This window comes from Hyperoodon ampullatus, assembly GCF_949752795.1.
Source record: "Hyperoodon ampullatus genome assembly, chromosome: 6".
Lineage (NCBI taxonomy): Eukaryota > Metazoa > Chordata > Mammalia > Artiodactyla > Ziphiidae > Hyperoodon > Hyperoodon ampullatus.
This window is the reverse complement of record NC_136919.1, coordinates 23,304,845-23,449,023: the sequence shown is the minus strand read 5'-3', so window position 1 is coordinate 23,449,023 and position 144,179 is coordinate 23,304,845. Positions and strand designations below refer to the sequence as shown.

General features: G+C 44.0%; 3 protein-coding genes across 4 annotated transcripts; 2 read left to right on the top strand and 1 right to left on the bottom strand.

The window, feature by feature from the left end:
- The first annotated feature begins 3,012 nt into the window (after positions 1-3,012).
- Positions 3,013-6,419, top strand: TOMM5 (translocase of outer mitochondrial membrane 5). The gene is made up of 2 exons (XM_079706447.1): positions 3,013-3,205; positions 6,082-6,419. The coding sequence occupies exons 1-2, from the start codon at positions 3,085-3,087 to the stop codon at positions 6,114-6,116; spliced, it is 156 nt and encodes a 51-aa protein (XP_079562573.1). The 5' UTR covers positions 3,013-3,084; the 3' UTR covers positions 6,117-6,419.
- Positions 6,420-57,755: 51,336 nt separating this feature from the next.
- On the top strand, positions 57,756-83,514 carry FBXO10 (F-box protein 10; the record flags this gene model as incomplete). 2 transcript variants are annotated; one of them, XM_079706209.1, is made up of 10 exons in its annotated part: positions 57,756-58,346; positions 61,630-62,451; positions 66,988-67,137; positions 69,661-69,797; positions 74,490-74,560; positions 76,212-76,364; positions 77,561-77,830; positions 79,557-79,867; positions 80,986-81,167; positions 83,340-83,514. In XM_079706209.1, the coding sequence occupies 10 exons, from the start codon at positions 57,762-57,764 to the stop codon at positions 83,512-83,514; spliced, it is 2,856 nt and encodes a 951-aa protein (XP_079562335.1). The 2 variants fall into 2 exon arrangements, with proteins under 2 accessions (XP_079562335.1, XP_079562336.1); XM_079706210.1 differs by having other exon boundaries at positions 57,762-58,346; positions 74,490-74,594; positions 76,201-76,364.
- A 17,227-nt stretch (positions 83,515-100,741) lies between these two features.
- On the bottom strand, positions 100,742-129,721 carry POLR1E (RNA polymerase I subunit E). Its single transcript, XM_079706316.1, has 12 exons — positions 129,638-129,721; positions 128,967-129,070; positions 127,684-127,760; positions 125,904-125,989; positions 122,020-122,078; positions 121,091-121,235; positions 119,228-119,335; positions 118,501-118,597; positions 116,883-117,016; positions 103,137-103,218; positions 102,226-102,357; positions 100,742-101,084 (listed from the first exon to the last, which is right to left on the bottom strand). Exons 1-12 carry the CDS (start codon positions 129,714-129,716, stop codon positions 100,925-100,927), a joined length of 1,263 nt encoding a protein of 420 aa, XP_079562442.1. The 5' UTR covers positions 129,717-129,721; the 3' UTR covers positions 100,742-100,924.
- Between the last annotated feature and the right edge of the window lie 14,458 nt (positions 129,722-144,179).

The following is a 144,179-nucleotide window of genomic DNA, read 5'->3' as shown; positions in this document are numbered from 1 at the left end:
ATAGGTAGGTTGTACACACTGAACGCTTGTGTGTAGTACTGTCTGGGAAGTCGAGGCAAAGGAAATGGCTCCTAAACTCCTCCTGGGATTGAAATGGAAAAGAAGACAGGCTATGACATCAGCTACCATCTCCTCTGTGATCAGACTAAATAATACAAATATCAATATTAAATTATGCATGCATACTTTTTATTTTTGCCTTTCATGGCAAATCACAAGGAATCCTTTGCTTTTAGACTTTAGTGCAAGGTTATGAAGGAAGAACAGGAAAGAATCTCAGCATTTTAGAGCTGCAAGTGATTTTAAAGATTAGACCCAAGTCCTTCATCATTCCAACGAGGAACAAAATGAGGGGTCCAAGATGTGAAACAACTCACTCCAGTGTTAACTTCCTGAAGTATGTTCTCTCAGTTTGCTTCACCTAAGCCAGCCATAACTGGACAATACCACGACCTACATGCTAAACAAACAAACAAGCAAAAACCACTAAAAGAAAAGACAAAGAAAGTAGTCAAACCTCTTATAAAGTTTCCTCCATTACAGCCAGAGGAACCATGCAAGGGGAAGAGAGCTCATCAGGATGAACATTTCTGAGACAGGAACAGTTCACCTCCTAGACTGCATCCAGAACCAATTCCTCACCCCAAGACACAGCTGCGCCATATTTCCACCCACTACTTTCCTGTCTCTCTAATAGGGAGGCAAGCACCAGACCTTTTGAAGAGAACTGTTACAAGAATCATGTTGCCTTTAACAAATCAGCCATTTACAACCATATCATCAAGTAAACATTGGATGAATAAAATTCAAATGTTAAAAATCTGTTCTATTTCACCAAGAAACATGATTTTTTATTAATTTCTCCCCTCTTAGTTTCCCTGTGAATCCAGGGAAGCTACTTAAGAGCATCTTAGTAGAGGAAAAAAAAATTGGTAGTTCCATATGAGAACTGTTTACCTAAACTCGGTCAGCACTGGGGATCTAAGTTACTGGAATCACATAAGAACTCATTCCTTCCCAGTTCGTTTTGCCTCACTATTCAGATGGATGCAATATGTTACATCCTTCTTACCATGGAAAACACACACACTGGTCTTTTGATGTTTCACCACATTTGATAATATTTTGACATCCATACACTCCAGACCAGAATGTCCTAGATGACACAATTAGAATTCAAATGCATAGACTGTTAGAACTGAAAGGGACTGCAAGAGAACTGAATCATATCTCCTCCCTTTACAACTAAAGAAACATAGCTGCAGCTAAACAGAGACTTGGGCCTCATCACATGGCTAGATAATGTCAGGGCCAGATCTGAAGGCTACATCTCCAGTCTTCTTGTTCAAGTTCTTTCCACAGCCTCCACTGCTTTCCAGCATCAGTGCAGCCTTTCTAAACACTCTTGAAGGGTTAGATGGAGCTATTCCTTGGGAGTCAGCCCCTCCCATTCCAGAGCTGCCTCTGCTATTCCACTGCATGAATTATAGATGCAAGAGGTTACTAAAGCCTGAATAGGCAGATGAGCTCCCTTTCTTGACCTAATGTGTTACATTCTGTCAATCAGGAAGGTGGACAGCAATACTTAGAGTTATCAGTTGCTCCCATAGTAAATTACTGTTCTAATTTATCTAAAATCCATTGTTGCTATGCAATGCAGGAGCATTCTGGTTTTGAATTATGTGAGCAATTCAGTCATCTGGTTCATGTCTAAGAATTATACATGGCTAGTTGGCATGCATAATTTGGGGCAGCAGCCTCTAACAACTGTTTTGATGACTCTGTGACAGGAAATCTGGTTGCATTAAATTCCTACCTTCTGGCTCCAGGGATGCCCATCCAAGCAGGCACTAATGTCTAATAAAGACTAACAGGTGAACAACAGGGTTCAGGGGAAAGAGAATTCGACTTGACATTATAATTATTTGCATTAGAACCCTACCTCTGCCCATCACTAGCAGGAGGACTTTAAGCATTACACTTGGTTTCTAAGCCTCTCTGTCCTTATCTGTAAAATTTGAACAGAGCTAAATTTCATTTACATATACTGTATTACTGGGCCAATACTATAATTTGTGATGATCAGTTAACCCCAGAAATGAGAAGACAACAATAATACGGAAAATGGTAAAAATTCTGTGTCTGGGATGCTACCGGTCTAACTAGGTATAAAACCCTGCTCAGCCACTTACTAGTTGTGTAGTCTTGAGCAAATCTCATCATCTGCGTCCTTTTGTTTTCGTTGATCATTCATTAAAAAGTTCAAAAATACTGAAAATAGAAGACTAGAATTAACTAAAATGATACACTAATCACCAGCTTAAGCAATTTTCAATATTTTGCTAATATCCTTTCATCTCTCTTTCCCAACACTTTTTTTCCCTCGAGGTATTTTTTTTTTTTTTTTTTTTTTGCGGTACGCGGGCCTCTCACCGTTGTGGCCTCTCCCGTTGCGGAGCACAGGCTCCGGACGCGCAGGCTCAACGGCCATGGCTCACGGGCCCAGCCGCTCCGCGACATATGGGATCTTCCCGGACCGGGGCACGAACCCGTGTCCCCTGCATCGGCAGGCGGACTCTCAACCACTGCGCCACCAGGGAAGCCCTCTCGAGGTATTTTAAAGCACATTTGGGCAAGTTGTTGTTTTAAACATGTCTGTGCTTCAATTTTCTCATCTAGGAAATGAAGATTATAATATCGAATTCATGCGGTAGAACTGTACTTCGTATAAATACTTCAATAAATGTTAACTATTATTATTTATGGTGATACCTATGTGCACCGCCCCCTCTGAGGCGTAAAAGCACTTTGCAGCTCCGCGCGCTCCTCTCAGGACACAGGTTGTTAAATAAACAGCCTGGAAGAACCCGAGTCCTGCGTGGCTAATATTACGTGCACCCCCTTCAGGCCGCCCTCGTTCAGAACAGCTCAGTTTAAGGATGAAGTTTGTCCTTCGCAGGCTCCCGTCGCCACGCGTGAAAATGAGGGGCGGGAACAGGAAATGGGGTTAGGCCGAGTGCCGGCGCTGGGAGGCAGCTGAGAAGAGCAGAGGGCTGCCGCTGGAAAACGTGAGGAAGAGCCACGATGTTCCGGATCGAGGGCCTTGCGCCGAAGCTGGACCCGGAGGAGATGAAACGGAAGATGCGCGAGGATGTGATCTCCTCCATACGGAATTTCCTCATCTATGTGGCCCTGCTGCGAGTCAGTGAGTGTCCTTCCAGGCTGTGGCCGTGAGACTAGCAGGGAGCTCGCCGACACTGCCCGCCCAACTCTGGTCTCACCGGCCTTTTGGGGTCCCTGGAGCGGAGCTGAGCGGTCGCGGGGTGCAAGGGACGTGCACGTCGAGGGCAGCGGGCGCATGCGCGCGTTGCTTAGGCTCTGCGGGTCTGGGTGGGGGTACCGGAGTACAAGCGGCGGCTGGGACCGCGAGGTTAATCACCCAGTCCCGCCCTGTCTTAAGAGCGTTTGAATTGAAAGAGCCTGTAAGGTCATCCCCCAGAGCAAGTCCCTCGTTTTGCAGACAGAAAAACTGGCATCTAGAGTGGAGAAATGGCTGGCTCAAGGTCACTCATCAATTCGGTGAATGATCTTGACCTAGAATCCAGAGTTCTTAACCGACTGCCAAGTTTCCTTACATCAGTGCTTACCTCTGAAATCCAAAAGCTTTTGTTCCTTTTATTTGTAGAGGGTGAAGTAAATAATTACCTTTTTTTCTTTCTTCTTCTTTTTTTTAAGAAGAATAAAGGATATGAGTCTAGGATTAATGATAATACCTGAGGATTTAGTTGACTTTTATGTTTGGTAGAAACTTTGCATTGCCTGATCTTGACAATAGCCCTTTGAGAGAGGCAGGGCCTAAGTCTCTGTATATCCCCTTTGCAAATGTGAACTCGACTTTCAGAGGGGACTTATGCAAAGTATTAGAATTGCAGGCACACAATATTAGAGCTGGATGCAGTTTTATAGATTAGTTCTCTATTTTTACTGATAGGAAACCCAGAAGTGAATTGCCCCTTCATTTGCCGCTTCATTTTCAGTTCAGCATTCTTTTCATTGTTCCTTGCTGTACATTGTTGACAGGTCTGGATGGAGAGGCAGAGATGATTCATATAGATGAAGACCGTACCAAGTCTTCATGAGCCTCGTGGAAGGCTCATGTTGGGCCTAAGGCCAGAGCTCTTGAGGTCTCGTCTCCCTTACTCTGCCCCTTTCACTGCCTGTGGTGTTAACTATGGTTCCCCAGAGGAGGGAGCCCTGGTGAACAGAAACTCCCAAATCATCTTGCTCCTTCAACAGCTTTTTACAACTCCCAACTTTACTTATTTCCTCCTCTTACCTTTTTTTGGTTGACTTAGCTACCAGTAAAATATTTGCTTCTTCTCAATGACCTTTGTATTTAAGATGAATCAAAAAAATTTTTTTAAACAGAATACTGTTCCTTATCCCTTTTTAAATTGAGATATAATTTGCATGTTATTCAATTCACCCATTTAAAGTGTACAATTCATTGATTCTTAGTATAGTCAGAGGTGTGCAGCCATCACCACAGTCTGTTTTAGAATATTTTCTTCCCCTCTGAAAGAAACACCATGCCCATTAGCTGTCATTCCCCCATTTTCCACCGTCCCCAGCCCCTGGCAACCACTAATTGACTTTTTGTCTTTATAGATTTCCCTATTCTGGACATTTTATATAAATGGCATTATACAATATGTGACCGTTTGTGTTTAGGATAATTTTTCAAGGTTTGTCCATACTGTAGCATGTATCGGTATTTCCTTCCTTTTTATTGCTGAATAATATTCCATTGTATGGATATCCTACACTTTGTTTATCCATTGTTTTGATGACTGTTACTTTTTTTTCTGATAAGAATTAGTTTTTTAAAAAAAACCCTGGGCATACTGCTGACTTGCTCAGCTTCTGACATATTTCAATATCTTCAGTTTAATATTAACAAAATGTTTTATTAATGTAGTATGGGTATTGAGAAATAATCTGGCAGCTTTTTTGGTCACAACCTTTTTTTTCCAATATTTTTAAATTTGATAAAATACATATAAAATTTACCATCTTAACTATTTTTAAGTGTTTGGGTTAGTGGTATTAAATTCATAATATTGTATAATCATCACCACCATCTCCAGAACACTTTTCATCTCATAAAACTGAAACTCTGTAGCTATTAAGCAGTAATTCCCCATTCCCCGCTCCTCCCAGCTGCTGGCAGCCACCATTTTTTTTTTTTTTTTTTTTTGAGGAACCACTATACTGTGCTCCATAGCAGCTATACCGTTTTACATTTCCAGCAACAGTGCACAAGCGTTCCAGTTTCTCCACATCCTTGTCTACAGTTCTTTTGTTGGTAGCCATCCTAGTGGGTGTGAAGTGGTATCTAGCTGTAGTTTTATTTTGCATTTCCCTAACGATTAATGATGCTGAGCATCTTTTCATGTGCTTATTTTGGCCATGGCACTGTTACACAAGGCAGTAATATCACTTCTTTTGATCCCTGTGATAACACTTGTTTTCTAGACATATCTTCACCACCCTACTCATAATAACTGACGTAGGACTGTATCAGATGTGAACAGGAGCATGTAAATGTCATATAACTAATCAGTGGGGGAACCAAAATATGTGTCCAGCTCTTCTGGATCCCTACTTCAATGTTTTCCCCCACTCTCTGTCTTTCAAATTGTTTTTAAAAGTGAAAAATGCCATTTTGTTTCTTCTAGAGTTTTGTTCCTTTGACGGTTAAATCACAAAGTAAAGGCTTCTCATTTGAAGGAGGATTGGATTTCCTCTTTATCATCCTAAGAGCGAGAACTACCTGGAGAAAAGATTTTATAGAGTGAAAAATGAACTTTGTAATAATTCTAGCTGCATGACAGTGGGATGGGCTACCTTGAAAGACAGTGATTCCCTTAGGCTGGGTGTGCAGGCAGAGGCTTGGCCACATTTGGAGTTGTTTTGAAAAATATGTTGAACTATAAGGTTTATCTCCCAATCTTGTAATTCCATATGTAACTTGTGATTATCTGGATCTGAAAACAAATTCTGGATTTATTTTTCTTTCAGCTCCTTTTATCTTAAAGAAATTGGACAGCATATGAAGAGTGGCTTCACGTGTGAATGCATGATATGAAGAACCTGGTTACAGTTTCTACTGCTATCTGCAGATGAATAGACCCAGAAAGATGTAAGAGACTCTTTGATTAAATGGACGTAAAAATTCTACTTGTTAAGAACAAGTTTGGCTCTGGTAACTGACCTTTATAGCTAAAAGATAAAACTATTTGGGAAGTATGAAGAGACGTACCTGTGATATTCAGCCTCGGTGAATGTTGGTGTTATTGTACATGATGTCAGACTCCGTTTTCTAGCAAGTATTAATTATAAGGGAATTATGTCTGCAATTGCACTGTCGTGTGAGTCATTTCTGTGTACTTTTTTTACTTCTGTTTGGAGTATATTTGTTGAAGAGTTCCTTTCCATTAGTTATATTTTATTGAAGCCAGCGCATACCATGTCATTTAAGCACAGCACCATTAGTCTCTCTCTCTATATATATATATATATATATTTTTTGCGGTACGCAGGCCTCTCACTGTTGTGGCCTCTCCCGTTGCGGAGCACAGGCTCCGGACGCGCAGGCTCAGTGGCCATGGCTCACGGGCCCAGCCACTCCGTGGCATGTGGGATCTTCCCGGACCGGGGCACGAACCCGTGTCCCCTGTATCGGCAGGCAGACTCTCAACCACTGTGCCACTAGGGAAGCCCTATATTTTTAATAAATGTACCAACTAAGAAAAATAGGGCTTTTATTTTTCTTAACCCACTTTTTGCTGCAAACCAGCAGTCACTGGTGAGACTACTATGTTGTGACTATTACAAACTGCATTAAATTGAGTTCCTCTTGTTTTGTACTGGAGAATTTGCTAATCCTGATAAAACAACATGGTTCTATTCTTAAGCAATCTTTATGAAAGGCAACATTACTGCTTGATGCTGAGAATATGTAATACCACCAAAGGGGGAAAACGCTATATTTTTAAGTCAGGTAGTTCTCCAAGTTTGTTGGGAGAAGGAGAAAGTCCTTAACCTTCTTCCCAGGTACAACTACATTCACTTCTTTTTAGCTAATTATATTGAGTTTAACTTCTTGTCCCTAAATAACATGATTATGTTGTTACTTTATGATTTTTCTGTTTTGACATTGCCTACTGACTTCTCCATGCATGTAAGGATTTGTGTCTCTTCCCTCTCCTTACCTCCATCTCTCATGCATGTCATTTCTACTTCCTTCCAGTGTACTTATTAGTGTTGATTTTGATTAGATTGCTTTCATTAGGGCTCCAAATGCTGTTTGTTGTTTTCTTTTCCTGTACATCTTTTTGATTTTCCTAGGCTTAGTTTTCTGTGAACTTATCACAATAAATCAGCTAAACTTTTTGCCATTTATCTAAATCGCTGATAGTCTTCTATGCCTGATGCGTGGCTGTATTCTCGGGTCTCCCTTCAGCATCATCCTGGGGACTCCTTTTCCCTCTTCTCCCGTATTGGGTCTCTTGTTTTCCGTATCTCGTGTCCAGTATGTGTCTGTTCAGTGAGTCTCTATATTGAGTACAGTACCCTTACCCATAACTGCCTGGTATCTCAGAATCCAGAGAACTCTCTATTTTACCCTTTTCAGAAAATAAAATTCTAATCTGGGGAGGGAGTTGGGGAAGAGAGGCTACTTAACTGTAGAGTTGCAGAGAGCATCCAACTACCTTCAACCAATTTTTTTTTTTTAGTGTGTACGCCTTCGTGCCCCACTTCCAAAGGTACATGAAACCACCAGTTCCCGAACCTTTTAGGAATTCTATGGTGTAAATTGGGTGTTGTTTGTTTTGCTTTTCCTATTGTTGACTCAGAATTTGGTTTTCTACCAGGTTATTTACTATTGGTCCACCTGCTTTCCAGCTTCTTACTTTGTTGCTATTGTCTCCTCTCCTCCTTTTCCATCCTTTCAGGTTTATACCTAAACAGTCTTTAAACAAACATCTTAAAAATCTTTGATGTTGTTTAATGGAATTTCCGGAGGGAGTGTAAGTAGTAGCGGGTGCTCAATCCACCATCTTTGCCCAGACAGCATGTATTTTAACCCTGTGATGCTGTGTTTCATGTTGGTAATTTATATCCATCCCTGACTTAAAGGGGTGCAGTATATAGTACTGTGATCATAAACACCTTATTTTGAGTCCTGGCTGCAACGCTTATGAGATGGATGACTTGTAGCAACTGAATGTCTGTATCTCATTTTCTCCATCTGTAAAATTTGCATAATAGAAACATCTGTCTACTTCAGTGTGTTGTAAGGATGAAATGAGAGAATGCAAGTAGAGCACAGTGCTGACGTTTGGTAAACACTAGTTGTTATTAATGGTTCGTCTTTGGTATAAGGTGTTTATAAGTGATTTGCGCTGGCATTCACTCCACTAACAGATTTCATTCATATTTCCAGATGCTATGAGATAGCATGCTTATCCTCTGATTATATACAAACTTCAAAATTACTGAACACTTAAAATTCGTTACCTAAAAACAGCCTTAATCCATCAGTGTTAATGCCATTTTACAGATGGGGAGTTTGAGACTGGAAGTTTCAGTGGCTAATAAATAGCAGCTGGCCAAGGTTTAGGTCCTTTTAATGTTTATTTATTGTACCCTGTCCTTTAGTGCTTTTCTTGTGGGGGGTGGTGATTGTTACCCTGGTTCCAGCACATGTTCAAGTTACAAGAGAAAATGTGATGGTGTAGTTTTTTACAGCTGACTTTTAAAAATTCAGGCCATAGCTTCCCTGGTGGCGCAGTGGTTGAGAATCCGCCTGCCGATGCAGGGGACATAGGTTCGTGCCCCGGTCTGGGAAGATCCCACATGCCGCGGAGCGGCTAGGCCCGTGAGCCATGGCCACTGAGCCTGCGCGTCCGGAGCCTGTGCTCCGCAACGGGAGAGGCCACAACAGTGAGAGGCCCGCGTACCGCAAAAAAAAAAAAAAAAAAATTCAGGCCATAAACTCCACCGGGGGTGTCTAATACTTGTAATTAACGGTTCAGAAATAGTAATTAGAAAACAGAAGTAGGAATTTTCCTCCTAAATTAGGCTAGTGTTCTTCTGCTACCAGTGCATTTCATTTTCAAACTGCTTTATCATTGCTCTTTGTAGTTCTTCTGTGAAGTGAGTTAGCATTTCAGTTACAGTGTGTTCCATAGCTTGCAGGTGGGTAAACTTGGGCCTAGATTTGGAATGAAGAACAAGTGAGGAATCAACTTCTCTTTCTCTTCCCCCTACTTTGCTTGAGCTGAGTGTCTCTCTTTACCTATAAGATCCAAGCACCGGAGAGTGTTGTAGATAGTATCAAAAGGAAATTGGCCAGACATTTTACTCTGTTTTGCTATGACTTGATCACTGGATAAATTCTGCTTGTAGCTTAGGTCATCAAAGAAGCCACTAAAGCAGGAATTGGCGAGCTTTCTGTTCACAGTCAGATGGTAAATACTTTAGGCTTTGTGGGCTCTGTGGTCCCTGTCAACTCTTCAGTTGCAGTGTGAAAACAGCCTTAGACAATATGTAAGCCGATGAGCATGGCTGTGTTCAAATAAAACTATGCAGAATTGTGGCAGCCTGGATCTGGCTTATAGGACACCTGCTCTGAAGTGAAGGGCAGAATTTGGCAGAGTGTGAAATGGCCGCCAACATTACAGAACTGTTTTATTATTTTAAAGGTGAGACGTTTGTTCTGTTGCAAATTATATAGGGAAAATGATTTCACATAGGGTCTGGCTTTTTAAAGTCCCAGAGATTACTAATTCATTGATCGGTTACTGAGTTTCTATTATATGCCATGCTCTTGTGCCAGAAGCTGGGAATGGACAGTCATGGGACAGCCGTTTTGGCCTATAATTCATCGTAGGATTCCATACAAGTGGACGTCTGGAGGACCTCACCTTGCTGGAGGTTTAGACTTGAAGGATTAACTGTGGTTGTCTATGGGAAAAGGTTAGAGAAGGGAGCGCCAGGCAGGAATCGTATTGATTAAGGTGTTCAAATCATACTGATCAAGGGGAGTTCAAAATTGCTTACTTAAACCTAGATGCAGTGTAGGGACTAGGTTTGAAGGGGAGATTAAGGAGGATGAATGAGCAGACCAGTATTGATTCAGATAAATGTAGCGTAGGGGAAAGAAGGAATTCAGGGAAGGCTCTGGAGGTGTAGAGATTATTTCTGGATGGACCCAGTGTAATCACAAGGGTCTTATGAGAGGGAGAAAGAAGGTGCAGAGTCAGAGAAGATATTACAACAGAAGCAGAGGTGGGAATGATGTGGCCACAAGCCAAGGAATGTGGGCAGCCTCTGTGTTCCAGAAGCTGGGAAGGGTGAGGCACAGATTCTCCCCTAGAGCCTCCGGAAGGACCACAGGTCTGCTGACACCTTAACTTTAACCCCTTAAGACCCGTTTCAAACTTCTGACCTCCACAACTGTAAGATAATTTGTGTTGTTTTAAGCCACTAAGTTTGAATAGTTTATTAGAGCAGCAATAGCAAACTAGTACATTTATAGCACTCCTTCCTCCATCTCCTGTTATCATGGCCTCATCCTCTTCATATCTAGGGTAAATCCCTTACCTGTTCTACCATCTTTTGCAAACTTTATTATTCACTGACTATGTGATCATTCTTGAAATACTTTCTGGTCCTGGATTATCTTCTCTTTATAAACTTCCAGCCCATTAAAGACCATGGCTTTAATTACCATCTATTTAGAAGAAACTCCCAATGTTTATTTCCAGTTGAAATGTTGGCCATGTTTGGATATCCATATGCTCACTCAGCATCTCCATCTCACCGATATTTTCAGCTTAGCAGATCCAAAACTGAACCCATTATTTTTCACTTGAAACTTGTTGCCTAATTCAGTAAATGGTGCCATCAACACAGCTGCTTAAACCAGAAATCAGGGAGTCTTCCTTGAATCCTTAATTACATCTCCAAAGTCCCTCTTGCCATCTAAGCTATGTATTAAGAGGTTTGGAGATTAGGACATAAACATTTTGGGTGGGGGCATTCTGCCTACCACGTGTAATAAAGGTTTAGATGCGGTGGGGAAAAGTTGAAAGAGTTTCCTTCTGCCCAGGTCTGCTTTCTCTGGAAAGACATTTGCTGACCTCAGTCCTCCTTAGTCTTCTTAGTCACTCAATCCCACAGCTATAGCCTAGATTTAATTTCCTTCCTCCAATACAAATAACTTAGCCCCACCAGACTCTATCATGGATCTATTCACCCTACCACCTAGTTTCTGTGCTTCACTGCCCTCATGCCTCAACTTATACTCCATTAGCCATCATTGTAATCATTCTTGCATACGCCTTCAACTCTCTTCCCTCCCTCTAGCTTCAGTGTACTTTTCTGGCAAAACCCCACCTTGGTTAAATCCAGCTCTTTGCCTACTCTGTGCACCGGAAAGTGTTTGGAAAGAAACATCCTGACAGGTTCTACCTGGAAAATAATGACTGCTGAACCTCAGTTGGGTCCTGCAGGACCACTATGTTTCCTTAGTTCATTCTTCTCCACTAGATAAACATTTCATACCTTCTCAAACCCCCAGGATCTTCCCTCATCTTCAAGCTCAGCTGATGATGTTGCTTCTTCTTTCCCTGAGAAAATAGAGGTATCCAGAGGAAAGCTTCCATAAACTTACCCCTTGATAACCCACCCACCAGCATTTGTACCCTCCCTCCTGTTAGGAAAGTCTGCTCCTATTTAAGGCCAGACCCATCCCACATGCATACAATCAGTCCCACCCGCATCAGCTACCCAAGGATCATGATCCAGCAGTTCTCCCTCACTTTTCTTTCTTTATTGGATCATTCCCAATAGTATTCAAAAGGGCTGTGATTTCTTCTATTTTAAAAAGAATTTTTTTTAAAAGCCCTGTTGCCAGTCTGTTCCCTGGAGCAGATGCTGAGATTTTGTGCAGGAGGTTTTGGGGGGGAATATTTTTGGGGAAAACACTTTAGAGTGCACGTGAAACAAGTTTGGGCAGGAGAAGTTGAACTGTGGTGCAGCTGCAAATACGGACATCTAGGACTATCCCAGTTTTAGCACTGAAACCTCTCAGTCCTGGGCAAGCCAGAATGTTTGGTTGCCCTAGTTGCAAAAGCAGCTTTAGTCAGTCCCACAGGTAACTGATGCTGGGATGGCCCTTCAGAGAAGTCCTAACAAGGCAAGAGGGCAGGGCCTTTGGACCCTTGCATCAACTAGCTGTTGCATGGGGTCTGGTGGGTGGGGGTATTTCAGTGGAGGCAGCTTCCTTCATCTGACCTGAGGGGGATGCAGCTGTGAGGTGTCAGCAGCTAACACTCCTAGCCGCTGGGGGAATGAGTTTCTTCATCCCAAAGTTGAGATCTGGGTGGTTCAGCACAGCATCTACCATAGTCCTCTTGAATCCTCAGCCCTCTCCATCTACCATCCCATTTCTGTGCTCTCAGTTAAATGCCTCAATAAGGTGGCTTTTATTTTCATTCCTTCCTCTCGTCTCCTGAACCCACTCCAGTTAGGTTTGCATCCCCACGAATCTTCTGAAACTGCTCTTATCAAGGTTAACACTGACCTGTCTTACCCTGTCAGCAGCATTTAACACACTACCTCTTACTATTTTAACCACCTTGTGGGCCTTCTTAATTTTCCTCTTATCCACCCTTTCTATTCCACTTATCCACCCTTCCTCAGATTCTTCTGCTGGTTCTTCATCTCTAACCTCTGAAACTTGCAGTGCCCCAGGCTTTACTCCTTAGACCTCTTTATTTACAGTATAGATGCTGCACTGACTCTTGGTGATCTCACCTGATCTCTTGGCTTTAAATGCCATTTATGGGCTGAGAACTCTCAAATTTATATCTCCAGCCTACACGTCTCCCCTTAATTCCAAACTTGTCCAATAACAAACTCCCAGTCGTCCCCTTTCATGAAACCCACTCCTCTCAGTCACAGGAGATGATAATTCTGTCTTTCCAGTTGCTTAAACTAAAACCCCAAGTGTCAGCCTTGACTCCTCTCTTTCACGTCCCACACCATTCCTTCAGAAAACCCTGCTGGCCCTTGAGTCAGGATCAGAATCTGATCAACAGAATCTCACCAACTTCATTGCCACCACCCTGGTCCAATCCACCATCATCACTTTTCTGAATTATTGCAACAGCCTCCTAACTAGACTCCCTGCTTCCGCCCTTGCCCCTCTGCAGTCTGTCCTCAACACAGCAATCAATGGTTCTCTGAAAATTTAAGCCAGAAAATGTCACTACAGCTGAAAAACCTTCAGTGGCTTCCTGTCTTATTCAGAGTAAAAGCCAAAGTGCTTCTGGTTGCCCACAAAGTTCTGTACAGTCTGGTCCTCATTACTTCTCTGATCTTATCTTTTGTGATTCTCCTCTCCCTCACTGCACTCTGGCCATACTGGCCTCCTTGCTTCCTCAAACAAACGAGACATGCTACTGCCTCAGGGTCTTTGCACTGGCTGTTTCCTTTGCCTAGGATGCTCTGTTCCTTTAGATTTCCAAGTGCCTCAGTCCCTCTCCTTGGGTCTCTGCTTAAATGGCATTTCCATTGAGGCCTTTACCAACTCCTTTAAAGGTTATAAGATGTTTCAATTTGTGAAAACCCAGCAAGCTGTAGACTTAGGATATTTGCATTTTTCTATAGTTACATTATATTTCAACATGTTTTTTTTTTTTTTATTACAAGCTCTTTGGCACTCTATACCCCCCTTCTTTATTTTTCTTCCTGGCACTTATTTAATATATTTTTTCCTAATTTATTTTGTTAATTGTCTCTTTTCACTAAATATATGCTTGATGAGGACAGGGGTTTTGTCTTACTGTGTTCACTGTAGTATCCCAGTACCTAGAAGAGTGGCTGGCACCTAGTAGGCACTCAGTATTCACTGAATAATAGAATGGAAGAGTGGAGAAGTTTTTTTAACTAGTTGTGGGAAGTGTGAGAGGAGCTAACTAGAAAAAGGTCAGATGGTATTAGAACCCCAGTTAAGATAGGTGATCATGAATTTGCAGTGCTTGGATGTGGGCTTTTTCTCTAGCACTGCTCTGCTGCCTAAGCTCAGAGAAGGTGGAAGGTTGGATTCTTCTGGGGGTGAGGCTTGCCACGTGGATAAGGTGATCTGACAGGGTCAGGGAGTGACTGAAATAATGCACAAGGCACCTAAGCTTGGATAAGGAGGAAAAAGCAGGAGGGAGCTGATGGCCAGGAAGAAAACAGAAGGGTCAGTCCTGCTGAGGGCAGCTGTAGGAGTGGGAAGTAGCCCTGAAGACCTGTTATGCCCAGAATACCTTTCCTTCACTTTCATTGGAGAGAAAAGTTCCTATCCTGAAAAACAGAATCCATTCATTTTGTTTTCCGAAGAGAGATGTAATTTCCAACTTGTGGCCTTTCAGGCTGTTAGCACAAGATCAGAGTTTGTTTCACAGCTAAGCATATATGGAGTAATCTGACAAGGACCACATCTAACCTACTACCACAATTTACCCTCCCCCAAGTTATATGTTTATTTAGGAGGAAAGAAAGTAGCTAAGTGCAGATATGTTCATGACACCAAGAGACTGAAGACTAATTTTTATGGGACAATGCAAAACATAATGAAGACTACTGCTGGGTGTGATACGTACGGCAATGGGAGGTTATATGATGCTTTTCTTCCCCAAATTCAAATTGCATTGTCTCTGATTATTTGAGCTGATAGAAGGGAAGCAATATAGAGATTACTTAAAATAATAAAGATATTGCAAAAAAAGGTTTTAGAAATGTGGTAGATAAGAATTAAAGCCAGGAGATGATCAAATAAATTGCTCATCTTAACATCATTAGTAAAATTCAGCATTTATATGTTTTCAGTGTACTTTTGAGTAAAATTTAATAAGCTTACTATTGAATCTTTACATCAATTGTAGAATTTCATACTCAATTTTTGTAATATCCATTGTTTTCATTGGTCACAAGCATATGAAACAAATGACAAGGATTCTTTACTGAACATAAAAGTGTAAGTAAAATCTCAAACCTATTAAATCAAAAATCATTCTTAGTAAAATACTGTTGTTAGCTTAGTGAAACAATGACGCTGTTAAAGAAGTTGAAGAGAAAGGCATTTAGTTTAACATCTACTTTTCCCTCTTTAACCTAACCCTCTCTGTTAGCAAGCTTTCTACTACTGTTTAGAAATTCATCACCATAGGGCTTCCCTGGTGGCACAGTGGTTAAGAATCCGCCTGCCAATGCAGGGATCACAGGTTCGAGCCCTGGTCCGGGAAGATCCCACATGCCGTGGAGCAACTAAGCCTGTGTGCCACAACTACTGAGCCTGCACTCTAGAGCCCGCAAGCCACAACTACTGAGCCCGTGTGCCACAATTACCGAAGCCCGCGTGCCTAGAGCCCATGCTCCCAACAAGAGAAGCCACTGCAATGAGAAGCCTGTGCACAGTAATGAAGAGTAGCCCCCACTCACCGCAACTAGAGAAAAGCCTGCCTGCAGCAACAAAGACCCAACGCAGCCAAAAATAAAATAATATAAATTAATTTTTTAAAAAGTTCATCACCATAAAAAGAATTTGTATTTTTTAATTGTTGTTCCCTAAGTTGCAAGGTGCTTATTTATTCCTGATCTGACAGAAAGCACTTAATTTTTTTCAGCCTGTTAAGTGTATTGAACTTAGATCACTCTTAATTATATCACCTTCCTTGAGTTTACACAGAATAGCAGAGGAAGAACTGGGGGGAGCCTAGAAACTGCTAGATACTATAGACTCAGACTATCACTTATTTCCTTCTTCCCAATTCCATGTGTAAATAAGATGGTAAAATAGCATATTTTTAATACTTGTTTCTTGGTAGGAAAAGGGCTTAAGATAAATATGTCTCCATGTTTATGGGTAACTGATGTTCTTTTCACACAAAATTTTAAGAGTAAATGGGTGCTAGGTGTCATGTACTAGGGAATCAAAGAATGCATACTAGGGACAGTTGGGAGCATTTTCATGCACAGATACCTGCCAGAGGAGAAGTTCAAGTATAATAGGGAAAAGAACACTGGCAGTGTCAGGCATTATGTGCAGAGGGCTTTTCCAAAACAAGCTGCAAACCACACAAGCAGCTTTTAAACAAAGACCTACTGAATCAGAATTGCTATGGATGGAGCACAGGACTCTATTTTGTAAAGCATCCAGGTGACTTAACTGGCCCAGGATCTGCTTTGGGTAACCAGACCTTAAATTAAGGTCTTTTCAAATCTGAAATTCTGGACTGGTTTAGGAACAAGCAAAATTAAAGATGAAAGCAATTTTTTAGCTTGCATCAGTAAAATTACAACACTAAGGTCTCCAGGTCTAATAGATGCCTCAGGAGTAGCCCCCTTGGCAGAGTACAGTTTGGCAGAGTACTGAAGGTGTCTGGAAACCATGCTGCTAGAGAGATGATTGAAAGAATTAGAGGTGGTTAGCCTTGAAAAGACCTACAGTAGGAGTTTGAGAGCTGTTTTTTTAAAAACTAAAAGGGTTGTTATGTCAAAGAAAGTAATGGTCCCAGAAGGCACAGTAGGATAAAGGTTTGGAAGCCAGGAGGGAAGATTCCTTCTCGAACTCACTAACAACTACTGTGACCAAGATGAGCTGGGTCACAGAAGGGGCACTTCTTCACTGGAAATGTGTAAGAAGCTGAACATGGATACCCTACAGCAGGGAAGGGATTGCCACTGTGAGGGAAACGTTTCTGTCATTGTCTTTTCCTCTTGAATACAAGTATTATCCCACATTCTTCTGCCCCACATAATATCTTTACAAAGGAGGGGCTGAATTGAAGGCACAAAGATTGGCTTTCGGACACTACCTGTTGTCCAGGCCTCCGAAAAAATATTCCCAGTCTACCTGGTGGAGGTGTTCACAATCACAGACATTTATTTATTTAGTGACTACAGAGGACCAGGCACTGTGGTAGGTGAGGGATACAGAAGAGAAGAATGCGGTCATTGTACCAATCCTTAAGAGGCTTACAAAATAGCAGGGGAGTCGCACATTACTTAAGTTCATCAATAATTATGTCATGATATAAACTGCTAGGAGAGTGAAGTAAAGGTAGCTGTGAGAACATGGAATAAAGGAGCCTGGCCTGTTGGGTTGGGGAAGAAGCAGGGAGGGCTCCCTGAGGAAGTGACGAAGTAAGATTTGGATGAATAGGAACTGTCCACATGAAGCGGGGGGAGTGGGCTTTGAAAAAGTGTTAAAGCATATATGTTTAAGGAAGAAGAAGGCAAGTGTGACTTAACTGTGTTGTGCACGTTAGAACAAGAAGACCTTCAGTTCTTTCAGGAACTCCTGTTATTTATTGTTTTCATACTTCACTCTTAAGAAAGAGATCCCATGCTGACATCTGCTGGCTAGTATATATACTACAACTCCAAAATATACTACACAACAAAGCCTTAGTAACCTTATTTTTTAAAGACTACAATAATAAATTAGAAATAAAGTACCAGGTCTTTTCCCTACTCTATTATAGATGTCACCCAGCAGACCATGAACAGTTGCTACTTCTGTGCGCTCAGTTTTACAGCTATGCTTATGTGGTGTCATTTGCCTGCTTTTGTGCAAGTTCACGAAAACATAGAAATCACATGTATAAAAGTTGAACACACTTGTTACTGAGAGGTAAAAACATTACACAATCACTTACACACTTTGTCTTTTAAACACGGTATCTTATGAAATATTTTCAGAGTTATAAAAGGTTCTTAAATTGTTTTCTTCAGAAACACACAGCTGGCTTTAGTCCAATAAGCATTCTGCTAAGGCTAAAGATCTGCTTTAAGCATGTCTGATTATTTTCAGCTTTTTCTCAGTCACATTAGTAGTAGTATTTTCATTTTCCATTTTATGCCTATAATGGACAAAAATACAAAAAAATGTTCAATATTACATAAACTGTACAGTGATACTGCTACATCTGAAACTGTTCCACTGGCAGCTGCCTCACCATACAATTGCTTGAAATATTCATTAATCAGCTGACATTAAAAGATAAATTTGGTGAACAAAGGGTGATTTAGAGACATCGATATGTAATGTAGAAAATGTGGGTTGTTGGAGAATACAGATTTATGTTAGGAAGGAACACTAGAATTAGTTCAAAGTCCTCAGCTCTGCTATTAGTTATGTGACTATATGAGTCAGATTTTTAACTTGTAAACACCAAAATCCAGTTTTAGTAGATTTAAGGAGCAAAGTAATTCATTAAAAGGATTATAGGTAGTTTAGCATCACCAGGAGGCCTGGAGACTAGGCAACTGGAATATCACCCTTTGTCACCTGCTCACTCCATACAACTGGTGCAGTGAGGACACCATCTCTGCTGAAGATTAGATGCCACTGCTTATTACCAAGGCCACAGCTCCCTGGACTATGATAGCAGCCAGTATTGCTCAAAGAACTTCATCTTGCTGCATTTGCCATGGTCACCAAAGAGAATTACTCCAAGATACAAATTTGCTGTGTCTCTGGCTCCCAATTCAAAGTCCGAGGAATATTTAATTTGTAGTGTCAGGGTCACGTGGAGAAGTAGAGAAAAAAAAATCAATTTCAGCTTCTATAGTGAAAGGCATGCTCTGATTCCCAACAAGCTCTCATAAGATGGGGAATTCCCAAATGTGGGAAGGGAGTTCAGGTATGGGACAACCAAAAAGGAATGACAGATGTCTACTGTGTTGACCCTGGGCAAATCACTCTGAGCCTCCCTTTTCCATAAAACAAGGTAAGTAAAGTTCACATGACTGAGGAGATGCTGTATGTGTACTTACTCTTTTTATAATAAATACCAACTATGTATCAGAATGCAAAGATGAGCAGGTCCTCTCCAGTCTAATGGAGGAGAGAAATCAGTAGATATCAAATGGTAGGATAGAGGAAAGCACAGGTGAGATGAAGGCAGAAAGAAGAGGGGATTCAACTGTGGTTTACAGACGATGTTCTTATAGTTAAGCACTTATATTTAAAAACAAATTTTCTATGTGACAAGTGATGTTTGCACCACTAATGAGAAAGACAGACAGCATGCTCTTACAGAAAGTGGCTGTTGTACTCCCTTGAAAGGCTTAGCTGTGTTATACAAATGCCAAAACAATAATGTTGGCTGACACAAATCCAGAAACTCGGGCTTTTGATTGCTTTTTGACAGACATCTAGACTACCAGTTTCATACAGTGGGACACTCTTCAAAGGATTAAACATGTTATAGCTTTGCCAGTCATACATAATGAGATAAATCATCATGCTCATTGTAGCGTGAAGCTCCCCTGTTCTCATCTGATCTGACGTTAAGAGTGGTCTACTATTTGTATCTAGCTACTGTGTGTACAGCTTTGTCTTTGCTTAAAATAAATTGTTGGCCTTAGGGTGTGTGTTTGTGTTTTTTTCCATTTATAAAAGAGAAGCTGCATAGTAACTTGGGCCTCACCTGAGTTTAGTAATAATACTAAATTCATCATATGGTAATAATAGATGTAATATATTTTTATAGAATACATTCTGTAGAACTAAGGACTGAGATAGGTCAATGGGATCACAGAGATCAGCTATTACAAACCTCAATCTGGTGCAATGATTTCTTTTTCACAGCAGTCTTAAGTTAGATTTCTGAGGCTTAACATTCGCTTCTAAAATCCAAAGGTCTGTATCCAAATGCGTTTTGATCTCTTCATTTGGATGGCACACAGGCATTTAAAATTTAACAAGTCAAACACTGAGTTCTTGATCTTCCACCCTCCTCCCCAATATGTTCCCCTTACAATAGTTCACTGAATAGCACTTTCATGGGCCCAGTCAGGAGGTTAAGCTAGAACACTGGGGAATCCCCCTAATTTCCCACATCAAGTCAGGTTGACTACCTCAAAAAAATATCTCAAATCTATTTCTCTCCATCTTCACTACCATCACTACCATTACTCCAGTCCAAGTCTTAACCAATCTACTTGCTTCCACTCTTTCTTCTGTCTGTTCTCCACATAGTAGCTGGCATACTTCTTTTTCCAATTTTTGTTTTCGAAATATCATACTTTAAAAAAAAAAGTGTCAAATCACTTACACCCTCCACCCTTTCAATGGCTTCCTTTTATATAAAATTTAAAAATCCTTATTGTGACCTAAATGTTGCATGATCTGGTCCCTACCTGCCTTTAATTTCACTTACACTGTTCTCTGTCAACACAATAAGCTTCAGACAAACTGGACATCTTCCATTTACCCAAAGAGCAACGTTCTCTCCTCTGCCCCACCCCACCCAAGAGCTTTCACACAGGCTTTCCCTGCCTCTCTTCCAGCTGGCTAACTCCTTACCTTTCTCTGAAAAGTCTTCCCTGACCACCCTCCCTTGCCCCCTAGTTTTAAATCTGGGTTCCTTCAATGCACTTACCACAAATTAAAATACATATTTATTTAAGTGCTATCTGATTAATGTCTACCTTCTCCAATCAAAAACTGAGGACAGAAACCATATCATCTTTGTTCACCTCTGTGCCCATAATAATAACAGCAGCAACAACAACACTTAGATAACATTTACTATGTGGCAGGTACTGTGCTATACATAAAATTATTTAATATATACTCCCAACATATTGTTTGGACCATAGCCAGCGGTCAGTTTGTTGAATGCATGAACCCAGCCCCAATGGGCGCACCTACAAAGCTGCTCACTACCTCCTGGAACATCCCATTACACTGATAGATAACTGGTGATTGGAAGAATCTTCTTTATATCGACCCCAGCTGCCTCCCTGCAATTTCCACCCAGTGCTTCTATTTCTGCCCCAGTGGTGCCACGCAGTACAAGCCTTAATTGTCCTTCCGCAAACTCGACCTCGCAGCACCTGAAGACTAATCCGACGCCCCTGCGCAGACTCCGCAGGGTTCGTTTCCGCGGCGGTGGTCCGGAAGCCCAGCCCTGCCGCGCGACCGCCGCTCCCGGCATGCCCCGCCCTGCGCGTCACGTGACAGCGCCGCCTCGCAGTGGCCCAGCAAATACCGCCCCCGGGCGGGGCTCAAGGCGTGACCGGCAGCCCGTGACCGGCAGCCCGTGGCCGCGCGACGCCGTCTTCGCTGCGGCTTCGACGCCCGCGGCCGGCACTTCTGTGGGCGAGTGTCCCGGAGAGCTCCCGGCGAGGTAAGGGGGGATAGCCCGCGAAGGCTGCGGGCAAAGTGGTTCTGCCCGCGTCCCCGGGATGCCCCGGCCCCGGAGCGGGGAGCGGCCCGCGGGAGGGGGCGCGGGCGGCCGGGGGCTGCCTCGCGGGGACCTGGGGCGCTTTGTGAGGCGCCCGGCCGAAGAGGCCCGGTTCGGCCCTGCCGGAGCCTGAGCACCTGGCCCCGGCGGGACCGGGAAGGGTGCCCTCAGGCCGCCCTGGGCCCCACGCTCCCGCTCTCTGCTGGCACCTGGAGGCTCAGCTGCGCCGGAGAAGAGCTGTGCCTTGGTTTCCCCTCCTGTGAAACGACCGGGCCGGGAAGGTGTATCTCTGCGGTTGCCTTCAGCCTTGAGGTTTCGCGAGTGTGTTAGTGAAAGTGGAAGAGGAAGGAGCAGACTCGAGATGGGAAGAACCCTCACCTAGGAACGCAGGAGCGAGTGTCTGAGGCCGGGCACCTTTTTAAGTGTCTTCTGTATTTTGTGCAAATCGCAAGCCTCTCCCGAGACTCAGTTTCTCCATTTTTAAAGTAAAGGTGATAACCCCTGACCTCCCTTGCTCACAGGACTACAGTGAAGAACAGATGGAAAAGCCATCTGAAGAGCCAGAACTCAGGAGTCAGTTACACCTGGGTTCAGATCCTAGTTTTGCCACTTACTGTGCGTTCTCGAGCCAGATAGAACCCTCATCTGTTAAAAGAAGATAATAACCTTAACAGCTCATGAGATTGTTGTGAGGGTTGAGTGTAATAGGACTTAGCACAGTGTCTGGCAGAGAAATGCTCAGTAATCAGTGCTGTTAGTACAAGTATTAAATTAATAAGCTAGAGAGACATTCACGTGAGGGATGTTTAGAATAATCACACATCCGTTTCTGTATATTTAGTCCTAAAAAGAATGCTGTTTTGATTTCTTAAGAAAGGGGCCAAGTGGAACCCTTTCCCCTTTTTTCTGTCTGGGCCCCCTTTGCCTTCTCATTTACAATTGGCATGTGAACCCGTTGTTTCTACCAAATGAGTCAGGCAGGATGGGAACATTACTGGAGCAGACGGGTATCAGATTCCCTCTGAGGGGAAAGAAAAGTGCCAGGCATGTGCTGCCACCAAAAAAAGCACAATACAGTGATTGACTGTCAGAGCTGGAAGATGCCTGAGAAACCATCTAATCCAGCTGTCTCCTTAGGCAAATGGGGAAACTGGACCCAGAATTGAGGACAGGACTTTGATTTTCTCAGGACCCAACAGAATGTTGGCACTGGGTGGTGGAAAGAACACACACTGTTTACCAGATGCTTTGCTTTCGGTGAGTTCTAGCCTGATTCTTCATTTATTCAACAGGTATTTATGGAGCACTTTGTGCTTGTATACCTGCTAGGAGCTGGAGAGGAAATACACACACACACATTCCTCTGCTGGTTTTTGGTACAATTTAAAGTAATAAGTTCCAGCTCCCAGTGAGCCTTCTTCATAGCAGCTGGCCCCAAGGGACAGAGAAGCACACAGAGAGGCCTGAATTGTTTCATGATCAGTCACAGCAGTCCCAGAGCCCTTGTTGAAGCCTGGTGAGATTTTAGAGACTGGAGAAAATGCTGCTTTGTCAGGGCTTTTAGTAAAGGATTTCCTCTGGCCTGCAGCGCTTGGATTTCTTTTTCTGATTTCAGGCCTCTTACTGTTTTTAGATTTCTGAAAAGAGCCACCCTCACCACAGTGCCTTCATTTTGGTTTCCATGGTTATCAGATGAATTGTATTTTTATGATAGCACAAGTAGCTGTTAAGTAATACATGGTCAAGAAGTCCGCAGTTCCCTATGGGTTTGTTTTCTGGTGGTGGTTCTCTGTTTTTTTTTTCAGTTACAGTGCAGTCATACTATTCTTTCCTCCCTCCCCACCTGTTTCCTTTAACAATCGTGCATCAGTGGCAGGGCCAAGAGGAGTGGGAATAAGTAGAAACAGAGATAAAAACATGTATAGACCCTGGTTTAGGTATCTTAGAACATTTGGAGGGATAATCCAAAGGCATTACCACATGCAAGGGGCAAATCAGTGGGGCTCTGATAAAGATGTAGATTGCAAGCCAGCAAGAGCTTTCACAGGTGGGAAGGATCCTGTCTTGGGCAACCAAGAAGACATCACATATTGAGAAGCTTTTCAGGGAAGATGTAAAAGAAACAAGTTCCTTTTACGTATGTCATTCACATAGTAATAATAGACAGTACAAGAAGCATATTGTTCTTTCAGTTTGCCTTAATGAATGAACCTTCTCTTAAGTCACCTATCATGGGCTTTGTCTGAGATGTTTCCTTATTTCTCTCTTTACTCTTTCTGTTAGCTTAGTGATGTATTAGTTTCCTACTCATACACATGATATTGTGTACATGAAGGTAGATAAGCAGAGACATTTGGTTAAGATTTTGTCTGTTTCATTTTGGATGTTTAACCTGTGCGTCTCATTTCACCAGTTGGGTTCTAAGCAGTCACATATTTCTTTATTTTTCCAAATAACCTCCCAAGTCCGTTAATGCCCTTTTTAGTGAGAATTCTGATGTCTCCCACTTCCAAGCCCCACGGGGGCTCAAACACTCCAAAGAAGTCAGTCAGTCTTCCACTCTCCAGAGGGGAGGGAACTGCAGAGTCTGAGCCGTCCACCCACATTGTTATTTCTGACACAGCTGTATCATATCACAGTTGAAGAGCTGCCCTGCACGGTCTAAGGATGTGTGGTCACTGCTGCTCAGTGCCTTAATTGACCACGTTCCTGCCAGCTTGATCCCATGCTTGGCTTCCAAGTTTAGAGCTTTTTCAGTTTATGCTGATGTGATTAGCCATTCTCCCAAAGCACTGCACTCTGGGCCACGTGTGGAGCTTGTCACCAGGCTGGGTTCCTCCAGTCTCCCCTGTTTGGGTGGCACATAGGGCCCTTTCTTACTAGCAGCCTTGGTCAGGGTCACCCCAGATCACCCAATAGATTTCCCTATTTTCAAACCTTTTATCAGGGTTTGGAGGCTGAATCCCTTCTCTGCCTAACGCTAACCCAATGCTTTTTGGCACATTGCTTCTACTCTCCGGGATTCTGCCTACCGAGGATACTCAGGAATGCTAACCTTTAACCAAGATATCTACTCCAGGACTTTGGGTGCCTACTCATCTCACTTTTCATAGGTAAGAGGAATCCTCTGGTGACTCTTGGGAAAGCATATATCTGTTCCCGAGAGACTCTGTCCACCTATAGTCCTAAGAGAAGTAGACATTACTGAAAATTTACTTGACATATATCATGTTAGGGATTTGGGAGTGCAAGTTTTTAATTTAAAAATGAAGGATTTTCAGTTCCCTCAACTTGCCTAAGAACCAAAAAATAATCAGTATGTCTATTTCATTGTGTTTTAAACTTTAAAAAATATGAGATACAACAAGAATGCAAGTGAGTAAAGCCCATAAATATATAGTTTAATAATTCTAAGGAAAATACACATGTAACTACCGCCTATGTCAAGAAATAGAACATTGCCAGTACTCAGTACCCTTTCCAAATCAGAAGCGCCTCCCAAGAAGAAACCACCATTTTGACTTTTTTTTTTTTTTAATTAGTTTCTGCTTTATAACAAAGTGAATCAGTCATACATATACATCTGTTCCCACATCCCCTCCCTCATGCATCTCCCTCCCTCCCACCCTCCCCATCCCACCCCTCCAGGCGGTCACAAAGCACCGAGCTGATCTCCCTGTGCTCTGCGGCTGCTTCCCACTATCTATCTACCTTACGTTTGGTAGTGTATATATGTCCATGCCTCTCTTTCCCTTTGTCACAGCTTACCCTTCCCCTTCCCCATATCCTCAAGTCCATTCTCAAGTAGGTCTGTGTCTTTATTCCCGTTTTACCCCTAGGTTTTTCATGACTTTTTTTTTTTTTTAAATTCCATATATATGTGTTAGCATACGGTATTTGTCTTTCTCTTTCTGACTTACTTCACTCTGTATGACAGACTCTAGGTCTATCCACCTCATTACAAATAGCTCAGTTTCGTTTCTTTTTATGGCTGAGTAATATTCCATTGTATATATGTGCCACATCTTCTTTATCCATTCATCCGATGATGGACACTTAGGTTGTTTCCAGCTCCGGGCTATTGTGAATAGAGCTGCAATGAACATTTTGGTACATGTCTCTTTTTGAATTATGGTTTTCTCAGGGTATATGCCTAGTAGTGGGATTGCTGGGTCATATGGTAGTTCTATTTTTAGTTTTTTAAGGAACCTCCATACTGTTCTCCATAGTGGCTGTACCAATTCACATTCCCACCAGCAGTGCAAGAGTGTTCCCTTTTCTCCACACCCTCTCCAGCATTTATTGTTTCTAGATTTCTTGATGATGGCCATTCTGACTGGTGTGAGATGATATCTCATTGTAGTTTTGATTTGCATTTCTCTAATGATTAATGATGTTGAGCATTCTTTCATGTGTTTGTTGGCAGTCTGTATATCTTCTTTGGAGAAATGCCTATTTAAGTCTTCTGCCCATTTTTGGATTGGGTTGTTTGTTTTTTTGCTATTGAGCTGCATGAGCTGTTTATAAATTTTGGAGATTAATCCTTTGTCAGTTGCTTCATTTGCAAATATTTTCTCCCATTCTGAGGGTTGTCTTTTGGTCTTGTTTATGGTTTCCTTTGCTGTGCAAAAGCTTTGAAGTTTCATTAGGTCCCATTTGTTTATCTTTGTTTTTATTTCCATTTCTCTAGGAGGTGGGTCCAAAAGGATCTTGCTGTGATTTATGTCATAGAGTGTTCTACCTATGTTTTCCTCTAAGAGTTTGATAGTTTCTGGCCTTACATTTAGGTCTTTAATCCATTTTGAGCTTATTTTTGTGTATGGTGTTAGGGAATGATCTAATCTCATACTTTTACATGTCCCTGTCCAGTTTTCCCAGCACCACTTATTGAAGAGGCTGTCCTTTCTCCACTGTACATTCCTGCCTCCTTTATCAAAGATAAGTTGGCCATATGTGCGTGGGTTTATCTCTGGGCTTTCTATCCTGATCCACTGATCTATCTTTCTGTTTTTATGCCAGTACCACACTGTCTTAATTACTGTAGCTTTGTAGTATAGTCTGAAGTCAGGCAGCCTGATTCCTCCAGCTCCGTTTTTCGTTCTCAAGATTGCTTTGGCTATTCGGGGTCTTTTGTTTTTCCAAACAAATTTTGAAATTTTTTGTTCTACTTCTGTGAAAAATGCCAGTGGTAGTTTGATAGGGATTGCATTGAATCTGTAGATTGCTTTGGGTAGTAGAGTCATTTTCACAATATTGATTCTTCCAATCCAGGAGCATGGTATATCTCTCCATCTATTTGTATCATCTTTAATTTCTTTCATCAGTGTCTTATAATTTTCTGCATACAGGTCTTTTGTCTCCTTAGGTAGGTTTATTCCTAGATATTTTATTCTTTTTGTTGCAATGGTAAATGGGAGTGTTTTCTTGATTTCATTTTCAGATTTTTCATCATTAGTGTACAGGAATGCCACAGATTTCTGTGCATTAATTTTGTATCCTGCTACTTTACCAAATTCATTGATTAGCTCTAGTAGTTTTTCGGTAGCATCTTTAGGATTCTCTATGTATAGTATCATGTCATCTGCAAACAGTGACAGCTTTACTTCTTCTTTTCCAATTTGGATTCCTTTTATTTCCTTTTCTTCTCTGATTGCTGTGGCTAAAACTTCCAAAACTATGTTGAATAAGAGTGGTGAGAGTGGGCAGCCTTGTCTTGTTCCTGATCTTAGTGGAAATGGTTTCAGTTTTTCACCATTGAGGACAATGTTGGCTGTGGGTTTGTCATATATGGCCTTTATTATGTTGAGGAAAGTTCCCTCTATGCCTACTTTCTGCAGGGTTTTTATCATAAATGGGTGTTGAATTTTGTCGAAAGCTTTCTCTGCATCTATTGAGATGATCATATGGTTTTTCTCCTTCAACTTGTTAATACACCATTTTGACTTTTGTGAAAATCATTTCTTTGCTTTTCTTTGTAGTTTTGTCACCTATGTTTGCATTCCCAAACAATACAGTTCATTTTTACTAGTTTTTTAACTTCATACGTATAGAATCATACTGTGTGCATTTTGTGTTTGCTTCTTTTGCTCAACTTATTTGTGAGCTGAATCCATGTGTTGACCGCACTTATTTTTATCGCTAACAGTGTTTTATGTTATGAATGTCACAATGTAGTTATTCATCCTATAGGTGACAGATACTTGGTATTCAGAAACTATAAGCAACACAAGAACAGTGCAGCCAGGAACATCCTTAGACATTTTCTATTGTGTATGTGCATGAGTTTATATATGTTGAAGTGGAATTGCTTTGCTAGATAATGCCAAAATAGTTTTCTAAGTGATTGTACCAGTTTACTTTCCTACCAGCAATATATGAGAGTTCTAGTTGTTTCTTATCCTTGCAGACGACTCGGTATTGTTGGTTTAAATTTTTTAAACCATTCTCATGGGTGTATAATGATATCCCTGTGGTTTTAATTTTCTTTCCTTGGTTACTACTGATGAGCACTTTTTTTTTTTTTTTTTTTAATGTTGAGCCTTCTTTCAATTTATTTATTTATTTATTTATTTATTTTTGGCTGGGTTGGGTCTTCGTTTCTGTGTGAGGGCTTTCTCTAGTTGTGGCAAGCAGGGGCCGCTCTTCATCGCGGTGCGCGGGCCTCTCACTATCGTGGCCTCTCTTGTTGCGGAGCACAGGCTCCAAACGCACAGGCTCAGTAGTTGTGGCTCACAGGCCCAGTTGCTCCGCGGCATGTGGGATCTTCCCAGACCAGGGCTCGAACCCGTGTTCCCTGCATTAGCAGGCAGATTCTCAACCACTGCGCCACCAGGGAAGCCCAAGCACTTTTTTGTTGGTTATTCAGATGGCCTGTTTTGTAAACTGCCTATTAAGTCTTTTCCCTGTTTTTCAGTTTTCTTATTGATTTATCGGAGTTCTTTATAAATTTTGGTTAGTGGTTCCTTGTCAGTTATATGTTTTAAAAGTATCTGTTACTCCGTGACTCTCTCTCTCTTTTTTTTTTTTTTCCGGTACGCGGGCCTCTCACTGTTGTGGCCTCTCCCGTTGCGGAGCACAGGCTCCGGATGCGCAGGCTCAGCGGCCACGGCTCACGGGCCCAGCCGCTCCGCGGCATGTGGGATCTTCCCGAACCGGGGCACGAACCCGTGTACCCTGCATTGGCAGGCAGATTCTCAACCACTGCGCCACCAGGGAAGCCCTCTGATTTCATTTTTATGCTTTCTCTCTTTTTTTTCTTCTTGAGCTTCAGTAGAGGTTCCTTTCAAAGAACCAACTTTTGTCTTCATAGGTTTTTTCCGTAGTAAGTTTGTTTTCTATTTCTTTAAGTTCTGTTCTTTTAAAAAATTTTTTACTTTCCTTTTATATATTTTGGTTTTTCTTCTAACTTTTTGAAATGGATGCTTAGTTCATTAATTTTTATACTTTTTATTTTTATTCTTTCCATTTAAGGTTAAACATTTTTCTCCAAATACCGTTTAGCAAGAGCTCAAGCGTTTTGATATGTAGTATTTTAATCATTTATTTCTAAATATTTTCTAGTTCCCATTGTGATTTCCCCTTTGACTCATAGGTATCTTAGAAATGTGTTTCTTAATTTCCAAACATATGAGTATTTTCTAGTTATCTTTTATTAATTGACTGTAGTCAGTGAGCTTGTTCTGTATAATCTTAATCTTTTAAATTTGTTGATATTTCTGTTAGGGTTCTGTTTATGGTGAGTTTTTATAAGTGTTACATGTGTGCTTGAAAATAATATGAATTCTAAAATTATTGGATTTTATGTAATGGTTCTATGTAATGCCAGTAGATCAGGTTTATTAATTATATTCAAATCTTCATCCTTACTGATTTTTTGCCTATTCTAGCTATTATAGAGAGAAATGTGTTAAAATACACAACCGTGATTATGAATTTGTCTATTTCCCATTTAATTTTTTGCTTTATATCTTTGAGCCCAATTATCAAGTGCATACAAATACAAAGTCGTTATACTTCCTAGTGTGCTAACCTTTTATCATTATGAAGTTGCCCTTTCTATTTCTAGTAAAAGAATTTTTTTAGCCTTAAACTCTATTTTATCTGATATCAGTATAGCTACACCATCTTTTTTGGTTAATCTATGCAGGGTATATCTTTTTCCATCCTTTTAGTTTCATCCTTTCTGTGTATATGTGTTTTGCATATGTCTCTTATAAATAGCATACAATTGGGTTTTGGTTTTTTATAGCCTTTGTCTCTTAACTGGAACATTTAGTCCATATTCATTTAATATAACCACAGATGTATTTAGGTTTAAGTTTGTCTTCATATTTTATGCTTTCAGTGTGTTTGTCCTGCTAGAACTCCATTTCATTTTAGCTCTTTTTTCCCTTTTTATTGAGGTGGGGGGGCACTATTTTTAATCATTTGCTTTTTTTCTTTCTAGTTTGGACATTATGCACTAGCTCTTCTTTAATGGTTACCCTTGAAATTTTAACTTAACCAAAGTTGATAAATTATGGAAGTGATAAATAGCTCTACTCTTCTTTTGGGCCGTACCGGGACGTTAGACCACCTGAACTGTCTTTTCCCCTTGATGCTTAGTGGTAGACTTGTTGTAATACAATGTGTCAGCTTTGATTAGAGTCATTTAAGCACCCACAAATGGAACAAATGAGATGAGGGAGGAAAAAAGTGAGAGAGCAAAGAATTTCCTTGAGAAAACTGTGTGTATATTTGTCAGGACTCTTGGTTGCAAGTGACCAGCTTAGGCACTCTTAACTTTAAAAAGAAAATCTATTGGCTTATAAAACTGCATAGCTGGATCCAGGGGCTCAAAAAATATTTTTAGGGTTCTCTCTCTGTCTCTCTCAATCACTCAACCTTGCTTGTCTTGGTTTGGCTTCATTCCTCAGATGGACTCTTCAGAGTTGTCCCCATCTCTGGCAAGGGGGAGGGGATATTCTGATCCCCTACTTTGGGTTAGGTATCCATCCTTGGTGGATGGAGGACTGAGGCACTCTGAATGACAGCCCCACCAGGACTAAATGAAGTGGGAGTGGGGTTCTAAGAAACCAAAAGAGGGAAGGTGCGCCAGGCAGACAAAAGTTACAGCTACCAACCATCCCTACACTGAGTAATGGCTGAAGGAGAGATACAAAGAAAGAAGAGGGTTAGAAAGGTTGCAGTTGGAATTAACTCAGTTAATCTGTACAAGAAGAAAAAGGGGAGGACATTACGTGTTCATGAGCCCACTGACAGGGAAGGAGGAGGCCGGTCAAACAACCACCTCCTTCACCCACCAGCCACTGGGCACTTCAGCATTGTTGGCTGAGGACATCTTGGTGGCCCACAGCAGCAGAGGTGTGGGGTTCTCTAGTATGTGGATATGTTTTCAACATGTCAGCCGTGGTGCTTGCTATTCCCCCAGCCTTTTCTAAGAGAAATTTCTACATCCACAACTCCTGTTCATGGAGGGGCGGCCCCAGACATCCATGTTTTTACCATAAAGTCTTGCTCTATCCCTGCCCCCTGGTCAGAACTTACTGAACCAGAGATGGACATCAGACCCAAGAACAGCCAATTCATAGTCTCACCAGGGACCTCTGATGTGACCTAGTGGAAAGAAAGATGCATGTTCTCTTAGAAATTTGAACTGGGGACTACAGTTGGACACTTAGCTATAGAAATCGAAGCTGAAATGGTATATAGAAAGAAGCCATGAGGTAGAGTCAAGCCTTTGAGGAGTCCTGGCTAGCTGATCTTAGGAGGAAGCAGAAGCAATGAGGTAGAGAAAATTTTGTGTATCCTCCAGGCAAAAAGAGAATGGAGCAGACCCTTGGAGAGTGACTGAATCATGAGATGAGTGAAGACCCAGACTCCAGCTGCTGAGGGCCTTGGGGCTGCCATTGATCCAGACCTTTCTAGACTCTGGGAAGCCCAGACCTACTATGGTTCTATTCTTGTATTTCCATAAAATCCTATACCCTTAATACCACATATACTCTTATGATAAGCTCTCCCTTATTTGCACTTGCAGTCAGAAGACTCAGTAGAACAGACATTCAGAACTTGGGAGCAGTGCCTACATGGGTGGATTTCTATCGCTGCCAGTGTTCTTCTAGTACTACAGTTCTGAAAAGAAAACTCACGCTCTTTGCCATCAGATGGTCGGCAGCTACAAACGTTGTTAGCTCAGTTACAATAAAGAATCCTATATAGGGCTTCCCTGGTGGTGCAGTGGTTGAGAGTCTGCCTGCCGATGCAGGGGACATGGGTTCGTGCCCCGGTCCGGGAAGATCCCACATGCCGCGGAGTGGCTGGGCCCGTGAGTCATGGCCGCTGAGCCTGCGCGTCTGGAACCTGTGCTTCGCAACGGGAGAGGCCACAACAGTGAGAGACCCGCGTAACGCAAAAAAAAAAAAAGATCCTGTACACCCAGCGCTTGACCTGGTGGGAGGGACTGTCTGGGGTAGTTGGTTCAGGTTGGTTGGGGCCGGCTTAAGGTCTGTATTCATTCCTCATTGCTGCTGCACAGCTCCCTGCTGGGCACAGGTCTGCTGTTGGGCACAGGTGCCTTGATTTTCCCAAAATCTGGCTTGAGGTCCTAAATCTTTGGGCCAGGCTTCCTAACAAGAGTACTGCTGTGTCACATCCAGCTCAAACACTGTGTGATACTCTACTGCGTAACAATTGTAGGAGTAAACATTCTTATTTCATGATCTGTGAGTTTATGTGTAATGGTGAGGATAGAAGGTCCTTGACTATCATGTCACAAGTTAGGAACCCCAGAACCTCAGAAAGGAAACTAGGAAGCAGGAAACTAGGAGGCAGACTGTTGTAGTAGAAAGAGCAGGGGTTTTGGACTCAGTCCAGGCTGGGAACAGCAGCTGTGCTGCTTACTAACTAAATAAAAAACGGGTTAACCATTTATTTCTGGAATTGGGCATAAGAAGACTACCACCTCTCTGGTTGTTAGAAGTGCTTATTGAGATGACATACAAAAAACACCTGGTATTTAATAAGCTCTCAACACACCTTTCCCTGCCCCCTCAAGGTCACCCAGTGAATCAGAATCAGGACTAAAACCCAGGTTTTGGGTTTCCTGACCCAGGGCACTCTCCTAGGTGAGAATGAATGGGCAGTGCATTGAAGGAGGGAGAAAGGGTCCTTAGAGCTCCCAGCCACAATCTGAAAGCACTATACTTGCATCAGAACACAGCATTCTGGTCTGTGTCATCAAATTTCAGAGCTGAAAATAAGAAACAGTGTTTATTTCTCAGGCTGAAGAGAACTGAGATTTGAAGAAATGATAAAAAGCCCAATGAGATTTTTGTCGTCTTCAAAGTTTTAAGTTTTGTTTCATTTTCCAATAGTGTGTGTAGGTGTAGGTATATGTATGGGGCTCTTTCATGGTTCACCGTATTTTAATCTCTGTGTACTTTCAAACTAAAATCCACAAAACTTTAGGAAATGTACTTTGATTTGAAGAAAAATCTAAAATCCTTAACCCATTACAGTTCCTCAAAGAATGCAGTTTGTATAATAGTTACTTGCACTGGTGTTTAGTATGTCTCATAATGTGGGAGGAAAATATCTTTTTTTTTCCCTTGAAAATATTAAATAGAGTTCTGAACTGTCCTGGCTTTCCCCCCCGCCCCTTTTTTATTAAAAGCAAAATTCCCACCACTTTGATACTGATGTGGCCTCCCCTAGGTCGGAAGTAAGTGCATTCTTTTTTATTATACAAAGGTGGAACACGAACGCAGAGTTGTTAAGTCCCTGCCTTCAAGATTACCCAGTGAGAGAGAGAGGCAGAGCCCCAACTAGAAGCTGTTTGTGTCCCTTTTGTCTGATTCATCTCAGTATGGGGTAGGGCCATCTGTGCTGCCCCCAAGGTTAACAAAAACTGCGTGAACTGATCCAGCTGATCTCTCTCCCTGACCCCTTCAGGCTCTCAGAGCTTCGGCCAGACGGAGCTTCTCCTTACTGTGTCCTCAGCCCAGCTGGAAGTTTCCTGCTTGGAGGCTTGGCTGACACTGTTTCCTCTGCCCACAGTCCCCCTTCCTGCATTCTCTGGATGCACCAATTTTACCCATATCTCACAGTCCAGCTCAGATGCCAGCTCTTCCATGAAGCTTGGCTTAATGGTTAAAAACCCAGACTTTGGGGTCAGGTCTGGCTTCAAAAGGGGGCTCTGCTGCAGTCTAACAGAGTGATTTGGGGTAAGCCGTTTATCACCTAAGTTCTCTCACTTAGTTTTTTTATCTGTAAAATGAAGACACATACTTTAAATAAGTTCTTCTTAAACATATGGTACATATGGATTCTCTGGTGAAATTGTTAAAGTGCCAATTCTGATCCATTAGGTATGGAATGATGCCCAGGAGTTGGTGTTTCTAACCAGTTCTTCGGTCCTGGAAACAACAGTCTGAGTTGTAAGGCTTTGAAGAGATGTTGAGAGAATAAAAGGAAATAACGCATGAAAAGTGCTTAATGCTGTTCCCTTCAGACAGTCATGCTAAGTAAACAGTAGCTCCTGATGTTTTTGTTGCCTTCTATTATAACTGGCTGATTCTACTAGCTAAGGGTCACATTTTTATTCACACACATTTTTATTTACACACGGGCTTTCCCTCTTTTATGGCACTGAGCACTTTTTCCCTGTATTGTGGGCTTTCTGCGGGGGTGGGGGTGGTGCGTTGGGAGTGATATCTTTGTCTCTTACCAGACTTAAGGGCGGGGTCTTTAATAGATTCCTGACTCCTCGCAGTGCCCACCACGCAGTCCTATACATAGCAAGTGTTGACTACATACTTGGGTTTTATTTATTTATTTATTTTATTCCACAAGGATCTATCTCGCAGTATGGATTCTATAGCTGAGACTTCAGTAGTCTCAGCTGTTCTAATATACCAGATAATGATGATGGTGATCATTCATTCATTGTTTATTGAGCACCTACTGTGGGTCAGACATAGTTCTAGGCATAATACAAAGCAGTGATACAGAGTTTCTGCCCTCAAGGAGCTTACATTTTACTCAGGGGAGACAGACAATAAATAAAAGTATTATATAAAATGTAAGCTCCTTGAGGGCAGAGAATGTCTAGTTTGTCACAGTGCATTTCTTCACAGCAGGTGTTCAGGCCACGTGTCACCTGGCTGCCCTACGTCTGCATGTGCTGTCTCACTTCTCACAGGGGTAGTCCCTGTGCTGTAACTCGGTACTTCCTCACATCCCCTTCCCCCACCCCACACATCCACTCACACAAAAGCGTTAGTGAGCTGCAGAGATGTCACTAGAGGTTTTATTCCTGACCCTAACTTGCCGACCCATCATGATGCTCAGTGACCTAAATGGGCACAGCAGCCACCCTCTCAGAAGCAGTGGCAGCCTAGACAGCAGAACAAAGCACAGCAATGCTTTGGTTCCAGTGCCTCACGTTGACCAGAGTTCTGTACAGTTCTCTCAGGGTTCAATCCCAATCTCTCCTTTATCAAGTCCTTTTCTATTTCATGCCCTTTAGATGTTAGGCCGGCAAGGCCTTGGTTATCTTCACTCTCTCTAGTGATCTTATGCCATGGCTTTAAATGTCATTCAGGTCTCTGTTCAAATATCACTTCCTCAAAGACCTTCCTTGACAACCCTATCTAAATAGCACATGTGGGGGGCTTCCCTGGTGGTCCAGTGGCTAAGACTCCATGCTCCCAATGCAGGGGGCCTGGGTTCCATCCCTGGCTGGGTTGCTAGATCCCACATGCATGCCGCAACTAAGAAGTCTGCATGCTGCAACTAAGAGTCCAGGTGCCACAAGGAAGATCCTATGTGCTGCAACTAAGACCCGGTGCAGCCAAAATAAATAAATAAAATAAATATTAAAAAAAAAATAGCACATGTATGCATGCACACATATACGCCTTAGCCTGCTTTATTTCTCTTCTTAGCATTTATGTTATTATTTTTTAAATGTATTGCCTGTCCCTGAGGGTCTTGTCTTATTTACTGCTTGTCAGTACTTGGAACAGTGCCTAGCATAGTAGTAGACAATCGACGAATATTTGTTGAATAAATGATTTTTTTCCTTTGGAAATTCTCAAAATTCTCATGAGGGGTAGCAAGATAGCCATCATTAGCCTCTTTACAGATGAGGAAATAGGCTCACTTTAACCTCACTTGAGGTTAAAGGATTTGCCCCAAGTCACGGGGATGGGAAACAGTAGAGTCTGCTTGTTGAGAGCCAAGTTTCATGGGACTCACCTCCCAAGAGGGTGGCCTCTTCCTTCCCCACTGAGGCTGGGGACACCAGGTGGCCCAGAGGCATGTGGATCCCTCCACTGTGCGGTTAGGTAGAGGCCACACAGAAACCCTGAGTTCTCACACTCTTGGGAACACATTAAAAAAGGAACAGCTTGAGGTCTACCTCAGGACCTGCTCCCTCCCATCCAAACAAGTTCCCACTGTTGTTTCTTTACAGGCACAGGCCTTGGGGGATATTTGTTACTTTTAATTCCATAGCTCAGAGGCCCCAGTGGTGACAGGAAGGGCAAAACTTGAATACATTTTTTTAAATTGAAGTATAGTTGATTTACAATATTGTGTTAGTTTCAGGTATACAGAGTGATTTAGTTATATATATTTATTTTTTAGATTTTCCATTATGTTATTGCAAGATACTGAATATAATTCTCTGTTATACAGTAAATTCCTGTTGCTTATCTACTTTATGTAATAGTTTGTGTCTGTTAACCCCATACGCCTAATTTACTCCCTCCTGCCCTTTGGTGACCATGAATTGGTTTTCTGTGTGAGTCTATTTCTATTTTGTGTGTAGATTCATTTGTACTCTTTTTTTAGATTCCACATATAAGTGGTATCATATATTTGTCTTTGTCTGACTTAACTTCACTAAGTATTGTATAATATTCTCTAGGTCCATCCATGCTGCTGCAGTTGGCTGAGTAATATTCCATTGTGTGTATATATACCGCATCTTCTTAAACCATTCGTCTGTTGATGGGCACTTGGGTAGCTTCCTTATCTTGGCAATTGTAAATAGTGCTGCTGTGAACATTGGGGTGCATGTATCTTTTCGAATTAGAGTTTTCTCTGGATATATACCAAGGAGTGGGATTGCTGGATCATATGGTAGCTCTATTTTTAGTTTTTTAAGGAACCTCCATACTGTTCTCCATAGTGATTGTACCAATTTATATTCCCACCGACAGTGTAGGAGGGTTCCCTTTTCTCCACACCCTCTCCAGCATTTTTTATTTGTAGACTTTTTGATGATAGCCATTCTGACTGTGTGAGGTGATACATCATTGTGGTTTTGATTACATTTCTCTAATAATTAGTGATGTGTGGCATCTTTTCCTGTGCCTGTTGACACATGTCTTCTTTGGAGAAATGTCTATTTAGGTCTTTTGCCCTTTTTTTTGCCATTGTTTATTATTATTACATATTCCATTGTATATATATATATAGCACATCTTTTTTTGTGTGTGTGTGGTACGCGGGCCTCTCACTGTTGTGGCCTCTCCCGTTGCGGAGCACAGGCTCCGGACGCGCGGGCTCAGCGGCCATGGCTCACGGGCCCAGCCGCTCTGCAGCATGTGGGATCTTCCCGGACCGGGGCACGAACCCGTGTCCCCTGCATCGGCAGGCGGACTCTCAACCACTGCGCCATCAGGGAAGCCCTTGCCCATTTTTTGATTGGGTTATTTTTTTGATATTTAGTTGTACGAGCTGTTTATGTATTTTGGATATTAACCCCTTGTTGGTCGCATTGTTTGCAAATATTTTCTCCCATTCTGTAGATTGTCATTTCATTTTGTTGATGGTTTTTTTTTGCTGTGCAAAAGCTAAAGTTTGCTTTTGTTTCTTTTGCCTTGCAAGACCTAAGAAAACATTGCTATGATTTATGTCAGACAGTGTTTTGCCTATGTTCTCTTCTGGGAGTTTTGTGGTGTCATGTCTTACCTATAGGCCTTTAAACCATTTTGAGTTTATTTTTGTATATGGTGTGAGAGAGCGTTCTAATTTCATTGAGTTTACATATAGCTATCCAGCTTTCCCAACACCACTTGTTGAAGAGACTCTTTTCTCCATTGTATATTCTTGCCTTCTTTGTTGTAAATTAATTGACTATAGGTGTGTGGGTTTATTTCTGGGTGCTGTAATTTCTGGGCTCTCTAGTCTGTTCCATTGGTCTATATGTCTGTTTTTGTGCCAGTACCACACTGTTTTGACTACTGTAGCTTTGTAGTATAGTCTGAAGTCTGGAAGGGTTATACTTTCAGCTTTGTTCTTTTTTCTCAGGATTGCTTTGACAATTCTGGGTCTTTTGTGGTTCCGTGTAAATTTTAGGATTATTTGTTCTAGTTCTGTGAAAAATGTCATGGGTATTTTCATAGGAATTGCATTAAATCTGTAGATTGCTTTGGGTAGTATGGCCATTTTAACAATATTCATTCTTTCAATCCAAGAGCATTGGATATCTTTCCATTTCTTTGAATCATCTTCAGTTTCCTTTATCAGTGTTTTATAGGTTTCAGCATATAGGTCTTTAACCTCCTTGGTTAAATTTATTCCTAAGTTCTGTTTTTGGTTTTTTGGTTTTGTTTGTTTGTTTGTTTGTTTGACATGATTTTAGATGGGGTCGCTTTTTTACTTTCTCTTTCTGATATTTCATTTTTAGTGTAAAGAAATACAACAGATTTCTGTATATTAATCTTATATCCTGCTACCTTGCTGAATTCATTTATTCTAATAGTTTTTGTGTGGAGACTTTGTGTAGAGAGAGTATCATGTCATCTGCAAATAGTGACAGTTTCACCTCTTCTTTACTAATTTGGATACCTTTTATTTCTTTTTCTTGTCTGATTTCTGTGGCTAGGACTTCCAGTACTATGTTGGATAGAAGTGTTGAGAGTGGGTATTCTTGTCTTGTTCCTGAATTTAGCAGGAAGGCTTTCAGCTTTTCACTGTTGAGTATTACGTTGGCTGTGGGTTTATCATAAATAGCTTTTATTATGTTGAGATATATTCCCTCTATACTCACTTTGGTGAGAGTTTTTATCATGAATGGATGTTGAATTTTGTCAGGTCTTTTTTTGTGTGTCTATTGAGATGATCACGTGGGAATACATTTTTTTAAAGTGTTAGCTGGTTGCTCTGTGGATCCCCATGGATTAGTGTTGTAAAGGTATAGTAAATAATGCCAAATGGAACAACAGAGAATAGAACGTTTTCATGAAAGGAAATCCTCTCTAAGTTCAGAGGGCCCTTGAGGGGACAACTGTCAGCCCCAGTCTCGATTTAGCCTTGGGGTGTTGCCTAGAGCTGGGGACATGGGAAATTTTGGAGGAAGACAACTGCTGAAGGATGGAAAAATCCCCTGCTGGGAAATCCTCCTTCCCGCAAGAGGCCAGATCCAATACCCTTTGCTTCCCACTGTGGGGTGAGCTTCTCGGAATTCCAAGAAAACTGAAGCCCTAGTAGTTTCTGTGTCAGGCACATTTGCCCCAAATCCTCGAGAGACCCTCACATCATCCTGAGGGAAAGAAACTGTCATTTAATATTTGCAGAGTTGTGAGTTTCTTCCCTCAGTGTTCCACCCAACATTACTCTCCTGGATGGATCTCCTTAAAATGCAGCTCTAATCAGGCCACTCCCTCCTGAGGAACCTACAGTAGAGTACAAGCTTCTGAGTTTGTCATCTAATGCTTATACCAAATATGCAGCATATATGAGAGAGCAGAACTCCAGTGACCCCAGGGGGATAGAACCAGGGACCAACTGAGGAAGTAACTAGGATCTAGATTTCAGCTCAGTATTGGGAAATATGATATTGAATCACTGCAGACAAGCCATGGAATGGGTGGTCTCCAGGAGCTTCATAATAGCACTCTTTAGAGTTTCACATGCTCTTATCAGTCAGGAAGGGCTAGGTTATGCTGTAGTAATAAACAGTCCCCAAATTCTCAGTTCCTTAACCCAATACACAGGATTATGTTTCATGCATGGTATCCATTTTGGGTTGGCAGGGGGACTCTGCTTTTCCTAATCACTCAAGGACCCAGGCTACCAGAGTAGCAGTAGCCATAATCTCAAATGTTGCCAGTTGCTGTGCTGGAAAGAAGAGAGCTCTGGATGATCTTGCACAGGCAGTGAAGTGCTCCAGTTAAGAAGTGACACACATCCCTTCTCAAAACTCATTGATTAGTACTGGTCATGTGACCCTACCCAACCAACCACAGGAGGGACCGAGAGTGCAGTCCTGTCATGTGCCAAAAGGAGGGGAAACTGGAAATAGTTGGTAAAGAGAACTAATTATCAACACAATATGCATTAGATACCACACAGCAACTAATTATTATTAGATACCACACAGCAACTAATTATCAACACAACATGCATTAGATACCACACAGCAATCCTTTGGTGTGGTATCAAGCTCCCCAATTTACATATGAGGAAACCAGGCCCAGGGAGGTTAAGTGACTTGCTCAAGCTTGCATACCACTTAATCCTAGGTCTTCTGACTTTGCAGGATACTGGGAGAGCCACTCACCGAAAGGGTTGAAGCTGAGGAGAGCCCTTTATTGGGAGTGCTGCATCAAAGTGTGGAAAGGGGGCCCTTTTCATTACAGTCACCAGGGATCTTGGTAAAGTTGCAGGTAATTGGTTCCATTCCAGAGATTCTTTTTTTTTTCTTATATTTTATTTAATTAATTTTTTAAATTGAAGTATAGTTAAGTTACAATGTTGTATTATTATTATTAGTTTTGGGTGTATAGCAAAGTGATTCAGGTATATATATATATACACACTTCTTCAGATACATGTACTTCTTCAGATTCTTTTCCATTATAGGTTATTACAAGATATTGAGGATAGTTCCCAGTGCTATACAGTAGATCCTTGTTGTTTACCTATTTTATATATAGTAATGTGTATATGTTAATTCCAAACTCCTAATTTATCTCCACATCCCCCCACTGTCCCCTTTGGTAACCAAAAGTTTGTTTTCTTTGAGTCTATTTCTGTTTTGTAACTAAGTTCATTTGTATCATTTGTTTTAGATTCCACATATAAGTGATATCATATGATATTTGTCTTTCTCTGTCTGACTTCACTTAATATGATAATCTCTAGGTCCATCCATGATGCTGCAAATGGCATTATTTCATTCTGTTTTATGGCTGAGAAATATTCCATTGTATATATATATATAGCACATCTTTTTTTTTTTTTTTTTTTTTTTTTTTTGCAGTACGCAGGCCTCTCACTGTTGTGGCCTCTCCCGTTGTGGAGCACAGGCTCCAGACGCGCAGGCTCAGTGGCCATGGCTCACGGGCCTAGCTGCTCCGCGGCATGTGGGATCTTGCCAGATCGGGGCACGAACCCGTGTCCCCTGCATTGGCAGGCGGACTCTCAACCACTGAGCCACCAGGGAAGCCCTACCACATCTTCTTTATCCATTCATCTGTCAGTGGACATTTAGGTTACTTCCATGTGTTGGCTGTTGTAAATAGTGCTGCTATCAACATAGGGGTGCATGTATCTTTTCACATTAGGGTTTTCTCCAGATATATGCCCAGGAATGGGATTGCAGGATCATATGGTGGTACTGTTTTTAGTTTTTGAAGGAACCCCCATGCTCTTCTCCATAGTGGCTGTACCAATTTACCTTCCCACCCCAGAGATTCTGATTCTGGAGATCTGAAGTGGGGCTAGGAACAGGCCCTGGGTGATTCTGAGGGGGAATGGCCAAGAGCCATATTTTAAGAACCTCTGGGAAGTCCCACCAAGTCTGGTTTAAAGATTTTCTTTCCTCTTGAGCTCTGTAAGCTGCAATTATGCTTAATACTTTCTCTGTATAAGTTTGCAAGAACTAATTATTCACCAAAAAATTGGGGTAGAGGCATGATGGCAGTTCACTTCTGTTTATTCATTTACTTAAAGTCATGCTTTGTGCTAGGTATTAGATGGTGTGTTTGGTTCTTGCTGTATTCTCTATAGCTCAGTTTTGGTGGCCCAGTGTATTCCTTATTGATGGGCTGCTGTGGTGACTCATCTAGGACAGGAGTTGGCAGTGCTGGGTACTGTGGGATGTCACATGGAGCATTGAGCAGGTTGACTGGGTTGAACGCTAATAGATAGTGAAATAGGTTCAAGTCAGCAGTGAGGTTGGATGCAGTAATCGGGCTTGGTGGTCGTAGTTTGAGTAACTGTGATTTGGGTCTCTACATCCTCCTGAGAATTGGAGTAGTGACCGTTAGCATTGGGTCCCAGAGAGGGCCCTCCTGGGCAGACTTGCATGACGCCATAGGGAAACCTGTCACCTGGAAGGCTGTTGAGATTGGGTTTCTTTAGGATTCTCTGATTCACTCTTGAACACCTGTCAGAGTTGTCCCTTGTAGAAGGAAAGAACATTGTGGATAAGGCACGTTGGAAAGTACACATTAGATGGTGCCCCTGGAAGAAGAGCATACAGTTATAATCAAAGATGCTAATAAATTGGAAATTGAGAGGTGGGGCTGAGGAGAGCAAGGAGTCTGAGAAGTAGGTCAGAGTTCTTAATAATGACTGAAAGATACTCCTTCCACTTGCAGCAAGTGGTCCTTCCTGGGATGGGATCACCCTCTGGGAAGAAATGTTTTGGGTGGTTGACAGTTTGTATTCTTTTATATAGGAACGTGTTAAAATGGTGATAACAGTGTTCTTCTGGTGGTTTTAAATTGAAGTAGCAACATAACAAGGAAAAAAAGAAGTGAAGCAAGGACAGAGAATACTATTGTAAATGAGCTCCTCTTAATAGGGATATAAATTTACGAAGATAAATGTGAACTGTGTGAGACACAGGATAATCAGAGGAGGCATCTGTTATGTGGAGAAGGAGGCTAAATCTGAGGTTTCAGGAAGGGACTGTGTGAAGGGTCAGGGTTGGAAAAAATGTGATGTATGAAGTCACTGAACTCAGACAATCATGTACAGGTCACCAAGACCTGATGGACAGGCAAAATAACATTTTAAATTAAATTACCTCATAAGTGAGCCAAGAACCTAGTTGGAGGAGAGGCCCACCTGAAACTGAACTGCATTCAGCCCACTCAGAGTCCTGGCATCAGAGCTCCTCCCTCCTGCAAATGACACTGTAATGAGAAGAGCAGCAGTCAAATTAGGAAAGGGACAATTAGAGGCAGAGCTGCGGAAGGTCTGGGAGATGTTTGGGAGGAATGTGGAGTGCAAAGATAAGAAGTTGTGAGGGAAAGAATGAGTTATGTGAGAGTTGAATATGAAAGGGTTAACTTAATCTTACCAGAGGTACTGCTGACCTGTTTTTTCTCCCAGTGACTCTGGTCAAGTCACCTGTAGGTAATAATAAATCATGTACTTGTCTCCTTTGGTTTACTTATTGGCAGCATTTCCTGAAAGAACTTAGAGCCTCAGAAAAGGCAGAATCCCACTCTCATAGTACCTGAGACATGTGGACCCGGTGTTGGAGTAATCTAGGCACTCTGTTGCTTAGAGTGATTTTCTTTTCTGTTGCTCTGAATAATTGGAGTAGAGAAGGGGGTCAACACCAGGTATTGGGTCTTCAGAGAGCAAGGTATCCAGTCCTTGCCAAAGAAACCCACATTCTGGTGGAGGAGACAGAAGTCTGCTGAAAAGGCTTAGAAACTATGACCAAACCTAGTAGAAATAAGCATCTCTAATACCCAGATTGTGGTCTTGAAATATTGCTTCCACTAAAAGAAACCAGAACAATAAGCTCAACTGATTTTTGACAAAAGTAGAAAAGCAATTCAGTGGAGAAAGGATAGCCCTTTCAACAAATGGTGCTGGAACAGTTGGACGACCACAGGTCCAAAAAAAATGAACTTCAAACTAAATCTTATACCTAAATCAAAAAGGATCATAGACTTAAACGTGAAGGGTAAAACTATAAAACTTTTAGGAAAAAAAAAAAAACCAAAACAGGGCTTCCCTGGTGGCGCAGTGGTTGAGAGTCCGCCTGCCGATGCAGGGCACGCGGGTTCGTGCTCCGGTCCGGGAGGATCCCACATGCCACGGAGTGGCTGGGCCCGTGAGCCATGGCTGCTGAGCCTGCGTGTTCGGAGCCGGTGCTCCACAGCGGGAGAGGCCACAGCAGTGAGAGGCCCGCATACTGAAAAAAAAAAAAAAAAAAAAAAAGGAGAAAGTATTTAGGATCTAGAGCTAGAGCTAGGTAAAGGGTTCTTGGACTTGACACTAAAAGCCCAATTTATCAAAGGAAAAGTGTAAAATTGTAGTGTGGTGCTGGCATAAGGATTGACAAATAGTTCAACGAAACAGAATAAATCACCCAGAAATAGATCCACTCTCCTGTCATTTGATTTTTGACAAGACACCAAAGCAAGCCAATAGGGAAAGGAGATTCTTTTTAACAAATGGTGCTGGAATAACTGGATATTCACATAAAAAAATTAACTTCAACCTCCACCTCATACCATAACAAAAATTAATTCATGATTGTATCATAGGTCAAAATGCAAAAGTTAAAACCACAAAGCTTTTAGAAGAAAATATAGGAGAATATCTTCATTGTGTGGGGATTTAACAAAGGCTTCTCAGGTAAAAGAAACCAATAATCATTTTTTTAAAAAAAGTATGTTCAGCTTCATCAAAATTAAAAACTTCTCATCAAAAGATACTATTAAGAAAGTGAAAAGACAAGCTACAGAGTAGAAGAAAATATTCACAGAACATTTATCTGGCAAAGGATATATAAAGAAGTCCTATAATTCAATAATAAAAAAGACAACCCCATTTTTTAAAAAATAGACAAAAGATTTGAACACTTCAAAAGAGATATATGAAAGGCCAATAAGCACATGAAAGTGTTCAACATCATTAGTCATGAGGGAAATGCAAATTAAAACCAAAATGAGATACCGATTTCGAAAAAGATACATGCACCCCTATGTTCATTGCAGCATTATTCACAATAGCCAAGACATGGAAGCAACCTAAGTGTCCATCAGCAGGTGAATGGATAAAGAAGTTGTGGTATATATATACAATGGAATATTTCTCAGCCAGAAAAGAGAATGAAATATTGCCATTTGCAACAACATGGAGGGACCTAGAGATTATCATACTGAGTGAAATAAGTCAGAGAAAGACAAATATTACATATCACTTATATGTGAAATCTAAAAATAATACAAATCAACTTATTTATAAAACAGAATCAGACTCACAGACATAGAAAACAAACTTACAGTTACCAAAGGGGAAAGGGGAAGGGGAGGGATAGATGTAGGAGCATGAGATTAACAGATACATGCCATTATATATACTATAGATAAACAACAAGGACCTACTGTATAGCACAGGGAACTATATTCAGTACTGTAATCTATAATGGAAAAGAATCTGAATCTGTAACACTATATTGTAAATCAACTGTAGTTCAATAAAAAAATTTTTTTAATGCGGTACCATTACATATCCACCAGAATGATACAAGACCAACAACAGTAAATGTTAGTGAAGTTGTGGAGCAATGGTGTTTCTTATACATTCATGGTGAGAGTGTAAAATGTTCTTTGGAAAAAGAACCCAGCAATTTCCCTTCTAAGCATTTACTCAAAAAAAATTAAAACATATGTCCACATATAGCACTTGTATAAGAATATTCACAGCAGCATTATTCATAATAGCACCAACTGGAAACAGTTTTGCTTTCTACCAATAGGAGGATCGATTTTTTAAAAAACTGTGATATATTAATATATAATGAACTACTACTCAACAATAAAAAGGGATGAGCTACTGATACATGCAGCAAAATGGATGAGTCTCCAAAATGTTCTTCTGAGTGAAAGAAGCCTTACACAAAAGAACACTTACTTCATGATTCCATTTATATGAAATTCTAGAACAGACAAAACTAATCTGTGGTAGAAAAATCACAACAGTGGTTGCCTCTTGAGATTGGGGTTAGGGATTGACTAAGAAAAATCATGAGTGAACTTTCTGGGGTGACAGTAATATTCTATATTGGTGGGGTTTGGATTAGATGTGTGAATGCATTTGTCAATATTCTGCAAATGTACACTGGTGCATCAACACTGTGGAATGCTACTCAGCATTCTAAAGTAGCAAACTAGTGACACACAGACTTGAATGCATCTCCAAGGAATAGTGCTGAGAGAAAAAAGCCAGTCCCATCCTTGCACACTGTAAGATTCCATTTACATGACATTTTTAAGTGACACAATTTTAGAATGGAGGACAGATTAATGGTTGTCAGGGATTATGGATGGGAAGAGGAGTCAGGAGGGTGGTAGGTGTGATTATAAAAGGGTAGTATGAGGGGTCCTTGTGGTGTTGGAACTGTTAGTGTCTTGACTATGGATAGTGGATACAGGAACCTACACAGGTGATAAAAATTGTACAGAATGTAATATAGACACACAAAAACGAGTATAAGTAAAACAGGAACTCTGAATGTCACTGTGCTGGTTGTGTTATTATGATGTAGTTTTGCAAAATGTTACCACTGCGGGTAACTGGGCAAAGCATACAAGAGATCTCTATTATTTCTTACAATTTCATACAGACCTACAATTATCTCAGTAAAAATTTCAATTTAAAATAAACACAAATTCTTTCTTAGAGAATTGTCTGATACCATGTCTGGGCAAGAAATGTAAAAAGTGAGCCAGGAACATCTTGAAGTACCACATAGCAAGGAAACGATCAAAGATTACTGAGGTTGTGCCAGAAGCACTGAGGAACTAAATCGAGGCCAAAGCTGGCTCAATTTGAGCTTCAGGAAGAATATCAAATTCAAAGACTTGAAAGCCATAAAATATGTTTAAATCCATGTGTTTATAATAATAGTTTAAACACACACACACATGCACACACAAACCCAAACTGATTACCTTCAAAGTGTAACGGGACAAATTCATCATCTTGAAACCTGGGAAATGAAAGAGTCAAGCTGGCCTTTCCTAAGTGGACTGTACCTCTGGGTAACCAAATGATGGATGAAGAGAAGACTCTCCTATTTGCTGAAATATCAAAACCAGATGATCCAGTTGGAGTTTCACCGTCTTTTTACCTCCAGGGAAATGAATGGGTCTAGGCACTGGGCGTTAGTGGGCACTGACATCAAAAAAGTGACAGCCAGACTTGTGGACATCTCCTGATAAAAAGATACACACCACTTGTAGACTTGCTAAAGGGATGGAACCTGAGTCTAGTCTAGCCCCTGATCCAGCTGCCAATACGCAGGAGATCAGCTGACAGGGCAAAAAAGTGAACTCTCCCATGAGAACATATGCGGTTGGCAAAGTCCAGACTGAGAAACTTCGGTCAAATGGTTCAAGTTCTTCAACAGATATGTAGTAAAGAAGAGAAAAGGATGGAAGGGGAACCTGTAGATGGAATGAGAATCAAACACTTATCAAGCTAAAAACCTAAGGACAAAACTAAAACTATACTATCTAAGGATGCATGCTTAGGTGATAAAACCACAAAGAAACCTAAGGAAGGGATTACTACAGAGTCAGGAGGAACATGTTTACTTTGGGGGGCAGGATTGGGATGGGGCACATGGAGAGGCTTCTGGAGGCTTCTGGCTGGCAAAATTGTTTTTTGACCCAGGAGGTGGTTAACAGGATGTTTGCCTTATAAATCAATTTGCTAACCTACACATTTGCTTTGTGTCCTCTGTCTTGTTTTACATTTTTAAAGAGGCTGTGTGATAGAGCTGTTCTCAGGTTGCCATTGGAAGCCAGAGAGGCACTTCATATCTAAGGAGAGGATGAGGAAAGGCCCTCTGTAGAGATATTACTGGGAGAGTGAGGGTAGGGTGGGAAGAATGTCAGGGATGAGGCCAGAGAAATAAACAAGCTCATGACCTGTCTTCTGTACTAGACTTTATCCTAGAAGCCATGGGGGGCCACTGAGGAATTTCACACTAAGCGACCAGACCAGATTCATATTTTAGAAAGATTCCTCTGGCAGCTGAATGTCAGATGGATTGGATGGAGGCAGGAGTGGTTCCAGGGAGACCGGTTAAGACTCTACTGTAGTAATCCAGTCTAAAGATGGTGAAGCCAGAAATAACACAGTGACAGAGAGGGTAGAGAGCAAAGACTAATTTGAGAGTACTTAAGGAGGCAGAAACATAGGGCTTGAGAGGCTATCTGGGAGAGAGAGGGAGGGAAGGAGACAAAAGAGAAATTAAGGAGGTTTCCCTAAATTCAGGACAAAGTTTACACACAATAAAATGCACAGAATGGAAGCATACAGTCCAGTGAGGTTTTTTACATGTATGCACCTATATAACTCACATACCAGTGAAGCTATAAAGCTTTTCCTTTACTCCCAAAGTTTCATCTTGACCCCCGCAAGTCAATCCCTACCCCACTGGCAAGCACTGTTCTGATTTTTATCACCATAGATGATTTTATCTGTTTTTGAACTTCACCTAAATGGAATCATACAATATGTAGTCTTTTGTGACTAATTTCTTTTGCCTAGCACATTCTTTTTGCAATTCATCCGTGTTGTGTGTTATCAGCAGTTCATCCCTTTTTATTACTGAATAGTACTCCATTGTACGAATACACCATTATTTGTTTATCCATTCTTCTGTTGATGGACATTTGGGTTGTTTCTAGTTTTCTGTTTGTTTTACTATTAGGAATAAAGCTGCTGTAAACATTCTTATATCAGTCCTTTCGTAGATACACATTTTCACTTATCTTGGGTAAATATCTAGGAGTGGAATTTCTAGGTCACAGGATAGGTATGTGGTTTTTTGGTTTGTTTGCTTTTTTAATATTTATTTATTTTTTTTTTGGCTGTGTTGGGTCTTAGTTGCGGCACACAGGATCTTTTGTTGTGGTGCCCGGGCTCTTTGTTGCGGTGCATGGGCTTCTCTCCAGTTGTGGCTTGCAGGCTCCAGAGCGCATGGGCCCTGTAGTTGTGGTGCGCAGGCTTAGTTGCCCCACGGCATGTGGGATCTTAGTTCCCCCACCAGGGGTCGAACCTGTGTCCCCTGCATTGCAAGAAGGATTCTTAACCACTGGACCACCAGGGAAGTCCTGGGATAGGTATATGTTTTAACTGCAGAAGAAATTGCCAATTTCCTAAAGTGCTTCTAGTATTTAATACTCCTACCAACAATGTATGAGAATTCTGGTTACTTCACATCTTTGATGCTTTCAGTGTTCTTAATTTTAGCCATTTTAGTGTGTGTGAAACACATTTATCTCATCATGGTTTTAATACAAATTGAGTAATAATGAATACTAATGATGTTGAGCATCTCTTCATGAGTTTATCGGCTGTTCATTTTTCTTTTTGAAGTTTCTGTTCAGATCTTTGCCTGTTTTTTATTGGGTTTTGTTATTACTGAGTTGTAGGATTTCTTAATATATCCTGGATTCAAGCCCTTAGTCCTGTATATGTTGTATTGCAAATATTTTTCCCTGTTCTATCATTCTCTTTTCCTAATGATGTCTTTTGATAAACAGAAAATTTTAATTTTGATAGACCAATTTACTAGGTTTTTTAAAATGATTAATGCCTTTTGTGTTCTCAGAAATCTTTGCCTACCCCAAGGTTGCAAATGTATTTTCCTATATTTTCTTCTAGGAGCATTATAGATTTAGTTTTTATGTGTATGTCTATAATCAATCTTGAGTTACTTTTTCATGTGTGGTGTGAGGTATGAGGCAAAAGTTCTTTTTTTTTTTTTTTTTTTTTTCCGGTACGCGGGCCTCTCACTGCTGTGGCCTCTCCCGTTGCGGGGCACAGGCTCCGGACGCGCAGGCCCAGCGGCCATGGCTCACGGGCCCAGCCGCTCCGCAGCACGCGGGGTCTTCCCGGACCGGGGCACGAACCCGTGTCCCGTGCATTGGCAGACGGACTCTCAACCACTGCGCCACCAGGGAAGCCCAAAAGTTCTTTTTTTTTTCCATACGGATATCATTTTTCCAGCACCATTTGATGAAAAGACTTTTCTCCATCCACTGAATTGCATTTATGTTTTGTCAGAAATCAGTTGACCAGTATATGTGCACATCTATTTCTGGACTCTCTAGTTTTCTTTTTTTTTTTTAGTTTCATTTTTATTTTGTATTGGAGTATAGTTGATTTACAGTGTTGCATTAGTTTCAGGTGTACAGCAAAGTGATTCAGTTATACATATGCATATGTCCGTTCTTTGTCAGATTCTTTTCCCATATAGGTTATTACAGGATATTGAGTCGAGTTCCCAGTGCTATTCAGCAGGTCCTTGCTGATTATCAATTTTGTATATAGTAATGTGTATATACAGAATATATATATACATTTATCCCTCCCCCCCGCCACCTTTCCCCTTTGGTAACCATAAGTTTGTTTCTGAAGTCTGTGAGTCTTTCTGTTTTGTAAATAAGTTTATTTGTATCATTTTTTTTAGATTCCACATATAAGTGATATATAAATGATATATTCCACATATAAGTGATATATAAGTGATGTCATATGATATTTGTCTTTCTCTGTCTGACTTACTTCACTTAGTGTGATAATCTCTAGGTCCATCCATATTGCTGCAAATGGCATTATTTCATTCTTTTTTATGGCCAAGTAATATTCCATTGTATATATGTACCACATCTTCATTATCTGTTCCTCTGTCGATGGACTTTTAGGTTGCTTCCATGTCTTGGCTATTGTAAATAGTGCTGCAGTGAACATTGGGGTGCATGTATCTTTTTGAATTATGATTTTCTCTAGATATATGCCCAGGAGTGGGCTTGCTGGATTATATGGTAGTTCTATTTTTAGTTTTTTAAGGAACCCCCATACTCTTCTTCATAGCGGTTGTACCAGTTTACATTCGCACCAACAGTGTAAGAGGGTTTGCTTTTCTCCACACACTTTCCAGCACTTATTGTTTGTAGACTGTTCAGTGATGGTCAGTGATGGCCATTCTGACCAGTGCGAGGTGCTACCTCATTGTAGTTTTGATTTGTATTTCTCTAATAATTAACAATGTTGAATATCTTTTCATGTGCTTTTTGGCCATCTGTATGTCCTCTTTGGAGAAATGTCCATTGAGGTCTTCTGCCTATTTTTTGATTTGTTTTTTTTTATATTGAGCTTCCTGAGAAGTTTGTATATTTTGGAGATTAATCCCTTGTTGGTTGCATCATTTACAAATATTTTCTCCCATTCTGTGGGTTGTCTTTTCATTTTGTTTATGGTTTCCTTTGCTGTGCAAAGCTTTAAAGTTTAATTAGGTCCCATTTGTTTGTTTTTATATTCATTACTCTAGAAGGTGGATCCAAAAAGATATTGCTGCAATTTACATCAAAGAGTGTTCGGCCTATGTTTTCCTCTAAGAGTTTCATAGTATCTACTCTTACATTTAGGTCTTTAATCCATTTTGAGTTTGTTTTTCTGTGTGGTGTTAGAGAATGTTGTAATTTCATTCTTTTACATGTAGCTGTCCAGTTTTCCCAGCACCACTTATTGAAGAGGCTGTCTTTTCTCCATTGTCGTAGATTAATTGACCATAGGTGCATGAGTTTATTTCTGGGCTTTTTATACTGTTCCATTGATCTATATTTCTGTTTTTGTGCCAGTACTATACTGTCTTGATTACTGTAGCCTTGTAGTATAGTCTGAAGTCAGGGAACCTGATTCCTCCAGCTCCATTTTTCTTTCTTAGGATTGCTTTGGCTATTTGGGGTCTTTTGTGTTTCCATACAAATTAAAAAATTTTTTGTTCTGTGAAAAATTTTTTAGTTCTGTGAAAAATGCCATTGGTAATTTGATAGGGATTGCATTGAATCTGTAGATTGCCTTGGGTAGTAGAGTCATTTTGACAATATTGATTCTTCCAATCCAAGAACATGGTATATCTTTCCATCTGTTTGTGTCATCTTTGAATTCTTTCATCAGCATCTTACAGTATTCAGAGTACAGGTCTTTTGCCTCCTTAGGTAGGTTTATTCCTAGGTATTTTATTCTTTTTGATGCAGTGGTAAATAAGATTGTTTCCTTAATTTCTCTTTCTGATCTTTTGTTGTCAGTGTATAGAAACGCAAGAGATTTCTGTGCATTAGTTTTGTATCCTGCAACTTTACAGAATTTATTGATGAGCTCTAGTAGTTTTCTGGTAACATATTTAGGATTTTCTATGTATAGTATCTGCAAACAGTGACCCTTTTACTTCTTCTTTTCCAATTTGGATTCCTTTTATTTCTTTTTCTTCTCTGATTGCCATGGCTAGGATTTCCGGAACTATCTTGAATAAAATTGGCAAGAGTGTACATCCTTACCTTGTTCCTGATCTTAGAGGAAATACTTTCAGCTTTTCACTGTTGAGTACCATGTTAGCTGTGGGTTTGTTGTAGATGGCCTTTGTCATGTTGAGGTACGTTCCCTCTATACCCACTCTCTGGAGAGATTTTATCATAAATCAGTGTTGAATTTTATCGAAAGCTTTTTCTGCATCTATTGAGATGATCATATGGTTTTTATTCTTCAATTTGCTAATGTGGTGTATCACACTGATTGATTTGCAGATATTGAAAAATCCTTGCACCCCTGGGATAAATCCCACTTGATCATGGTATATGATCCTTTTAATGTATTGTTGAATTTGGTTTGCTAGTATTTTGTTAAAGATTTTTGCATCTATGTTCATCAGTGATATTGGCCTGTAATTTTCTTTTTTTGTGCTGTCTTTGTCTGGTTTTGGTATCTGAGTGATAGTGGCCTCGTAGAATGAGTTTGGGAGTGTTCCTTCCTCTGCAGTTTTTTGGAATAGTTCCAGAAGGATAGCTGTTAACTCTTCTCTAAATGTTTGATAGACTTCACCTGTGAAGACATCTGGTCCTGGACTTCTGTTTGTTGGAAGTTTTTTAATCACAGTTTCAATATCAGTACTTGTGATTGGTCTCTTCATATTTTCTATTTCTTCCTGGTTCATTCTTGGAAGATTGTACCTTTCTAAGAATTTGTCCATTTCTTCCAGGTTGTCCATTTTATTGGCATATAGTTGCTTGTAGTAGTCTCTTATGATCCTTTGTATTTCTGTGGTGTTGGTTGTCATTCTAGTGTTATTGATTTGAGCTCTCTACCTTTTTTTCTTGATGAGTCTAGCTAAAGGTTTATTAATATTGCTTATCTTTTCAAAGAACCAGCTTGATCTTTTCTATTGTTTTCTTCACCTCTATTTCATTTATTTCTGCTCTGATCTTTATGGTTTCTTTCCTTCTACTAACTTTGGGTTTTGTTTGTTATTCTTTCTCTAGTTACTTTAGGTGTAAGGTTAGGTTGTTTGAGATTTTTCTTGTTTCCTGAGGAAGATTGTGTTGCTGTAACCTTCCCTATTTGAACTGCTTTTGCTGCGTCCCGTAGGTTTTGCATTGTTGTGTTTTCGTTTTCATATGTCTCTAGGTATTTTTTTATTTCCTCCTTGATTTCTTCAGTGATCCATTGGTTGTTTAGTAACATATTGCTTAGCCTCCATGTGTTTGCTTTTTTTTTTTTTTTTACTGTTTTTTTCTTGTAGTTGATTTCTAATCTCATAGCATTGTGATCGGAAAAGATGTTTGATATGATTTCAGTTTTCTTAAATTTACTAAGGCTTGCTTTATGGCCCAGCATGTGATCTATCCTGGAGAATGTTCTGTGTGCACTTAAGTAGAATGTGTATCCTGCTGCTTTCGGATGGAATGTTCTGTAAATATCAATTAAGTCCATGTGATCTAATGTGTCATTTAAGGCCTGTCTTTCCTTATTGATTTTCTTTCTGGATGCTCTGTCCATTGATGTAAGTGGGGTGTTAAAGTCCCCTACTATTATTGTGTTACTGTCAGTTTCTCCTTTTATGGCTGTTAGCATTTGCCTTATATGTTGAGGTCCCCCTATGTTGGGTGCATATATATTTACAGTTATATCTTCTTGGATTGATCCCTTGATCATTATGTAACCTCCTTCTTTGTCTGTTGTAACAGCCTTTATTTTAAAGTCTGTTTTGTCTGACATGAGTATTGCTACTCCAGCTTTCTTTTAAGTTCCATTTGCATGGAATACCATTTTCCATCCCCTCACTTTGTTTGTGTCCCAATATCTGGAGTGGGTCTCTTGTAGACAGCATATATATGGGTCTTGTTTTTGTATCCATTCAGCCAGTCTGTGTCTCTTGGTTAGAGCATTTAATCCATTTACATTTAAGGTAATCATCAATATGTATGTTCTTATTGCCATTTTGATAATTGTTTGGGATTTGTTTTTGTGGGTCTTTTTTCTTCCCTTCCTCTTTTGTTCTCTTGTGATTTGATGACTATCTTTAGTGTTGTGTTTGGATTGCTTTCTTTTGTGTGTGTATCTATTGTAGATTTTTGGTTTGCGGTTACCATGGTTTTGGTATAGCAGTCTATGTATATGCATGATTGTTTTAGGTTGCTGATCTCTTAATTTCAATTGTGTTTCAAATATCCTTCATTTGTATTCTCCTCCTCTCACAATTACTGGTTTAAGTATCATATTTGTGTGTAGATGATTTCCTACCTTAACTGTATGTTTTCCTTTACTGGTGAGCTTTTCCATTCATAATTTTCTTGTTTCTAGCTGTGGCCTTTTCTTTTCCATCTAGAGAAGTTCCTTTAGCATTTGTTGTAAAGCTGGTCTGGTGGTGCTGAATTCTCTTAGCTTTTGCTTGTCTGTAAAGCTTTTGATTTCTCCCTAGAATCTGAATGGGAGCCTTGCTGGGTAGAGTATTCTTGGTTGTAGGTTTTCCCCTTTCATCACTTTCAATATATCATGCCACTCCCTCTGGCCTGCAGAGTTTCTGCTGAAAAATCAGCTGATAACCTTATGGGGATTCCCTTGTATGTTATTCGTTGCTTTTTCTCTTGTTGCTTTTAATATTTTCTCTTTGTCTTTAATTTTTGTCAGTTGGAATAGTATGTATCTTGGCATGTTCCTCCTTGGGTTTATCCCCTATGGGATTCTCTGTGCATCCTGGACTTGAGTGTTTCCTTTCCCATGTTAAAGAAGTTTTCAACTATTATGTTTTCAGATATTTTCTCAGGCCCTTTCTCTCTCTCTTCTCCTTCTGGGATCCCTATAATGTGAATGTTGGTGCATTTAATGTTGTCCCAGAGGTCTCTCAGACTGTCCTCATTTCTTTTCATTCTTTTTTCTTTATTCTGTTCTGCAGCAGTGATTTCCACCAGTCTGTCTTCCAGCTCACTTATTTGTTCTTCTGCCTCATTTATTCTGCTATTGATTCCCTCTACTGTATTTTTCATTTCAGTTATTATATTGTTCATCTCTGTTCTTTAAATCTTCTAACTCTTTGTTAAACATTTCATGTATCTTCTCAATCTGTGCCTCCATTCTTTTTCCGAGATCTTGGATCACCTCTACTATCATTACTCTGAATTCTTTTTCTGGCAGATTGCCTATCTCCACTTCACTTAGTTGTCCTTCTGGGGTTTTATCTTGTTCCTTCGTCTGGGACATATTCCTCTGCCATCTCGTTTTGTCTAACTTTCTGTGTTTGTGGACTCCATTCCTCAGGCTGCAGAATTGTAGCTCCTCTTGCTTCTGGTGTCTGCGGGTCCAAGGGCTTGTGCTGGCTTCCTGGTGGGAGGGACTGGTGCCTGCCCACTGGTGGGTGGAACTGGGTCTTAGGACTCTCTAGTTTTCTTATGCCAACATCACAGTATCTTGTAGCTGACATGTTGAGGGAGTCTAGATTATGTTGTCTTTTTTTTTTTTTAGATTTCATTCTAGCAGGCATAAGTTACTGGCAGAACCCTTTGATCCTATGAAGCTTGACTTTATTCTTCTGATTTGAATTTATTCCCATGGCACATCCTTTCTGAGTCTCAGTATGAATGCTCCATATTCTGGGTGGAATTCCATGATCTCCCAGCTCTGCCTGATCTCTAGTATCACCACTTACCCCAGAGAAAGCAATTTCTACTAGGTCTGTGGAAGTCCCACCCTGTACACGAGTGGTCCAGCTTTCAGCCAAGAAACTGCCCGCCAAACCCACCCCCACTCTGTGTCGCTCACTCCCTCTGGATACCCTGCCTCGCAGATTTCAGCCACTTCAGCCCAGAACTCAAATCTGCCAGCTCAGTAGACTATCATTCTGCCTGGGCTCCATCTCCCTACCCCACAATGAGAAGGTGCCCCAAGATGACAGCTGGAGCAGTCATGCACTTTCCTCCTGTTTCCTTGCTCTCTAAGATCACAGTCCTGTATGGCTTGCTATTCAGTGCCTGAGAGCATGTATTCTGTTGCCTCATTTGTGGCAGGCAGGAGAATCCAGTTCTAGGAATTCTGTCATGGCCTGAATTGGAAGGTGAGGTTCCATTTTGGATACGATGCTGAGTTTTTAGTGTCTGTGGAACATTCAGGTAGAAACGTCTGGCCAGCAATTGGGTGTTCATGTATGGAGCTTGAAAGAGACAGCTGGGGCTGGAAATTCAGATTTTGAGGTCCTGAATTTACACTGGTAGTTGAAATCAAGGGAATGAATGTGATCACTTAGCTAGAGAATGGTTAGAGAAGGGATAGAAGAACATTCTTCTCCTTAAAAGGCTGGGAAGGTGTGGCTAAAGAAGGGATGAGGCACAGGAGACACAGGTGTCACAGAAACCACCATGAGTAAAATTGCGTTTGCCTGGGGAAGTTGCAGTATCAGGAGCCCAGCCTTTCTTTCCTCTCTACATCATGCTTACCAGTCCAGAGCCAGCTCTTCTCCAGTGCTACTGAGAGCTTCGTAAAGTCCCACTGGGTGATCATGATGGAAGAACCTGCATACCTGGGCTCTGATACTAATCTGTAGAGTTAAAGCCATACCTGTCTGGAGGAGGCTCAGAATTTCTATCAGATGTAATCACACATCTGTGTTTTTAGCCTTCTTGGGGCTAATGGCTGACAAGTTTGATCATCATTTTTATAAAATTGAGGGGGAAACTAAGGCCCTGGAGAGGTGGACAACTTGATTATTAAAGTCAGTGATGGAGTTGGCCCTGTTTCCAGTTTTAGTTTCTAGTTGTCTAGAGACCTTACAGGGTTCAGACTTGGAAGTTGCTCTAGGTCATCTAATTCAGCCGCCTTGTTTTTTAGGTGGGGAAACTGACACTGATAAATGAGAGAGCTTAAACTAGGTGTAAACAACAGAAATGCAGTGAAGCCAGCTTAGGCAAAAAGGAGAATTTGCTAGAAGAGTACAGAGGTAGCTGAAGGGATTCAAAAGGCAAGGATGGAGCTGAGCTTTGAGAGTAGACTGGAGCTGTGACCTGCAGTGCTGGAGAAACACTGGGATGCCCCTTGTCTCTGCCCTTTTCTCTGCTTTTTTCTATGTCTCTCATTCATCCTCCGCTCAATGCAGACCAGCTTCTTCTGCTTCCACCCTCCCCTGCCCCCAGAGAAAATGATCACCAACAACTATTCCTGAGTTTATAGCTTAGGAAACAAGCCATTCATTCCCCTCCATTCAGGAAAGAAGTCCATCTGATTCTAGAATTGCAACTCACATTCCCCTAAAGATCTCAGTGGCCCAGTGGAGCCATCCAGAGTCCAGTCATTTGCAGCCAGGGTTCTGGGTAGTGTTATTCCACACACATGGCTGTGGAAAGCCCTACCTCTATAAGCAAGTGGTGTAAACTGTTGGTCGGGGGAGAGATATTTTCCAAAAAAAAATCATGGGAGCAGATGGTTGGGCAGCTAGCCCAGTAGATGCTTGGGACACTAGGGTTACATCAGTAACCAGTGGCAGAGCCAGGACCAGAAACCTCAGCAGCAGTTTTCCTGAGGTTGCCGCCCATGAGGATTTGATCCGTGATGAGTAGAGACAGCTCTAGGACAGTAACAGCCAAAGGTGGGTTCCCTCTGTATTAGTCCAAACTCTTAGCTACAAGTTACAGAAATTGAAATCAAACCAGCTTAAGCAGAAAGAATTTATTAGAAGGCCATTGAGGTACCTCACAGACTTGAAGGAAAACTGAAGATTCCAGGGCATCTTCAGGAATCTGGAATCATACCACCAGGACACATACACACATACTCACTATGTTTCTTTCACTTTTTCAATTTTCATCTTTCATCTCCTCATTTCTCCTTGGCTTTGGTAACACAAGGTTTTATCCATAAGGTAGGAAACGTGGCTGCCAGCAGTTCCAAGGTCATATCTTTATAGTGTCTTTAAGAGAAAAGAAAGTTTTCCCTGCTGATTGCAGGTAGAAAAATCCCAGGGAAGGATTCTGACTCAGTGGGTGGAGTCCTGTGATTGGCTGGGCCTAGGTGCCTGTTCACCCCTGGGGTCAGAAGGCAGGGGATATTTTAAGAAGGGGGACTGTAAGCAGCGTAGACAAAAACCTCTTTTGTTCTGTGTCTGTCTCCCAGGTGACGATGGAGGCTGGCAGCCTCCCCCTGGAGCTGTGGCGCATGATCTTAGCCTACCTGCCCCTTCCCGACTTGGGCCGTTGCAGCCTAGTGTGCAGGACCTGGTATGAACTGATCCTCAGTCTTGATAGGACTCGCTGGCGGCAGCTGTATCTGGGCTACACCGAGTGCCGCCACCCCAACTGGCCCAACCAGCCTGATGTGGACCCTGAGTCTTGGAGGGAGGCCTTCAAGCAGCATTACCTTGCCTCCAAGATGTGGACCAAGAATGCCGCAATCTTGGAGACCTCTGTCTGCTTTACTCTGTTTCGCCGGAGGAGGACACGTCGTACCCTGAGTGTCGGGCCAGGCCATGAGTTTCACAGCCTAGGCAGTGCCCTGGCCATGTCCAGCCTATTTGACCGAATCCTGCTGTTCCCAGGTCTGCACGAAGAGCAAGGTGAAATTATCCTGAAGGTGCCCGTGGAGATCGTAGGCCACGGGAAGTTGGGCGAAGTGGCCCTGCTAGCCAGCATTGACCAGCAGTGCTCAACCACACGCCTGTGCAACCTCGTCTTCATGCCAGCCTGGTTCTCACCCTTCATGTTTAAGGTGGGTGTCTACCTCAGATGGGTAGCCTTTCCCGGCCTGACCCTGGGCCTTGGCCTCTTCTCAGTGGGTTTGTAACCCTTTTTTTGTTGGAATTAAAAACGAGAGAGAGTTCAGTCATTAGTCCTATAACACACTCCTCTGAGTTCTGCACCAGTTGGGAAAGAGGCACAGGGATCAGTAGAGATCAACATTCTGCTTTATTCCTGAAAAAGCTGTACTTAAAAAAATGAGCCTTGGGCTTCCCTGGTGGCGCAGTGGTTGAGAGTCCGCCTGCCGATGCAGGGGACACGGGTTCGTGCCCCGGTCTGGGAAGATCCCACATGCCGTGGAGCGGCTGGGCCCGTGAGCCATGGCCGCTGGGCCTGTGCGTCCGGAGCCTGTGCTCCGCAACGGGAGAGGCCACAACAGTGAGAGGCCCACATAACGCAAAAAAAAAAAAAAAAAAAAAAAAAAAAAATGAGCCTTGCACTGGAGGCCAGAATTGCTTTGTACTTCTTCCTTTCCAACCTGGACCAACTGGGGCCACAGGTAGAGAGCAGCCAGGTTCCGGGAGCATGCCACATGCCACACGGTGACAGAAAGCAGAGAACAGGCAGCGTTCCCAGAGAGGTGGCCAAAGAGGGGGGCTCTGCAGGCCAGTGACCTTCAGCACATTAGCCCCACTCTCCGGAGGGTCAAGGAAGGTCAGGCTTTTGCCAAGGCTGACTAGAGAGAGGGTCAGGAAATATCTGGAGAACACATTCCTTCTGGGAACAGAGCAGTTGTTTTCAAAGATAAGCATGTATTGGGACGTTGGTAGCTTCTGGCAGAACAGTCTAGAGCTAAAAGTTGTAGACTGCCAGGAGCTGCATTGCCTAGAAGCTGATTGTGATACATGGATTTTGTACCTAGTCAACAAAAATTATATTGCCACTATTCTACCAGTAACAACCAAATTGTCTCTCATGTTCGTAATGATCATTATGCCACCAGTCACTTGTGATGCACTTACTGTGTGCCAGCCACGTGCTTTACAGCCATGATTAAGATGGGTAGTGTCAGCTGGCTTTATTGATGAGCAAATGGAGCCTCAACAAGGGTCTCAGACTTTGTAAGGGACAGAGGTAGGGTCCAAAGCCTGTAATCATAAGATAGGTGACTTTCCATCTGTGGCCTCATTTGATCCCCACAACAAACAGTTGTGGTAGACAGAGTAGGTGTGTCCCCATTTTGCAGATGAGGGACACTGAGGCTCAGAGATGCTGAGTAACTTTCTCAAGTGTATAATTAGTGAGGTTAGAACTCAAGTCCAGGCCTTTGAGTCTAACCACTTTTGAAATTACATTGTTCTGCATTCCCTGGAAGCTTAAAAGGCTGTTTGCTACTTAGAACATTTCAGAAGAACCGATGGAGTCCTTCTGTGCTCATCTGCAGATCTGGAAGAACGGTTCGTTTCCATACCTTCCACATTTCATAGTCATCTATTCTTCAGCCTCCACTTCCCCCTCACAAGTGCAGCTGCAGATCCTCAAGGGGTGGGTCCTGGCCGTAGACTTCTTTGTAGCCCAGCCCACCATCTGGCTTAGTGCTTGGCATATATTAGTGCTCAGTCCACGCTTGTCTTTTAACTAAAAGCAGGACAGGGAGCTAGGATGACCTTGCCTGCAAAATGCCGAAGCCAGGGTGACTTCACAGCTTTTTTTATGATTTCTGAGGAGAACCCTAGCAATGGCTCTGCGTCTCTAGAGAGCCGGGGTTTTTCTACAGAGAGGACCAAGTAAGAGAAAATAGACTTAAATTGCAGCAAGAAAAAGTGAGGTTAGCCATAGGGAAGAACTAGAGAGGTTAAGGGGAGTTAAGTTCTGGGACAAGCTCTCAAGGGAGGTCACTGCTAGAGAATGTAAAATTGTCCAGGGATTACTAAATGGGATCATGAGACACTACTACCTCATTTTATGGTTCAAGTACATCTCATGGAGCTTGGCGTGGAATCCAGAAGCAGTTCTTCTTCAGGAATGCAGAGTGGCTGGGCTTCTCCGTCAGGCCTGGAGGGCTAAGAGTCTCAGGTGGGCTGTTCTGTAGGGCCGAGCAGTACCCCCACCCCAGAGAACTCTCTGCTCTCCATGTCCCTTGACCCCAGATGATAACAGCTGGCTTTTCTCACGTGCCAACTTTGTGCATGGCTCCGTGCCTGGTGCTTTGTTAGTTCGTGAACCCTGTGTTGCAGACAGAGAAACTGAGGCTTAGAGAAGTGATGTGTTTATCCAAGATAACACACCTGGAAGAGGCAGAGCTGGGAGCTGGGCCCTGAAGCTGGACCCCAGAGCCCACACTCTTAGCCACTGCTCAGGGCACTCACCCGGTCACGGCAGTACACCTTGTCCCCCTCTTTAGGGACATGGCCTGCTGTCTCCTGCCGTAGTTCTGCACCAGCACCAGTTCCCACACAGGCTTTCCCAGCACCTGTGTCTGGGCCTCCCACTGCTGGCCCAGCCCCAGCAGAGCTCAGCCCCTCCTGGCCCACCCTGGCCTCTGTCAGCCCTCCGGCTTTGCCCAGCTCTGTCCTGAGTCCACACTCCAGACTGGCCTATATGGTGAACCTCAGGGCTGCAGGCTCAGGTGGAGGCAGGCTCGCAGGGCCAAGGGAGGATTCGAATGAAGGGATAGTGCTTTGGAAGGAGAGACCTGGTGGGACACAGTCTCCATGTAACCGAGACACCACATGGGACCCTCACCCATCAGAGGGCTTGGTAAAGTTGGGCTCACATCCCAGCCAGTTCCTGTGTTTGTGAGAATCCAAAGCTCTCCCCCATCATTTCTCCCTTGAGCCACCGTCTCCTGGTTCATCTCCAGTATTAACGAGGCGATTCCATTTCACGCAGCATCCCTCTGAGCATTCAGCATCATCCCCCTTCTCCATGTTACCCCCACCACCACCAAACTCTTTATTCTCACTGAGTGCTTCATGAGCACTGGTGGAATTTACTTGAGATCTGAGGGTTTGGGGAAAGGCCCTGCTCCAGAAAGTGAACTTTTCTGCCATTATCCGTTTCCACTGTTGTCCCCTGCCCTTTGGGATTGGAAGGAGGGAAGGGCAGGCAGCTCCAAATGATCTTCCTTCTGATGCACAGCAGCTCCTGGTCCCTCCTGGGGCTGGCAAGACCCTTGCCCTGTGGGGAGGGGAACATGACCAGCAGGACAGATGGCCTTTCCAGGTGCCATCCCCTTACAGAACAGTTAGAGCTCTGACTAGCAAAACAGATCTGATCCCTGTTACACCCACTTTCTCTCTTTTGTTCCCCAGACAACTGCAGGTCACGTCCAGTTTGACAACTGCAACTTTGAGAATGGACACATCCTTGTCCATGGCCCAGGCACCTGCCAAGTGAAGTTTTGCACCTTCAAAAACACCCATGTCTTTCTGCACAATGTGCCCCTGTGTGTCCTAGAAAACTGTGAATTCGTGGGCAGTGAAAACAACTCTGTGACTGTTGAGGGCCACCCATCCGCAGAAAACAACTGGGCCTACACGCATCTCTTAGGGCTTATCAGGTCCTCTCCCGGCGTGCTCCCAACAGAGGACTCTGACTCTTTAATGTCCTTGGACCTGGAAAGCAGGGACCAGGCCTGGAGCCCAAGAACCTGTGGCATTGTCATTGAGGGTAGCCAGAGCCCTACCAGCCCAGCAACTGGCTCTCCCAAGGCTGGCTCACAGGAGGCAGAGGTGGGCAGTGATGGGGAAAGGGTGGCCTGGACCCCAGACAGCAGCGATGGAGGCCTGAGTCCCAGCGGTGAGGATGAGGATGAGGACCAGCTCACGTACAGACTGTCCTACCAAGTGCAGGGACCGCAGCCGGTCCTGGGGGGCTCCTTATTGGGCCCACCACTGCCGGGAGCATCCATCCAGCTGCCCAGCTGCCTGGTGCTGAACTCACTACACCAGGAGCTGCAGAAGGACAGGGAGGCCATGGCGCTGGCCAGCTCTGTGCAGGGCTGCCTCATTCGCAAGTGCCTGTTCCGGGACGGGAAGGGAGGCGTCTTCGTTTGCTCTTATGGCCGAGCCAAGATGGAAGGAAACATCTTCCGGAACCTGACTTATGCGGTGCAATGTATACATAATAGCAAGGTGCGATGTATACATAATAACAAGGTGCTGTCATAAGGCTTACTGTACAGACCTCGCTGGGTCACAAGGAACATGATTTTTGATTGGTGAGAGGGCTTCAGTGGCTGTACGCAGGAGGGCTTGGATGGTGCTAGTATGCATTTTTTTTAAAAATCATCTTTTAAGCTTATAACACACACTTGCCTCATGTCCATCATCTGATTTGGATGAGGCAGAAACTATTCTTCCCATTTTACGGAAGAGGAAATAGGCCTAGGGATGAAGGTGACTCACTCAGGATCACACAGCAGGTTAGGGGCCAAACAGAATGGGGACTAGAACCCAGGTCTTCCGCCTCCTTTCTCTATGTTATGCTGCTTCTCAAATATGTCACCCAACTCCTAGTAGAAGGAGCAAGGGCTCTTTAGCTTGGATGCAAGATAATTTTGGGAGACGTGATCGCTGCCTGTGATCCAAACTGTGGGTAGTTGAGAAGGCTTCCCAGATGAGATGTCTAAGCTGAGTAGGATGAGGAGAGGAGAACCAAGGAAAATGGGCTGCGTGTGGTGAAAAGGAGGTGCACAGTGAGGGTTCGGGCAGCAGACATCCTTTGCTGGGGCCTGGATGTGAGGCCGAGTTCAGCAGTGTGGTGTGGGGACCATTGGAAAATGAGCAGGGGAGGTAAGCAGAATCCACCTTGCCCAGGGCCTAGAAAGCCCTGTTGAGATGTATGGACTTCATACTAAGAATGGGTCATCCTGCTTTGCATGCCATCAGTGCCTTGTACCTGCAACCCCCTCAGGCACCACAGGACAGTAACAGCTCAGGATGGGAAAGGCTTCTAAAAGGAAAGACATGGCCTTTTAGAAGGAAACATGGCATAGCTCCTAGGTTTGAGTCTCACCTCTCCTCTAATTCACTGTGAACGTTACCTTCCTCTCGTGTGAAATGGAAACACTGCCCCACTTCTTCGACTGGGGGTTTGTGAGGATCCAGTACCATAATATTGGCAAAAGCACTTAGAAAACTGAAGGGCATTGTACAGATGTCACATGTGAGTCTTGCAGGCCTCTGAAGGCTTCTAGAATGGTTAATAGCAATTGCATCTTAATTGTATTTTACCCATTTCCAAAGAGGATTTCAGGTGGTGTTACCCTGAAAACAATATAAAACTGTGCTATGAACAGAGAATAAAAGATAAAGGTCAAATAAAAGGGGTGGGTGACAGCTTTGCTCTCAGGGGGACCACGATGAAAGGATCTGGAGTGAGCCCTCAAGGAGGGCTTTCCTCCTTTCATAGTTATTAAGAGTGTGGCTTCTGAGTCCAATTCTGGCTCTGCCCCTTATTAGCTATATGCTCTTTGGACTAATGATACTACCTCCTCCAAGGTGTGGTGAGGATTGATTGAGGTCATATATATGCATATATATATAAGGTGTTTAGCAATGTGTCTGGTGCATAGCAAGTACTCCATAAATGTGTTTGGTGTTTTTTTTTTTAAGACTTAAAAAAAAACTTTCCCGGAGGAGTGGTGCCTGGCCAAGCTGTCTAGGAAGACTAGGAGTTGGTAGGGTGAAGGTGTGAGGCAAAGGAGGCATGCGGGAAGGCCCAGCCATAGGACACAGGACACTCAGGGAGTCGCAAGTAACCTCAACAGCCAGAGCGTGAGGTGAGGGCTAGTCAGCAAGAGTCAGTCAGCTCAGGGGCAGGTGTCTCGTCAGAGAGATGGGAGTTGTCTTGAGGGCAGTGGGAACACACTGAAAGATTTTAAGCAGAGAATTGTGGTCAGATCCGCATTTGGAAAGCTCCTTCTGTCAGCTTTGTGTGGAATGGAGTGGAGGGGAACAAGACTGGGACACAATCAGTGCGGGGCAGTGGATAATTAGGGTCCATACGTGGAGAGGAGGAACAGGGCAGTCCGGAGAGGTGACGAGGAGAACCTCGGGAGGGGAGTGGTCAGGGTTACGTGGCCTAGGTTTCTGGTGTGAGTGGCTGAGGCAAAGGCAGGAACTGAGAAGCCGAGAAGGTTAGAATGTGGAGAAAGAGATGCTGAGTGCGGTTCTGGGCACGTTGAGTTTGGAGCATCAGTGACATCAGGCAGAGGTGCCATCTGGTTACGTGGGGCTGGAGCTTTGAAGAGAGATGTGCCCTGACGTGCAGACTTGGGAGCAGGTGGTGATTGGAGTCATGGACAAGGAGAGACAAAAAGTTAAATAGCTTTCGTTGTAGCCCTCTGGAACTGTTGCCCCCAGGGAACTTGTGGCAGGAATCGTGCAGCCAACTGTTCCTAGTGAGTCTCCAAAAAGGAACCTGAAAAGCTGATTTTGGCTGGCTTTTGACTAAAACAACCCATGGTGTCTCATGAGTATGCAGCTTCGGGAACACATACATCAAATGGCATTAATACAAGTGGGGAGCTGTGGGCGGGAGTGCCGGCTTACTGAGCTGGTCCCTGTGGCCAGGAGCAAGGCCTTGATCCAGTGGCCAGAGGGCAGCCGCCCTACCTCTGCCCTCCAGAACATTCCTGAGAGGGTAGAGGCTGGCAGAGGGAATGAAGAAAAGTATCACTGACCATGATTTTTTTTTCTTGCTTCTTTGGGTATCTGGTAATTTTTAGTTGGAAGTGAGGTATCTTGTGTAGACGGTGGAGACAGAGGTAGATGGTGTTTACGTGTGGGAATGGACATGCCTCTTCTGTGACGCTTGGATTTTGTTGTTACGATTACCTTCAGTGAACCACAGGCTCCTGATTCCTCCTGCATTACTTTGGCTAGTTTGCCAGTGGACTTTTCTGTTTTAGCTCTTCCCTTTGCATCTGCTCCTCCGTGCTCTTGCCCCTCCCAGCAGCAGGCCACTGCCATGGCTCTGGCTGGCCAGCCTGGTGGCACAGTGGGTGGTAGGGAGCCTCTCGTGTCCACATTTATCCTTAGTCTTGGGAAGGTGCTGTGTCGGTGGATTTAGGACCTTGGCACTAGGCCCTTTTCAGTGGTCCTGTCTCACCCCCCAGCACTAGGGGGCTCTAATGATCGAGGCCCAAGATATTTTCCTCCCACCTCCCTGAGGGGTAAAGGGTTTATTGTTTTTCTGTTCCCTCCCTTGAGAGCCACAGGGTTTGCTGCCCTTCCCCCAGCTGCTTAAGGCTTGTTCTTCTGGACAGTTAGGGGAGAAAAATCCAGGAGGGGCTTAGTGCTTTTCCCACAGTGGCTGTACTTCCCCCAAGCGCCCACCAGGAGGGAGGCTGTCTCCCGTCTCTCGTCCTGCCCTCAGTCTTTCTCCATGAGCACCTGACGAGGTCCATGGAGAAGTGAATAGATGCAGCTGCTCCCGGGACTTCTGTGCTCTCACTAGTTCACAGCTGGCCTTTAACAATTCATGGAAACGGTTAGCTGAACTCTTCTTACTGGCCAGTATGGCATCTGTGTCTTTTCAGACAAACAAGTACTCACGTCTCGTGTCCTTGAAGGTGCCTATTTCCCTTAGATTCCAGGCTAGTTGGTTGTCCTGCAACCTTAGCTCGCTGATGGATTCAAGAAAGGTTATGTTTTTGTATCTTCTTGCTGTAAGTGTGGGAGCAATGCTCTTTCCAACTTTCCCCATTCTAAGCAGAAAGCTTCTCCTTGAAATTGTACTTCCATTATACTTTACCCCTCCCAGAGTTTTATTCTAATGTAATACAGTGTTTATTGTTAGTACACAATTTACCTTAACGTAGTACATTTCATTGTTAATACAGTGTTTATTGTTGGTACACAATTTACCTTAACGTAGTACATTTCATTGTTAATACATAGTTGTTTAAAACAATATGTATTCTAGATTTTTAGAATTGCTAAAAAGAGAATGTAAGTGGCAGTGCATCCCCTTAATAAGCTGTTTACTGAGTTATGGTACCTTGTTTTAAAGAGGCTTCTTTATCTTACACCAACACTTGAAATTGTCTCTTAGCTTGGAGTTCCATTGGTTTTTCCACCCCAGGATAATAATACAGCAAGAGAGATGCAAAGCGGGCAAGAATGGGTATTTGTCTTAAAAGTGGAAAGCAAAAGGGAAGGTGGGAGAGGACAGCCTACGAGGTACTTTACCTTCAGGTGCTTCCTCAGGCAGGTGAAGTTCAGCAAAGGTGCATGTGGAAGTGGTGGATCTGGCACTGGATTCCATTCAAAGTAGCTGTGCCCTTGGCCCCCGAGAAATCTTCATGTAACTGCACTGCATGTAGAGTTTGCAGACCACTAAATCCCACCTTCTCCAAGCGTCCTTTCCATGCCGTCATCCAGTTATTTATCCTGCTCAGAGGCTGTGAATGTGGAGCTCAGGGCCAAGCTTCCATCCAGATTTTAGTAAAGAACTGGCGTGAGGTTGGTCCAGTGCCTGTAGGGCAAAGTCAGGAAGGACACGGAAATGGCTCAGTCCTCAGGAGCACACGGAGGAGAGTGGCTGGTCTGGCATCAGGTAGAACTGCACGGACCAGATGGGAAGGAAGACTCAGGTATTCCCCAAGCAGTTTTTTAAAATACCTTTGTGACAGGAAAATGAATGGCTCTCTCTTCTCTGCCTAGATCATCATGCTCAGGAACCACATTCACCACTGCAGAGCGTCAGGCATCTTTCTTCGCTTGGAGGGCGGAGGCCTGATCGCCGGCAACAACATTTATGACAACGCGGAGGCCGGCGTAGACATCCGGAAAAAGTCCAACCCTCTCATTTTGGTACTTCCTCCATCTTCTTGCCCTTTCAGGGTGGCTCTTGGTGCTCAGAAACCTTTTCTGAGGATGTTAAAGCAAATGTTGCCATCTTGAATTTCTGTTGCTTCCTGTTTGCAGGTAGTTCCTGCCCTTTTCTCTGTGTGTCCTTGTGACTCTGGGTCTCTTTCTCCATGTATTGAGAGTGACTTTGCATAAGTCACGTACGTCCCTGCAGTCTCCCCTAGCAAGGAGGAGGACTGGATAGACAGGGAAATTCACAGGGCCTTCCCTCCCTCAGCCCTGATATGCTCTTGTGGGCTTTCAGTTCGATAAGAATAAAGATATGTCTGCCATGAAAGACGCTTGGATCAAAAATAAAACACCAGATTAGTTCATTCTTTACTATTAAAAGGACACGTAGGATATTTATTCTGAAGATTACTTGTTTCGTGGATATCGTGAGGCCGTAGTGAGTTTGATCTTAGCCAGTGTGAAAACCACTTAAAATCCTAGAATATGAGACCAGTGACATGAAAGACCTGCCCCATAGTTTTGCTCCAGCCTTCTCTGAGAGACAGGTTTCCCAGAAATTGAGAAACATAATGGACTTTTATGGGCTTGGAAAAATAATATCCATCCTATACATAGTGCTTATTATATGCCAGATACTGTTCTAAGCACTTGGTATATATTTATTTAATCATGGTTTAACTCTTACACAACCCTGTGAGATAGAATTATTATTATTCCCATTTCATAGGTGAAGACACGGAGGCACAAAGACGCTAGGGACCTTGCCCTAAATCACACATCTAGTGCTAGAGCTGGCCTTTGAATCCAGGCAGTCTGACTCAGGGTGGATGTTCTTAACCCAGTATATCTAGACTGCCCTTGCAAATGCAGAGAAAGGCAAGTTCTTAACTATATTTCAAGAGACATGCCTGGCCAGTGTCCTCTGCCAGCCCCTTCCTCTCACTCTTTCTGCCATGCAACTGATGTTTGATGCATGGCCTTGGCTTAGGAAATTATTGCCACTGTTGCCAGAGAGATGAGAGGAGTTTGCCTTCCCAGGGATGGGGGGACAGGACAGTTTAGCAGGTGGAGGGGGAAGGGAGTGTTACCTGCCTTTGTGAAACAGTGCAGGATAGAAATACCATTGCTTACACCTCTCTCCCTGTGCTTTTCAACCCTGTGAGGGACTTCTGTAGGCAGCAGTTACCCTGGTGAGTCTGCCAAATCCTTCAGGGGAAAATCTGAAAAGTGAGTAAGAATAGGAGAGCTTGCAGCATGAAACACTTTAAAGCAAACTAGAACTTTGTTTCCATGAAATCATTTTGGAAGAGAAACAGCTAGCTTTCTGGTTTAAATATAGGATTGTATTTAGGCTGTAAATTAGCAATTAGAGTGAAACAATTTTATTATAATTTATTATAACCTAAAATTTTCATCACTGTCCAAAATCAACTAATTGACTGGGAAACAGAAAAACTAGGTTTCAGATCCGGCCCTGCCACAAACATACTATATGACCCTGGGCCAGTTTCCCCGTTTGCATGGTATGAAAATCTCCAAGGGTCCTTGTAGCTCGTACACCTGGTGACCTCATGCCTCATGGGACACCTAAACTCCCTGGGGCTGTACCTTCCACAGGTCCCCCCCGAATGAGAAGGGAAGACTAGAAGCCAGTGACCCACTCCTTCCCTGGGTGGCCTCTTGGGATTGCGCTTAGCCAAAGTTCCCATGTACTGGGGCACTGCCCCCTTTCTGAGAGGTGGGCGCCCTGGGCCCTGGGGTGACATGGCCTAGCCAATGATCGTGTGTTTTGGGGACTCTTTGGAGGCTCAGAAATTTTCAGTAGTGTGCATTGCAGATGAAGGGCAGGAGCCCTCAGCAGTAAGTGCCAGCATAACTACATCCCAAGAGTCTGGGTGGGGAAGACTCCTCTCTTGGGACTCTCCCTCATAGGTGTCAACGTGTGCACCTGTGCAGAGAGGGCAGGGCCGCGTCCATTCACTTTGTTTTTTTTTTTGTTGTTTCTTTTTTTAAATTTTTATTTATTTGTTTTTATTTTTTTACTTTTTGGCTACGTTGGGTCTTTGTTGCTGCGCATGGGCTTTCTCTAGTTGCGGCAAGTGGGGGCTACTCTATATTGCGGTGCGCAGGCTTCTCACTGTGGTGGCCTCTCTTGTGGAGCACAGGCTCTGGGTGCACAGGCTTCAGTAGTTGTGGCACACAGGCTCAGTAGTTGTGGCTCGTGGGCTCTAGAGCACAGGCTCAGTAGCTGTGGTGCATGGGCTTAGTTGCTCCGCGGCATGTGGGATATTCCCTGACCAGGGCTCGAACCCATGTCCCCTGCATTGGCAGGTAGATTCTTAACCACCGCGCCACCAGGGAAGCCCATTCACTTTTGTTTTGTGCTAGGGATCTTCCAGCAGCGTGGTTTTCTCTGCTGGTTCATCCTGGCCCTGCTATGGGGCAGCAGTGAGCACTCTGCTTCTCAGTGGCGTGTCTGAGCTGCCTTCTGTGGTGTCTCATGTTCACTTGCAGTGTAACCAGATCCACCACGGCCTTCGCTCTGGCATTGTTGTCCTTGGCAGTGGGAAAGGCATCATCCGGAATAATCAAATCTTTTCAAACAAGGAGGCTGGCATTTACATCCTGTACCACGGAAATCCAGTCGTGAGGTATGTGCCACTGTACCCAGACCATCCTGCTCACCCATGGTCCCTCCTTCCTCTCTGATCTCTGTGTTTCCCTACTCTCTGTCTTTGCTTCATTTGAAACCATTTTTGTTTATGAAAACAACTGTACAGATGCAAGCAGGGAAGAGACAGACTTCACCCTTAATCCCACCTCAGTCACACAACCTTTTGTGGTATTGCATCTGTGTTCTGTGCTTTTGTGTCTGTGTTTCCTTCCAGTTAACTAGGTGGGGCCATTCTGTTCAGCAAACATTACTGAGCACTTCTAATAATGATAACAAAGGTAAACAAGGGCAGACTCCACTCCCTAGGAGCTTACTTTAGTCTGGAGGACATGTGTGCTCAGAAATAATGCTAAGATAGGAATGACAGAGATTTCAACTCACCTGACAACTCCGGTCAGTTGATTGTGGCTACCTGGGATGCTGTATTAAGATCTGGAGGCTACATCTGACCTCAGCATGAAAGCATGCCATGATCAGTCAGTGGTGTAAGCTGTAGGTGGGAGGGGCCATGGATTTGCCTTCCCATCGATCATATGGCGCAGACTGATAAATACTATCAAAGTGGTACCAAGAGAGGGTGAATCATTCTGACTAGGGGGCTGTGGAAGGCCTCATTTGGGAAGTGGCATTGGAGTTAGACTTTGAAATACAGGTAGAGCTTGGACTCTCATGGAGATGGGGAGTGGACATTCCTAGTAAAGGAAGCAGCTTGAGTAGAGCAGCAGAGCGCAGCAGATTCAGGGGTAGCACACGGCCCACTGGCGCTTGAGAAGAAGTCTGACACAAGTTGTGACATTAGTATAAAACATCTTAAATTGGGACTGTCCCTGATAATCATGGATCCTTTGGTCACTGCAGCTTGAACGTTAAGGTTTTGAGTAGAAGACCCACACAGTTATGTCTGCAGTTTACAGAAATCACTGGCATTAATGTTCAGCAAATGTATTCTGAGTTTTCCCCTGCATTAGTCCATGTGTACTTTTCCATGCTGTTGCAGCACCTTTGTATTTATCACTTTGGACAGTTTCAAAACTGTTCCATTGTTTTGATATTCCCTCATTTTTGAACCAGTCCTATTACTGTTCCTCTGGATTTTTTATTTTTATTTTTATTTTTTTTTGGCCACGCTGCTGCTGCATGGCTTGTGGGACCTATTACTGCTAGGCCTCTATTTTTTCACTGTTATAGACAGCTTACTAAAAACAATTAGTGATCACAGAGCTCTTTTTCCATCTTTTGCATTATTGCCTTAAGATAAGAGTATGGGTTTGCATGTATGCATGTCATTCATTTAACACACATTTGAGGGTTTATTCCATGTAAAGGGACAGCAGTATAAAAAGTGTGTACAAATAGCCTCTGCTCCGTGGAGCATGCAGTCTAATTCTGGAGACAGGAGCCATGAGGGAAGACTCACCAAAGCATATGCTTTATAGGTCTTCATGCAGGTGCAGAAGGAGCCCAGCCACAATTTCAGCTGAGCAAGTCAGGGCAGGGCACATGGGGCGCTGACATTTGAGTTGTGCTTGAAGGATGAGGTGGATTTTATGGCCATAGAAAAGGCATTCTGGGCCTGGGGCAGTGAAATTTGGGGTATGTCCGGGGAATATGGTGTAAAAAATGCGGTGGTATGTCTGGGCATGTGATGCCTGGGGGGGGTTGAGTAGATGATCAGCCTGCAAAGTGGGGTTGATGCTGGAGCACGGAGGACCTCGAATACCAAGTGTGGTGGGTAGAATAATGACCCTCCAGATGTATCCATTTCCTAATGCTTGGAACCTGTGCATATGCTGTCTTACAAGGCAGAAGAGACTTTGCAGATGTGACTAAGTACATTGAGATGGGGAGAGTATCCTGGGTTATGCAGGTGGGCCCAGTGTCATCGCAAGGGTCCTTAGAAGAGGGAAGCAGGAGAGTCAGAGTCAGAGAGAAGGAAATGTATCAACAGAAGCAGAGGTCAGAGTGATGAGGCCACAGGCCAGCAAAGATGGGCAGCCTCTAGAAGCTGGAAAAGACAATAAATGGATTCTTCCCTAGAGCCTCTGGAAGGAATACAGGTCTTCTGGCACCTTGATTTAGCCCCATCAGATCCATTTTGGACTTCTGGCCTCCTAAACTGAAAGATAATGAATTTGTGTTGTTCTAAGCCACTCAGTTTGTGGTAATTTGTTACATCAGCCATACACCCAGAACTGGCGGGTGCTGGTGAACTGTTGAAGTGTTTTGAGCAAGGAATATTACAACCAGATCAGTGTCTTGGGTTTTTAAAACAGTCGCTTTGAGAGAATAGGTTGTGCTTTTTTCCTTTATGTTTCTTTGTGATGGCGGATAGGGATCTGTGGGAGGGTACAGAATGAATTTCGAGATCCCTGAAGTGGCCTAGATAAGGCAAACCACAGCATATTTTTTTGCCAGTGAGTTATATAACCTGTGGTGTTTCTCTTTTTTTGCCTTGGCTGCAAGGAAGCACAGGACTCAGACTGGCTCATCTGTCGTTAATATCCCATCTTTGGTTCTTGGAACAATGATCTGTCCCCTCTTCCTACTGTTTTCTGATACCTCTTTTATCTTTGTTCTGCCCACCCTATGTACACACACATACATGTTTCTCCAAGTGGCCATGGATCCTTTCTGAAGGTAAGTGAGATTTGTATTAAAAGTATACCACTCATGCATTTGCTGCTATGGCACAGCTCTCAGAAATATGGATGAGGCCCAGGGACTACATCTGACCCTGAATTCTAGAAGCCCAGAGTAACCATCAGCTGATTAAATTGTAATCACATCAAAGCAGATACTTCAGATCTGTCTGAATAAAAACATAAGGATGTTTTTAACCTTGTTCTACTCCAAACACATAATGTAGATGCAGTTGGTATTTGACTTCCCCCAAAGGAAGTAAACCATTTGGACCCTGCCGTAGGAGATGGGAAGACTTATCAGCCAACTGCTAATCACTGGGGTTCTGTGAGGAGCCAGGCCCTGTGTTAGGCTCTGAAGAGCCAGGTGAATATTTGGATCTAAATCCTGCTGCTGCATGCATGGTAGGAAGTAGGAGGGCACCTCCTAAGAGAGGGGTCCGGTGCCCCTCCAGTAGGGAAGGAGGACACAGCATTCCTGGTAGTAAAAGTAACAAACAGCAAATGTGTATGCTCCAGGAATAACCCAGTTCTGCTAGGGTGTGGGTGTGACTGGCTCTGTATTTCCAGGCAAGAAACCAAGGTAGAGAGACCGGAGAGAAATGCATGTCCTTTAACATGCTCAGGTGTCTGGTTCTAAGGAACACATTCACGAGGCCTTGCCATGGTAGTAGGGCTGTGTGTAGCCCAGCCCGTGGGGTTTCACATATGTGTTGTCTGATGTTCTTAAAACCCTCTTTTTAAAATCTGGTTTTCTTCTTATAAGGCATGTCATTATTTTATGTTTTCATTCAGTGGATAGGCGACTGAGTTAACAGAAAATAAGCTAAAGAGTAGCTCCTGGATACAAACAGAAGACGGTAGGCTTGTTACAGGCAGAATCTGATTCAGGGACATAAATCACTCCCAGACAAGCTTAACACAGCCTCCTAGGAATTCTTGACACTACCGAGACTTTACCTGTGATCATGCACCACGATGACATTTGTTTAAAATGGTATTTATACGAATAACAAGTATTGGCAAGAATGTGGAAAAAAGGGAACACTTGTACACTGTTGGTGGAATGTAAATTGGGGCAGCCACTGTGGAAAGCAGTACGAAGGTTTCTCCAAAAACTAAAAATAGAACTACCATATGACCCAGCAATTCCATTCCTAGGTGTATATCCGAAAACAAAAACACTAATTCAAAAAGATACATGCACTCCAGTGTTCATAGTAGTATCATTCACGGTAGCCAAGATATGGAAGCAGCCTAAGTGTCCATCAGCAGAGGAGTGGATAAAGAAGATGTGGTATATAAACACAATGGAGTACTACTCAGCCATAAAAAAGAAAGAAATTTTGCATTTGCAGCAACATGGATGGACTTGGAGGGCATTATGCTAAGTGAAATAGAGAAAGACAAATACTGTATGATATCACTTATATGTGGAATCTAAAAAAATGCAACAAACTAGTGAATATATCAGAAAAGAGGCAGACTCACAGATGTAGAGAACAAGCTACTGGTTACCAGTGTTGGGTGGGGAGAGGGGCAGTATAGATGTGGGGGAGTAAGGGGTACAAACTATTAGGTATAAAATAAGCTACAAGGGTATATTGTGTAACACAGGGAATATAGCCAATATTTTATAATATCTATAAATGGAGTCTAACCTTTAAAAATCATGAATCACTATATTGTACACCTGCAACTTAGATAATATGGTACAGCAACTGTACGTCAATAAAAAATAAAATAAAATAATAAAATGGTGTTTATATGTGGATAACAGTCCAGAGAGGCTGCAGAGACATGGATATAATGATATGTGCTTCTGTGGCATAGTTGTAGGTCGTTTGGGGTCAGTGGTAACTGAAGATTGCTAACTGCCTGGCTTCTGGGGCCTGAGGAGGTGCTTCATGCCCCTGTGGACCTGAGCCATCTGGGAAGCCCACAAAAGAAGGCAGGCACCTTGGATGGGCTTTGTCTTTGATACATGACATTGGTCTGGTCTCATCTTTTGTCTTCTCCTTCCATTCTAGCCGGAACCACATTTTCAAGGGCAGTGCAGCTGGCATAGCTGTGAATGAGAATGGCAGAGGCCTCATCACAGGTAGGGGTGGGACTACCTGGATCCGCAGCCCCCAGTGACCACAGCCAAGCCAACGTCCCAGGCTTCCCACCCACCCAGTCCTTCACCTCGACAGACTGGCCTCCTTGATAGTGGCTAGCACTTGGGGATGCCGGCTCCATGCACTGGCCATGCTTATGAGGCAGGGAGAGAGCGTCTGCTCTTTGCCAGGCCTGGTGCTTACAGGATCTGAATGGATGGCTGTTTCTGACATAACACTGTCAGAAACATTCATGCCACACAAACGTTCTGAATCCCTTCTCTTGGCTTTTACGGGCTTGTGCCTGCTCTGGCAGTCCATCCCTATTTTCCCTCTGCCTGGCCAACTCCTGCTCATTCTTTGAGTCTCAGCCTAAGTGTCACTTCCTGGGAGAAGTCTGCCCTGACCTCCCATACATCTACACTCACTCTACCCAGTAGGCCTGCTCTGCAGGACATTTTACTTAATTTCTTGTGATCTGTTTAATGTCCTTCTCCTTTGCTGTATCCTATAAGGCAAGGATCAAGTCTGTCTGGTACGTCAGTGTAGCCTCAGCACAGAGCATAGCCATACCTAGGACGTTAAGGAGATTCAGTAAATATTGGGCCAGTGAATCCCCCTGACTGGATCCAGCCTTCCTTCATTTATCGGATGTCTTTTGAGCACACGCTGTATGTGGGAGCTGGGGATACAGCAGTGAACAAAACAGATGATTTCTGCTGTCAAGAACTGACATTTTAAGAGGGGGAAAAAAAGCATTTTTTTCCCCAAGGAGAGTCATATCTGAGGGTGATAAGTGCTTTACAGATAATTAAAATAAGGTGATAGAGGAACTGTGTGGGTATTTAGTATTGTATGGTCAGGGCAGGCCTTTCTGAGAAGGTGACATGTAAGCCAGAAGCTGGATGATGGGAAGGAGCCCAGGAAAAGAACGAGGATTCCACACGGGGCTACCTGTGGGAACAGACTTTGCATGCCTGAGGAGCACAGAGGTTGCTCATTTGACTGCAGTGTGGTGAGCAAAGGGCAAGGAGTATGAGATGGGGTCCCAGAGGCAGACAGGGAGGGGCCAGCCACACAAGGTCTCATGAGCCATTGCAGTCCTGTCGCAGGAGGCTGAGAGTCTGCCCTGCCACCATGCTGGGGCAGCAGTGTCCCAGGACACCCCTTCTAACTTGTGGCTCTTCAGCCCACTCACTCCCAGAGACATGGTGGAGGGGAGAGGAGAGGAAGGCTGTGGTCAGTCCAGAGCTGAGGCTGAGAAGGACAGGCTAGCGCCTTCCCAGGCGTGTGGGGGAATGGCTGGGTTCTGCTTCAGCCCTCCCAAGGACAGCCCCCCAGGACAGACAGTCCTGCCTGGCCTTGGTCCAGGGACTCTAAAGCCAGTCTGTTCTTAGTCATCAATCGTCCAGGCCGCTGGGTACAGTGGATGCTGGTGATATAGGAGACCACAAGACAGACACGAACGTTGCCCTTGAGGAAAGCAGACAGTAGACAAGTCCCTAGAAAGTCACCAGACAAGATTCGGGGTGCTGACTGCTGACGGGAAGGCCTAGGCATCCTTGTCCAGACTTGCCTTTCTATCAGCTGTCCAAGTCCTCGTTGCCAGCACTGTAGGTGACTCTTGACCCTCTTTTCTGCCTCTTCCCATAGAAAATGTCATCCGAGAGAATCAGTGGGGAGGTGTGGACATCCGCCGAGGAGGGGTCCCCATCCTCAGGAGCAACCTCATCTGCTTTGGCTATTCTGATGGTGTTGTTGTCGGGGGTGAAGGCAAAGGCCTGATAGAAGGAAACACCATCTATGGTGAGGGCGCATTCCTGGGGGCGGGGTTTGGGACCCAGCCCAGCCTGGAGGCAGGCAGCCCAGGTTCCATCTCCAGCCTGTGGGTCCTGAGAAAGTTGCCGCCTTTCCCTGGGCCTCAGAGATCTCATCTTAAAGAATAGCATCCATCTCAGGTCACAGCCACATACACCCTCACAGAAGGCACGAGGCTCTCATAAATCACCTTCTAATCCAGATTGACCCCATGGGGTCAGCAAAGCAGAGAGCTTTATCCCCCACTTAAAACAGCAAAAGGCAGTAGTGGATCTTGCATAAGGCCAGGGCCATTTAATTTCTCACACATGGACATCACATGGACATCTAACTTCTCTTATCCTTTCTTTTGATCCAGAGAACTAAAAATATAATGGGAGAAATAGGGTAATCGTAGAAGGAAAAGTGTTCTCACTCATTCTGTGATTTTGGGCAAAGCTTCCATCTTTTCTGGACTGCATCTCTAGTAATAATAATAATTATACTAACCTACATTCAGGCTCTGGACTCTTGCTAAGCCCTTTATATGCATTAGCACATCTAATCCTCATGACTACCTTCTGAGGTAGGTGCAGTTATTAAACCCATTTTATTTTATTTTATTTTTTAATTAATTTTTTGGCCACACTGCGTGGCTTACGGGATCTTAGTTCCCCAACCAGGGATTGAACCCATGCCCCCCTGCAGTGGAAGTGTGGAGTCCTAACCACTGGACCTCCAGGGAATTCCTGTAACCCCATTTTAAAGGTGAGGAAGCTGAGGCACAGAGAGGTTCAATAACCTGCTCAGTGTCACACAGCTAGGAAGTGGTAGGGCTGGAACTCAGACTGAGGCCACCTCCATCTCTGTGCAGGGAGGAGTTGGGCTGGATGAGCTCTGAGGGCCCCTTTGGCACTGTCACCGTGGGCTTGTGTGCTTCTCATCTGGAAGTGGGGCCTTGACAGTTCCCAGAGCACTTTTACACCCCATGGAATGATTGCAGTTGTGAGACTGACCTGTTATTACCCCTCTTGTATGAAGGAGAAGCCTGCAGCCAGGCCCTAAAGTGACTTGTCCGAGGCCACTTGCAAATCAGGGACTCTGTCTCCAGGCCAGCGCCTTTCCTGCTTCCCCTCTCGGGGAGGCACTGGGTTCTGCCTCGCCTGTCACTCGGCCTCAGTGACCAGCTCCTTTCACTGTCCCAGCTAATAAGGGCTGTGGTGTGTGGATGATGTCGTCCAGCCTACCCCACGTCACCAGCAACCACGTCAGCTACAATGGCCTGTATGGAGTGGCAGTGTTCAGCCAGAAGGATGGCTCCGGGGAGTCCCCTGGAGGCCACGTGGCCCAGGAGAACTTCGGCGAGGACTGGGACCCCACCCTCTGGGAGACGGAGCTGGAGAAGGATGATGACCTGCTGCGCCGGCCCATCACCGCAGCTCTGGTAGAGTCTAACAATGTTAATCACAACGGAGGTGAGTGCCCCTCCCCACAGCCCCTGCTCCAGCGCCTCTTGTGCTCTGCCTGCCCTAAGGCTCTTCTAGCCTCATCAGCCACTTCCTTCAACCACTTAGCCGGTACCCCAGCCCCCTGGACTTCACGTGCCCTCGACTTGAATCCATTCTTTTCTGTTGCCACCCACCCCACCCTGCCTTTCTCTTGCTGTTTCTCTTGCCTGAAATTCCCTTTCTCCCATCCACACGTCCCAAATAACTCGGACCTCAGAGCCCACTGCAAATTCGCCCTCACCCTCTGTCCTTCTCTCCTTTGACCTGTGCTCTCCCCAGTGGCACTTGTTAGGGGGCCTGGGATTGTACTTGTTTCTGTGGCTGTTTCATCAACTCTGACAGGCTGTGAACTTGAGGCAAAGGAACTGAATCCCACTCCTGTTGGTGCCCCCTCCCCTCAGTACCAGTCCCACACCTGGTAGACACGTTTCCAATCAATTCTGAGACACATTTTTACATCTCTGATGAGATGCACCTTACAGTTGATGGCATATCATGGTTTAATTGGCAGTGGTTTTTCTTTCTTAGAGAACACAGAAAATAAGAGTATTTAAAATCCATGTTATCTTAAACTTGATTAAAAAAATGATAGTAGGTGTTTGATGTTTATTGAATTGGAAAAAAACATTATTGTGAAGTTCATCCAACTCCACAGCTCCCAAACCTGGCTGATTATCAGAATTACTCTGGGGGGCTGATGGAGGAAGGCTTGTTAAAAAGAGGTCCCTGGGCCCTAGTGAGCTCATCCCCCTGGGAGTGGCAGAGGCAGGGAGATGGGTAGCCAGTGGCCTCAGCCCACTTACCTGGAAAATGAGTTCTGTCCCCTCCCAATTCAGGGTCTCCTCTACATGGCCATGCTGTCCAGTAGGACAAGCAAAGCCACATAAATCCACAAATACTTGATTTATTTTTGCTGTTCTCAACCAAGCCAGGAGAAGCAACAGGCAGTTGGCACCAAAAGGTTCGGGCTTGCAAGCTCACAGCGCAGACTGCTCCCCTGTGACCCCGCAGTCGGCATCCTCCCACGGCCTCCTCCCGGTGCTGCCCGTGCCTCTTACTACGGGGGAGAACTCCTGCTCACCCTGGGTCCACCTGCCATGCTGCCTCTCCCCACGCGGCTCTAAGCCTGCTGATTTTGTGCTTTTTTCTACAAACACATAGTGTCGCTAAGAAATTTCTTATTTCTTAAGAAATAAGAAAATTTCCCAGAATAGTAGGGAGGCAGATTCTAGCTCAGAATGGGAAGCAAAACAAACAACTTTCTAGCAGGTGGATCTGTCTGTCTAGAGGTGGAATGGGCAGCCTTGAGCAGGTAGTGAGCCTCCTGTCACAGGTGGTGCAGATGGGGGTAGGATGAGGCTGCTGTAGGAGGCACGCCAGCACAGGATGAGAGCCTGGGCCAGATGACCAGCTGAGCCTAAGGGATCTCGTCACATCATGTTTCCCTGGCCACTTCAATGAGGACTTGGTGCAGAAGGAACAGAGTTTCCTTGCTGGTCCTGGGTTTCCTCCTGCTCTGTCATCCAGCTTGGAAGATGCAACCCCCAAGGGCTGGTTCTGCATGTTGCTACTTCTCCTCCCCCTCCCCCTCTCCTGAGTGCACAGTTCTGGGAAGGCTTTTCCTAGTGGTATTGTCAGCAGTGACCCTGGGACCACCCTGTGCTTTCTCTGCTCCCAACCCCTCTACCCACAGCTTCAGGACTCTATGTCCAGAGTAGTGAGGTGCTGCATGTCATCACCAACGTGATCCATGCTAACGGGGACAGAGGCATCACTGTGGCCCAGAGCAGCCAGCTCACCCGTGTGGCCAACAACAGCATCTCCTGCAATCACCAGAGTGGGGTCAAGGTCAAGGCCCAGTGCAAAGTGGAGTTCCGAGGCAATGGTATCTATGACAACAGAGGCCATGGCATCATCACCAAGGGTGACAGCACTGTCATTGAAAACGACATCATTGGCAACCGGGGTAGTGGGCTGCAGCTGCTGCCCACGTCCGACACGAAGGTGTGTATGTGTGTGTGTGTGTGTGTGTGATGTGTGTGTCTATGCAGGGCATGGCCCTAGGAGAGCCCTCGTGCCCTCTCTGCTGAGAAGCAGAACCTTAAACCCTCAGCACTCTGCAAGGGTGCTGCCAAAACCCAGCCTGGGAGATGCACGGGGACTTCACGCAAGAGGGGACGTGGGAACTGGGCCCTGAAGGATGAACAGGGGTACTGGCAGGAAGCCGGGGCGGGGGTGCCACCCAAGGTATCTTCGTGGTCTTCAGTTCAAGATCAGGGCTATTTTAGCTCTCTTCTCCTAACAGAATAATCTCACACAGGACCCGGTATGCAGTAGGTGCTTAATGGAGAGGAGTCTTGCCTCGGGGCCTTGGCACCCACTGTTCCCTGTATACCCGGAGTACCCTTCTCTCCCCTTTTCCTACCTACCAAGTCCTACAGCTTGGCTCTCCCTTTCTTCTGGAAGCCCTTCCTGACCCCCCCAGGCTGTTTGAGGTGCCCTGTTTTTTGTACTTCTAAGGTGCTTATGCCCACCCTTCACAGGGCACTTCCCACGGTGCTCTGCGTCTGTTCCTTCGCCTGTTTTTCTTCCCCACAGGACCTTGAGCCCCGAGCTCCGTTTTTACACAAAGCACTGAGCTGGGTGCTAGGGTTTCAGTGTTGAGCCAGACAAACCCATTCCCTGCCCTTGTGAAGTTACAGTCGCAAAGCCTCTTTTCGGCTTTGTGACGTCATGAGTCAGTGACTTCAGCAAGGAGTAAGGAATCCCTCGGCTTTGCATCCGAGCACTGTGCGAGCAGAGGAGGGGACGAGGGCTCGCTGTTGCCTCAGTTGGGTCGCCAGTGGCTCACACCCCATCTGCTGGGTCTTTGCACATTGTTCCTTCTTCCTGGAACAACTCTCCTCTGCTCTGTACCTGATAAACTCCTACCCATCACCTCCTCCAGAAAGCCTTTCCTGGTTCTCTGGTCTCGATAGCCTTTCCCTGAGCTCGCATGGCTCAATGCTGACCTACCTAGCATGCTCTTACCCCTCAGTTTTATAGCTGGTGTTTCACTTACCTGGCTCCCCTACCAGTCTAGGAGTCCCTGAGGTGTGACAAACTCTGGCTACCTCTCCCAGGTAATAAAGAACCGGATCCATTCATTCCGGGCCTACGGCATTGCCGTGCAGGGCCATGCCAAGGCTCTGCTGCAGGAGAACACCGTCTTCCAGGGCAAGACCAACAAGACCATCTTTCAGCAGATCTCAAACAACCAAGAATGCATCATGCAGAACAACAAGTTCTTGGTCTTCAAGAAAAAGTAAGTGCATGGGGTTGCCTAAACCAATCTTCTAGAACCACAGTGAGGTCACTGGGGAAGCCAGGCTCAGAGACTGCAGCTACCCTTGCTCCCTAGTCCTGCTAGCTTTCGGCTCTGGTCAGGTAAAGGCCTGTGCTTGGGTTTTGTGTCAGGCCTGGGCTGAGGACCTGAGCCTGACTCCCTAGGAGGGAATAAGCTTTAAAATAGTCAGGGGTATGTGGTTTCAAATCTCACCTCTGCCAGTTACTGGCTGTGTGACCTTGGGCAAGTTACTCAACATCTCTGAGCCTTAGTAAAATCCAGTTAATAATGTCTGCTTTGTAGCACCAGTTTAAATAAGATCATGTGACCTAGCAGCATATCTGAGGTATCACACAAGTGTTCATTGCTGTGGTCGCTGTTGCCCCTTGTTTCTCGTATTTCTGCCTCAGTATATAGTTGCTTCACACTCACCTTCCCCAAACCCTTGTCCTTCCCTGTTCCTCATTTTGATGACATCACCATCCATTCTGTTCCAGCAGCAAAACCTCTGCCTCTCCTTCTCCCTGACACTGTAGTTCAGTCAGCTACCAGGTTCTCTTGATTCTGCTTCTAAAATGTTCTTGTACCTGGCACCTCCTCTTCCCAACTGCTGCCACCCTTGTTCGGGTCAGCACCCCTCACCCTGACCCATGGCCCCCTGTTCCCATTACCGCTGTTTCAGTTGTTTATGGATGGACTCCATTCCGGTTGGTTGATACTTTGCCATACTGGTTGCAAAAATAATAATAATTAGTAATTATTATTGATACCATTGTTGTTGGTATCACTCCTGCACTGTTAATCCTTCTGTCCTGTTGCAGCAGCTTCCTGCCTGGTCCCCCTGCGCTTGGGCTACCCCCCCAACCTGCAGGCTGTCCTCTGCATCCTGCCAGAGTAATCTTTCTAAATCAGCTCTGGCCACATCACATGCATGGTCAGAAACCCTGGATGGAGCCTCTTTTTCTATAGTAATGATCTCTACTCTGTTTTTTTATTACACACTTTCTCAGTAACAAATATTTTTTGAGGAAACCCCCTCAGTATGTATATTTATATAGTCATAACTTATAAAGTATGATATAAGTAGAAATTCTAATATTATCTTCCCAAATCCCAGCAGATCATATTGTAGACTCCCTGGGGTCCACTTCCTCCTTCAGCTTTGGAGACCCCAGGGTACAGGGTACAGCCCAGACCTGTTGGCCTGGCATTGTCCCCTGTGTACTGTCTGCTCCTAATTTCCTCTCTTTTCATCACTTCTTCTCAGGAGCTCACTCTGCTGCCAAACGCAAATGCTTGCAGATCTTTGAACATAGTCCCAGGCTTTTACTCACCCCACAGTAGCCAGCCTCTGACTCTACCCATACCTTTACAGTCCCACTTGTAATATTATTATCATAAAAATACGTAAAAGCCAATGTTGCTGGCTTAAGCAATTTAGGATTTGATATGTGTAAGAGGCGATCCCTTGTAATTCAGGACAGGTTCCTTGTAACTTAGGACAGAAAGCCCTAATCAAAACATCACTACCATTTGATTTTCCCCAACCCTTCGTAATCTCCACAAGAGCTCGAGGGACTGGAAATCCACCAACTTCTGTCCCCTATACATCTGCACTTTCCAGAATGTCATATAAAAGAAATAACACAGTGTGCAGTCTTTTGAGTCTGGCTTCTTAACACTTAGCCCAGTGTATTCCAGATTCATCTGTGGCATCTGTCATTCATTTTTGTCGCTGAGTGGTGTTCTGTTGTATGGAGGTACCACACGGTTTATCTGTTCATCAGCTGAAGCATATTTAGGTGGTTTCTAATTTTTTGGTGACTGTGAATAAAGCTTGCATGACATTTACAGTCATACAGGTGGGGAAAAAAAGGGGGCTGGGGGAAGCAAGCCACTGGTCTTATCTGGATCCTTGTTTAAAGATGGGGAAATAGAGGACAAGAGGGAACCTCTCCAAGGTTACATGTAGATCTGAAGGTAGAGCTAAAACTAGAATTAGTTGTGCACATGTTCCACCTCCTTTTGCTATCACTTAACTAGGGAGATGCAACCTATACCCAGATTTAAACAAAGCCAAAGGTAAGTTTGCAGGGCATTCAGCAAACGCTCTAGACTCCCAAAGGGTTCACTCTAATTTTGCACCTCCAGGTCTGATACGTGGCGCCTGGCGAACCCACCAGCACGGCCTCACCTTGAAAACTCTCTCCGAGGCCCCTCTGCTGCCCACAGTGGGCAGAAGGTGACAGCCATGGCAACCAGGATCACAGCCCATGTGGAAGGTGGTTACCACAGCAAACGCAGCATCTTCTGCACCATCCTGTAAGAATGGAGAGCCACGGAGTGGGGCAGCTGGGGGCTGCCCTCAGACTCCGAGAAGGAAGCACATACCCTGCTCTCAGGCTCGGGCCCTGCCCAGCCAAGCTGAGAGGTTGTGGCCTTTGGGATGGAAGAATTAGTGCTTGTGAAGACTCCTGGCTTCCTTATCACCGCCCTGAAAAACAAGCTCCCAAGTCTTCTGGGGACTAAGAACAAGGTACCTTCAAAACCCTTTGGCTCCACAACCCTTAGCAGGGAAGAACTTGGATTTTTTGTTTGTTGATTGGTTGGTGTTTTTGGCCGCGCCATGTGGCTTATGGGATCTTAGTTCCCCGACCAGGGATTGAACCCAGGCCCTCAGCAGTGAAAGTGTGGTGTCCTAACCACCGGACCGCCAGGGAATTCCCTGGAATTATTTTTCAAGGAGAAAAGGGGAACCGAAGTTGGTGGGTTTCTAGTCCCTCGAGGTCTTACAGAGATTATGAAAAGTTGGGGAAATCGATAATGAAAACCTTGGTCAGGGTTTTCTGTTTGAGTTACAGGGAACTGCCTTTTATATACACCAAACCCAGAATCTTCTCAGGGAAGAACGGATTTACTTCTAAGGGAGAGAAGTGATTCTAGTGAGATGGAAAGAGCCCCAGATTTTCCCCTTTCCTAGATCTCACTTTTGACCCTCCGGGGACACTGCCACACCCACCCTGCTGCCTGGGGAGGCTGGAGGAGTTGGGTTTGGTTTCCTTAAGGACACAGTTCTCTTGGACATGGACCTGTGAGGGAGGAAGGGGCTTGGGATAAGGAGCCCCTCTTGAAAGGCTGCCCCAGGGATGACAGGGACATGCTGAAAACAGGAAGGGGCGTGTGGGGAAGGCTTCCTTCAAGTGGCTTAGGTGTGCGGGCGCGTGCTGGGCTGGGTGGTGCAGGGATGCACCTGACTGCTGTACCTTCAAGTTGCTCCCAGATTCAGGAGGACATTGGCTCAGCGCTTGCTGCACAGGGAGGATTCAAATCCCACAAGCACACCCAAACCAGCCGCCCCTCCTGGGCGCAAGACTGGCGGAGACCGAGGTGCCTAGGGCCCTCGTCTGTGTCCACATTCTCATGGATGACCACCTGCCTTTACTGACCCTACCAAGGTTTCCCACTCTGTGCCTTGGCTCATGCTCCCCCCTCTTCTGGGTGCACCCTCCTCGCCAGCTACACGTCTAGGTCCCACCCACTCTTCCAGGCTCGATGCTGCCACCCGGATGGCAGTGCTCTGCCCTCTCTGGGCCTCCTCTGCCCTTTCTCTGCCCCCACAGGGTATATTCTGCCTTGCTTAGGAGTTACCCAGGCCCATCCCTGTCCCACTGACCTGCCTGTAAGCTAGCTCCATTAGAGTCACCGCCTGTGTCCCCAGTCCCCAGCCCAGGGGGTAGGGTTAGCAGCCTGAGTAAGGAGAGGAAGGCTGGCTCCCAGAGGGCTGTGCTGAACCCAACTGTGAATGTGTTAAGGTACCAGAGCCAGGCAGGCTCAGACCCACTGCTCTGGAAGGGGGCCCGATGCAGGCCTGGTTCGGCCTCAACAGTCCCCCGCCCACCCGGCCCTTCATGTGGGGCCTCACCAGCCTGGTAGGGTCACTGTCGTGCACCTCACAGATGGCTTCCCAGGCTGGTTCTGCCAGGCCCCCGGTGCTGCTCTCCCGGGTGGAGTAGGTTGGGCTAGAGGAAGCCAGGAGCACTGGCTATCCCCTGAGGACTTGGGGCACAAGAGCATGGGCCCCTGCCATCCCCAGCGCTGTCCTTTGCACTTACCTATGGCCCCAATGTGAGTTGCTGTACAAAATGCTGCCTTTTATTATTTTGTAACGAATGACTTTTCTGTGAACCAAGTGCGTATGAAAATCTCAGCAACCAAAATAAAGTTCTCTATTTTAAAGGAGGCACTTTTCGGGGTACTTTCCTTGGTCTGGGTATGCGCTAGGGTTCCTGAGCGCTGGATGTAGGCCTCTCACCACTCCGTCCCCCCGAGGCACCACTGCTTCCACTGAAGGAGACATGAGACCAGGGCCATCTTGTCCATCCAGCTTGTTCCCACCTGATTCCAAGTTCCAAGGTCTGTGTCCTCATGTGTCAGTCAGGGACTGTAGTTGCAGTCCTGCCTGCCCCTTGGGCTTTGTGAAGAATAACAGTGAGGTCCCTGGTGTGGATGACCTGAGATCCACGACCACATTTTTACCAGCTTTAGTCACTTAGCATCTTACAGTGTTTGCCATATCCACATGTCACTTGAGGAGAAAGCTAGTACTTAATACTTTTCTTTAAATCCTCTTTTAATTAAAAAGACTTTATTTTTTAGAATTTTTTCTCTTAAGTCTTTTTATTAACAGGTATAGTTGATGTATAATGTGTGTTTTAGGTGTACAACACAGTGATACACAATTTTTAAAGGTTATACTCCCATTTATAAAATACTGGCTATATTCCCTGTGCTGTACAATATATCCTTGTAGCTTATTTATTTTATACAGAGTAGTTTGTAGCTCTTAATCCTCTACCCTAGCCTTGCCCCTCCCCCTTCCCCCTCCCACTGGTAACCACTAATTTGTTCTCTACATATGAGAGTATGTTGTTCTTTGTTATATTCACTAATTTTTTAGATTCCACATATGTGATATCATACAGCATTTGCCTTTCTCTGACTTATTTCACTAAGCACGATACCCTCCAAGTGCATCTTTTTTTTTTTTTAACATCTATTGGAGTATAATTGCTTTACAATGGTGTGTTAGTTTCTGCTTTATAACAAAGTGAATCAGCATCTAAGTGCTTCCTTGTTGCAAATGGCAAAATTTCATTATCTTTTATGGCTGAGTAATATTCCATTGTGTATATATATATATATATATACCACATCTTCTTTATCCATTCATCTGTTGATGGATACTTAGGTTGTTTCCATATCTTGGCTATTATGAATAATGCTGCTGCGAACATTGGGGTGCATGTATCTTTTCAAATTAGCGTTTTCATTTTCTTCAGATACATATACCCAGGAGTAGAATTGCTGGATCATATGGTAGTTCTATTTTTAGTTTTTTGAGTAAACACCATACTGTCTTCCATAGTGGCTGCCCCAGTATACATTCCCACCAACAGTGTACAAGGGTTCCCTTTTCTCCATGTTCTCACCAACATTTGTATTTGTGGTGATGATAGCCATTCTGACAGGTGTGAGGTGATATTTCATTGTGGTTTTGATTTGCATTTCTGTGATGACTAGCGATGTTGAGCATCTCTTCATGTGCCTGTTAACTATCTGTATCTTCTTTGGAAAAATGTCTATTTAGGTTTTCTGACCATTTTTTAATCAGGTTGTTTATTTTTTTTTGATGTTGAGTTGTATGAGCTTTTTATACATTTTGGATATTAACCCCTTATTGGTCATATCACTTGCAAATACTTTCTCCCATTCAGTAGGTTGTCTTTTTGTTTTGTCTATGGTTTCCTTTGCTGTGCAAAAGCTTTTAAATTTAATTGGGTCCCATTTGTTTATTTTTGTTTTTGTTTCCTTTGCCTTAGGAGACAGCTCCAAAAAATATTGCACGATTTATGTCAAAGTGTGTTCTGCCTGTGTTTTCTTCTAGGAGTTTCATGGTTTCAGGTTGTAACATTTAGGTCTTTAATCCATTAGAGTTTTTCTAAAACTATACACACAAAAATGTTCTAGGGCTTCCCTGGTGGCGCAGTGGTTGAGAGTCCACCTGCTGATGCAGGGGACACGGGTTCGTGCCCCGGTCCGGGAAGATCCCACATGCCGTGGAGCGGCTGGGCCCGTGAGCCATGGCCGCTGAGCCTGCGCGTCTGGAGCCTGTGCTCTGCAACGGGAGAGGCCACAAAGTGAGAGGCCCGCATACCACCAAAAAAAAAAAAAAAAAAGTTCTAATTTCATTCTTTTACATGTAGCTGTCCAGTTTTCCCAGCACCCCTTATTGAAGACTGTCTAGAAGTTTTAGATTTGCAGAAAAAGTGAGGAGATAGGTGGTAGAGAGTTCCCGTACTACCCTTCCCGCCGAGCTTCCCTGTTATTAACACCTTGCATTAGTATGGTACATTTGTCAAAATTAATGAGCCAGTAGACACATTATTATTAACTAAAGTCCATAGTTTATTCATATTTCCTTAGTCATTACCTAGTGTCCTTTTTCCATTCCAAGACCCTATCCAGGAACTTAACTAGAAAGAAATGTTTATATTACTTCACTACTATAAATGAAAAGCTAGTGGTTTTAATACACACTAAACTGTTAAAATGAAAATATTCACAGTATCACAAGCAACTAAACCTTTGTTGAAACCAAACATTTGGGGGAAATTTTTTACTGCAGTTTAGCCAAGTCAGCATAACCTCATATATCCTGATACACCCCCATGCCACTAAAATCATCTTATATCCCATCAATAGTATATTAAGCACTGACTTGGTGAGGCTATTGCCCCTTTTTTACAGAAGGAATTGAGTTCTTTTTTTGACTGAAGTATAGTTGAATTACAGTGTTGTGTTAATTTCTGCTGTACAGCAAAGTGATTCAGTTATACATACATACATATATATATATATTCTTTTTTATATTCTTTTCCATTATGGTTTATCATAGGATACTGCATATAGTTCTCTGTGCTGTACAGGACCATGTTGTTTATCCATTCCACATATAATAGCTTACACCTGCTAACCCCAACCTCCTGCTCTGTCCCTCCCCCAACCCCCTCCCCCTTGGCAACCACAAGTCTGTTCTCTATGTCCGTGAGTCTGTTTCTGTTTTGTAAATAGGTTCATTTTGTCATATTTTAGATTCTACATTATAAGTGATATCATATGGTATTTGTCTTTCTCTGACATCGCTTAGTATGATAATCTCTAGGTCCATCCACGTTGCCGCAAATGGCCATTATTTCATTCTCTTTTATGACTGAGTAGTATTCCGTTGTATGTATGTACCGCATCTTCTTTATCCATTCATCTGTCACTGGACATTTAGATTGTTTCCATATCTTGGCTGTTGTGAATAGTGCTGCTATGAACATAGGACTGCATGTATCTTTTTGGATTAGAGTTTTGTCTGGATATATGCCCAGGAGTGGGACTGTTGGATCATATGGTAATTCTATTTTTAGTTTTCTGAGGAATGGAATACTGTTGTTTTCCATAGTGGCTGTACCAACTTACATTTCCACTAATAGTGTAGTAGGGTTCCCTTTTCTCCAGCATCCTCTCTAGCATTTGTTTCTAGAGTTTTTAATCATGGCCATTCTGACCAGTGTGGGTGGTACCTTGCTGCAGTTTAGATTTGCATTTCTCTAGTAATTAGCAATGTTGAGCATCTTTTCACATGCCTATTGACCATTTGTATTTCTTCTTTGGAGAAATGTCTCTCTAGGTCTTCTGCACGATTTTCCGATTGGGTTGTTTTTCTGTTGTTGAGTTGTATGAGCTGTTTGTATTTTGGAAATTAAGCCCTTGCCAGTTGCATCATTGGCAAATATTTTCTCCCATTCTGTAGGTTGTCTTTTCATTTTGTTTATGGCTTCCTGTGCTGTGCAAAAGCCTGTTAGTTTGATTAGGTCCCATTTGTCTATTTTTGTTTTTATTTCTGTTGCCTTGGGAGACTGACCTAAGAAAACATTGGTATGATTTATGTCAGAGAATGTTTTGCCTATATTCTTTTCTAGGAATTTTATGGTGTCAAGTCTTATGTCTAAGTCTTTAAGCCATTTGGAGTTTATTTTTGTGTATGGTGAGTGGGTTCTAACTTCACTGATTTACATGCGGCTGTCCAACTTCCCCAACACCACTTGCTGAAAAGACTTTTTCCCATTGTATATTCTTTCCTTTTTTCTCTAAGATTAATTGACCATAGCGGTGTGAATTTATCTCTGGGGTCTTTACTCTGTTCCATTGATCCATATGGCTGTTTTTGTGCCAATACCACGCTGTTTGGATTACTGTAGCTTTGTAGTATTGAACTCTGGGAGGGTTATGCCTCCTGCTTTGTTCTTTTTCATCATCATTGCTTTGGCAATTCTGGGTCTTTTATGATTCCATATAAATTTTAGGATTATTTGTTCTAGTTCTGTGAAAAATGTCATGGGTAATTTGATAGGGATCACATTAAATCTGTAGATTGCTTTGGGTAACAATATTCATTCCTCCAAGAGCATTGGATATCTTTCCATTTCTTTGAATCATCTTCAGTTTATTGTTTTATAGTCCTCAGCATATAAGTCTTTCACCTCCTTAGTCAGGTTTATTCCTAAGTATTTTATTTTGGGGGGTGAGATTTTGAAAGGTATAGTTTTTTACATTCCCTTTCTGATATTTCATAGTTAGCATAAAGAAATGCAACTGATTTCTGTACGTTAATCTTGTATCCTGCTACCTTGCTGAATTCATTTATTCTAATAGTTTGTGTGTGGAGACTTTAGGGTTCTTTGTATAGGGAGAGTATCATGTCATCTGCAAAGAGTGATAGTTTTACCTCTTCTCTTCCAGTTTGGATACCTTTTATTTTTCTTGTCTGATCGCTGTGGCTAGGACTTCCAGTACTGTGTTGAAGAGAAGTGGTGAGAGTAGGCATCCTTGTTTTGTTCCAGATTTTAGTGGGAAGGCTTTCAGCTTTTCACTGTTGAGTATTATATTGGCTGTGGGTCTGTCATAAATAGGTTTTATTATGTTGAGATATGTTCCCTCTATACCCACTTCGGTGAGAGTTTTTATCATGAATGGATATTGAATTTTGTCAAATGCTTTTTCTGCATCTATTGAGATGATTGTGGGGTTTTGTCTTTTGTTTATGTGGTGTATCACACTGACTGATTTGCATATGTTTGAACTTGGGATGACTCCCATGTGGTTATGGTGTATGATCTTTTTTTTTTTTTTTTTGCAGTACGCGGGCCTCTCACTGTTGCGGCCTCTCCCGCTGTGGAGCACAGGCTCCGGACGTGCAGGCTCAGCGGCCATGGCTCACGGGCCCAGCCGCTCCGCGGCATATGGGATCTTCCCGGACCGGGGCATGAACCCGTGTCCCCTGCATCAGCAGGCAGACTCTCAACCACTGCGCCACCAGGGAAGCCCGGTGTATGATCTTTTTAATGTGTTGTTGGATTCTGTTAGCTAATATTTTGTTGAGAATTTTTGCGTCTATATTCATCAAAGATATTGGCCTGTAATTTTCTTTTTTGGTGGTGTCTTTGTCAGGTTTTGGTATCAGGCTGATGGTGGCTTCATAAAATGTCTTCGGGAGTGTTCCTTCCTCTTCAGTTTTTTTTGGAAGAGTTTGAGAAGGATCAGTATAAGTTCTTCTTTGCATGTTTGGTAGAATTCACCTGTGAAGCCATCTGGTCCTGGACTTTTGTTTGTAGGGAGTTTTTAAATTACACATTCTATTTCACCTCTAGTGATCAGTCTGTTCAAATTATCTATTTCTTCTTGGTTCATTTTTGGTGGGCTGTATGTTTCTAGAAACTTGTCCATTTCTTCTAGGTTGTAGAATTTGTTGGCATATAATTGTTCATAGTATTCCCTTATGGCTTTCTGTATTTCTGCAGTATTGGTTATTATCTCTCCTTTTTCATTTATTTTTATTTGGGCTCTCTCTTTTCTTCTTGATAAGCCTGGATGGACGGGAGTTTGTCAATCTTGTTTACCCTTTCAAAAAACCAGCTCTTAGCTTTATTGATTTTTTTAATATAATTTTTGAGATTCTCTATTTCCTCTGTGATCTTTATTATTTCCTTCCTTCTGCTGACTTTGTTTTGTTTGTTCTTCTTTTTCTAATTTCTTTTTAAGTGGTAGGTTAGGTTGTTTGAGACTTGTTTTTTTCTTGAGGAAGGCCTGTATCGCTATGAACTTCCCTCTGAGAACTGCTTTTGCTGCATCCCACAGATTTTGTATGGTTGTGTTCTCATTGTCATTTTTCTCAAGATATTTTAAAATTTCCTCTTGGATTTCATCATTGACCCACTGGTTTTTTTTAGTAGTATGTTGTTTAGTCTCCATGTAATTGTTTCTGATTTCTTTTTCTGTGGTTGATTTCTAGTTTCATGCTCTTATGGTCACAAAGATGCTTGAGATAATTTCTATACTCTTAAATTTGTTGAGGCTAGTTTTGTGCCCTAATATGTGGTCAATCCTAGAGAATGTTCCATGTGCATTTGAAAAGAATGTGTATTCTATTTTGGGGGTGTGTGTAATGTATTGAAAATATCAATTAGGTCTAACTGTTCTATCATTTAAGATCTCTGTTGCCTTACTGATTTTCTGTCTAGAAAACCTGTCCATTGGTGTGAGTGTGGTGCTAAAGTCTATTATTGTATGATTGTCAGTTTCTGCCTTTATGTCTGTTAGTATTTTATGTATTTGGGTGCTTCTATATTAGGTGCATGTATGTTGATGTCTGTAAAATCCTCTTCTTGTATTGATCCTTTTATCATTATATAGTGTCCTTCTTTATCTTTCTTTACGGCTTCTGTTTTAAAGTATATTTTGTCAGATATGAGTATTGCGACCCCCACTTTCTTTTCATTTCCATTTGCATGAAATATTTTTCCATCTCCTCACTTTCAATCTATGTGTGTCCTTTGCCCTAAAGTGGGTCTCCTCTAGGTAGCATATTATATAAGCTCGTATTTTTAATCCAATCTGCCACTCTGTGTCTTCTGGTTGGAGTAGTTAGTCCACTAATAAATAATTATTGATAGACATGTATTTATTGCCATTTTAACCTTGGTTTCCTGTTGATTTTATATTTCCTCTTTGTCCCTTTTTGTTTTTCCTTTTGTGGTTTGATGATCTTCTTTTGTATTATACTTATGCTCTCTTCTTTTTGGTTTTTGTGAATCTATCGTATGTTTTTGATTTGTGGTTACCCTGTTTTTCAAGTATGTTAACCCCATATTCTATCTCCTTGCCTTAGACTAGTAGTTGTAGAGGCTCAAACACATTCTAGGAAATGAAAAAAAAAAAAATCTACATTTTCTGACTCTCCTCCACCATGTTTTATGATTTTGATGTCCTCTTTTACATCTTCATGTTCATCCTTTTGCTGTTCATTGTGGTTATCATGTTCACAGAAATTTTTTGATTTTTTAAAAATCTGTGTACTGGCTTATTTATAGGTGATTTGCTCTCCAATTGTGATTTTCTCTTTCCTATATATTCTTCTTTTCTGTTTAGAGAAGATTTCAATATTTTCTTTAGGATAGGTTTTAGTATTGCTGTATTCTTTTCGTTTTTGCTTGTCTCAGAAATTCTTTCTCTCTCCTATTCTAAATGATAATCTTGCTGGGTAAAGTATCCTAGGTTGCAGATTTTTCCCTTTCAGGACTTTGAATATATCTTGCCACTCCCTTCTGGCCTGAAACATTTCTGTAGAGAAATCAGCTGATAGCCTTATGGGGCTTCCCTTGTAATTAACTCTTTTTTTCCTGCCTTTAGAATCCTCTTTAATTTTTGCCGTTTTTATTATAAAATGTCTTGGTGTAGGTCTGTTTGGGTTTACTTTGTTTTGGACCCTCTGTGCTTCCTGTACCTGGACATGTTTCCTTCTTTAGGTTTAGGAAGTTTTCAGCCATAATTTCTTCAAATACATTTCCAATCCCCTTTACTCTTTCTCCCCCTCCTGGATTCCCTATTATGCCTAGATTGGCATGCTTTGTATTATCCCATAGGTCTCTTATATTGCTTTCATTTTTATTCATTTGGCCTCCTGTTCATTTGGTCTGCTGTCCTGATTGGGTGATTTCCATTATTCTGTCTTCCGGGTTACTTGTTCGTTCTGCATTATTTATTCTATTCATTGCCTTTAGTTCAGTTTTTGTCTCAGTAAATGAGTTTTCTAATTTTTCTTGGTTCCTCTGTGTAGTTTCCAGTTCTTTTACAGTGCTCTGTATTTTTGTCGATAGCCTTAATTCCTTCAATATTTTTATTCTCTCTTTTGAAATGTGTCTTTTTGAAATTGGTGTCTGTTAGACCTAAGAGGTCTGTTTCATTATTCTTTCCGGGGAATTCTCTTGGTCTTTTAACTGGGAGTGGCTCCTCTGCTTCTTCATTTTACTTATATTTCTCTTATTCTGTGAGTTGAGGAGAAACAGTTATCTACTGTGGTCTTAGAAGGCTCTTTATATGTGGGAGCATCCCTGTGTAGCTTGTGTGGGTTTAGCATATTTGGTTCAAGGGCTGTTCTTAGTACGGCTGCCTATCGCCTCTTTCCTCAGCACTTGCTGGCCATTATACCCTTAACAGGGGGTGTGCAGATGTGGCGGCTGGTGCCCACTTGTGGGACTCTCAGTGGCAGCTCATGCATGGCCCTGGAGCATGCCATGGGAGCTGAGGCAGCTCGCAACTCTGCTCCCTGGGAGGGCACTCAGCAGCTCGAGACGGCTCCTGCAGTGAGTGTAGGAAGTGTTCCGCTGCCTGAGAGCTTGCGCAGGGGAAAAGACTGTAATGGCAGGTTCTGCCCCTCCCCTTGCACACTGCCCACACAATGGTGCCTGGCCTCTAAGGCGGCCCAGGCTTCCTCCTCGTACAGGCTCAGGTGTGGTTGCACCAGACTCCGACTGCTTCAGGCTGTTTCCGCACAGCCCACCCCAGTCCTCTCCCCAGGCCTGATCTCCAAAGCCCGAGCTTCTTCAGCCCCTGCCCGCACCAGTGGACACACATCTCAGGCTGGGAAGTGCAAAGCAGTGGCACTGACCGTCTGTGCAGGTCTCTCTCCATTCTAGCTGCTGCAGACTGGTTGCTGTGCTCTACTGCAAGGCTCTGAAGCTCCCTCTTATAACAGCTGATCTCTCTGCCAGCGAAGGAACTTCTGAGGGTGCAGGAACCTTTCTTCTTTTACAGCTCCCTCCCAGGGGCCCAGGTCCCATCCTGATTCCTTTCTCACTTTTTTCCTTTTTGTTCTACCCACTTACATAGATTTTCTTGCTGTTTCAGAGGTAAGAGGTCTTCTGCCAGCATTCAGTGGATATTCTGTGAGAAGCTTTCCACATGTAGATGTATTTTTGACGTATTTGTGAAAGGAGGTGGTGAGCTTCACATCCTACTACTCTGCCATCTTGATTGCTCTCCCCAGAAGGAACTGAGTTCTGAGTGGTGATGCCTGTCAAGGCCAGTAAGTTGAATGTTCCCTATCAAATGTTAAGAGCTTGTATACAGAAGATGTATGAGTAAGGCTGTTATCTAGGGCCTCTGTAATAGGAACACCTGGGACACACACACATACAGTGCCCATCTTCTGCCAAGTCATTTGGAGGCAGAAGTGGGAGGAACACAGAACACCTGTCCTACCCTAGCTCTTCCGTGGTTGGGGAAGCATCTGGAAGGAGACTGCTCTGAGTAGCCTGCATTGGTTGACTGTGCAGGGCTTGCTCTCCCACACAGGCCAGACCTGCCCAAGAGAACCTACTCCATCTGATTATTTTTTCCTTAATTGAGCCAAAAATCTGTCTCCCTGGCTAAATCCTACCCATACTTCAGGATCCTACTTCATCATCATTCCATGGAACACCTTCCTTGATCTCTTCAAATCTTAGTTATGTGCCCTTCCTCCATGCTCTCCTACCCACCTACCCACCTGTGTTAATCCCCATGGTGGCACTGAAATCCTGTGCATTGAAAAAGTCTGTTGATGTGTCTGATTCCCCCCTCCCATGCCCTGTGAGGTCATGCACTGTTGATCCTCTATACCTAACACTGAGCAAACTCATTAAGTGTTGGACACATAGATGGATGGATAAGGAAACAAACCCAACCCCATTCCTAGTATTTCTATCTTCTGGAGCCCCCAAAGGACAGAGTCCCTCTGTCTGTGGCGACTCTCCAGAGATTTACAGACAGCATTCTTATCCCCCTGGGATCCACCCTGCTCCTGCCCTCCATTCACACATGCCAGTTTGCAGACTGTCTCCTCACCATCTGGTCATTTTTCCAGATCTACTCCAGTGGCCTGGGTGGGTCTGGGAGAGCCCAAAGAAGGCAGAGTTTAGGAGTCTCATCCTGTTCCTCAGGAGGTATGTCCCAGCTCTTAACATGCAGCAATTATGGATCAGAAGATAGGATTCTCTAAGGGTGCTGTGCTTCCCTGGGGTCACTTGATTCAGTCTGCAGTAGCTAAGTCCCCTCTGCAGGGTGACTTCTCACAGGTGTAAGTTTAACCCTCATGCAGAGCTCACAGGTCTCAGCTGCCCCCCACCCAAGCAGCTTACACTGTGGCCTCCATGGCCTTCCCTGCTGGCCAGTCAGGCCCAAATAGTAATGCCTGCTGATAGAAGTGTACAAGCACAGCAAAGACCAATATGGGGGGAGGGGAGAAAAGTCAGGAATTTGGGATTAACAGATACACACTACTATATATAAAATAAACAACAAGGACCTACTGTATAGCACAGGGATTTACAGACAGCATTCAGTATCTTGTAATAACCTATAATAGAGAAGAATAATAGAGATAGAATAATAATAGAGAAGAATAGAGAAGAATCTGAAAAAGAATATATATATATAGTAACTGAATCACTGGTCTACACCTGAAACGTTATAAATCAACCATACCTCAATTAAAAAAAGACCAATACAACATCATTCAGACCTCCCAGTCCTGTTGAGGCCACTGCCCCTTGTAGCCAGAGGAGACCCTGACTGTAGGGAATGGTGGGCATGGGCATGCTGTGGCCAGACCAGACAAGAGCCAGAGCTGGGTCTTGGAAAAGCACATGAGCCTACACTATCCTCAGCAACAGCCCTGGACCCACCTTCTTCCCTTTCCTTCCATCAGCACAGAGAAAGTCTCTTCTCCAAATGGTTCCTCATGGTGGACTCACATGGGGCCTGCTGGGCTTGTTCCAACCCTGAGTAGTCTCCCGATATGAACACTCTCATCCCACTAGTTCTTTCTCCCTTCCTGTCCAGAACTTTGCAGGGTGCAGTTAGGGCCATGGGGCTCTGGAGCCCATTCTCCGTGATTATCGTCCTTTTTAAATGCAGTCAAGCCTAGCATGGCCCTCTGGTGCAGTCTGAGTGACTCACAACACAACTGTCACCCCTGCTCAGAAACCAGTTCTTGCCTGAGTGCAGCCGAAGGCCCTGTCTTGATTGTCAGGATGGTATTTCACTTCTTGGTTTGGGCCCATCATTTGCCACCTATCCAGGCTCCTTGGATAAAAGGCTGATTCCAGGGCTGGAGCAGGCAAAGTACAAGACGGCTAGAATATCTTCTGGCAGAAATTAAGGAAGCACCCTTAAAACGATGGGGATACAGGAGCTAGCTTGAAGGAACTCAGATTGGCCAAATGTACAATCTGAGTATCAAAATAAATGATGATGACAATGTTCACAGGATAAGAATCTATGAGTCCATACTGACAACTAAATGAACAAAAAAATTTCAATGGAAAAGAAAGCTTCTCCATATAATACTATAATAACTGTATAAGAAATTATGGGAGTTAGAAAATCACCATTTTGCAGCCATCTTGATAATTGATTCAGCAAAAATTATCAATGCAGGCTAAAACTTACGGGTAGTAGTTTGATGAGGAACAGGACGTTTAGAGGCTTAAAGTATCTTTCCACAAATTACTTAGTAAATACAAAAAGAAAAGTAGTAACTTCACAGTGGAGAGAACATAACCTTAACCAAGGAGTAAGTTATCAGCAAGAACAAGATAAACCAACATCTTGTGCCTCTACTGTGATGCACTTGGGACACAGCACTATGTCTGTGAATTCCCTGCCAAAAACGTATATCCTGAATGTAATCATAAGGAAACACCAGACAAACCTAAATAGAGGGATACCCTACAGAATAACTGATTTACTCTTCAAAATGTCAAGGTTAAGAAAGGCAAAGACTGAGGAATTGTTTTAGATTAAATAAGACCAAAGAGATGTGACCAGCAAAATCTGAATATGAGCTGTGGGCCAGATACTAGTATTGTATCATTGTTCTAGTTCCTGCTTTTGATAAGTGTAATGTGCTTATGGAAGAGAAAGTCCTTATTCTTAGGATACACATACTGAAGTACTTAAGAGAAAAAGGGTAGGGTGCTTTTCTCAAATTGTCCCAAATGGTTCAAAAAGAGATACATAAATATATAAAGCAAATAATAAATAGGACAACGCATGAACAGTTGGAGCATCTGGGTAAAGGACCTTTGTACTATTCTTGCAACTATTTTCTAAGTATGACATTATATCAAAATAAAGTTCTTAAAAGAAGGCACTTTAAAAATTTTTACCTAATTAGCTATTTCCAGGTTGGGTCCTCTGCAGGTATGTTAAATACACCTTCTTTGACTTCATCACTGTTAAATGTACAGCAGGTCAGGGCCACAGAAACTTCCCTCCAGGGAACAGACTTCATTCTGTTAACACCTGTAAGTTATTCCACAAACTGCAACTCTTATTAAAGGTACAAGCATCTAGCCCACAGTCTCTTTTTCTTCAAAGAGGTCATCAAGCAACATTATGGCAAATAACTTGGTTGGATCAAGGAATTCTCTGTGAATGGATCAGTAAATAAATGGGGTTTTAGAACTAGGAAAAACCTAGTACGATCCCATTATTCTACAAGTGTTTACTGCCTAATAGCTCTGCCAAGAAAAGAAGGTGCAGCTCATGCACTATGATTCATTCCACAGACACTGGCGCTTATATGCCAGGCACTGTGTTAGGCACCCTCTCACGAGACTTGTTGAAAAGGGCCCTCTTTTGAGCCTTCCCTTGATGAACAGAAACTTGCATTTCAGTCAACCTCTGGGACTGCATCACCTACAATTAGTGAAGTATACCTGTTGTCACCCAGGACAAGTATACAGCTGACCCCTGAACAATGCAAAGGGTTAGGGGCGCTGACCCTCCATGCAGCTGAAAAATGCACATATAATTTATGTCAGCCCTCCATATCCGTTCCACATCTGCGGGTTCAACTAACCACTTGCATGGTACTATAGTGTTTACTATTGAAAAAAATCCATGTATAAGTGGACCCAGGCAGTTCAAATTCATGTTGTTCAAGGATCAATTGTATATTTACCATCCTAGGCTTTTCCCCATCAATATCACTCCTCTTTGTGAGTGACTAAAGAAAGCTGCTTCCCCACTAGGACAGAGGCTCTTCAGAGGCCAGGTCACATGTTGTGATCTAATCACTGCTGGAAATTAAGCCTCAAGGTGTCAAAACCACCAGAATCTAAAAAGTATGCATGAAAACACATTTTAAGCCATAAGCACACTAGAAATTCTTTTCCCAGAGACAGATCAGGATTTTTTTTTTTTTCTGATGCCGAGTCACATACCTGATTTTCACAACAGCTTAGGTAAAGAAAAACAAGAGGCACTTAGATTTCCTGCTCACATCTCTGCTGGAGGGAGATCAAGTATGCTACAAGTGCCCGCTACCCAGGATCAGATACAAATGGGGACAAGCCAGACAAGAGCATGGAAAATGTGCACTTTAAGCCTGGCCTTGCCGTAGAAGTGGCTCAGATAACCACATCCCAGTGCTCAAAGAAATATAAGGATCACCTGTCCCGAATGAGTCATCCAAGGCCCATTTTTACCATGTATTCCCTAACGGATGTCCCAGCTGCTGTGTAAACTTCCTCCTTTCTCATTTTCAGAGAGAGCTGGATTCTGTCTTCCTTCCTCCACTGCCCCTGGCCCCCAGCACGAGCACCACACACCTCAGCTGCTCCCACTGCCTCAGAAGAACCTTGAAGAGCTGAGTCTGGGGGACTTCCCTGGTGGTGCAGTGGTTAAGAATACACCTGCCAATGCAGGGGACACTGGTTCGATCCCTGATCTGGGAAGATTCCCACATGCCACGGAGCAGCTAAGCCTGTGTGCCACAACTACTGAGCCTGCGCTCTAGAGCCCGTGAGCCACAACTACTGAGCCCACGTGCTGCAACTACTGAAGCCCGCACGCTCTAGGGCCCACATGCCACAACTACTGAGCCTGCATGCTGCAACTACTGAAGCCTGCACACCTAGAGCCTGTGCTCTGCAACAAGAGAAGCCATCGCAATGAGAAGTCCATGCGCTGCAACGAAGAGTAGGCCCCTCTCGCTGCGACTAGAGAAAGCCCGCACACAGCAACAAAGACCCAACACAGCCAAAAAATAAAATTTTAAAAATAATAAAAAACACAAATATTTTTTAAAATGTTTTCTAAATCATCACCTTCTCTTTAAAAAAAAAAAAAAAGCTGAGTCTGAGCATTAGCCACATACCTAAGTCTGCCCTCGTCATAGTCCCGTTCCTCACAGCACCCCTCTGGACACTGACTTCTCCATTTCCCCCGGCAGATAAGGTTGGTGGCAGTCAGCATCCCTTCCCATCTGCTTCTGGTATGGCTTCCTGTAACTAGAGGCTGAAACCTATTTCCAAGACTCCCTTGCTGCTAGGATTCTAGTTGCAAATTAAGTTCCTATATATGTACTCAGAGAAGAAAGAAGCAAGATGGAGGCCAGCCTCTTAATCTTTTGGCTGTTTGTGCTGACAAGCAAGGAGGTAGGGCATGGGTACTGATAGCATGGGTGGCTGAACCAGAATTTCAGTGTCAAGTTGCTGGCTTCATGAGTTCAAGAAGCAGCTGAATTCAAGTAGCTTCATGAATTCAAGTGGCTTCTTCATGCCTGGCTGGCCACCCCAGCTGTGTTCTTGAACTCAGCAGTTCCAGTAGCAACCTCCTGAATCCCACTCCTGCAACCCTTTAACAATTTTATAGTACTTTATATCCATGTATTAAACTCCTTTCTCCTTAAGAATATCTAGGACCATTTGTTTTCTGCACTGAATTCTGACTGATTCACTCCCCTCAAAAACGCTTTCAGAGCTGACTCCTGCCCTGTGTGTGGCCTGAGCCAGGCAGAGCAAGTGGGTTAATCATTTCCTCTGATTTGGCTCTGCTGTTTCAGCAGCCCGGAACTAAATTAGTCTGTTTGGGCAAGCCCATCACATTGGTGACCTGAAGCCTCCTCTTCCAGCCCTACTGGGTTTTGTCCTCACCACCTACTCCTCCACTGGGCCTTCCACAGCACTTCACATTTCTCTTTATTAACCTTTATCTGTCAGATGCGGTCCAAGGTTCAGCCTGTGAGATCTTTTGCCTCCGCCTACCCCAGGCCCACCCTCCCACATCCCACACACGAACCATCTGCCATTTACAACCACAGAGACACCAAAGGAGGGAGATGGAGTCCAATAGGGCCAACACTTTATGTTTCTGCTTAAGACCAGCACAACTGATATGCTGACTTCTGGCTTCATACCCATGCCAAAGCACGGCTTCTTTACCCCTCTTTACAAATAAAAATGCAAATGGATAGAAGGAGTGGCTATGACGTGGCCAAAATGCTCTGTCTGGAAAGCACACCTCTAGGTGATTTTCCTCCGCTTTGACTGACGGTCCAAGGCCTGGGCTGGGGGCAGTGGGATGGACAGGGTGCCCAGTTTGTGATCCTCCTCCCTGCCCACTGCCAGAGAAACCCTTTTTTTAGAGATCTTCAGCCTCATGGCTTTCGCTATCTCCATCATCCTAAGGAACAAACACAAACACATAAAACAAATGGAGACTCTCCTCAATGTGAATGCTCAGGGAGGCTTGGCAGGAGGGGGCAGCACAGTCATGCTCCAGGCCATGAGGACAGAATTCCCAAGATAGCCACAAGGGGCAAAGCTCCCAGTAGAGAGGCAGACAAGATCCCCTCGAGAGCCATCAGATTCCCATTTTAATGTGTTGCCATTAGAAAATATCTATATAAATGATGGAAAACCAGGTTATCCAGATCCTACTGATAACTGTTTACTTCTTATAGCAAGGATTGAGCACTTGCTAGAATTTTACAGACTTCAAGTATCTGTTTCTCTTGTATGTTCAAACTCACTACTCATGAGAATGCCATCTGTGGAGCCCTCAGAATAATCCCTCTCAGGACTGCTAGAAGAGTCCAGATAAGGGTGTTCTCCTGAAACACCATCAGGGTCCTTGGAGATCAGATGCTCCTAAATCACTGACAAAGGCCAATATACCCCACAGTCCAGCATTCTGGGAGGCTCTGCTCCCTACTCAGTCTGAACCCCTTCTAGCAGGGCTAGAAAGGGCCTTAAAGGTTGCCACCTCTGCCTACCCTCCCAGTCAGGTCAGAGAAGCCCAAGTGTGACATCCCTGCCAACCTGAAGCTCTGCCTTGCCTTGGACAACCCCCTGGCAGCTCCTTCCATCTGACTCTGAGAAAAGTGCTTTATGCTAAGCTGAAATTGGGGTTCTCTTATATAACTTCCACCCCTAGGTTACCCCATTGGGACCATACAGAGTCCCTCTTCCCAGAGACAGCAGTGTGGAGACTGGAGGTTGCTCAGTTACACAGGGATGGAAGGCTCAGGTTTGAAGCCCAACAATTCCCCTTCTTGGCTGTGTGACCCTGGGAAAGTCACTGACTTCTCTGAACCAAAGATTCTTCCACTGTTTCTTAGCGACATCACTGAGATATTATGACAGATTTGGTACTGTGCCTAGCAAAGCGAAGGCATGCAGTAATGTCTGGTTTCCCATCCATTCAATCAATTATTTATTCATCTGAAAACTCCCCAGGTCCCTCGACAGTGCCTCATGCTTTCCAGCAGTACCAGAACTACATCAAGGCGCCCTAAGGGAGCTTTTTCTTCTTTTGTGCTCACCTTTTCTCACTGAGCTTCAAGTCCCTCTGTAACACCGTCAGGTCAATCTGGAAGTCGTTTATATGCAAAGCCAGTATGATCACATAGGCGGTGATCTTTGCCTTCATAGAGTCTGAAATTAAGTTCCGCAAACTGCAAATCAGTGGCAATAAAAGAGAGGCAAAATTAAACTCTGAGATGATTTCTCCAAAAGCAAAGGAAAAACATCCAAGCCTGTTCCCTTATGCATTCAAAATGTCTTCTCATCCCGGGGAGAAGAAAAGGAATTAGAGCAACATCCCTTATCCTGTTGTGGTGCCCAAGCCTTCACGTACAGTGGAGCAGTGAGCCAATGCCAGTGTCCCTCCAAGGGGACAGAGAAGGCCGCACCTTCCCCAGGCACAGTCAGAGCCTCACACTGGTGAGGACCCTCCCCATCTTCCCGGCCTGCTCAGCAGGGCTGCTGGGAAAACGGTCATCCCAAACTCAGCTGCCGATGATTCTTCCAAGCACACCCAGAGCAGGACACACACTGCAAGCAAGCAGCAGGAAGGAAGCCCAGGTGTGCTGCTTGGGGTGCTTTCCTCAAAGTCATCCCACTGGCCTGCCCTTTCCTGCAACACTGCCTCTCCATACAACACTAGTTCTGTGGACATTAGGCAGGGGTCCTTGGAAGAAGCATGTGACATGAAGTCTTTGTTACAGGAGTTCCCAGAGCCTTTAACGTGAGCTTCTCCCAAAGGGATAGAGTCGGTACTACAGTGTTGCCTAAACTCACTTGACCCCAGGAGCTCTCCAAATGGCAGTGCCCTCTTCAGCACAGTGTCTCTGTGGATACAGACTGCAGTCCAAGCCCCCTTCCCCACTCTCACTACCCTCCCTGTCCTGCTTTCTCCTTTACAGGCAGAAGCCGAGAAATCAAGCCCCCTGACCTGCCACTGTTGTAGATCAAGCAGGTAAACTGCTTCAGCAGTTTGGTGTTAATGATGTGGGGAACTCCAGGTCCCAGGGCACCTACAAGACAAAATAAGAGTCTGATCATTTGCTTTCAAAACTCTCAGGACACACCTCACCTATGAGCTGGGAAAAGAAGACAACAGTTGGGCCACTGAAATAAACAGAGGCAGGTGGGAAGAGAAGGGGCTTGTGAAACAGAACAGCCACTTTCAAATGAACACGTGCTCAGGTGTGCTTCAGCCTGCAGACCATACGTGCACAAGAGATGTTCATGACAAGGCAGTGACAGGAAAGAAAAGCAAACTCCAGTAAGGCCTAAAGATACAGAGTTCAAAAGATGTTAGAAAGCAAAACAGATTGTGGAGAAAGCCCAGGGAGAGGGAAAGGAAGGGAGGTTGGAATGTGAAAATAAGAATTAAGCAAATAGTGAAAAAGATGAGTACAGGCATAGCTCAGAGACATTGCAGGTTTGGTTCCAGACCACCACAATAAAGCGAGTCACATGAACTTTTTGGTTTCCCAGTGCATATGTTATGTTTATAGTATACTGTACTCTATTATTAAGTATGCAGTAGTATCATGTCTAAAAAAAAGTGTCCAAAATACTGTATGCTGACACATATATATGGAATTTAAGGGAAAAAAAATGTCATGAAGAACATAGGGGTAAGACAGGAATAAAGACACAGACCTACTAGAGAATGGACTTGAGGATATGGGGAGGGGGAAGGGTAAGCTGTGACAAAGTGAAAGAGCGGCATGGACATATATACACTACCAAACGTAAGGTAGATAGCTAGTGGGAAGCAGCCGCATAGCACAGGGAGATCAGCTCAGTACTTTGTGACTGCCTGGAGGGGTGGGATAGGGAGGGTGGGAGGGAGACGCAAAAGGGAGGGGAGATGGGAACATAGGTATATGTATAACTGATTAAATTTGTTATAAAGCAAAAAAAAAAAAGTGTCCAATAATTAATTAATTAAAAATGAAAATTAAAAAACAATGTCCAGAGGAAACTTGCACAAGCCTCTTATATAGCCTCATCCACCAGAGGGAAGACAGCAGAAGCAAGAAGAACTACAATCCTGCAGCCTGTGGAACAAAAACCACTTTCACAGAAAGACAGACAAGATGAAAAGGCAGAGGGCTATGTACCAGATGAAGGAACAAGATAAAACCCCAGAAAAACAACTAAATGAAGTGGATAGGCAACCTCCTAGAAAAAGAATTCAGAATAATGATAGTGAAGATGATCCAGGACCTCGGAAAATGAATGGAGGCAAAAATCAAGAAGATACAAGAAATGTTTAACAAAGACCTAGAAGAATTAAAGAACAAACAGAGGAACAATACAATAACTGAAATGAAAAATACACTAGAAGGAATCAATAGCAGAATAACTGAGGCAGAAGAACAGATAAGTGACCTGGAAGACAGAATGGTGCAATTCACTGCTGTGAAACAGAATAAGGAAAAAAGAAGGAAAAGAAATGAAGACAGCCTAAGAGACCTCTGGGACATTAAATGCAACAACATTCGCATTATAGGGGTCCCAGAAGGAGAAGAGAGAGAGAAAGGACCAGAGAAAATATGTGAAGAGATTATAGTCGAAAACTTCCCTAACATGGGAAAGGAAATAGCCACCCAAGTCCAGGAAGCACAGAGAGTCCCATACAGGATAAACCCAAGGAGAAACACACCAAGACACATAGTAATCAAATTGGCAAAAATTAAAGACAAAGAAAAATTATTGAAAGCAGCAAGGGAAAAATGACAACATACAAGGGAACTCCTATAAGGTTAACAGCTGATTTCTCAGCAGAAACTCTACAAGCCAGAAGGGAGTGGCATGATATACTTAAAGTGATGAAAGGCAAGAACCTACAACCAAGATTACTCTACCCAGCAAGGATCTCATTCAGATTCAATGGAGAAATCAAAAGCTTTACAGACAAGCAAAAGCTAAGAGAATTCAGCACCACCAAACCAGCTCTACAACAAATGCTAAAGGAACTTCTCTAAGTGGGAAACACAAGAGAAGAAAAGGACCTACAAAAATAAACCCAAAACAATTAAGAAAATGGTAATAGGAATATACATATCAATAATTACCTTAAACGTGAATGGATTAAATGCTCTAACCAAAAGACACAGGCTCACTGAATGGATACAAAAACAAGATCCATATATATGCTGTCTGTAAGGCCAACTGGCCCGAGGCAGGGGAACACAATCAGATTCACAGGTTGCATCAGACCGAAACTCTCCGGACCACCCAGCTCCAGAAACTGACCTGGAGACTTTCCGCACCACCCAGTTCCAGGAAATGACCTGGGGACTTTCCACCCGGCTCAGCCTTCCCGCCTTTCAAGGGGTGGGACTAACGGCCCCAAGACTGATGCAACCAGCACCAGATATTGCCTCGATACCCAAAGAGACCACCAAATAAGGAATACCCTGCGTCCTCCCAGATTCACCACACCCCTTTCCCTTCTTCCCCTATAAAATCTTGCCCAACCCTCACCCGGGTGTGACTTCTCTGGCCCCTTTCTCTCGGACCAGTGAACCTCGCCTGGGAGCGTCCCCCTAATAAAGCTCACTTGAAGCTTTCCTCTGTTTCACGGTGCCGTTTGTTAAGATCCGACCTTACATTTGGTGCCGAAACCCGGGAGGGGTACCAAGCCCCGCAGGTTACCGCGCGGGCTGCTCCTCCCCTCCCCCAGGAGACAACCAGGGAACCTCTGCTCATCCACCCGATCCGGCAGAAAACGGGGTAAGTCCCCCTCCCTTGTTCCCTCCAAACCCCAGAGTCCCTACCCACCGGACTCCCTGTCCCTAATCGCGGCCGCGTCAGGGACTCCTCCGTCCTCTCTCTGGGCCTCGGGCAACCGTGGAGACGTCCCAATTGCCTGACCGCTCTCCGACCCACCGGGCCTCGGGTGATTGTGGAGACGTCCCAATCACCTGACCGCCCTCCGACCTGCCGTGAATTGGAGACTGAGACCAGGGACGCCTCTCTCCCTCTCCATTCACTCAGGGACAGACGGGGGGTCATGGGAACCTCACAATCGAAACCAGATTCTAAGACGCCCCTGGGGTGTCTCCTAGCCAATTTTACAGCCCTCGGTTTCTCCCAAGATCTCCATCGCCGATGGCTTATTTTCTATTCCACTGCGGCCTGGCCACAGTATCCTCTAGACAATCAATCCAAATGGCCTCCTGAAGGGACTTTCGATTTTAACATCCTCCGTGATCTAGATAATTACTGCCACAGGACGGGCAAATGGTCCGAGATCCCCTATGTTCAGGCCTTCTGGTATTTACGCTCCCGCCCTTCCCTCTGCGTCGATTGTTCCACTTCCCAGATCATTCTTGCCAAACAGACATCTCCTACATCCAAGCCCCTAATTTCCTTTGACGATGACCCCTCTCCACTAGCCGACCCACCCAAATCTCTCGCTTCTCTCTCCTCCAGAGCTCCTCTCCAACCTCCACCCTACCCTGAAGTGGTCCCTCCTCCTCCCGAACCCGCTCTGGCCCATCCAACTGCTCCCCCGCCTCCCTCAACAGTTTCTCCTCCCACGCCCCTTGCTTTGCCAATTAGTGCACATACAGGCTCTCACGACTCCCAAGATCCAAATCTCCTCTACCCTGAGGGAGGTAGCAAGAGCGGAAGGATTAGTTAGAGTTCATGTTCCCTTTTCCCTCCAAGATCTCTCTCAAATTGAAAAGCGATTAGGCTCCTTTTCTGCCTCTTTTCTGACTCTTCCCGCTACATCAAAGAATTTCGCTACCTCTCTCAAGCTTACGATCTAACCTGGCACGGTATCTTTGTGATCCTATCTTCTACTCTAACCCGACGAGAGGGAAAGAATTCAAACTGCTGCCCGAAACCATGCAGATCAGGTCCACCTTACCGACAACTCCATGCCTGTCGGAGTGACTGCCGTACCTGGCACCGATCCAGGCTGGACTTATGAGGATGGCCAAGATGGTCGTCGTAAACGCGACCTCATGATCCAATGCCTCCTGGCTGGCATGCAGGCTGCTGCTCATAAGGTAGTCAATTTTGAAAAACTAAAAGAGATAACCCAAGAACCTAACGAAAATCCAGCTATCTTTCTCAATCACCTTACAGAAGCCTTAACTCTCTATACCCGGCTGGATCCCGACACCCCGGCAGGGGCAGCGGTCCTAGCCACCCATTTTATCACCCAATCAGCCCCGGACATCTGAAAGAAATTAAAACGGGCAGAAGACGGCCCTCAAACCCCTATTCGAGATCTGGTAAAGATGGCCTTTAAAGTCTACAATGGCCGTGAGGATTTGGCAGAAGCCAGCCGACAGGCTCGGATGCACCAGAAGGTGGCCCTCCAAACCCAAGCTCTTGTAGCCGCCCTAAGGCCGGCCATCTCCCATGGATCACAGCATCCACGGGGTCCACAAAAGGCAACCCCGCCGGGGGCCTGCTTCAAATGCGGAAAAGAAGGCCACTGGGCTCGCCAATGTCCCAATCCCTGACCTCCTTCTAAGCCCTGTCCCAGCTGCGGGCTAAGGGGCCACTGGAAGAGTGACTGCCCTACGACTGGCCCTCCCTCAGCATCTCCACACGGGGGGCAGGCCGACCCAACGGCATTACCACTCGAACTGCTGGGATTGGCTGACGACTGACGGCGCCCGGACTCGAAGACCCCCATCACCCTCGCCGAGCCCAGGGTAACGCTACAGGTAGCGGGTAAGTCCATCTCATTTCTGATGGACACGGGGGCTACCTATTTGGTCCTGCCTACTTATTCCAGGCCAGTTTCTCCTTCCCAGATCTCGGTCATGGGTATTGATGGCAAACCATCCTTCCCACTCCAGACCGGTCCACTCCCGTATCGAAGGACTCCCCTTTACTCATTCCTTCTTAGTCATACCATCCTGCCCAGTTCCCTTGCTAGGCCGAGATGTCCTTTTCCACTTAGGGGCCTCCCTCCAGCTAGTTAGACTTGACCCTAAGGTCCCCTCCACCCAACTCCTGCTTCTTCTTCTCGGCCTGTCTCTAGAACCCTCCCCCTCCAATCCCCCTCTTCCAATCACACCGAACCCAATCAATCCCCAAGTCTGGGATACTTCTAAGTCCATAATAGCAACACACCATTCCCCCGTCCTCATCCGCCTAAAGGACCCCTCCATATTTCCATCAAGGCCCCAATTTCCCATCTCTGAGACTCACCTTAGGGGCCTACAACCTATTATCCCCAGACTCCTAAACCAGGGACTCCTTATCCCCACTGACTCTCCCTGCCACACCCCCATCCTGCCTATCCGCAAGGCCTCTGAGGATTATCGCCTGGTCCAGGACCTCCGACTAATCAATGAGGCCATAATTCCTCTCCACCCAGTAGTACCAAACCCATACACCTTGCTCTCCCATATCCCCCCATCCACAACCCACTTTACGGTTCTGGATCTCAAAGATGCCTTTTTCACTATCCCCCTACATCCCCGACTCCTATTTCTTCTTCGCCTTTACCTGGATGGATCCGGATACTCATACTTCCAGTCAGCTCACCTGGACAGTTCTCCCCCATGGCTTCCGCAACAGTCCTCACCTCTTCGGTCAGGCGCTGGCACGCGACCTCACTTCCTGCTCCCTTACCCCCAGCACACTCCTTCAATATGTAGATGACCTCCTCCTTTGTAGCCCATCTCTCAGCCTCTCAAGACAACATACTGCAGATCTCAATTACCTTGGCTCCCGCGGTTATCGGGTCTCCCCAGCCAAGGCTCAGTTATCTGTATCTTCTGTAACCTACCTGGGGCTCCACCTTACCCCTACCACAAAAGGTCTAACAGCCGATCGCACCCGGATTATCTGTGAACTCCAGCCTCCGGAAACAGCGGAACAAATTCTCTCCTTTTTGGGCCTTATAGGATTTTTCCGACACTGGATCCCTAACTTTGCTCTCCTTGCTAAACCCTTATATCTAGCCGCTAAAGAAACCCCTCAAGGACCCCTCACCTCTCCTTCCGCCGTTCGACAGGCCTTTCTCACCATCCGTAACGCTCTGATATCTTCTCCTCCCCTTTCTCTGCCCAACCCAAGCCGACCTTTTCACCGTTTTGTGGATGAACGGGCTGGAATAGCCACTGGACTCCTTGCCCAGCCTGTAGGGCCTTCCTACCGCCCCGTGGCTTACCTCACCAAACAGCCAGACCCAACCATTCGGGGATGGCAACCATGCCTTCGGGCCCTAGCAGCAGCAGCCGAACTGTCCAAACAAACACTCAAACTGACTCTGGCCCACCCACTAACCGTGTTTTCCTCCCACCAGCTGGTCGACCTCCTAGGCCACAAGTCTCTCTCCCTCCTGGGCCCCTCCCGCATCCAGGAGTTCCACCTACTATTCACTGAAAACCCAGCTATTTCTCTTGATCTCTCCCCTCGCCTGAACCTGGCTTCCCTCCTGCCTATCTCTGGCACTGGGAGTTTTCCATCCCATTCCTGCCCTCATGTCATAGAAGCCTTCAAACCACCAAGAGAGGGACTCTTTGACACCCCTCTTTCAAATCCGAACCGCACTCTTTGTGGATGGTAGTTCGATACTCGGTCCTGACGGACGCCGACAGGCAGCCTACGTGGTGGTAACTATCTCAACTATTATCGAGGCTAACAGCCTCCCAGAAGGAACGACCTCCCAAAAGGCTGAACTAATCGCACTTACACGAGCCCTTAACCTTTCCAAAGACCAAAGGGTTAACATCTACAGAGACTCTAAATATGCCTTTCTCATTGCACACAGCCACTCAGCACTATGGAGGGAATGCAGATTTCTGACCACTAAGGGATCCCCAGTGGTCAACGCTTCCCCTCATTGCAAAACTCCTGGAGGCCCTCCAGCTTCCTAAAGAAGTATCAATTATCCATTGCAGGGGTCATCAACTCCCATCCAACCCAACAGCACAAGGTAACTCGAAGGCCGATTCCATGGCCCGAGAGCTTACAAAAGGGGATCCTCCAGCTCCACTCCTATTTTTTACCAGTCCTACCCAACCCACATATACCCCACACAAGGAAGCTGCCTTACTATCAAAAGGGGGACACAAAGACAACAAAGGATGGATTTTTATAGACAACAAAATTGCCCTACCTCTGGCCCAAGCAGCCGGCCTCCTATCAGACATCCATAAATTCTTACACATGGGTCCAAAAGCAATGTTCCGTTTTTTGGACCCCCTCTTTCATCTGCCAGAACTTAGAGAGGCCATCTCAAAGACTCTCATGGCCTGCCAAACCTGCACATCCATCTCCCCACAAGGAGGCCTACGGCCCCGAATTCCTACACACCAGATGCGTGGACATCAGCCTGGTGAAGACTGGCAGATCGACTTTACCCATATGCCCCGCTCCAAACGCTTCCGATACCTGCTCACTCTCCTTGACACCTTTTCAGGTTGGATCGAGGCCTATCCAACAACTCGAGAAACGGTAGACACAGTCGCCACCATCCTGCTTCAACACATCATCCCCCGATTTGGTCTGCTGGTCTCCATTCAGTCGGATAACGGACCCGCCTTTGTCTCTCAGGTGATTCAACAGGTATCCGAGGCTCTCCAGATCACCTGGAAACTCCACATCCCCTACCACCCCCAATCATCCGGTAAGGTTAAACACGCCAATGGGATCTTAAAAGACCACCTCACCAGGCTGTCCCTTGAGGTCCGTGTCTCATGGCCCGACCTGCTTCCTCTAGCCCTTACCCGAATCCAAGCCTCACCTCGGACTCCTACTGGCCTCAGTCCATTTGAACTACTTTACGGCTGCCCTTTCCTCCTTCACGACCTACCAACCCAGAGTCCACCCCTAGCCTCCTACCTTCCCTACCTCTCCCTGCTTCGCCGTCTTCTCCGCGAACACGCTGACCATCATCTACCAACAGTGACTATCTCTGAAACTTCCTCTCTCCCCCTACAACCCGGTGATAGCGTCCTCCTCAAAGAATTACACCCTCAATCTCTCAAGCCACGGTGGACAGGCCCCCATATGGTGATCCTCACCACTCCCACAGCAGCTAAGCTCTTGGGACACCCCTCCTGGTACCATGTCTCCCGCCTTAAAATGGCCCCAACTCCAGAGACTTGGACGGCCCTACCGCTGGGTCCCACGAGACTACGGCTTGTCCGTCACCCTGTCTCTCCTCCTGCTGCTGCTCCTGCCACCCAGGACTCACCAGATGTCCCTATGGCACTTCCATGTCCACGGGACATGGCAAGCTAAAGGTCGGACCCACGCCCAAGTCCTGGGCATGGGAGACTGCCAACCAGATGGGTGCCAGGCCCTGGTAACAGTCCAGATCCCCATCTCTAACACAGAAGGTGTTCCCCTGGGATGGTGCACCCCCACTGTCTGCTTCACTTACGATCGGACCCGAGACTACTGTCAATGGTGGGATGAGACCTATGGGGGGTGCCCCTATCACTCATGTAACATCCATATGGCAAAACTAGATACCAGGAGCTCGCTCCGACAATCCCACCTGCTCACCACAAATGGCAAGGGTCAATTATTCATCAACATCAAAGATCCCTGGGACACAAGATGGGTAAAAGGGGTACAAGGAAAAATCTACCGATGGGCAACTGATACCTACCCCGTGGGCTCTATCAGGGTCTTTCGCTCATATATCAATTTGATTCCCAAAGTTATCCAACAGTTGAGCGAACAAGCCACTGCCATCCAGAAACAGAACAAGCCCTAAGACACCAACTACCTCACCCCGAACACAAAGAGGATCCTTTTTCTTGGTTGACCCTCGTCTGTCAAGCAGTACAGATACTCAACCACACAGGAATAGGTAACATCTCCGACTGCTTTCTATGTGCCTCGCTTGGCCGGCCACCCTTGGCTGCTGTCCCACTCGACCAGCCCTTCAATTCTACTTCCTACACCTCCCAAAACCCACCTTCTTCCCCGTTAAAAGTCCCCATATTCCTTGATTCAAAAAATCTCACCATCTGTTACGGCAGCCGCCCAAATCTAGCTGATACTGGGTTTCTTTGCAACTCATCCCTCACGGTAAACACATCAATTGAAGCACCACCAGGCATGTTTTTGTGGTGCAATGATTCCCTCACAAAAGAGATCAATTCTTCCTCCCCCTTCCCATGTATCCCCATTACTCTCGTCCCACAACTCACACTGTATAGCCAAGCCGAATTTTCCTCACTAATCACGCCGCCCTTTACCTGACGGAAAAGAGCTATCTTTCTTGCTCTGGTTGCAGGCATCTCTCTCGCCTCCTCCCTGGTCGCTGCAGGCCTCGGTGGGGGAGCTCTAACACATAGTGTTTCAACATCCCGCGACTTAGAACATAAACTCCAGCTAGCCATTGAAGCCTCTGCCACCTCCATCTCCTCTCTCCAGCACCAAATCACCTCCATAGCCCGAGTCGCTCTCCAGAATCGACGAGCCCTGGATCCCCTGACGGCTGACAAAGGAGATACCTGCCTCTTCCTACAGGAGGAATGCTGCTATTACATCAATGAAACAGGACTCGTCGAAGACGATGTAAACGCCCTCCATCGCTTAAGAGAAGAACTCCAACACAAACACCAACAGTCCGCCTCCCCAATTCCCGATTGGTGGCGATCCACCCTCTATACCTCGCTAACACCAATCTTAGGCCCCTTAATTCTCATCTGTATCTTGCTCATGTTTGCCCCGTTTTCTTAGGTTCCTTCGCAGGCGCATGGAGGAAGTCTCTCGGGTGGCCGCAAACCAAATGCTCCTCGGTCCTTATATCTTGCTTCCTACAGAACCCCCCACTGTTCTCCCCTAAGCCTCGGACCTCTGGTCGCCTGACTCCCCTTTCGACGCCCCCATTCAGCATGAAGTAGCCAGAGATCAGAACGCTGCCCCATTACACCAAAGATGTCGGGATGTAAGGCCAACTGGCCGGAGGCAGGGGAATGCAATCAGATTCACGGGTTGCATCAGACCGAAACTCTCCGGACCACCCAGTTCCAGAAACTGACCTGGAGACTTTCCGGACCACCCAGTTCCAGGAAATGACCTGGGGACTTTCCACCCGGCTCAGCCTTCCCGCCTTGAGGGGCGGGACTAACGGTCCCAAGACTGATGCAACCAGCACCAGATATTGCCACGATACCCGAAGAGACCACCAAATAAGGAATACCCTGTGCCCTCCCAGATTCACCACACCCCTTTCCCTTCTTCCCCTATAAAATCTTGCCCAACCCTTGCCTGGGTGCGACTTCTCTGGCCCCTTTCTCTCGGACCAGTGAACCTCGCCCGGGAGCGCCCCCTAATAAAGCTCACTTGAAGCTTTCCTCTGTTTCGCGGTGCCATTTGTTAAGATCCGACCTTACACTGTCTAGAGACCCACTTCAGACCTAGGAACACATACAGACTGAAAGTGAGGGGATGGAAAATGATATTCTGTGCAAATGGAAATCAAAAGAAAGCTGGAGTAGCAATACTCATATCAGATAAAATAGACTTTAAAATAAAGAATGTTACAAGAGACAAGGAAGGACACTACACAATATCAAGGGATCAATCCAAGAAGAAGATATAACAATTATAAATATATAGGCACCCAACATAGGAGCACCTCAATACATAAGGCAACTGCTAACAGCTATAATGGAGGAAATCAACAGTACTACAATAATAGTGGGGGACTTTAACACCTCACTTACACCAGTGGACAGATCATCCAAGCAGAGACTTACTAAGGAAACACAAGCTTTAAACGACACAATAGACCAGATTTAACTGATATTTATAGGACACTCCATCCAAAAACAGATGACACTTTCTTCTTCTTTTTTTTTTTTTTTTTTGCAGTACGCGGGCCTCTCACTGTTGTGGCCTCTCCTGTTGCGGAGCACAGGCTCCGGACGCGCAGGCTCAGCGGCCATAGCTCACGGGCCCAGCTGCTCCGCGGCATGTGGGATCCTCCCGGACCGGGGCACGAACCCGTGTCCCCTGCATCGGCAGGCGGACTCTCAACCACTGCGCCACCAGGGAGGCCCTACACTTTCTTCTTAAGTGCGCACGGAACATTCTCCAGGATAGATCACATCTTGGGTCACAAATCAAGCCTAAGTAAATTTAAGAAAACTGAAATCATATCAAGCATCTTTTCTGACCACAACGCTATGAGATTAGAAATGAATTACAGGGAAAAAAAAGGAAAAAACACAAACACATGGAGGCTAAACAATACGTTACTAAATAACCAACAGATCATGAAGAAATCAAAGAGGAAATCAAAAAATACCTACAGACAAATGACAATGAAAACATGATGATCCAAAACCTATGGGATGCAGTAAAAGCAGCTCTAAGAGGGAAGTTTATAGCAATACAAGCCTACCTCAAGAAACAAGAAAAATCTCAAACAATCTAACCTTACACCTAAAGGAACTAGAGAAAGAAGAACAAACAAAACCCAAAGTAAGCAGAAGGAAAGAAATCATAAAGATCAGAGCAGAAATAAATGAAATAGAAACAAAGAAAACAAAAGCAAAGATCAATAAAACTAAAAGCTGGTTCTTTGAGAAGATAAACAAAATTGATAAACCATTAGCCAAACTCGTCAAGAAACAGAGGCAGAGGACTCAAATCAATAAAATTAGAAATGAAAAAGGAGAAGTTACAACAGACACTGCAGAAATACAAAGCATCCTAAGAGACTACTACAAGCAACTCTATGCCAGTAAAATGGACAACCTGGAAGAAGTGGACAAATTCTTAGAAAAGTGTAATGTTCCAAGACTGAACCAGGAAGAAATAGAAAATATGAACAGACAAATCACAAGTAATGAAATTGAAACTGTGATTTAAAATCTTCCAACAAACAAAAGTCCAGGACCAGATGGCTTCACAGGTGAATTCTATCAAACATTTGGAGAAGAGCTAACACCCATCCTTCTCAAACTCTTCCAAAAAATTGCAGAGGAAGGAACACTCCCAAACTCATTCTATGAGGCCACCATCACCCTGATACCAAAACCAGACAAAGATACTACAAAAAAAGAATATTACAGACCAGTATCACTGATGAATATAGATGCAAAAATCCTCAACAAAACACTAGCAAACAGAATCCAACAACACATTAAAAGGATCATATACCATGATCAAGTGGGATTTATCCCAGAGATGCAAGGATTCTTCAATATATGCAAATCAATCAATGTGATATACCATATTAACAAATTGAAGAAGAAAAACCATCTGATAAAAAAAGTCCATATCTTAATTAAAAAAATACTGCTAAAAAATGCTAACCATCATCTGAACCTTCAGCGAGTCACAGTAGTGACATCAAAGATCACTGACCACAGACCATCATAATAAATATAACAATGAAAAAGTTTAAAATATTGTGAGAATTATCGAAACCTGACAGAGACACACAAAAGTGAGCAGATGCTCTTGGAAAAATGGCGCCAACAGACTTGCTCAACACAGGGTTGCCACAAACCTTCAATTTGTAAAAAACACAATATCTACGAAGGACGATAAAGTGAAGCACAATAGAACGAGGTGTGTCTGTACAGACCCTTGGGTGCCCAATCACAGGAACACGACTGCATGCACCTTATGCCTAAAACCACAGGTGTCTCCCTCTGGGTTTCTGACTCTGGGTGGATGTGAGTGTATGGCAGCCACCCATGCCCTGGCGATCAGTGGCACGGGTTACCAGCAGAAACTGACTTCTCTCCCAGTCGGAAATAGCTGACACAACAACATGCCACAAGCCTTCACAAGCAAAGCCAATTTTTCTCCCCATACAACTCTTTGTCCAACTGTCCCTTAAAACGTTCATTTGATTTGCCTGGATATTCAACTTTGCCTAACACAGAAGTAGTGAATGTTAGCTCTGAGCAATCGTATAATCCAACCCGACCCTATTTTCCGAGGAAAGGGCTTGGCAAGTTCTCTCAGCATGTCAGCAGTACCAATCAGAATCCCACTGTTACACAGTTATAAATAAAGACATGGAAAGACATGTCCATTTCCTCTCTCACTAGAGCTAGTCTAAGAATTATAGACAAATAACAGACTGAAAATAACTAGAATAAAATGTCTATCATGATATGTGCACCCCAAAGTTCACAGCACTATTTACAATAGCCAAGACATAGAAGCAACGTAAGTGTCCATCAACAGATGAATGGATAAAGATGTGGTATACATATATACAATGGAATATTACTCAGCCATAAAACAGAATGAAATAATGCCATTTGTAGCAACATGGATGGACGCAGAGATTCCCATATTAAGTGGAGTCAGACAGAGAAAGAGAAATACCATATGATATCACTTATATGTGGAATCTAAAAACATGATACAAATGAACTTATTTACCAAACAGAAACAGACTCACAGATATAGAAAACAAACTTATGGTTACCAAAGGGGAAGCGGGGGAGGGAGGGATAAATTAGGAGTTTGGGACTAACAGATACACACTACTATATATAAAATAAACAACAAGGACCTAGTGTCCTTGTTGCTGTTCCTTGCACAAGGAACTGTATTCAGTATCTTGTAATAACCTATAAGGGAACAGAATCTGAAAAAGAACATATATATGTATAAATATATATGTAACTGAATCATTTTGCTGTACACCTGAAACTAACAATATAAATCAACTATACTTCAATTTAAAAAAAAATGTCTAGCATGGACTTACTTTTCCGCTTAATCACTTTCTGTGCTCGAAATCTGATGAGAGTGTCCAGAAACCATATGCACCGGGCCTGGCGGTCTCGGCTCTCCTCACTTGATGGCAAAGACTTCAACGCTTCTATGACAAAGGAGCAGTGACTAAAACAAGGGAGGGAAAAGGAGGAATGTGTTAAGACCGGCTCTGTCAGGAGCCATTCACTCCTTCACAATGAAAACAGCAGGCACCCCTCACACCTGGTACATAGTCAACAGCTGAGGAAGGGCCATCCAACCAGCTCCTTATAATAGGAGGAGCATGATCTAGTGTAGGGACAGTAAAGGTCTAGATAACAAATATTATACATTTTGTGGGCAACATGGTCACTGCCATTGTAATGCAAAGGCAGCCATCGATAACATATAAATAAATGACTGAAGCTACGTTACAATAAAACTTTATTCACAGGCAGTGGGCCAGACTTGGCACTCAGGCCATAGTGGGCCCAACCCTGATGTGGCGGTCTGGAGCATAGCCTCTCAACTATCTGGGTTTGAATCCCCATTCTGCCATGCAGTGGCTTGGGCAAGCTTCTGAACATCTCTGCCTTGGTTTCTTCACCTGTAAATTAAGGCCAATGATAGTACCCTTGTCCTACGGGCTTTTGTGGATTAAATGAGACAAGGAAAGCAGTGCTTGGCACATGTAGGAGCTCCATCAATGTTGGCTATTATTTTCACATACTGTTGTTCTACCACTATCAGGATCATGAACTCGCAGCGATAAAAGGCTCTTCAAGATCATCTTGTATCGGCCTCATTTTACATATAGGAAAACTGAGGCTCAGACAGGGGAAGATCACACAGTCCATCAGGCAGATGGGGACTCGGTTCTCCAGACTCCCAGCCCAGAACTCATTCCTGCACCTGAGCCACAATCACATTAAGACGATGAAGAACCAGTAAAGAGCACTTCTTTGGAGAGTGGGAAAAACATGTATTTTCCAAGACTTTGGATTTCACTGACCAGTAAAATTTCCAAACGAAAACTGGGGGAACCAACCTAGGGTTGACAACTTTTTATTTTCTCAAGATAAAATTATTAAAAGAAAAAAGTCAAAAGCAAAAAACCCTCATCATTAAAAAAAAAAAAAGCTGTTTTAAAAGCCAAAAGGGGCGGGGAGGGAGGAGAGGAAATCATCTCTGATTTAAAATATGCTATATTTAAAATACATAATTTAACTTTCACTCAGCACATCACCACAGATAAACCATCACTTCAGCTGGCACCTACTCCCAGGCCAGCACTTGGGCCCCACCAGTGACAATCGGCAACAGTATAACATTGGCTGAGGGGGTGGGACCGATACAGGTCAGCTCCAGTTCCCAGCCCCAGACTACAAGGCTTCACCACCCTCTGCCCAGTCACAGGTTCCACGTACTCAGAGGCCAATTCTCTCCCTTGAAAGCCACCCACAGCCTTGGGACAACAGGCCTGGGAGCTCAACCATTCAAGAAAACACTTGTTCATTCTTGTTCAAATGCTGAACAGACGTATATCCTAACACCCAAGGTCTGCTTCATGTCTGACTACTGTTGTATCCCAACATCACTCCCGAGACACTCCATCTGCCCAATTCGGGTACCTGTTCTCTTCAATCATCTTCAGTATTTCTTCTGAGGTGACATTCCTGAAAGCTTCAGATGGGCTCTGAAGAGCGTCATATTCCGCAGGGGCAAGAACTAGTTATAGGTCAAGAACAACCTGACCAAAATGGAAACATCCAACTAGCTAGATCATCTTATATCAGCCACATTTTACAGATGGGAAAATTTGAGGCTTAGTGAGGGGAAGATCACACAGTATGTCCGGGCAGAGCTTCAGGACTCAGTTCTCCAGACTCCCAGCCCAGAGCTCATTGCCTGCTTGGGCTTTCTGCCTTCTCTTATCACAAACCCACTGCAGGCACTTTCCATTTGACTAGAACCACAAGTACGGAAACTCTACATTCCAACCCTTCTTTATAATATCAGTCTGCCCTAGACTTTGGGCACTGGCCAACTTAAAAGTCGTATTTTGACTCTTCACAGAAGGTGACCCCCACAGGGCCGAACCGTGGGCATTCTGCATTTTGCTGAGGGATGGGATTGAATCACAAGGCCTGAGAGGCCACTGCTGCAGCAGGTGCCTCAGCTAGTGAGGGAGCCTCGCTGACTTCCCAGCAATAGCGCTGGGGCAACTGCAAGAGTCTGGGGCGAGCTTCTATGAGTATCACAGGACCACTGACACCCTCAGAGAGCCTGGCCATGCCACTCCTGTGCGCATATCCCAACCTGGGAAATGAGGTGGCGTTTCTCCCACAAGAAGGATACGGTCTTCAAATTTATACACGTCTTCAGGCTTGGCTGCATCAGCGTGGCAGGGAGGGAGATAGAGGGAGTCATCCTGCAAGTCATCGTGGATGGCGTCACTGACCAGAGCTTTTCAATGAAGGAAGAGTCAGTGTCAGTGTCACCCTGCTCGGCTTCAAGTTCCCCAACACTCTGCAACCCGTGCACTCAAGATCATCGTCGCCCAGAACCCCCTCATCTGAACTTCACATATTGTCAGTGAAAAAGAAAAATCAAATTATAAAGCTAACTACCACACAGGAATAACCATGTAAGAATTAAGTATGCACACAGACAAGAACAGAGAGGAAAACAGGAAAATTGTAATGGTTGGTCTTGTAGAATGATGGGAAAATGGGTGAATTATTTTTCTTTTTAAATGTCCTTTAGTAGCTGAGAGTAAACTGAACAAAAAAATTGAAAACTTTACTTAGACATTAAAGTATATCTGACTAAATGGAGACATGTTCCTATGTTCCTGGATGGGAAAACATAATATTATAAAGATGCTGATTCTCCCCATATTAATCCCAATTGGATTTTGAGAGAACTTGACAAAATAATTCTTAAGATCACCTGGAAAAAAAAAAAGCATGCTACAGGACTTCCCCGGTGGTGCAGTGGTTAAGAATCCACCTGCCAATTCAGGGGACACGGGTTCGAGCCGTGGTCTAGGAAGTTCCCACGTGCCGTGGAGCAACTAAGCCCGTGCGCCACAACTACTGAGCCTGCGCATCCTAAGCCCGTGCTCCACAACGAGAAGCCACTGCAATGAGAAGCCCGCTCACCGCAACGAAGATTAGCCCCCACTCACCACAACTAGAGAAAGCCCGCGTGAAGCAACAAAGACCCAATGCAGCCATAAATAAATAAATAAATGAATGAATGAATGAATGAATAAAAAAGCATGCTACAATAACCAGTACATTTGTGAAAAATAAGGATGGAAGATAAATTTGCCCTATCAGACAACAAACTGGAAGGTGAGGCTACTACAATCAAAAGGACCTGATGCTGCTACAAGAATAGCCAGTCAGAATGATGAGCGAGAACACAATTAAGAATGTGGTAAAATGATACAGATGATTTTTTAAATCATTTTTTACAAAAGGAAAAGATGGAGTTGGGGACAACTGGCTAATCATTTGGAAAATATAAAATTAGGTTTGTAACATAGACCAAAAAAAAAAAATCATTAAATTGTAAATGTAAAAAGTTAAACAGTGAAAGTACTGAAAGACAACATAAGAAAATATATAATCATCGGGTATGGAAAGATTTTCTAAAACTTACTAAAATTCCATTTTAATAGAAAAACTGCTCTCATATATATATATATATATATATAAAACTTTCTTTTATGTTCTTATAATGCATTTGAACAATAAACACATTACACATTTTAAATAATACAATTTAATACTCAAGCTGCTGAAGAATTTAGGAAAAGAAAAAGATCCAGTGACCTCAAAGTGTCTCTAGAGGCTAGCTCATCATCATCACATCAGCCTTTTTGACTAAAACCTCCCTGTAACTCACAGAGACTTGAGGCCGTCTCCCTCCACTGTGCCCTGCAGGCTGTAGCCCTGGCACCAAGGACACAGAGGGCACATTCCCGTTCCCATGTCTGTCTCCTCTACTCGACTGTGAGCTCACTGAGAGCAGGCCATGTCAGATGTTTCTTATGATTTCCAGAGTCTGTTCCTAAGAAGGCCCTCAAGGAGAAGCAGGAAGGAATCCAGCCCTAACTCCCATCATTTCCATCTGTGGGGCAGGTGAAAGATCTCAAGAGAAGGGAAAGCTCTTTCTACCAGCAGCCTCTTACCCCAAGTTCCAGCTGCTTACCAGTCACACCCTTTGTATCAATTATACTCTCTGCAGCTTTAGCCACTGCACTATTCAAAGATTCACTGCCAACTTTGTTCATTCTCCTGGAGTTCAGAGCCCGCTTCTGTTTGGTGGTACCAAAGGCTTCAATGCAAGAATCCATCTGTGCAAAAGACAAATTTGGTCACTGGGAACGGGCTGAGCACTGTTACTCCTAGCTGTGTCACTACGGGTAAACAGCCTCTCTGAGCCATTAATACCACTTCTGTAAATTGGGCTGACTCATACCTAACTACCTCATAGGCTTGTTTTAAGAACCAAAAGATATTAAGAGATTTGAAGTACTTGCTTTATAAACTGTAATGAGCTATTTATAAATCAACAGTGTTTTCACCTGTAAAATAAAAAGATTAGAATTAGGGTTGGTAAATCTGGGGCACACGGCTTACCGGTTTTCCAATCCTACACCGAAAACAGACATTACTAATAGATGGCTCACTCTCCCTCTGAGCCTAAAGACAGCTTTACTCCCCTCCAGGCAGCACTGGAGATTCAATCAGTTTGCCATCCTGGGGTGAGATGAGCTTTGTAGGAAGCTTCTACATTGAAAATCCTAAAGTTTACTTTGTCTTGATGTGAAGTTTCCAGGCTTCCAATATTTTCTGAAACTTGGATTAAATCCTGAAAATAGTGTTATGCTACAGCCCAGAGAACCAGTTCCAGATGCTGGCACAGAGCTGTGTATAGCTGCCCCAGAGAGGAGGTCTGCAGTCTGTGAGGCCAAGGAGGCCTGTGCAGGTAGGAACTGTCCAGAGAACCACACACTGAATGAGCTGAGAGCAGCTAGGGAGACCCCTGTGTTCAACCAGCTCATTTTACTGATGGAGAAACCCAAGGCCTGGAAGGAACTCGCTTTAGGTCTCACATCTTAGTTCTGTCATACTTACCTTTTCTCTAAAAGATTTGGTGTGACTCTCTAGTGTCGATTCACTCTGAACTGATTCATCTACAAAACACAAAACAAAAACAAAGAAAAAAAAGCAAACTGTAAGGCCTACAGACCGTAATAGTGTTTAATATTTGTTTAACAGTTAATCTAAGAAAAACAGATTTCTTTAGTATAGGACTTTCCAGAGCTTAACATGAGTGTATACTGTGAACATTTAGTATGAAGCTTCAGTATAGAGTTAGAGGATTTGGAGAATAAATTAGAGTCAGGTGAAGGGGTCATCAGGATCCAAGCCCTTCATTTCACAAATAAGGAAACATGAGGCCTCCAGGTGAAATGACTTGCCCCAGGCAATGCAGAGATGGGATTAGAAACCAAGTCCTCCGCTCCTCCCAGTATACAGTTCTGCCCTCCTTGTAAAAGACCTAAGGAGGAGGGATCAAGAGGAGGACCTGGAGCTCACCTCCCCCGACAAATACATCAAAAATACATCTACATGTGGAACAATTCTCACGGAAAACTAACTGGAAACCAGCAGAAGAATTCCTACACAACCAAAGTGCACTGATGTGTATAAAATGGATGACTAATAAGAACCTGCTGTATAAAAAAAATAAATTAAATTAAAAAAAAAAAGAAAGAAAGATTTCCACATAACCAGGTAGTAGGGTCGGGACCCCCCCACCCCCCGCCACCCCGCACTGAGAGGGCTCTGAAAGGAAGAGAAGGTCTGCATGGGCTCACTCCACACCACAGCTTGGGGCAGGATCTGAGCCAACCAGCCCCTGGAAGAAGACTGGGTCTAGCAGCTGGGGAGCAGCCCCTGCCCCTGACAGGGCAGTGACAGCCATGGAGCAGAAAGGAAGGACCACCTCACACCCTCCTTGAGCTTTAGACCCCCAACACCAACCACACCCCATATCAAGGTAACAGCAGCCACCACACCCTGAGGACATTCCATTGTGTATGTATGTAAAATTGTTCATTAATTTCTTAATTAAACACATTTTTGTTTTTATATGTAAAAAAGTTGTAAATACTGGTTTATTCTAGCCATTATACATATACACACAATGGAATACTACCCAGCCATAAAAAAAAGAATGAAATTTTGCCATTTGAAACAAAATGGATGGACCTGGAGGGCACTACGCATAGTGAAATAAGTCAGACAGAGGAAGACAAATACTGTATGCTATCATTTATATGTGGAATCTAGAAAATAAAACAAACTAGTGAATATAACAAAAAAGAGCAGACTCACAGAAAGAGCAAACTAGTGGTTACCAGTAAGGAGAAAGAGAAAGGAGGAGGGGCAATATAAAGGTAGGAAAGTAAGAGGTACAAATTATTATGGACAAAATAAGCTACAAGGATATACTGTATAACACAGGGAATACAGCCAATATTTTATAATAACTGTAAATGGAAAATAACCTTTAAAAACTGTATAAAAATAATTTAATTAGAAAACATTTTTTAAAAAATACCAATGAATGTATATACAAAACAGAAACAGACTCACAGGGCTTCCCTGGTGGCTCAGTGGTTAAGAATCTGCCTGCTAATGCAGGGGACACAGGTTTGAGCCCTGGTCTGGGAAGATCCCACATGCTGTGGAGCAACTAAGCCCATGCGCCACAACTACTGAGCCTGCGCTCTGGAGCCTGCGAGCCACAACTACTGAGCCTGTGTGCCACAACTACTGAAGCCTGCGCTCCTAGAGCCCGTGCTCCGCAACAAGAGTAGCCCCTGCTCACTGCAACCAGAGAAAGTTCACGTGCAGTAACAAAGACCCAATGCAGCCAAAAATAAATAAAAAAACAAAAAACAGACTCAGACATAGAAAACAAACTTATGGTTACTAAGGGTGTGGGGGAGGTACAAATAACGAGTATGGAAGTAACAGATACAAACTACTAAACATAAAATAGATAAGCAACAAGGATGTACTGTATAGTACAGGGAATTGTACCCAATAGCTTGTAATAAGCTATAATGGAATATAATCTGCCAAAAAATATATGTATATCATATGCCATACACCTGAAAATACTGTAAATCAACTATACTTCAATTTTTTAAAATAGTTAAAAAAAACTTTTTTCAAGACCTAAAAGCAGGCATAAACATGAGGTATGTATTATTTACATGAAGCTCTGTAATCTCCCACAGAGTATTCATGTAAGGGGCAGTATAATCTAGTGGACAGAAGCACAAGCTCTGGAGTGACCGTGCCACATTTAAATCCCAGGTCTCTCACATACGCCAGCAGTACGATCCTGCCAAAGTCATTTAGCCTCTGGGCCAGGTTCATCATTGATTAAACAAAAGGAATACAATACTTACCCCACAGGGTTGTTATGTGAAGTAAATGACGTAGTGCATTGGAAGTGCTTAGAACAGTGCCCAGAGCATAGTAAGGACCCAAAAAATGCTGTGCGTATTTTTGATATATCCTGGTTAGAATTAACCAATATTTACAAATTTTTTACTTGTAAAAACAAAAACGTCTTTAATCAACAAATTAATGAACAATTTTCTTTGCCTCCTCAGAAGACAGAAGAGCATTTGGAGGATAACTTATATGCAGTTATATTTGTTTGCAAAGCAGGGATTTCTTAACCTAGAGACTATGGACCCCTAGGAAATTCACAGCTGGGCTTTGGGATGCAAGAGCCCTTTAAAATTATATGCAAAATCTCATATTTTTTGTAAATTAGGTATGTTTCTAGGAGATAGGTCCAGGTCCTTATGAGATTCTCAAAAGGGCTGAGACCACTGCTTTGAGAGAGTGAAGTTATTAGAACTAATGCCTCTGAAAGTATCAAGCAGATTCACAATGATCCTAATGATCCTTATCTAACTCCCTCCCCTACCATGGTTCTCAGTATTTAAGATTTAGGAACAGGAGCCCCTTGAGTTTGACCCTCTTATCTATCATTTTGGAAGATCCCATTCTAGCCCTGAACATTCTAAAATGCCAAAGTGGAGAAGTACTGTACCTTCTCCCAGTGGATTAGAGAGAAAATGGATCTCTTCCCAAATTAGAAAGTGTAGAGACTTTGCATCGAGCTGGAAGTTACTGTCCAACCTATAAGCAACTTCTATCATCTACCAGAGATTCTAAAACCTCTACTCCAGGGCTTCCCTGGTGGCGCAGTGGTTAAGAATCCACCTGCCAATGCAGGGGACACGGGTTCGATCCCTAGTCCAGGAAGATCCCACATGCCGCAGAGCAACTAAGCCCGTGTGCCACAACTACTGAGCCTGTGCTCTAGAGCCTGTGAGCCACAACTACTGAACCCGCGTGCCACAACTACTGAAGCCCATGCTCCACAACAAGAGAAGCCACCACAATGAGAAGACTGCACACCTCAACAAGAGTAGCCCCCACTTGCCGCAACTAGAGAAAGCCTGCATGCGGCAAAGAAGACCCAACACAGCCAAAAATAAATTAATTAATTAAATAAAATTTAAAAAAAAATTTTAAACTCTACCCCAACTAGAACAATTAAAAATTAAGAAAGGCCCTCAATGGAAAAGAATATCATGTATGCCCTCCAATACTCTGCTCGGATCAGTGCTCAACTCGCTTTAACTAAGATTAGTTTCCTGATCTTAAGTCTGTAAACACTGTAGGGACAGGATCTGTGTCTGTTTTGCTATATTCACAGCCCCTAACTTGTGCCTGGAGCATAGTAGGTCATCAATAAATATTTGCTGAGTAAAAGCACTTTTAAAACTTTTTCAAATGGGAAAAAAAAAAAACCTTGAAAAACTAGCTACAAAATGTATTTTACAAATCAAAAAGTCAAACCGACTCATCCAGGAAACCTAAAATATTCAGCATTTCTTTGAACCTTCATGACTAGGACCTACCGGAAAACAGCGGCTGCATATTGAACCATTCAGCATCATATACTTCCATTTGGCCAGAGGTCTTGTTCAAAATTCCCACAAAGTGCCTGAATAAAGAAGGAATAATACCAGTGACAATGGATTATTCAAAAGGTATTGTTTATACAACCTCCTTTTTTCTGCTTAGTTCTCAGCCTTCTTTCTGCCCCAATCCACCTGAGGAAGACATCACTTGCTCATGAGTAACAATAATCCCCTACAGCAGCAATTCTCTGAATGGGAAGGGAAAGGAGGAAAGGGTTCATGAAGAGGCTCTGGGGACAGCGGGGGGGCGGGGGGGAAGCCACCAGGTGATTCTTGTAGCTGATCACATTTGGGCTCACTGCTGTAGTGGGAAACCCTTCTGGAATATAAGACTCTAGAATTAAACACTAGAATTTACTGCATGTATAAATTCTATGGAGGCAAAGACAAGTAAAACCTTGGTAATTATGAGAAGACCAGTTTAAACTAGAAAATCTTTGTAAAGGGATGATAAAAGTTAAAAGTTTCAAGCATATACACACTAATCTGACTTCTATCAATGTGGTTCAGGGGGAACCCTGAAAGGGGCTTGTTTGTGATTCACTGATGGCTACCTTCACAAGGACACTGCATTATGCCAATCCCTGACACTTAAGACTGTTCAGGCTGGACAATCTTCACTGTACCGAGGAGTAGACTGGGGGTCAGTAAAGGGCAGAGTTGGCCCAAGTCAGTAATCTTTCCAGAGCTAGGCAGAAATTCTGGAGCCTTAGACACTACCAAATCCTTTTCCTGTAGTTAGTCCCAAGGCAGACTTCTGGTAAACTCTGGCCTATTGATCACACATTCCAAATTAGTGGAGACAGCTGCGTTTCGGGAACAAGATAATTATAAGCAAAGAATATTGCAAGTTAATGATGTGGTCAGAAATAATGAAGGTGATCAAAAGGTACAAACTTCCAGTTATAAAATAAGGCCTAGAGATGTCATGTACAGCATGGTGACTATAGAAAATAATGCTGTAGCGTATATTTGAAAGTTGTTAAGAGAGTAAGTCTTAAAAGTTCTCATCACAAGAAAAAAATTTTGTAACTATGTGTGGATGTTAACTAGACACTGTAGTGGCCATTTTGCAATATATACATACATTGAATCATTATTTTATACACCTGAAACTAATATAATGTTATATGTCAATTATATCTCAATTAAAATGGGGGGGACTTCCCTCATGGTGCAGTGGTTAAGAATCTGCCTGCCAATGGGGGACACGGGTTCGATCCCTGGTCCAGGAAGATCCCACATGCCGCAGAGCAACTAAGCCCGTGTGCCACAACTACTGAGCCTGCGAGCCACAACTACTGAGCCTGCGTGCCATAACTACTGAAGCCTGCGTGCCTAGAGCCCGTGCTCTGCAGCAAGAGAAGCCACCACAATGAGAAGTCCACACACCACAATGAAGAGCAGTCCCCGCTCACCGCAACTAGAGAAAGCTCGTGTGCAGCAACGAAGACCCAACGCAGCCAAAAATAAATTTACAAAAAAATTTTTTTTAAGATTACAAATGCATGAGGTTTTCAGGAAATTAAACAAATGTAAGTCACTTTTTCAATTTCAGGAGTGTCTACATGCTGGTGTGAGGGCCCTGGGGTCTGGGAACACAGGAACTTGGTAAATCTCTCTAGATTTCCCCCACTGCCCCTAAAATAAAGACAGAGAAGAGCAGTGCCAGGGCCACCCCCCCCCCACTTCCCACAATCCCTTTCCCCGTCCCTACCTGCAGAGAGTGTTGCATTTCAGGGCTCCAGTCCCAAAATTGTTTCCCACATAGTAAAGTCTGTCTGTTTCAGCTGCCTAAAATGTAGAGGGGGGGAAAGCTCCATTACAACCAATGTTGAAAGATAGTAAATATCTTGACTCTCTTTTCCACGTTTGTAGAAGGTTTAGAATCCAAACCACAGGTGGATCAGAATGAGAGCGCCTCTTTGAGATGATCCAGCTCCCTATCTCTAAGTGAATCTGGGGTATCCCTGGGGGAAAGGCAAGAGGACTTTTGAAAAGTCCCAGGTAGTGCTTGCTTCTAGCTGGTCTGAGAAGTTCTTGGGGGAGCTGTACCACAGGACTTGGAAGATGGGCCCGGGGCTCTCAGCACTTAGAGGCATGCAACAAAATGATTCTGCAGGCAACCCCAAAGTCCAAGCCCTTCTTGAACCTCTTTGCTCTCCTCTATCATGACTGCTCCTTATATGCTCTCAGGACCATGGAAATGGTTAATTCACTCCTCAATCAGAGCCAAGCTTTCCTGCTTCCCCATGTTTGTCCTGGCTATCCTCTTCACCTGGAGAACTAACTTCAGCTGTTAAGCCCTCCTCCATCCTTCAGGGTTCAGCTCCCATGCACCCTCCCCCAGGAAGACATTCTAGCAAAGCAAGAGACTTCACTGACTGAACGCACTCTGCCCTGCTCTGTACTCTCTCTCCCAGGGACCTTGAGCTTTATCTATTTTTGTATGAGTGTCCCTCACATCCAGTTCTCACCTCTCTAGAGCAGTGGTTCTCAACCCAGGGAATTACCCCTCTGGGGATATCTAGGCATGTCTGACATTCTGTTTGCCACAACTGGGAGGTGCTCCTGGTAGCTAATGGGTAGAGGCCCGGAAAGCTGCTAAATATCCAGTGCTGCACAGGAGAGCCTCCACATGAAAGAATTATCTGGGTCAAAATGTCAATAGTGCTGAGACTGGGAAACGCTGCTCTGGAGTATGAGCTCCCTCAGAGTGAGGCCAGCTCTCACTTAACTCTTTCCCTAGCAGCTTTCAGCCCAGGGCCACAGTGGGGCTCAATAAATGCTTGTTGAATGAACAAATGAATAAAAGGCCAGCACTTCACCACAAGTGTGAAACTCAGTGGAACCTGTCCCCACACCCCAGCCTGCTGGGGCTCAAAGTTCTTCAAAGGCTCACTCGCTATCCCCCCTTTTCTCCACTCATTCCCTCCTACCTCCACCCACACCCAGGAGGCCTCCTGAGGCCTGAAGAGCAGAGGCCACGGCAGCACTTACCAGGATCCGCTGACTCCTCTTCCTGGGGTTTGTGGAGTCATTGCTCTTGTACAAGGTAAAGCGCATGTTGCCTGGATTCTGTAGCTTCCCATTGGAGAACTGGACTGTAAGATTGCAGCCCAAGAATGAGATGAGAGCACAAGAGTATGGTGGGGAGGAAATGGATTGTCAACGGGAGGGAGTGACTGGAGGAATGGGTACGGCAAGGAACCCCAGGTCCTGACCCAAAGGGGGACTGAAGGAGGTCCTGGTCCAGGTGGGAAGAGGGGCTGGGGAGGGGCTCTGACAGGAGGGAATAACTAGGGGAATGGGGCTGACTGAGGAGAACTCGGCCAAATCTAGAAAGACAGAGGGAATCCCTGGCCAGTAGAGAGAAGGAAACAGAGCAGGTGTGAGACCTGGTGGGTGAGGAGATGACGGGCTCCTGGGTACATTCAGCCCTGGAGAGGGGGTAACTGGGATTTCCTCATCCAGGTAGGAGGTGGTACCAGAAAGATGGTGCGATGACAGAGGAGCCCTGGCCGAACTCCAAGTAGTGGGGGAGACTATAACGGATCTTTGCCCGGCTGGGAACGGGCACCCGACGGATGTGGGAAGTGGAGGGCTGTAGCGGTACCGAGACGGAGGGAAGGAAGTTACGGGGAACTCTGCTCCAGCTTCGCAGTCTTTACCCAGTAGAGCTCTCTGGCTCTCGTCGGGCTCTCCACAGTACAGCCACCTCGCACTCGGCAACACCTCCTCCGCCGCCATCTCGCCTCTCCAGACGCCAAGCCCAGGAGCTAAAACAGCCGTGGCCAGTAGCGCATTTAAGCACGCGCAGAGGCAACGCTCCAGGCCGGAAAAGGCACGGCTTCGCCGGGCACCGCCCTGCACGCTCAGAGACGCGTGGCTCCGCCCCCAGCAGGCACCGCCCCGCTCTTTCCCCCAGCTCTGAGCGTCATCCCCGCCCACTCTTCGCCCCGCCCCTCCGCGCGGAGAGGCGTGGTCTCCATCCTCACCCTGTCCCGCTCCCTCCTCCGCCGGCCTCTCCAAGGCGCAGCACCTGATTGGCCCAGCCCTCGGCCTGTGCATTTCAGGCTGTGTACCTCTAGGGTGAGCCGCGCACGGAAGTCTTGCCTAAACGTTGTGTGGGGTTTCTTCCTCAGCCCTGTCTAGGTAGGGTTATGGTCTGTCTCTACTACGGTGTAAATATGCCTTACTAAGATCTGAAAGTCCGAGTTCAAATTTAGAATTCTCTGATAGGCAATCCTTGAGCTCCAGCTAAATGTGGCGACTCGCAGAGAACAGCAATTCTCCAGGACCTCCTTCCACACACCTGGACATCAGTCCTTAAGCCCCAAAACTTGGTCCACAATCCTGTAAACAGCGCCATGATCAGTTCTTGGGTCTAGACGTGCATACTGTGGCTCAATCAACCCTCCGAGGATGGACCAGGGGGAGAGGCCCAGCAGGCTCAAGGATTCTGGGGTGAACTAGAAGGGAAACCTAATCTGATGGGCATGTCCCTTCATCCCTGTGGATTCAACCCTCCCTACTGCATGGGGAGTTATTACAACAAAAGGACTGTCAAAGCAGGGCCTGCAGGGCCTTTGAGCATGGACCCAAGCCAGGGCCCCTTTTGCCCAGTCAAAGGCAAATACTGTTGAAGGGAAAGAACCGTGTTGACTAATCTCTATTCTCCAAATTGCCTTCTTTCGAGACTCATCCTCTCCCCCGACACATACCTCCAACACGATCCGAATAACCTTAACACCTGAGCTCCCCTTTGCCTGAGCACGTCACTCTTTTCTAATTACTCAACCTCAAACTTACAAAAACATTGCAAATACAGTGCAAAGAACTTTTTTTGCCCTGAACTTTTTTGAATGAGTTACCAACCTGATGCCCCATCACCCCTGAAGATCATGTATAGTATTTCCTACAGACAGGAACATCCCTAAATAGCTACAATACAGCCATCAAAATCAGGAAATTAAAATTGCTGCATTACTACCATATAATCATCATGCCCCATTTAAGTTCACCGACTGTCCCAGTAATGTTTTTATAGCAAAAGATCTTGTCCAGAATCACATGTTGCATTTATCTGTCGTAGCTCTGTAGTATCCTTCAACCCAGAACAGTTCTTCACTGACTTTGAATTTTAAAGTTTATAGGCCAGTTATTTTGTAGAATGTCCCTCAATCTGGGTTTATCTAATGCTTTCAAGTGATTAGTCTCAGTTTATGCATCTTTGGCAGGAATATTACAGATATGACGCTGTTCTCATTGTATCATGTCAGGTGGTAGACAATTTCGATTTGTCCCATTACTGGCTATAGTAACTTTGATCACTTTATTAAAGTGGTATTAACCAGGCTTCTACACTGTAAAGTTTATTCTTTTCCCTTTGTAATTAATAAGCATTTTGTGGGCAGGTACGTATAGACTTAGAAAGTATCCTGTTCATCGCACTTCCTACTTATTTATTTATTTATATCAGTATAGACTTGTGGATTCCTATTTTACTCAATAGAATAGAATCTGCTACTATCATCATTTAGTTTTAAGTTCAAATTTTCCCAGATTGGGCCAGTGGGAACCCCATAAGCTGGTTTCTGTGTTCTTTTAACATTTTCATATCATTTTTTTGAACATCTTTGCTTTCTGGCACAAGATATTTCAGTTGACCCTGTACTCTCCCTGCCTCAGCCCTGAAATCACCCATTTCTCCAAGTTCTGGTTTCTTTTGGTGGGGGATGGTATTTAGAGACCAAGATCTACGTGTTAGGTATGGTCTGCTTTTGGGATATCACTCCTCCCAGGCCTGAATTAACCGAATTAGGGAATATATGTAGACACAATTTTACAACTAAAAGTGATTTATTTCTAAATCTGTATATATTGGAAACCATAAGTTCAACTCTAATTCCAGTCCATCACCACAAGGTGGTGGCTTTCTTCATTCTGGTTTTCTTCCCCCCCCGCCCCTCATATTTATAACTTCTTTCTCTGACAGTGGGAAACCTGGTTCCAATTAGCTTTAATATATTTACTTATTTGATCAGTTCCCCTGTAAGTAACACACCTCCCATCACCATCACCTGACATGAAGGCTCTTCTTATCCCATTCAGGCTCCCACTTTGAACCAAGCCCAAGCCCCTACATGGATGCTGTATTAGTTAGGGTTCTCCAGAGAAACAGAACGAGAGAGAGAGAGAGAGAGAGAGAGAGAGAGAGAGAGAGAGAGAGAGAGGGAGAGATACAGAGAGAGACACACAGAGAGAGACTGATCGATTATTATGAGGAATTGGCTCACAGGATTATGGAGGCCGAAAGTTTCTACAGCCTGCCATCTGTAGACTGGCAGGAAAGCTGGTGGTGTAGTCTGAAGGCCTGAGAACCAGGGATACTGACAGTGTAACTCCAAGACCTGAGGGCCAGAGAAGATGAGATGTCCCAGCTCACAGATGAGGAAAGAAAAACATGGGCAAATTCCTTTTCCCTCCACCTTTTGTTCTATTAAGGCCCTCAACAGATTGGATGATGCCCACCCACTTTGGGGAGGGCAATCTACTGAGTCCACTGATTAAAATGCTAATCTTATCTGGAAACACCCTCACAGACACACCCAGAAATAATATTTGATCTGGGCACCCTGAAGTCCATCAAGTTGACACATAACATTAACCATCCCAGATGCCCTCCTTACTCTGATCAGGCTCTGACAACCCTCACAAGGTTGCCCCCTGCCCAGATGCCCGTCTCACCTAGCTTAGGCTCAGACACTGTATCAGGCAACCCTTTCCACATGGATAAACTTCTCATCCTGCTTGGACTCCAGTACTCTTGCTCTAGGCCACTGCAGGCTCCCCTTCCCCTCTGAGTGGAAGACTACCCACCAAATGGCTTTCAGATTGAATTGCTCACGAAGGGAAAAGGAAGAAGGAAAAAAAAAATCTTAATTGTCTAACTATTTGCCTGTCTCCCCCACTGGAGACAGACTCATTTGGGGTTAAACAATAAACAGATTTGTTTGTTTTGTTCACTGCCATATCTTCAGCTCCTGGATCGGTACCTGGCACATAGTAGACCCTCAATAAATGTTGAATGAATGAGTGACAAGGCAAGGAATGAGTCTGAATCATCACAAATCCTAGGAGCCTAGCATAGGGACTGGAGCTCAAAGACACTAAAGTTGCTTAAATTTAACTAGCACTGAGTTTACAAATAGCAGATTCTCTGTAAACATTGGTTGGTTGAATGAAAACATGAACAGTTAAATCAAAGTTAACAAGTGACAGGGGACTTCCTCGGTGGTCCAGTGGGTAAGACTCCGCACTCCCAGCGCAGGGGACCCAGGTTCGATCCCTGGTGGCTGAACTAGATCCTGCATGCATGCCTGCTGCAACTAAGACCCAGCACAGCCTAAAAAAATAATTTAAAAAAGTATTTTTTAAAAAAGCTAACGAGTGACAAAGAAGACAGAAGTGGATACAAAGAATCAATTATAGTTCTTGAGAGAAGTGTCCTGGCCCCTCCTGTTATAGGGACATATTATATGTCCCTTGCTACTCTAAGTGTATGATCTTTGGGCCAAGAGCATCAACATCACCTGGGAACTCATTAGCACTGCAGAATCTCCTGCCCTATCAAATCTTCTGAATCAGAATCTGCACTTTAACAAGATCCCTAGATAATTAATACACCCTTCAAGTTTGTGGAGCACTGTTGTACGAGAACGTTTCCCTTTTAAGGCACATCTTTACCAGTCAAAGTCTGTGAAAGCCCTCAGAATTTGCTGCTTTACAGCTGAGTGGAAGAGTGAAGACTATGACACATGGTTTGAGAGCAAAGGCTCCCAGAATTACCACAGGCAAGAATTCAAAGTGACAGACGTTCTGTCAGGAGAAGGAAAGTATTAATGGCAAGGTGATTGGGAAGGGGACTGTAGTATACCCCTATATTGTTTAACTATTTAACAATGATTCTAAATACACAGACACCATATACATATACATACATGCATACATAACTGGGATGGGGCAAGATGGAGGGAGCCCTACTCAGGCAGTGACCAAAATGCCAAAAGCTATAGTGACCTCTTCTAAATTAGAGTCAGGGGTAATCACAGGCAGGATTTACCACAAAATGTTTATAAATTTAGTTTGGAAATTTGGAGACTTCTGGAATTCTCTCTTAGCATTATTTTTCAGAGGAGGAAAACGGTTTTTTGAAAGTAAGGAATTGGAGGGTTCAGGTGGGGTCAGGCAGAGTCCTCCTTTCCTGGGGTAATATCTCCATCTGCTGGCGTCTCCGGATATCACTAGCAAAGACGTGAAGGCAGGTCAGGTCATTTGCTGTAACTCACATAGAGCTCTCAAAACTGTTATCTTCTGCCTCTCTCTTTTATTCCTTTACCTCTTTTTCTGTGTTTGTCTCCCTCTCCTGTTCTTCCCTCTCTTCCCTTTCCTCTTCCTTTATATTCCTGATGCAGACTCTACTTGCATACCTATAGACATGGATGACTTATTCCTTATAAAGCAGACTTTTCACCTTGGCAGATTTTTCCTTACACAAAGCTGAATCTGCCTTTTGTAGCTTCCCCTGTGGTTCCAGTTCTGCTCTCTAGGACCACACAGAGCATGACCAATTCCTCCGCCCTGAATCCTTCAAAAGCCTGAATACTCTGATCATGCCTTCCACTTATCTGCCCCTCTCCTTCTCAGCAACTCCCCCCAGCCCCTTGGTTATTTCCCACACCAAAGTTTCTAGGTCTCTCCTCATCCTGGTCACCACTGCTGGACACACACCAATATCTCTGTATCCTTCTCGCACTGTGGGACCACACACAGATCAATACATTAGCTCTGGACTGGGTAACACAGAACAGAAAGGATCCATCACCTCCCTTGTGCTACTTGTCATGCCTCTCCTGATGAAACCAATAAGTGCTTTTATTCTAAGCATCTATACTGTTTGGTTAACTTATTTGGGTTAACAATAAACAAAAATTCTTGACTTCGCTTCTGCTAAGTCACATCATCCCTGCAATTTTTTAAAAACAAAGATTCAGACCTTAAATGAAGGCCTGTTAAATTTAATTGTGTTAGATTCAGCCTGTTCAGATATTTTAATTTTCCCCAATAACATTTATGAATTTTAAAAAATTATCAAACCAATACATATTTGATGTCCAATATTGAGGAAAACACAGAAAAATATAAAGAATGCAATTATACTGACCCACGGTCCCTTCCCCACCTGAAGGCAAACATTGTTAACATGGTTTTATTATTTTCTACATTTTCTCTGCGCATATGTATATTTATATAACTGCTATAATATTGTATTCAATTTTGTATCCTCCTTTTAGAAATTTAACATTATCTTGTAAGCATTTTCTCAAATCTCACATGATAGTACATTGAACGTTGTCACAGTTTATGTATCCAATCCTCTAGAACACTTAAGCTGTTCCCAATTTTTTCACTGTTATGTGGAACATTTCAGTGAATTTTTAAAGCATAAAACTGCTTTTTTGGATGGATTCCTTTGGATAGAGTTCTAAGACTTGCATTAATGAATTAAAGAGCATGAACATTTAAAAAAAGATTCTTAACACACCCTGCCAAATTTTTCTCCAGAATATTTTCAGATCTTTTACAAATCCTGATTCTAACACTATCCAAGGCACTTTGGAAGACATAAGAATGAAAATACACTATCCTTGCCCTCAGGAATTAACTTCCTAGGACGAACACAAAAATGGAAAAAAGCACGATCGAGGGTAGATACTGTTAAGTCTCTACAACTTCTCTTTTCAGTTGTCAGTTTTATTGCCTTTATTTGTTTTGAACCTTTGTTATTAGGATGGTGGTCATTCAGGCTTGTCCTCTCTTCTTGATGGATTAACACTTTTATCATTAGAATTCTCCTCTATCTCTTATAATAGACCTTGTCCTGAAGTCCACTTTAGCTGATATTAGTAATACTTCACTGTATGAATATAACTATATTTTACTTATCCACTCATCCATTGATAGACATGTGGGCCGCTGTCATGTTTTAGATATTATGAACAATGCTGCTATGAACATGGGTGTACAAATATCTCTTTGAGACGCCGCTTTCAAGGATTTTTGGTATATATCCAGATGTGGACTTGCTGGATCATATGGTAATTCCATTTTTAATTTTTTGAGGAACCGCCTTACTTTTTTCCATAGCAGCTGTACAATGTTAAATTACTACCAACAGTGCACAAGGGTTCCAATTTCTCCACATTCTTGCCAACACTTGTTATTTTTAATTTTTTTGATAGTAGCCATCCTAATGGGTATGAGGTGGTGTTTCGTTGTTTTGATTTGCATTTCCCTAATGATCAGAGATGTTGAGCATCTTTTCATGTGCTTATTGGCCATTTGTATATCTTCATTGGAGGGACATACATTCAACTCCTTTGCCCATTTTTGAGTTATGTCTTTTGTTTTTTTTGGTTGTTGAGTTTTACTTCTCTATATATTTTGGATATTAATCCTTTATCAGACATATGATTTGCAAATACTTTCTCCCATTCTATGGGCTGCCTTTTTACTCAGTTGATTTTGTCTTTTGATGCACAATATTTTAAAATTTTCATGAAAGTCCAGTTTGACTATTTTTTCTTTTGCTATCTCTGCCTTTGGTGACATAGCCAAGAAATTATTGCCAAATCCAATGTCATGAAGCTTTTATCCTATGTTTTCTTCTAAGAGTTTTATAGTTTTGAGTCTCACATTCAGGTCTTTGATCCATTTTGAGTTAATTTTTGTATGTGGTGTTAAGTAAGGGTCCAATTTCATTATTTGACTTGTGGATATTCAGTTTTCCCAGCACCACTTGTTGAATAGACTGAACTTTCCCCATTAAATGGTCTTGGCATCCTTTTCAAAAATCATTTGACCATATGTATATGCAACGGTTTATTTCTGGGCTCCCTGTTTCATTCCATTAGTCTATACATTAGTCTTTATGATAGTACCACAGTTTTGATTACTGTGGCTTTCTAGTAAGTTTTGAAATCAGGAAATGTGAGTCGTCCAGCTTTGTTCTTCTTTTTCAAGATAGTTTTGTCCACTTGGGATACCTTGAGATTTCATATAAATTTTGGGATGAGTTTTTCTATTTTGGCAAAATATCATTGAGAGTTTTTATAGAGATTGCATTCAATCTATAGATTGCTTTGGGTAGCACTGACATCCTAATAATATTAAATTAAGTCTTCCAATCTATGAACATGGAATGTGTTTCCATTAATTCTTCTTTCAGTAACATTTTGTAATTTTCTTTGTACCAGTCTTTTACTTTTGGTTAATTCCTAAGTATTTTATTCTTTTAGATGCTATTGTAAATGTCATTTTCATAATTTCCTTTTGAGATTGTTCATTGTTAATGTATAGAAATGCAACTAATTTTTGTGTGTTGACTTTATATCTTGGTACTTTGCTGAATTAATTTATTAGCTCTAACAGTTGTGTGTGTGTGTGTGTGTGTGTGTGTGTGTGTAATCTTTAGGATTCTCTACATATAAGGATATATCATGTGCAGAGATAATATTACGTCTTCCTTTCCAAGTTGGATGTCTTTTGTTTCTTTTTCTGCCTAATTGCTCTATCTAGACATTCTAGCATTATGTTGAATAGAAGTTGTGAAAGTAGGCATCTGTGTTTTGTTCCTGATCTTACAGGAAAGGCTTCAAGTCTTTCACCAATGTGTATGTTTGCTGTGGGTTATCATATATGGTTTTTATTATGCTGAAGTAGTTTCCTTCTATTCCTAGTTTGTTGAGTGTTTTTAAAAGGGTATTGAATTCCGTTGAATGCTTTGTGTGAATCATTTGAGATGATCATGTGATGTATTACACTGATCAATTTTCACATATTGAACTATCCTTGCATTCCAGGAGTAAATCTGACTTGGCCATGGTGTATAACCCTTTTGATATGCTGCTAAATTTAGTTTGCTAATATTTTATTGTGAGTTTTTGCATTAATGTTCATAAGGGATACGGATCTGTAGTTTTCTTGTAGTGTCATTGTCTGGCTTTCATTTTTCCTGGCTATTCTTGCAATATTATCCTCTCTTATGAATTTAGAATCAGTGTCTAGTTTCCAAAAGTATCCATTTTTGTTGTTGTTGTTGTTGTTGCTTTGATTTTGTATTAGCTATAGGGTGATCTTTATTTGTCATTTCCCCTCAAATTAGGGAAAGATTATGCTTAAGAGAAGTGAGATGGTTCTATTCATTCTGGTTTTTGACTATTAGGTTTGTATGTTAGTTTCTTTTTTTTTTACCATCTTTATTGGAGTATAATCGCTTTACAATGGTGTGTTAGTTTCTGCTCTATAACAAAGTGAATTAGCTATACATATACATATATCCCCATATCTCCTCCCTCTTGCGTTTCCCTCCCACCCTCCCTATCCCACCCCTCTAGGTGGTCACAAAGTACCAAGCTGATCTCCCCGTGCTATGCGGCTGCTTCCCACTATCTATTTTACATTTAGTAGTATATATAAGTCCATGCCACTCTCTCACTTCATCCCAGCTTACCCTTCCCCCTCCCCGTGTCCTCAAGTCCATTCCCTACATCTGTGTCATTATTCCTGTCTTGCCTCTAGGCTCTTCAGAACCTTTTTTTCTTAGATTCCATATATATGTGTTAAGCATACGGTATTTGTTTTTCTCTTTCTGACTTACTTCACTCTGTATGACAGACTCTAGGTCCATCCACCTCACTACAAATAACTCAATTTCGTTTCTTTTTATGGCTGAGTAATATTCCATTGTATATATGTACCACATCTTCTTTATCCATTCATCTGTCGATGGACACTTAGGTTGCTTCCATGTCCTGGCTATTGTAAACAGAGCTTCAGTGAACATTGTGACACATGACTCTTTTTGAATTATGGTTTTCTCAGGGTATATGCCCAGTAGTGGGGTTGCTGGGTCGTATGGTAGTTCTATTTTTAGTTTTTTAAGGAACCTCCATACTGTTCTCCATAGTGGCTGTATCAATTTACATTCCCACCAACAGTGCAAGCCAGAAGTACCTTAGTGATACTTTTATTGGGAAATTTATAGCTTAATTTAGGAATAATTTTGTCAATGAGTTGAAAACTCAACCTAAAAATTCTGGTTTTCATATATACTACTAAAATAATAAAGGTCATTATAAAAATTAAATTAATACAGAAGTATGTAAAGGCTAAAAATTAAGAAGGCCCTCTTAAAATATTTCCTTATCATCACCCCCTCCTAACTTCCCTTCACTGAGGCAATTTTTACAAACAGTTTGATAGTATCCTTTCATACTTAGCCATACATTTACAAGCTTTTATGTGTACATCCACACGCAGGGTTTTACTGGTTTTGTTTTGTAAGTATATGGGATCATTAGTAATAAAGGAGCCATAATACATACTCAGTGTATATCAATGTATTGTAATCCTCTATGGATGCACATTCACATTGTTTCTTTTTTTCTTCCACTAATAAAGCTTGATCAAAGTCTCGTGCATACTTTTCCACATTTGTTTATTTAAGTAGAATTTCTAGAAAGGAATTGCCAGTGAGAAGGTAATGAATGCATAATTTTAAAATTTGAAGATACCAAGTTATCTTCAGAGAACAGCAGTGATACTCCCAACAACGATAAAGATGGGACTTTTTTCACACACTCTCCTAAGTACTGAACGTACAAATCTTTTTAATTTTTGCCACTCTGTATCTATGAGATAACATCTAGCTCACAGTATGTCTGTAAGGGTCACGTATGTTAAAGGACCTCTCACGTTGCCTGGCTTACTGTCAGCATTCTTCTTCTTTTTTTTTTTAAGCAGCCCAATCTGACAGTAAAATACGTGCAAGGGCAATAAAACGTCAGGGAATCTTTTTTTTTTTTTTTTTTTTTTTTTTTTGCGGTACGCGGGCCTCTCACTGTTGTGGCCTCTCCCGTTGCGAAGCACAGGCTCTGGACACGCAGGCCCAGCGGCCATGGCTCACGGGTCCAGCCGCTCCGCGGCATGTGGGATTTTCCCGGACCAGGGCACGAACCCGTGTCCCCTGCATCGGCAGGCGGACTCTCAACCACTGCGCCACCAAGGAAGCCCTCAGGGAATCTTAATGAACACAATTTACCATCAGACTTCGTTGAGACCGTAAAGAAAAAAACCCCAACCCCAATATTGCAAGGACAACATTTCCAACGTGTATGGTCTGAAGGGATGGATCAGCTCTAATGATAACTGGGTGTTGAGTTCTGAAGAAGTGGGGTGTTCCCTTTTAAAAATAGTCTTCCCCCCAGCCCACCCCCCAAAAAAAGAACCGAACTGCGTTCCCCAACCTGCCTTTGTCTCCGGAGCCACGCCGAGTTCCCGAGAGCTCCCGCCGCGGAAGGCCCCTTACGGACTTCCTTGTCTCCTCTTCACCTGGGGAAGGTGGGCTTCTTTCTGCCGTCGGAGGCGCCGGGGCCGGTGTACCTAAGGGTTCGGGCTCTCCGTCCGAGCATGCACCTGGGAGCCCGGAAGCCGCACGGACCTTGCTCTTTTCTGACATTGTCCCACTGAAGTCCGCGACTCTTCCACGTTTCCAATTCTGTTCATTGGAAGACTGGTTCTGGAGACTGCACGCTTATTTGACCTGCGGCACGTAATGCGGAGCGAAGTGCCAGACTTCTCAGGCCCAGCCCTTGGAGACGCCGCCACCAGGACTGGACGTGGAGCGGTGTCGGACCCAACTGCCGTCAGATGGATGGCATTTTCGGTTCAGCGTCTTTAGCCTGGATTTTGGCTTAATTCAACCTAAACAGCGTCTTGGAATTTTATTTTTTCCAAAGCCTACGAGGTGGGTACTCAACCTCGGACCCGGCGAGTGTGTGGGTCCCGCGAAGGGAATTCGCATTGGAGAGGGAGCCCGGTGTCACCGAAGAGGGAGCCGGGCGCCGTGAGGGTGGGGAAATCCTTCAGGTCCAGCCAGCGGTGGGACACACTACCTCGCGGGCTCGCCTCACACCTGGCTCAGACCTCAGGCAGTCGTAGTTGTGTCTGGTGGAATGAGACGGAAAACCCGCCGGCCTCCACCACAGCGGGTCTGGATTGGCTTCGGCACACAGTCGCTTTTCTGTAGTCCAAACCTAGAGCCGCTTAGTGATAAATCCCGCCTTAAAAGGCGTTTGATAAGTTTTAGGTGTTGTAAGACATATGGTGATTGGCTGCAAGGCTCACGGATTCGCTCGGTAGTAAACACAGCGAGGCTCCTGGGACCGCGGATTGGTCAGTGTTCCCGGGGCCGAATAAATTCCGCCGGATTCCGCGCGCTGGCTGGCTGCACATCTACCCAGGCCACGCCCCTTCCTCTCCTGATTGGCTGTAGCGCGGTCGGAGAGGAGGAGGAAAGCAGCGGTGCAGGCGATTTCGTGTTGCGTCACTTCCGTTTAGTGTGGGCAGCTGCCGCGGTATTCTCAGAGTGCGGCGGCGAACGGGCTGAAGCAGCCGGGGGACGAGAGGCGGGGTGGGCGGAAGGGGGAGGAAATCCCATCACTGGGGCGCCAGCCTGGACGTTCCCGCCTCCTCCGACACTGTCGGGTCCGATCGGAGAAGGGTCACCGCCTCCTCCAGCGAGAAGGGGGGCGGAGTCCGGCTCAGGTGAGGCAACCCTGTCAGCGCGAGCCGTGGTGGCGCGCGCGGGCGCGCTCACGTGGAGACTGTTGGGCTCTGGGGGAGCTGGGTGGGCGGTGCGAGTAGGGTCTCGTCCAGGCGTCGGGGCGCGCGCAGACGCGTACCGGTTCCCCTCCATCCCCCCACCCCCGCCTACCTTGTCCGTCTTTCTGAGGTGGTATTGTTACCCTCGGAACGGAGAGGCCAGGCGGGTGGAAGGCGTGTTCTTCTGCGCAGGCGTCCCCCGTGTCCCGACGCCAGGCTGTCTGTCCAGCCGATGGGGCGGGGGCTCTTGCCCCCTCGGATCTGCGGGCCGGCGACGTTGGTTACTGGGATCGGGTGGGGAAGGCTTGGGACCAACAGCCTGGCGGGGTGAATAGAGGATCTGCGGGATGGGGTCGGGTGGCTCTCTCGCCCCCATCCTGGGTCTCCTTGAGCGACGAGGTTTCATTTACACCAGAGCAAGGCCGAGGCGGTCTGGAATCGGGAACCGGAGGCTGACCCTTGGAGGGGTGGAGCCAGTGTTTTGGAATGCCCCAACTTAGCAGAGGACTACAGTGTTTATAGGCTATTATTGAATGGCCTCTGCTTCCAGGCTTCGTGCTAGGAGCTGTGGGGGATGCAGTGGTAAGAACAGCCTTCCGCCCTCCTCCCCTCGTTTGGAGGACGTGCAGATTTATACTTAAATACTAACCTTAGGCAGTGAGTTAAGGGGGGTCGAAGGTTAGTTTTTCTTCTCTTCCAAAAAAGGTCGTTTGTTATTAAGTCAGTGTGCATTCTGGCATCGTGGAGGGTACTGTGGAAGCTAATTTCTGAATAGGACACAAATCCTAAATATTTAGTTTGGAGGAAAAATTTTAGGTAAAGGCGCAGTGAAATCTTTAGTACTAAGTAGTATGGTTGGGTTCTGGTTAATTTTAATGAATGGAAGTAAGAAACCCTTCACCTTCAAGAACTGAAGCAGAAATATTTCCGAAATATGTTCATACACTTTTCAGTTGTAGTAGGTAGAAGATATTACATACATTAGGATCTTTCTTTAGAGGGTGAAGAGAATGCTGTGCCTTAGACATCACTGATTATTTGTTATCCTTGTAGGGGCTGTTGTGCCTTAGATAATTTAAAAAAGGTGGGCTGGGTGCCTCACCGTTTTCTGGAGAAAGTGCATTCAGTGTTGTGATTTTGGTGGTGAGGTTGATAAGCTAAAAGATTAACGGCGGGGGACAAAGACCACGTGGGGAGAGGAGAGAGAGAATATTAGAGAAAAGCCCCTAAACCAAGGGAAGGCCTCCTACTATTACTTTAGTCCCCTCTGGAAATCCCAGGAAACTTCGGAAGACTGGCCTCACCACCACTGTCGGCTTGGTGACCTGCCAGGTAAGAGTAACTCGTTGAGGACCTGTTCCGGACCTGAAAGAGATAAGATTTGGAAGAAAAGCATCTTAGAGTGGGGTGTTTTCCTAAGCTTAGGAGTCAGTGCTCTCAAAAGAGACTTTGTCGTAAGGCTATCACAAGTAGTTGAAGTTATTTAAAAAAATCACTTGAATACAAAATGCATGTAAGTGTTTAGTATTTAAAGTATTTAGCATGAATTATGTTGAATTTGAGTTCTTTAGCATGGGTAAGACTTAAAAATAGCTTGTATACAGTGAGAAATGACAAAGTTTGCTGTAGTGCTGACACAGAATCTTGAATCTGCCTCAGTTTCTCCTTGGAAAGGGAAAAGAAAAACCCAAGGTATTGATTCCATGTTAGTCTTCAACTTTTATTTTTTTAATATAAATTTGTTGTAAACAAATACTTTTCCTGTTTGTCAGTTTTAAGCATATGAGTTCTCTTTTTACTGTACTTAACATTTCTCAAATATGGATGTTGTCTAGTAGAGCCAAAGTTTGTTAGTGTAGCAGGTGGGATGGAATGTAACACTACACAGCACCTTTTGTCCAAGTATGAGGTGAACTCATGCTAAAAGACCAGCTGTTTCTGAGTGAACTATTGTTCTTACAGTTGTTTTCATCGTTGTCATTACTGAATAGTGGCTTTTGATCTCCAGATTCCAATTTTGGGAGGTGCCTTTCATTTGATTAATTATACATCTATGTACTAAAAGCTTTGATTTCCGAGAGCTCAGATTAGGAATTGTGTTGGAGTACTGACATTTTATTGTAATATAGATAGATTACTGTCTTAGTATCTAAGATTATTTTATCTGTAGATAATTTTCCTTGTGATATTCTAACATACTTGAATGATATGTTTAAGGTTCCAGTATTTCCTTGATTCTAAACCACATTTTGTTCACATTTTAATCTTGAGGACAGGATGCCATAAGTAAGCATTATACCATAGCTTAACTGGCATTGTTTCCCCTCCCCCCCAATGTTACATGAGATAATGTTGCACTTGATAATCACTGGCATCTTAGATTTAATGAAACTTGGTACAATTAAAGACTTTTGTATCCAACTAATTCGTTGTTAATTGTAAGCAATTAATTTTCCAAATCTGCACTCTGAAGAAAGTTTGCTATTG

Coding starts and splice junctions, on each gene's coding strand:
- TOMM5 (XM_079706447.1), top strand. CDS start 3,085: ATGTTCCGGATCGAGGGCCTTGCGCCGAAGCTGGACCCGGAGGAGATG. Junction 3,206..6,081: donor TGTGGCCCTGCTGCGAGTCA/GTGAGTGTCCTT, acceptor TTTTTCTTTCAG/CTCCTTTTATCTTAAAGAAA.
- POLR1E (XM_079706316.1), bottom strand. CDS start 129,716: ATGGCGGCGGAGGAGGTGTTGCCGAGTGCGAGGTGGCTGTACTGTGGA. Junction 118,598..119,227: donor CGTGTATAAATTTGAAGACC/GTATCCTTCTTG, acceptor ACCTATAACTAG/TTCTTGCCCCTGCGGAATAT. Junction 103,219..116,882: donor GAAAGTGATTAAGCGGAAAA/GTAAGTCCATGC, acceptor TTTGTCTTGTAG/GTGCCCTGGGACCTGGAGTT.